The sequence below is a fragment of the Ranitomeya variabilis genome, chromosome 2 (assembly GCF_051348905.1).
Source record: "Ranitomeya variabilis isolate aRanVar5 chromosome 2, aRanVar5.hap1, whole genome shotgun sequence".
Taxonomy (NCBI): Eukaryota; Metazoa; Chordata; class Amphibia; order Anura; family Dendrobatidae; genus Ranitomeya; species Ranitomeya variabilis.
In genome coordinates this window covers 460,603,254-460,747,432 of record NC_135233.1, presented here as the reverse complement: position 1 = coordinate 460,747,432, position 144,179 = coordinate 460,603,254, and the positions used below count along the sequence as shown (strand labels likewise).

At 45.3% G+C, this 144,179-nt stretch overlaps 4 protein-coding genes and 1 long non-coding RNA gene across 5 annotated transcripts; 2 read left to right on the top strand and 3 right to left on the bottom strand.

The window, feature by feature from the left end:
* Positions 1 to 19,232: 19,232 nt before the first annotated feature.
* LOC143809593 (uncharacterized) lies at positions 19,233 to 22,417 on the top strand. Its single transcript, XM_077292638.1, has 2 exons — positions 19,233 to 20,431; positions 20,807 to 22,417. Exons 1-2 carry the CDS (start codon positions 19,300 to 19,302, stop codon positions 20,812 to 20,814), a joined length of 1,140 nt encoding a protein of 379 aa, XP_077148753.1. The 5' UTR covers positions 19,233 to 19,299; the 3' UTR covers positions 20,815 to 22,417.
* A 7,764-nt stretch (positions 22,418 to 30,181) lies between these two features.
* Positions 30,182 to 123,188, bottom strand: LOC143806678 (putative transcription factor p65 homolog). Its single transcript, XM_077287474.1, has 3 exons — positions 122,743 to 123,188; positions 34,690 to 34,749; positions 30,182 to 32,179 (listed from the first exon to the last, which is right to left on the bottom strand). Exons 1-3 carry the CDS (start codon positions 122,801 to 122,803, stop codon positions 31,587 to 31,589), a joined length of 714 nt encoding a protein of 237 aa, XP_077143589.1. The 5' UTR covers positions 122,804 to 123,188; the 3' UTR covers positions 30,182 to 31,586.
* Positions 44,128 to 78,777, bottom strand: LOC143806668 (uncharacterized). The gene is made up of 3 exons (XM_077287464.1): positions 78,580 to 78,777; positions 47,698 to 49,561; positions 44,128 to 47,603 (listed from the first exon to the last, which is right to left on the bottom strand). Exons 2-3 carry the CDS (start codon positions 48,593 to 48,595, stop codon positions 45,589 to 45,591), a joined length of 2,913 nt encoding a protein of 970 aa, XP_077143579.1. The 5' UTR covers positions 48,596 to 49,561; positions 78,580 to 78,777; the 3' UTR covers positions 44,128 to 45,588.
* Positions 96,508 to 104,077, bottom strand: LOC143806681 (uncharacterized). Its single transcript, XR_013221534.1, has 2 exons — positions 103,966 to 104,077; positions 96,508 to 97,716 (listed from the first exon to the last, which is right to left on the bottom strand). It is a non-coding gene; the product is annotated as an uncharacterized LOC143806681 (long non-coding RNA).
* Positions 121,139 to 122,756, top strand: LOC143806676 (UPF0696 protein C11orf68 homolog). Its single transcript, XM_077287472.1, is given in 1 exon segment — positions 121,139 to 122,756. A coding segment is annotated over 1 exon segment (726 nt). The 5' UTR covers positions 121,139 to 121,148; the 3' UTR covers positions 121,875 to 122,756.
* Positions 123,189 to 144,179: the final 20,991 nt, after the last annotated feature.

Here is a 144,179-nt window from a genome sequence, read left to right as displayed (position 1 = left end):
ATGATGAAACTGGGTTTTGGGAAAAAAATTGCAGGGCGTACAAATTAGTTTGCTCCACCATGAGACTGACGATTGACTCCGAGAAAAAGACTTTGAAAAAGTCTATTTCCCTGAGGTTGGCAGTCTCAAATTGGATTCCTGATTGGGGAATGAAATCAGGAATCCGTGGAGCAAAATTTTCAGGGACGGGGGTCCAGGTGGGGGCACTAGTGCTAGGTTGGGCGTGACTAGCACTAGGTTGGGGGTTACTCACCCTTGGTTGTGGGTCTTCTCCCCCGGCCTCCGACTCTTCTTCCCTGGGCTCTGGCTCTTCTTCTCTGGGCTCCGGCTCTTCTTCCCTGGGCTCCGGACGATTTCTCGTCCTGCGACTTCTAGGTGGTGGCGAGTCTGTGTCACTGGAGGAGGAAGAGTGAGAGGAATACAAAAAAGTGGGGTCCTCTCCCTCACTATCAGCTTCGGAGGCAATAAAAGAATATGCCTCCTCTGCCGAGTACAGCCTTTGTGACTGGGATGTCTGGGACGAACGGGACATTGTGTGTGTGGTGTGTGTAAAAAAAACTAAGCTTTATTATAGTGTGCGTGTGTGTATGTGCGAGTGTTTAGTGAAACTTTTTACTGCAGGAGGGGACTTTCAGGCGTGGGGGGCTGAGGAGATGCAGGATCCGGCAGCGGCAGCAAGGGGAGCGATCAGCGGGGCGCGGGAGCGATCAGCGAGGCGCGGGAGCGATCAGTGGGGCGCGAAAGCGATCACACGGGAGCGATCAGCGAGGCGCGGGAGCGATCACACGGGAGCGATCAGCAGGGCGCAGGAGCGATCAGTGGGGCGCGAAAGCGATCACACGGGAGCGATCAGCGGGGCGCGGGAGCGATCACACGGGAGCGATCAGTGAGGCGCGGGAGTGATCACACGGGAGCGATCAGTGGGGCGCGGGAGCGATCACACGGGATCGCTGTCAGGTGAAGGGGCCTGAGGAAATGCAGGAGCCGGGGGGGGGGGGTGATCAGAGTGATCACTGGGGCGGGTGATCACCGGAGGGGGGGCAGAAGGTGGCTGTCAGGAGCGAAGGGAAGGAGGGGGCAGGGGAGATGCAGGAGCCTGCAGCAGGGAAGGGTGATCACTGGGCAGGGGGGTGATTTCCGGGGCGTGGTCAGGGAGTGGAGGTCAGGAGGGGGGGGGAAATCGGACGAGGGGGGGGAAATCGGACGTGGGGGGGAGTACCGGAAGGCAGACCAGCGGATCGGAAGGCGGCGATCAGCGGACCGGAAGGTGGACAGGTGGCGATCAACGGGGCACGGGGGAGCTGTCAGGCAAAGGGGCCTGAGGAAATGCAGGAGCCAGCAGCGGGGGGGGTGATCAGGGGGGCAGGGGGTGATAAGAGTGATCACTGGGGCGGGTGATCACCGGGGGGGGGGGGAGGTGTTAGAGGGTGGCTGTCAGGAGCCGGCAGGTGAGATGTAGGAGCAGGCAGGTAAAGTTGATCCCTGGGCAGGGGGGTGATTTCTGGGGTGTGGGAGGGAGTGCAGGGGGGATCAGATGGCGGGGGGGGGGGATCGGACAGTGGGGGGAGCGGGAGGCAGAAGGGGGGGAGTACCGGAAGGCGGCAGCGGCGGCGATCAGGCGGCAGCTGCGGTCAGGAGTCGGCAGCGGCGGCGATGAATAGGCGGCGGCGGCGGTAAGGTGGCAGCGGCGGCGGCGATCAGGCAGCGGCAGCGGCGGGTGCAGCACGCAGGGACCTCACTCTCCAGCTTCCACGGAAGGGATGAAGCTGGAGAGTGATGTCAGACATGTTTCACTCCGCCCCTCCACATCTGATTGGAGGGAAAGCGTCACATGGACGCTTTCTCCAATCAGAGCTGGAGGGGGGTGAAACAGAGGGCACAGGAGTGATCGTGGCCACGGGGGGGCAAAGCCACCCCCCCTGGGGTCAACTAGAGGTCCTCACGTACCTGCGGGTCCGGTGACATTTCATTGACCCCGGTCACCGGACCCGCAGGAACGCGATCAAACCATGACGCATACGCTGCGTCATAGGTCGGGAAGGCACAGACTTTCATGACGCAGCGTATGCGTCAAAGGTCGGGAAGGGGTTAAGCAAACAACGCTGCCGGTTCCCTCGGTGAGGTCCAGGCTGCGTCGGAGAGGTGAGTATAGCAATATTTTTTATTTTAATTCTTTATTTTACACATTAATATGGTTCCCAGGGCCTGAAGGAGAGTTTCCTCTCCTTCAGACCCTGGGAAAGAAGCAATTTCTATGGGGCCGCGGCCGGCGTGTCACTGAAAATGACTACGCGTGTCAGCACTGACACGCGTGTCATAGGTTCGCCATCACTGACCTATGAGATTGCAGTAGGTTCGGGGTATAATCCACCTGCTCCTTAGGCAAGAACCAGTATTGGAGATAGCTGCGATCTGAGCTGATTTAATCTTTTGAAATTCGAGTTTGTCATTGATTTGACACAAATTAAAAGCATTGCAAAGCCTCAATTGCCCTGAAAAGACGTATATAACACTTCAAGGTCTCCTAGGACTGTATTAAAGCTCTGTAACAGAACATAAAGTGGCCGCAACATATACAGCGGGTGAAATAATTATTGAACACATTACCAATTTTCTAAGTAAATCTATTTCTAAAGGTGCTATTGACATGACATTCTCACCAGTTGTCAGTAACAACCCATGCAATCCACATAGGCCTTGAAATCAATCCATAGATGTCCATAAATTAAGCTATGTGTAATAATGAGAAATGTCACAGGGAAAAAATATTGAACATGCTTACTGAAATTTATTTAATACTTGGTACAAAAACTGTTGTTGGTGATAACAGCTTCAAGACGCCTCCTGTATGGAGAAACTAGTCGCGGGCATTGCTCAGGTGTGGTTTTGGCCTATTCTTCCACACAAACACTCTTCACATCCTGAAGCTTCCATTGTTTCTTTCTAGGAACTCTGAGTTTTAGTTCCTTCCATACATTTTCTATTGGATGCAATATGTCCGGTGATCGGCTCTGCCATTATAGCAGCTTTATTTTCTTTCTCTGAAACCAATTGAGCGTTCCCTTAGCTGTGGGTTTGGGATCATTGTCTCACTGAAATGTGCACTTTTGTTTCATCTTCACCATCCTGGTAGATGGAAGGACATTTTTATCCAGAATGTCTCTGTATATTTGTCAATTCATCCTTCCTCCACTCATATGATGTTTGCCAGTGCCGTATGCTGAATAACAGCCCCACATCTTGCTGTTCCCACCTCCAAACTTCACTGTTGGTATGGTGTTTTTGGGGTAATGTGCAGTGTCTTTTGGCCTCCAAACATAATGTGTATTATGGCATTCAAAAAGTTCAATTTTGGTCTCGTGTGCCCAGACTATATCCTGCCAGTATTTCACAGGCTTATCTAAATGTTGTTGAGCAAACTGTAAATGTGTTGTGAGTGTGAATGCTGGTCATGGAGATTATTGGGGATATCCGGGACTTAAAAAAAAAAGAAAAACGTGCCTAAATACTAACAGGCAGGTAGTTGCTACCTACTTCCCTGTGGTGCCCTGCTACCTACCTCCCTGTTGTGCCCGATGCTGTATGTTTTCTAACAATAAGGTTGCAAAGGTCATGAGATGTCTCACTGGTTTTACCCATCATGAGCTGTTTCTTGTGTGATACCTTGGTAATGAGACTCCTTTTATTAGTTGAACCAGCTGATATTATTTGTTGTTTAAGTGGCAGGATTGCTTTATAATTACCAGGTATTTCTGCATCTCTTTCTTCATGTGTTTAATAGTTTTTTTGCTTGAGTCATTTCTTAATATAACAAATAACATAATTTAAGGACATCTATGGTTTGATATTTTTGCCTGTGTGGATTGGATGTGTTGCTACTGACATCTGGAGCGAATTTCATGTCAATAGCACCTTTAGAAATATATTTTCATGGAAAATTGGTGACGTGCTCAATACTTATTTCACCTGCTGTATATCTATTGGTAAATGGATGGCAGCTGTTCTTCACAGCTGTCCTGTCACACATTATCTGTAATGTTAATTCAGTGGTTTATAGCTTTCTTTCCCTACATCTATGGCTAATCAGTGAGCTGTAACATTCTATCACTATCTAAATTCACCACTAAGGGGCTGCTACATTCCTAGCCTTGGCTTTTATAGTTCATGTGATAGTCTCTTATGAATGTCCGTGTTATGCCATGTATTCTGATAGTTGTAAGGCATTATGGGGAAGCCTCCGCAGCCGTGCCTGAGGTCATGTATGAGCTTTCTCAGCTGATGAAATCTTCTGCAATTTGTAAAATAGACATTTCATGCAAAACACATTGCAAATTGTTTGACTACGCCAGGTTCAGCGAAGTCCTAAAAATTCCACACGGATTTGATTTGCATCGGATGGATTTGCTCATCTTTATCTCCTATTCTGGCATCTGATAGTCTGGCGCAAGGCTGAATGTAGTGACCAATAAGTTCATAATATGGCAGAAAATTTATCAAGGTCGCCGTTTCTTACATCGCTGGAGTAGAGTGGGCAAAATGTTTTGATTGTCGCAGGCTTTTTACTAAATTTGTAACCTCTTTGGGCAACAGAAAATGGAGTGTACGCCAGTCACAGCTGGTAACACATTCAGCTACATGTGCCAGTGTCCGGTTATGGTAATTTTTATTAAAGTGTCAGAGCCAACGTAAAGGGTAAAAAGATACATAACTTGTCACAAATCCCACTTGTGACTTTTTCCCCCAAGTTTTCTAGCAAACAGGTGATTTGTCCCTTATTGACTAAAAATTGGTGTAAATAGTCAAATTTTTTGCAAGTGATATTTGCGACACATTCTGCGCCGGCTCTGACACTTTTACAAAAAGTAGACATTGTCTAGTAAAATGGGGCTTAGCTTACTACTGTGCAACAGATTTACTTATCAAGTACACCAGAAAACTGGAGGAATCTGCCAGCTCATTACCTTAATACAGTAGATGTAATTTTCTGGAGAACGGACAACCCAAAAGTGCAACACATATACCATGAGACTGTGGCTTAATGAATGTGGCGCACCTTACTTGTACAAGATTCCAGTCTTGGTAGATTGCCCCATATGTATCTAAGTCTATCATGAGTGATACTGGATGCTGAGATAAGTTATCTAAGCTGATAACATTTGATGCTGTCGGTTGAGTCGACGTATATAAAGCCCCATACACACCAGATGGTTGTCGGATGAATGATGGTTTGGTCCATGGCTATCTCCCCCGACTCCCTCATACACAGGGATGCTCGGCATAGCCTAGCACTCCTCGGGCAGCGCCTTATCTCACGGAGAACTAAAGGATCGGTGGCCGGAAATCCAACGTGCTGATCCTTATCTCCCCTGACACCATCTGCCAGTGAAGAGTTGGTAGGCCCCCATCCACATTAGATTGGGGGTCAATCAAACCAATATGAATAGGTTTGGCAGATTTTAGTCAAATGTATATGAGGGTCTTGAGGTTGTCAATGTCACACTGTCTGCTGAGCTGCAACCAGGGGTGTAACTGTAATAGGTGCAGGGGTTGCAATCGCACTCGGGCCTTGGAGCCTTGACTCTTATGACAAGATTATTGCTATTAAAGACCTGCAATAGTTGGGGCTTTGTTGGAGATTTTGCATTGGGAGCCTCTTCTAGCCACTGCAGTCCCACTAATTCTGCGCCTCTAGTACTGCTGCTCCTCCTAATGAGGTCATGTCCAGGGATGCTATATGGCTAAGCCTTATTCTTCTTCAACGTTGCGTGGCACGGTGTTGCCCGGGGCTACTCAGCCCAAGTGCGCTGCATGGGCGCCCTGGCCCTAACTGACTCTACCAGGAACTCCTTCCTGCCTTATCCCACTGTGCCCCTCCTATGTTAACTATTTACAGTGCTATATCTGAAACTATAATGTACCCCATCTTGTGGCTAAACTTGGGTACTACACTTTCCCTATGACGAACAATAAATATCTTCTTATACCAAACAGCAGTAGACAAAGGTAAAACATTACGTTTTACATAATTATTCGCCATAACATATGGTACCCGGACAAACAGGAAATGTTAGGACATAATTTACCCCCTTACAGGTGCACGCAGTGAAATAAATTAAAGAACGTTATTTAGTCTTTCTTTCTTTCTTTCAACGTTCTTTTTATTGAAAAGCATGTTTATACAAACAAAACAATGAATACACATTAATATAAGGTATTTTAGCATATAAAGTAAAATTACAGAATAATACCGGTTTCTCATTCTTTAAGCGCCACTTTCCAGTAAATATATACACACATACCTACATAGTAACATATGAAAATAATAGAATAAACTGCGTTCTTGGCGCACATTTGATAAACAGTTCTGGTTTAAAGAGAAATCCACCTGTATATTAGAAGGAAGAAGAGAGGAAGAAGCAAAGGAGTGAAAATAAGGGTCAAAAGAGTAGGTATGGGAGAGGAGGAAGGGGGGGGGGAACTACAGCACCTGTGATATCAATGAGTAGGTTTATGATGTTGTTTCTGTTATTTCAGAAATAAAGGGTTGTTGCGTTCTGTAGAGAGTCCAAGGTTTCCAGACGCGGTTAAAGTTTTCTAGATTATGATTGACTTTGGCAGCCAATTCTTCGATGTGATATAGTTGATCTATTTTAAGAAGTAGTTGGGTATTAGTGGGTATTGTTTTGGAGTTCCAGTGTTGAGGAATCAAGGATTTCCCAGCAGCTATAATAAATTGAGCTAATTTGTCGGTTGCTTTGTCGTTTGTCACAGTTGGGAAGTGGAGGAATATATTTTCTGGTCCACACATAATGCGTTTATTTAATAGCTTGCATAATAATGAGTTAACATCTTTCCAGAGGGGGGCTAATGCCGAGCAGGACCACCATATGTGTAGATAATTTCCTTCCTCCCCTCCACATCTCCAACAGTCTATAGACGCAGCAGGATTCCATTTTTGAATTCGTTTGGGCGTGATATACCATCTAGTGAGTAGTTTAAAAGAATTTTCTTGGATTCTCACACATTTTGAGTGGCCATGTGAGTTCCTATAAATGTGTTTGATTTGTGAGTCAGAAAAGGAGCAACCTAGATCTCTCTCCCATCTGGCTAAGTAGGCGCGTTTCAACGTTGTGTCAATTTTGATTAATGATGATTGATATATGGTTGACAAAATTTTGGTAGGGGGCCTCAGTTCAGCACATAATCTTTCGTAAACGGTTAATGATCTATTAAGATCGGCCTGACGGGCATATTGATTAATTATATGGGAAAGTTTTCTGTGTTGCAGAAATGTGAGGCCTGAGAGACCCGAAATTTTGTGCAATTTTTCTAATGATATAAGGGCACCGTCTTCAAGTATGTGCTCCAATGAGATTTGTGTAGCCTGTTTTGGGAGGGAATCTAGCAAGTCTGCAATTGCTGCCAAGGGAGATATAGGAGGAGCCAAATTATGGCGATATTTTTCCCATACCTTAATTGTGGCTGAGGTGTGAATGTTTTGTATTTTTGTTGGGGACCGAACAGTGTTTTGTCCTAGTAATATAGAACGCAGAGGATAAGGCAACATTTCTTGTTCTATATTTAGGCATTGTTTGTTTTCAGTATTTCTGATCCAATGAATTGTTCTAGAGATGTGTGCTGCATGATAATATTTTATTATGTCCGGAGCGTTCATCCCTCCCATCTCCTTTGGTAGTGTTAGGGTTTTTGAGTTGATTTGTGGCTTATTTTTTCGCCAAATATAACTAAAAAAGAGTGAATGCACTTTAGAGAGGAAGGAGGAAGGGACTTGGATTGGGAGCATGTTAAATACATAAAGAAATTTTGGCAGAATTATGCACTTTAGTATATTTTTCCTGCCCACCCACGACAAATGTGCGTCCTTCCAGGAGTGGAGGGTTCTCGTTGTGTTCTTTAATAGCTGATTGAAATTAAGCTCAAATAAATCCTTTTCTGACGCACTTAATTGTATACCCAAGTATTTAAGGCTTTCCGCTTGCCAAGGGAATGAGTACGTTTGTTTAAGCATATTTTCTACATGTATGGGGAGGCCTAAATTTAAGAATTCAGACTTTGTTTCATTTATTTTGAAATTTGATAGTTTGCTAAACTTTTCCAAAATTGCTAGTATGGCTGGAATAGTCCTCAGTGGTCTAGTAATTATCAACAAGAGGTCGTCCGCAAACGCTACAGTTTTGTAGTGGGCTCCCTGGATCTGTAGGCCTGTTATTTCAGTGCATTGTTGGATGGCTTGTATAAGCGGTTCGATCGACAATACAAATAATAGCGGGGATAGGGGGCAGCCCTGCCTCGTGCCATTGTGTATCTGAAATGAGTCTGACAAAGAACCATTTAGTTTAATTCTAGCTGAGGGGCATGAGTACATTCCCATGATGGCAGATATTACTGATAAGGGGAAGCCGAATTGTGATAATGTTTCTTGTAAGAAAACCCAGTCGACCCTGTCAAACGCCTTCTCAGCGTCAATACCCATTAGTGCCATTGGTAATTTTCTCCATTTAGCAAATTGTATCAAGTGTAAAATTTTGTAAGTGTTGTCCTTCCCCTCTCTTCCCTTTACAAACCCAGATTGGTTTAAGGAAATTAACTGGGGGAGCACCGCCGCAACTCTATCCGCCATCATTCTCGCATATATCTTCAGATCCGTATTCAGTAATGATATGGGTCTATAACTGCCACATTGCTCTGGATCTTTACCTTCTTTGTATATCAAAGAGATTCTGGCTTCAAGTAGCTGCCGCGGCGCCACCCCTCCCTCCCGGAGACCATTACACATGTTAAGCAGATGGGGAAGTAATAACTCAGAATTGGTGTTGTAATAATGAGTCGAAAAGCCGTCTGGGCCTGGAGCTTTCCCTTTAGGACATTTCGACAGGGTCGACCGGAGTTCCGCCATAGTAAACGGCTTAAGTAATCGTTCTTGTTGGGATTTAGATAGGGTTGGGAGTTTTAAGTGTTTTAGAAAAAATTGGATATCCTGTCTCTTTTGGCTCTTATCAATTTCACCTTCTTCAGGGCGCAATTGATATAAAGACATAGTAGGACAAGAATTCTTTCTCTATCTCAGAGTAATTTTGGGTCTTTAAACCTGACTTGGTTTTAATAACATGAATGAACGTGCGGGCTTGTCTTTTTTTTTATTAATGACATAGTTAGCTTTGAAGCCTTATCTCCATGTACATATATTCGGTTTTTAAATGAGGCAAAAAACTTAACTGATTGCTCCCTCAGAATATCTTTTAGTCTCTGTCTCTTGGTTGTGAGTTCTAACAGGACCTGGGATAGTAGAGTTTTCTTGTGTTGTGACTCTAAGAGTTTTATCTCTTCATAAAGAGAGTCAATCTCCTTGCCTTCCAATTTTTTCAAGTAAGATGCTATTGATATAAATTCACCTCTGATTACGGACTTATGTGCCTCCCAAAGTATTAGCGGCGATGTCTCCGCATTATTGTTCAACTCAAAGTATGTTGTTATGGCTTTTTGGATACGCATTTTATTTGTAGTATTATCGAGCAAAGAGTCGTTAAGTTGCCAAGATCTGCATGTGGAAAATTGTTTGGACAGTGCTAATTCGGTCACTACATAAGAATGATCAGAAAATAAGGCGGGAGCTATCTCCACATGTTTAATGTTGGACAGTAAGGATCGTGGTGCGAACAGGTAGTCAATACGGTGGTATGAGCCGTGCGGATAAGAGTAAAAGGTATAGTCTCGAGTTGATGGGTGCATATAACGCCATATGTCTACCATATTCAAAGAGTGCAGTGAATGCTTTAATCTGGACAAGTCCCTTAAAGGGAACCTGTCACCACGTTTTTGGAAGATGGGATAAAAATAGCGTTAAATAGGGGCAGAGGTGGGCGTTACATTAGTGTGTGTGTTATGCGTTTATTACCCACCTAAGTTGCCGAAATAACTTTGCAAAGTCTCCGTTTTCGCCTGTCAATCAGGCTGGTCAGGTCGCATGGGCGTTGTCTTCCCCCAGATTTTGCGTAGTTTTCCGTTGGTGGCGTAGTGGTGTGCGCATGCCCAAAGTCCGGAATCCTCTTCCAGGGGATTTAAAATAGCGCGGTGTTCGTTATTGCATTGGTGATCGGTGGGCGCGGCCATCCTCCTTTGGCCGCGCGTGCGCAGAAGCGGAGCTCTGCTGGCCGCGGCTTCAGGAAAATGGCCGCCGCGATATCCATCTGCGCACGCGCGGCATCCCGCGGCCATTTTCCTGAAGCCGCGGCCAGCAGAGCGCCGCTTCTGCGCACGCGCGGCCAAAGGAAGATGGCCGCGCCCACCGATCACCAATGCAATAACGAACACCGCGCTATTTTAAATCCCCTGGAAGAGGATTCCGGACTTTGGGCATGCGCACACCACTACGCCACCAACGGAAAACTACGCCAAATCTGGGGGAAGACACCACGCCCATGTGACCTGACCAGCCTGATTGACAGGCGAAAACGGAGACTTTGCAAAGTTATTTCGGCAACTTAGGTGGGTAATAAACGCATAACACACACACTAATGTAACGCCCACCTCTGCCCCTATTTAACGCTATTTTTATCCCATCTTCCAAAAACGTGGTGACAGGTTCCCTTTAAGGATATCGCAATTTTTTTCTTTGTTGTATCTATACTTGGTTCCAGGGCTAAATTAAAGTCACCACCCAGCAATAGTATGCCTTCCCTAAAGTCTCTTATTTTTTTTAACGTAGCTAGCAGCCATTTCAGCTGTTTCGTGTTTGGGGCATAAATATTGCATATGGTTACAACTACTCCCGCTAGAATCCCCTTCACCAATATATAGCGACCATTTGCATCTGTCATCTGATCATGAAGTTGAAAAGGAATGTCCTTGGCTATGGCCACCGACACTCCCCTTGACTTTTTTTGTGGTGAGGTGGCATGAAACCATCTGTCGTAGTGTGCTTGTTATTTAGTCTTTCAATGTCATGAGAAGCGCAATAGACAAAAGTCTACTTTTTCTTCGGGCTAAGGGGCAAAGTTTCTTCTTATGGAGAGTGACATATCAGCTCTGGCTTGTCAAGGTAAGGAGGCTTATTCGCCGTGCAATGCTCCTCTGGGAAATATAATATGCAAATTGCCTCTTCAGAGAAATAGAGATCTTAAACTCTATAGCGCCACCTGTTGGAAGTAGCGATCCTACAAGTCACAATCAACGCTTTAACGAGTTGTGCAATATGACTTAACCCCTTCCCGACATGTGACGGAATAGTACGTCACATGTCGGGACCCCCGCTTTGATGTGCGCTCCGGCGGTGAGCGCACATCAGTCGCGACATGTCAGCTGTTTTTTACAGCTGACATGTGCGCGCAATAGCGGCGGGTGAAATCGCGATCACCCGCCGCTATTAACTAGTTAAATGCCGCTGTCAAACGCAGACAGCGGCATTTAACTACCGCATCCGGCCGTGCGGCCGGATATGAGCGCATCGCCGAGCCCCGTCACATGATCGGGGGTCGGCGATGCTCCTCCATTGTAACCATAGAGGTCCTTGAGACCTCTATGGTTACTGATCGCCGGTGTCTGTGAGCGCCACCCTGTGGTCGGCGCTCACAGCACACCTGCAATTCTCCTACATAACAGCGATCTGATGATCGCTGTTATGTAGCAGAGCCGATCGGGCTGTGCCTGCTTCTAGCCTCCCATCGAGGCTATAGAAGCATGGCAAAAGTAAAAAAAAAAAAAGTTTTTAAAAATGTGAAAAAAATAAAAAAAATATAAAAGTTTAAATCACCCCCCTTTCGCCCCAATCAAAATAAATCAATAAAAAAAAAACCCAACCTACACATATTTGGTATCGCCGCGTTCAGAATCGCCCGATCTATCAATAGAAAAAAAGCATTAACCTGATCGCTAAATGGCGTAATAAGAAAAAAATTCGAAATGCCAGATTTACGTTTTTTTGGTCGCCACGACATTGCATTAAAATGCAATAACGAGCGATCAAAAGAACGTATCTACACCAAAATGCTATCATTAAAAACGCCAGGTCGGCACGCAAAAAATAAGCCCTCACCTGACCCCAGATCACGAAAAATGGAGACGCTACGAGTATCGGAAAATGGCGCAATTTTGTTTTGTTTTGTTTTTTGCAAAGTTTGGAATTTTTTTTCACCACTTAGGTGAAAAATAACCTAGTCATGTTAGGTGTCTATGAACTCGTAGTGACCTGGAGAATCATAATGGCAGGTCAGTTTTAGCATTTAGTGAACCTAGCAAAATAGGCAAGCAAAAAACAAGTGTGGGATTGCACTTTTTTTGCAATTTCACTGCACTTGGAATTTTTTTCCCGTTTTCTAGTACACGACATGCTAAAACCAATGATGTCGTTCAAAAGTACAAAAAAGTCCCGCAAAAAATAAGCCCTCACATGGCCAAATTGACGGAAAAATAAAAAAGTTATGGCTCTGGGAAGGAGGGGAGCGAAAAACGAAAACGGAAAAAGCTCCGGGGGTGAAGGGGTTAAGAATACTGATTTGGCTTTTATCCTAGGCATGTGATCATCAAGGAAGACATTTTGAAGACTATGTATAAGGGCTCTTTCACACGTCCTGATATTTCCGGTACCGGAAAAACCGGTACCGGAGATATCCGTGTCCGTATGTGCGTGTGCTCAAGTGGCACATACGTGCGGCATCCATTTGCCGCCTGTGTGCCGCCTGAGGACCACACGGACCGTGCAGGAGAGACAGCGCTACACTAAGCGCTGTCCCCCCCGCATGTGGTGCTGAAGGCAGAATTCATCTCTCCTCCCCCAGCGTTCGTTGGAGAGAAGAGATGAAAGATCTTTTTTTTTTTTTTTTTTTGGGGGGGGTGAAAAATAAAGTTTGCATGTGCGTCCGCGTCCCCCCCCAGTGCGCCGCCTGCCCCCTTGCCGCAGAAATACTCACCTAGTTCCCGCGATGTCTCCTCTGTCCTCTCCGTGCTGGCAGCTTCTCCTGTGTGAGCGATCACGTGGGACCGCTCATTACAGCCAGTGAATATTCCGACTGTACTATAGCGCTGTCTCTCCTGCGGGCGGTACGTGCACACGGAGGAGAGTGCACACTGTTCTCCGTGTGCACGTGTGCTGTCCGTATTGTGGTCCGTGCTGCCGGTAGAAAACGGACATGTCGACGTGTTTTCAGCACGGACATACGGTCCGTGTGAAAACACGCACATGTGCATAGACCCATTCATTTAAATGGGTCTACGTGTGTCAGTGTCTCCGGTATGTGAGAAAACTGTCACTACACGTACCGGAGCCACTGACGTGTGAAACAGGCCAAACAGCCTCAAAGGGTCTCATGATCATAAATTGGTATAATTGCAAAGCGCTTGTAAAAACTCTCAACGTTGCGATTTAGATCTCATTACATTTTTAGTTCTGGGGCGTGGCCCGAAGTCCTGGCATGTAGGAAGCAGGTTTCCTGAGCTCCATGGGGACACCAGAGAAAGTGACCTATAACTCAACTAAAAGAAGCTGGTCTCATTTGAACCCTGTTTGGATGGATTCAGAACTGCCTGTGGAGCAATCCAAGACCACCTGTGACCCTCTACGTGCTGGCACAGCCAAGATATTGGCTTTGAAACCCAGCAGGACCGGACACTTCAGGCTGGTGAGTGGAGCCACACCACAGATCCCTGCGCCTCATTATAATAGTTCCCCATCCTCAGCTCCTAGCACAGCCATCAGGCGATGGTGGTAACGAAAATATACCCCACTCACTTGTGATCACTAGTGGGACTGTCACCAGCTCACTCTCACCCTTCCTGAAGGTGGCACACCAGAGCCGCATCTGTTCCTACGATCTTAGCAGAAGGTCTAGTTTGTACCGGAGATTCTTTTGAGGGCCGTCTTTTTTGGCCCATATACCTTTAATATCCATAAAGTAAGTACAGCCCCTGGATCAGCATTTCTACCTCATTACTGCCCCTGCTGCCATTTGAAGTTTTCTTCCTCTCTCTGATACCTTGATCCAACATCAAACATGCTTCTGAGCCTGCTGCTGATGTGAACTTTCTATCTGCTATTTCCAGAGGTCAACGTTACGCAGCAATTACTGCTTTTTTATAATGGCGCCTAGCTACACATCATTGGATAAATAACAGATAAAGCCCCCCTCCATTGGGGCTCGCCTTCCGTATTGCGGTTGATCCCGGCCCTACCTGGGATGTATTTGTGCCTGTTTGTTGCTGGGCCCTAATCTATTGTTCATATTTACTAAACAATTTGGATCTAATCCTACCTGTCTCTCTCTGATGTCTAAACCTATTATATATAGACTATGTAAGCTGCTTCAGCTAAATCTCGGCTGTAGTGTCCCCCTCTCTTTTTACACGCGTACCTTGTGACTACATGCTCCTCTCCATCTCCCATGGATACATTTGTGAACCCTGATGTGACATTAACCCTTCATTACCCCATATCCCACCGCTACACAGGAGTGGGAAGAGAGTGGCCAAGTGCCAGAATAGGCGCATCTTCCAGATGTTTAACCAAAACAGACTACTTGAGAATATAATGATACACAAAAGAGTATGTATAGATATGATAAAACCATAATATTTTATTGAATATAAAGACACTAACAAACAAAAACACAGACAATCGGAGGAGGCACAGGAATACATATATAGAAATTCATTCTGTAAAAGGACCACTGGTCCTATATATCTGAAATATAATAACGTTATGTCCTTTCTTATTTTGCTCAACAGGTATATATGAGACACTGCAAAGAATCACCATCAAGTAGAAAAAAATACATAATAAAGTGCATTGTGCATGTTGCTGGTAGCAATCGCAGCGACTAAATGAAGTCCAATGTTAGTTTATTGTAAAGTCCCAAAAAGTTTTAAAGGTGCAATATATAAGTGGCTATCCTTACCAGTGCTCATGATATGTCTGTGCCTCGACCCCGCACTCCAACGCGCGTTTCGCGGCACGTTGCTTCCTCAGGGAGTGATAAGGGGTGGCTATGCTGTCAGCCTTTTATATGTTGCCGACTAAAGTTAAAGCCAATCGTGGCACTGTAAGCGGCGCATCCTCCGTCACCGCAGCGTTAGCGTCCCTGGCACATGGCCCGCGGCAACGTCACAAAGAGGCGCTGGGCGCCGCCTGCGACGTCACAAGCGGATCACGTGACAGAGCCCGTCCGCCCAGGACACGGAGAATGCGCACAAGCGTCACGACCGCCATATTAGTACTGGGCACAAGTGTGGGCAAAGAAATTAGCTAATGATACTGGATGCGGCGCATCTCCCGTGACCAGAGCAAGAGCACCCCCGGTACACGACCCGCGGCAACATCACTGGGAAGCGCCGGAGCGCCGCCCATGATGCCGCAAGCGGGCCATGCAACCGCGGGCGCTGCCCCGGTCACAGGAGATGCGCACAAGTACCAAAAACTCCATGATGGACTGGGGCAACTATAGGGCGACAAAGGTTCTAGATATTTATAATATAATATAAACTACCAGAAAGTGTGGTAACAGGTAACGCCCCAAGCACTACCGCAACGGCTACGACCCACAGCAAAAACCCCCACAACGGCGCCCCAGAAAGACGCAAAAGCATCCTCTGCAGCACCACGCGGGCGTACGCAACGGGGCACAGACGCAGCGAAGGCAAGAGACGCACATCTGTATCACACAAATTCAATTGAGTAAATCAAGAAAGTTATGAATCATATATATACTTTACACATGATACATACTGTATATGAACAGTTGTAACATATGACATGCGTTACAAAGAGGAGAAAGAAAGGGAGGACCAAAGCCATCAAATAATAAAAGTGAATAAGTGAATTATATTATAATATTCATATGAAAATCTCAATATATACTGTAAACATTACTCATACATACACAAAATATAAGATATGACACAAAACATGTAAAATTAATAAGTGTATATAAATATATATATTCTTTTACACAATATAAATATCATCCCATTGGGAATTTATTTTTAAAAACCAAAAAATATGCATACCAATAGATAAATCGTGAAATAAATAATAACACTAATGTGAAATACTGTGCACAAAGAGTGCACTATTAATATTGGACTCCATAATTTCCTCCAGGGACGCTTCATCTGTTCTCTCACTTTGTCAACCCATCCTGGTACATATTCATATATCACAGACCCATCACAGTTCTAAAAATAATGAAAAGAAACAAAAATAATTATAATCATAGCCATAAACAATATCAACAATTCGGATTCCATATCATAATCAGGCGATAGTTACCACCCCCTATAAAAGAAATATATACATACAGGACAAATATGATTAAAAACATTTGATTAAAAAACAAATTTAAAATCAGGCAGACGACAGCGCGGGGATTCAAGGAAGAAGAAAGCAAAAAATCACTACAAAAAATCATTACAAAAAACTGGAGAAGCCCCACTGGTCATTAAGACCATGTGGTTTGACTGTTCTCAAATTGAGTTTTTGGTACTTGTGCGCATCTCCTGTGACCGGGGCAGCGCCCGCGGTTGCATGGCCCGCTTGCGGCATCATGGGCGGCGCTCCGGCGCTTCCCAGTGATGTTGCCGCGGGTCGTGTACCGGGGGTGCTCTTGCTCTGGTCACGGGAGATGCGCCGCATCCAGTATCATTAGCCAATTTCTTTGCCCACACTTGTGCCCAGTACTAATATGGCGGTCGTGACGCTTGTGCGCATTCTCCGTGTCCTGGGCGGACGGGCTCTGTCACGTGATCCGCTTGTGACGTCGCAGGCGGCGCCCAGCGCCTCTTTGTGACGTTGACGCGGGCCATGTGCCAGGGACGCTAACGCTGCGGTGACGGAGGATGCGCCGCTTACAGTGCCACGATTGGCTTTAACTTTAGTCGGCAACATATAAAAGGCTGACAGCATAGCCACCCCTTATCACTCCCTGAGGAAGCAACGTGCCGCGAAACGCGCGTTGGAGTGCGGGGTCGAGGCACAGACATATCATGAGCACTGGTAAGGATAGCCACTTATATATTGCACCTTTAAAACTTTTTGGGACTTTACAATAAACTAACATTGGACTTCATTTAGTCGCTGCGATTGCTACCAGCAACATGCACAATGCACTTTATTATGTATTTTTTTCTACTTGATGGTGATTCTTTGCAGTGTCTCATATATACCTGTTGAGCAAAATAAGAAAGGACATAACGTTATTATATTTCAGATATATAGGACCAGTGGTCCTTTTACAGAATGAATTTCTATATATGTATTCCTGTGCCTCCTCCGATTGTCTGTGTTTTTGTTTGTTAGTGTCTTTATATTCAATAAAATATTATGGTTTTATCATATCTATACATACTCTTTTGTGTGTCATTATATTCTCAAGTAGTCTGTTTTGGTTAAATGTTATTGTGTCTACTTGAAATAAGAAAAGAGAAAATTTGGGTCGAAACTCTCTCCTTGGTTTTTTTGGTAAAGTGTATTTTGTTTTCCAGGAGTAACCCTTTCTACCATGGATTATAAAAGTCGGGACACTAACTGGCTTTCGCAGATATCTACAATTTTTGGGGACAATCCAGATAAGAATATAGTAGTTAATACTAATACTGATGTTTTAATGGCAGACAGACGACAGCTAAGGGATCTTTTGTTTAAACGCACCAAAACTTGGTGGAACAGTAAAACTCTTGAACAGTATTTGCAACGGAAATTTGTACCAAGAGGTCTGCGTGTGCAGATATTTCCCTCATTTATAATTGATGATGTGGGGATAAAAAATAAATGGGAGGAAGCGTGTAATAACTGTTCCAAAACCTTTTTGGAGTTATTAATTTCCCTTGACCAGAAAAAAATGGAAGTAATAGAAGGACAGATACGGATTATTCAGGAGAGGCTTAAAGAGAAAATGACAACAGTGGAAATGACTGTATTTGAGGAGGAACTGAATAGGGATTATATCAAGTGGGAAGAGGACCTTAAGAAAACCAAAACCCAGAAATTTCAGAGGGATCAAGCCGATTACCAGCAGAATATGGTTTATAGATGGAAAAGGAACGAAAATATCACTCGTACAAATTCCATCGCTTCAGTTTCGAGTAGTTCGTCACATATTTCAATTGAATCGAATGCATCAGCTAACCCACGGCGATATAATACTCGCCAAAGGACAAATGGGCGGAATTACAATAAGTACCAGGAGCCAGTACAAAGTAACAGCCTTAAGGTAATCAACTTATCAGATATTGTTCTGTCACCAGCTCAAATTTCAGTTCTTTCCTTGGGTTTGACTTTCTGCCCCACGTCTAACTTCGATGCCTTTGTAGCAATTAAGGATGTTTTCTTATTTGCACGAAAACTTCTTTTAAAGAAGTTCCATGAAGGTAAAAACTATTCTAATACACTCTTTTCAACAGAGGCAGAAATGGAAGCGCTTCGCGCACTAGAGGAACTACTTCTCGAGCAACAGGAGCAAGTTCCAAGTAAGTTTCCGGATTTCATTAGAAAAAAGTCAACAAATTTTCCACCCATCTCTTTGAATTCATCTGTGGAGATATTTGTTAGGATGGTGTGTAATGAGCTGTATCAACTTAAGATACACCGACCATTTGATAACCTAACAGTAGCACAACGACAAGCATTAAATGAATTAAAGAATATGAAACAGGTCATCTTTAAACCGGCCGATAAAGGCGGTAATGTGGTGGTCTGGCCAGTACAACTTTATGAAAAGGAAGCATTCAAACAACTCAACAATGTTGAGTGTTATCAAAGAGTAGCTTCAGACCCCACAACCGCCTTTCAAAGGCAATTGTTTGGTATCTTGGATAATGCATTAGAGGGAGGCCTTATCACTAAAAGTATTTGGGAAGGTTTACGGATTAATCATCCTGTAATTCCAACAATATACTTCCTACCTAAAGTGCATAAGGATCTGTCCAATCCACCCGGCAGACCTATAGTATCAGGGTGTGGAGGACTGCATGAACCAGTCTGCAAATTCCTGGATTACTATTTGAAGCCCTGTGTAGAGGAGCTACCCTCTTATGTAAAAGACTCTGCAGATGTTCTTCAGAGATTACAAGGGATTACATTGGAACCAGACATGTTTCTTGTTACTGGAGATGTAGAATCTCTGTACACGTGCATTAAACACGAACAAGGAATTTCTGCAGTAAGGTTTTTCTTATCAAATAAAGGCATCGATGGTGATTTACTAGATCTGCTACTGGAATTGTTGGAGTATGCATTGACCCATAACTATTTTACGTTCAAGGACAGATACTATATACAGCAACGAGGTGTGGCTATGGGGGCGGCTTTTGCGCCCCCATATGCCAACCTCTTTATGGGTCAATGGGAACGTGAACATATGTTGCCATATCTGAATGATGTTCAAGGCCCCTCTGTAGTAAGTTGGATGCGCTTCATCGATGACCTGTTGTTTATTTGGCAGGGGGAGAGAAAAGAACTGGACAAATTCCTTGTGCATCTGAATGATAACGATTGGAATGTAAAGATGACCTTCAAGATCACCACTGACAAGATGGATTTCTTGGATCTACAATTAACAGTTGATCAGATGGGGTGCATTCATAGCACAATTTTCCGGAAAGAAACGAGTACTAACTCTGTGTTGCATGCGAAGTCAGCACATCCGGGACATACTATTAGGGCGATTCCAAAGGGCCAGTTTATTCGCGCTAAGAGAATTTGTGATACTGACATAGAATTTGAGGCACAGGCCCGGGATATGACCTGCAGATTTTTAGATCGAGGGTACAAATTTAAAGATATTAATAGAGGTTATCAACAAGCCAGGGAATTGGATCGAAATCAGCTTTTACAAAACAAAGTTATAAAAAAAGAAGACTCTCGGTTGCGAATAATTACGAATTACCATGGGAGATGGAATGATATGAATTATATATTTAACCAATTCTGGCCAATTCTTAAACAGGATCCAAGCCTTGCAAAGTTTGTAGAGGATCGGCCACTGGTTGTGGCAAGGAGAAGCAGAACTATTGGTGAAACTATCACACATAGTCATTATGTAGCACCTAAATCTAGCTTCATCTTCAACTCAAGAGGACCCAAATGGGGATCACGGGCCTGTGGCACATGTAATGCCTGCAAATATATGGTCAGGACAGAAACATTTAGCAACTCTACTAATACACGGGATTTTAAAATTGTTCACCCGATCAATTGTAGAACTATGTCGGTGATATATTATTTGACCTGCCCATGTGGGCTCATTTATGTGGGACTTACGTCAAGACAACTTCGTGTGCGAGTATTGGAACACATAAGAGACATCAGATCCGCCAGGCTCTTGAATTCGGAAAATTCGCAAAAGGAGGACCTTGTTAAACTGAAAACGATACCAGCTCACTATCGAGAATTCCATCCGTCTGGTCCGATTGAGCTCCAAGTAAGAGGTATTGATGTAGTTCATTTGGGTATCCGTGGGGGTAATATCATGAAAAGACTAGCCCAAAAGGAATGTCGCTGGATCACCAATTTGAGAACAGTCAAACCACATGGTCTTAATGACCAGTGGGGCTTCTCCAGTTTTTTGTAATGATTTTTTGTAGTGATTTTTTGCTTTCTTCTTCCTTGAATCCCCGCGCTGTCGTCTGCCTGATTTTAAATTTGTTTTTTAATCAAATGTTTTTAATCATATTTGTCCTGTATGTATATATTTCTTTTATAGGGGGTGGTAACTATCGCCTGATTATGATATGGAATCCGAATTGTTGATATTGTTTATGGCTATGATTATAATTATTTTTGTTTCTTTTCATTATTTTTAGAACTGTGATGGGTCTGTGATATATGAATATGTACCAGGATGGGTTGACAAAGTGAGAGAACAGATGAAGCGTCCCTGGAGGAAATTATGGAGTCCAATATTAATAGTGCACTCTTTGTGCACAGTATTTCACATTAGTGTTATTATTTATTTCACGATTTATCTATTGGTATGCATATTTTTTGGTTTTTAAAAATAAATTCCCAATGGGATGATATTTATATTGTGTAAAAGAATATATATATTTATATACACTTATTAATGTTACATGTTTTGTGTCATATCTTATATTTTGTGTATGTATGAGTAATGTTTACAGTATATATTGAGATTTTCATATGAATATTATAATATAATTCACTTATTCACTTTTATTATTTGATGGCTTTGGTCCTCCCTCTCTTTCTCCTCTTTGTAACGCATGTCATATGTTACAACTGTTCATATACAGTATGTATCATGTGTAAAGTATATATATGATTCATAACTTTCTTGATTTACTCAATTGAATTTGTGTGATACAGATGTGCGTCTCTTGCCTTCGCTGCGTCTGTGCCCCGTTGCGTACGCCCGCGTGGTGCTGCAGAGGATGCTTTTGCGTCTTTCTGGGGCGCCGTTGTGGGGGTTTTTGCTGTGGGTCGTAGCCGTTGCGGTAGTGCTTGGGGCGTTACCTGTTACCACACTTTCTGGTAGTTTATATTATATTATAAATATCTAGAACCTTTGTCGCCCTATAGTTGCCCCAGTCCATCATGGAGTTTTTGGTACTTGTGCGCATCTCCTGTGACCGGGGCAGCGCCCGCGGTTGCATGGCCCGCTTGCGGCATCATGGGCGGCGCTCCGGCGCTTCCCAGTGATGTTGCCGCGGGTCGTGTACCGGGGGTGCTCTTGCTCTGGTCACGGGAGATGCGCCGCATCCAGTATCATTAGCCAATTTCTTTGCCCACACTTGTGCCCAGTACTAATATGGCGGTCGTGACGCTTGTGCGCATTCTCCGTGTCCTGGGCGGACGGGCTCTGTCACGTGATCCGCTTGTGACGTCGCAGGCGGCGCCCAGCGCCTCTTTGTGACGTTGCCGCGGGCCATGTGCCAGGGACGCTAACGCTGCGGTGACGGAGGATGCGCCGCTTACAGTGCCACGATTGGCTTTAACTTTAGTCGGCAACATATAAAAGGCTGACAGCATAGCCACCCCTTATCACTCCCTGAGGAAGCAACGTGCCGCGAAACGCGCGTTGGAGTGCGGGGTCGAGGCACAGACATATCATGAGCACTGGTAAGGATAGCCACTTATATATTGCACCTTTAAAACTTTTTGGGACTTTACAATAAACTAACATTGGACTTCATTTAGTCGCTGCGATTGCTACCAGCAACATGCACAATGCACTTTATTATGTATTTTTTTCTACTTGATGGTGATTCTTTGCAGTGTCTCATATATACCTGTTGAGCAAAATAAGAAAGGACATAACGTTATTATATTTCAGATATATAGGACCAGTGGTCCTTTTACAGAATGAATTTCTATATATGTATTCCTGTGCCTCCTCCGATTGTCTGTGTTTTTGTTTGTTAGTGTCTTTATATTCAATAAAATATTATGGTTTTATCATATCTATACATACTCTTTTGTGTGTCATTATATTCTCAAGTAGTCTGTTTTGGTTAAATGTTATTGTGTCTACTTGAAATAAGAAAAGAGAAAATTTGGGTCGAAACTCTCTCCTTGGTTTTTTTGGTAAAGCATCTTCCAGATGTGCCTTTTCTGGGGTGGCTGGGGGCAGATGTTTGTAGCCGGGGGGGGGGGGGGGGGCAATAACCGTGGACCCTCTCTAGGCTATTAATATCTGCCCTCAGTCACTGGCTTTACCACTCTGGCGGAGAAAATTACACACTACTGACATTGGTAGTGTGGAATATGCAAAAAAAAAAAAAAAAGGGATATGAGATGTTTTACTGTATGTAAACCATGTCTCATATCATGTCGAGTTTGTGAAGGAGAAATGAAAATCTGGCAATTGAATTACCGGCTTTTCACATATCTGACGCTGAATTAAATATAAATACAGTATATATCTCAATGACATTATATATTCTGTATACAGTCATGGCCAAAAGTATTCACACCCCTGCAATTCTGTCAGATAATTCTCAGTTTCTTCCTGAAAATGATTGCAAACACAAATTCTTTGGTATTATTATCTTCATTTAATTTGTCTTAAATGAAAAAAAACACAAAAAGAATTGTTCTAAAGCCAAATTGGATATAATTCCACACCAAACATAAAAAAGGGGGTGGACAAAAGTATTGGCACTGTTCGAAAAATCATGTGATGCTTCTCTAATTTGTGTAATTAACAGCACCTGTAACTTACCTGTGGCACCTAACAGGTGTTGGCAATAACTAAATCACACTTGCAGCCAGTTGACATGGATTAAAGTTGACTCAACCTCTGTCCTGTGTCCTTGTGTGTACCACATTGAGCATGGAGAAAAGAAAGAAGACCAAAGAACTGTCTGAGGACTTGAGAAACCAAATTGTGAGGAAGCATGTGCAATCTCAAGGCTACAAGTCCATCTCCAAAGACCTGAATGTTGCTGTGTCTACCGTGCGCAGTGTCATCAAGAAGTGTAAAGCCCATGGCACTGTGGCTAACCTCCCTAGATGTGGACGGAAAAGAAAAACTGACAAGAGATTTCAATGCAAGATTGTGCGGATGTTGGATAAAGAACCTCGACTAACATCCTAACAAGTTCAAGCTGCCCTGCAGTCCGAGGGTACAACAGTGTCAACCCGTACTATCCGTCGGCGTCTGAATGAAAAGGGACTGTATGGTAGGAGACCCCACTTCTTACCCCGAGACATAAAAAAGCCAGGCTGGAGTTTGCCAAAACTTACCTGAAAAAGCCTAAAACGTTTTGGAAGAATGTTCTCTGGTCAGATGAGACAAAAGTAGAGCTTTTTGGGCAAAGGCATCAACATTGAGTTTACAGGAGAAAAAAAAAAAGAGGCATTCAAAGAAAAGAACACGGTCCCTAGTCAAACATGGCGGAGGTTCCCTGATGTTTTGGGGTTGCTTTGCTGCCTCTGGCACTGGACTGCTTGACCGTGTGCATGGCATTATGAAGTCTGAAGACTACCAACAAATTTTGCAGCATAATGTAGGGCCCAGTGTGAGAAAGTTGTTTCTCCCTCAGAGGTCATGGGTCTTCCAGCAGGACAATGACCAAAACACACTTAAAAAAACACTACAAAATGGTTTTGAGAGAAAGCACTGGAGACTTCTAAGGTGGCCAGCAATGAGTCCAGACCTGAATCCCATAGAACACCTGTGGAGAGATCTAAAAATGGCAGTTTGGAGAAGGCACCCTTCAAATATCAGGGAGCAGTTTGCCAAAGAAGAATGGTCTAAAATTCCAGCAGAGCATTGTAAGAAACTCATTGATGGTTACCGGAAGCGGTTGGTCACAGTTATTTTGGCTAAAGGTTGTGCAACCAAGCATTAGGCTGCCGTCACACGATCAGTATTTGGTCAGTATTTTACATCAGTATTTGTAAACCAAAACCAGGAGTGGAACAAGTAGAGGAAAAGTATAATAGAAACATATGCACCACTTCTGTATTTATCACCCACTCCTGCTTTTGGCTTACAAATACTGATGTAAAATACTGACCAAATACTGCTAGTGTGACGGCAGCCTTAGGCTGAGGGTGCCAATACTTTTGTCTGGCCCATTTTTGGAGTTGTGTGTGAAATGATCAATGTTTTGCTTTTTGCTTCATTCTCTTTTGTGTTTTTTCATTTAAGACAAATTAAATGAAGATAATAATACCAAAGAATTTGTGTTCGCAATCATTTTCAGAAAGAAACTGAGTATTATCTGACAGAATTGCAGGGGTGTGAATTCTTTTGGCCATGACTGTATATGTTTTAATGAACATTTGAGCCCATAAATCCATTAGATGTTGGTTTTGCAAGCCTGCGAGAAAATCTCGCAGTACGGATGCCATACGGATTACATACGGAGGATGCCATGCGCAAAATACGCTGCCACATCCTGCCTACGGATGACATACGGATCACTATTTTGGGAACATTTCTGTGTATTATGGCCGTAAAAAACGGACCAATTTTCATACGCTGAGTGTGACACCGGCCTTAGTCTGTTTAGAAAGGATCTTAAAATAATCGGAGAGGAGGAGGGGTTTGTCTTTATATAAAGTCTTGTCTAAAGTCCAGTTTAAGGGAGGATATTAGTGTAGGGAATGAGGATGTCGAGTCCATATGGGTCGAAATACATGGAGGGAAAAATAGTAACAAAATTCTCATTGGGGTCTGTTACAAACCCCCAAATAAAACAGAAATCATGGAACGTCTACTACTAAGGCAAATAGATGAAGTTTCAACCCATAATGACGTCCTTGCTATGGGGGACTTTAACTATCCGGATATTAACTGGGAAACGGAGACCTGCGAAACCCATAAAGGCAACAGGTTTCTGCTAATAACCAAGAAAAATTATCTTTCATAATTGGTGCAAAATCCAACCAGAGGAGCAGAACTTTTAAACCCAATATTATCTAATAGACCTGACAGGATAACAAATCTGCAGGTTGTTGGGCATTTAGGAAATAGCGACCACAATATTGAACAGTTTCACCTGTCTTTCGCTAGGGGGACTTGACTTCACAAAAACACTGAACTTTAGGAAGGCAAAGTTTCACCAGCTTAGAGATGCCCTTACTCTGGTTGACGGGGACAATATCCTCAGAAATAAGAATACAGATAATAAATGGGAAATGTTTAAGAACATCCTAAATAGGCACTGTAAGCGGTTTATACCTTGTGGGAATAAAAGGACTAGAAATAGGAAAAACCCAATGTGGCTAAAAAAAGAAGACAGGCAATTAACAGTAAGGCTGGGTTCACATTGCGTTCCTGGCGTCCGTTAGACGGACTACGTTACACCGCGGCATAACGTGCTGTAACGTAGTCCGTTAACGCCGCCATTGAATGCAATGTCGGACGCATCTCTAGCGCACACCCACAATGGGCGTGCGCTAGAGATGTGTCGTCATTGAGTGACGGACCCTGGGACGCGGGCTACAGCGTTTCCGGGTCCGTCACTGCTAGCGCAGATAGAGCTAGCAGATGCTCCACCTGCTCTAGCGCGATGACAAATTGGCACTTGCGTTAACAGCAGCCCGTTAACGCATGTGTTGAACGGGCTGCTGTTAACGCTATGTGAACCTAGCCTAAAAAGAAAGCATTTGCACTACTAAAGCAGGATGGCACCATTGAAGCTCTTAAAAACTATAGGGAGAACAATATATAAAAACGAATTAAAGCTGCCAAAAAGGAAACAGAGAAGCACATTGCTAAGGAAAGTAAAACTAAACCCAAACTGTTCTTCAACTATATCAAGAGTAAAACGTGAAAGTGTAGGCCCCTTCAAAAATAGTGAGGAAAGAATGGTTGTAGATGACGAGGAAAAGGCTAACATATTAAACACCTTCTTCTCCACGGTATTCAGGGTGGAAAATGAAATGCTAATTGAAATGCTGAGAGACAAAGAAAACCCTATATTAAGGGTCACCAATCTAACCCAAGAAGAGGTGCGAAACCGGCTAAATAAGATTAAAATAGATAAATCTCCGGGTCCGGATGGCATACACCCACGAGTACTAAGAGAACTAAGTAATGTAATAGACAAACCATTATTTCTTATTTTTAGGGACTCTATAGCGACGGGGTCTGTTCCGCAGGACTGGCGCATAGCAAATGTGGTGCCAATATTCAAAAAGGGCTCTAAAAGTGAACCTGGAAATTATAGGCCAGTAAGTCTAACCTCTACTGTTGGTAAAATATTTGAAGGGTTTCTGAGGGATGTTATTCTGGATTATCTTAATGAGAATAACTTTGTAAAAACAAAACAATAGTGCCCTGCGTTGGGATGCCAGGTGCCAGCGCTGATTCCCTCACGCCCATCCTGGTACACACAGCCCCCTCATCCCCATTCTGATACACATCAAACTGCACACATAAAAAACAAAAAACAAACAATTCTTACTTACCTTCCTTCCGCTCCCTTGCAGTGCAGTGTCCTATGTGGATTTTAGCATTTAACGGTGCATGACGTCACTGCCATGTGCCCAAATGCTGAGATCAGCTGCCAGAATATTCATTGCTCTCCACACCCGAGACTATGGGAGTGGAGAGCAGTGAATATTAATTTTCTTTAACAGCAGCAACCATCTCCCCCACATCCAGACTATATGGCACCCCCCAACTTTCTTCAAATTTTGGAGGAAAAAAATGCGTCGTATAGTCCGAAAAATACGGTATACGATTTGAGTAGAGGTATCGGAGCATGAGAAGGGTGATGAAAAAGCAATAAACCAATGATGTCTTTGTGTTACATTTTGCAGGGCAGAGATTGCAGACTTCTGCAGCCACCCCCCCCCCCCCCTAATTTACTACATATCTGCATCGCAAATACGGAATATACATTTATATTGAAATTCCGCCGCGGAAAAACACATTTAATATACAGACTACTTAATAAAAAAAAAACATTTTTTGATAATCAAAGGAACACCTTCACAACGGGGCCAATTTTCGCTTTTTTGCCTTCACTTCTTCCTAGACCCACCCATGACTCTTAAAAAAATGTTTTTCTCCACATAGCCAAGTTGTAATTTTGAATGACACCATTCATTTTACCACATAGTGTACTGGAAAAATGGAAAAAAAGAAATCCAAGTGGGGAGAAATTGTGAGAAAAAAACCCTCACCATTCTGAAATAGTGTTTTGGGAATTGTTTTTACAGTGTACATTTTATGGAAAAAAAAATTACCTTGCAATATAATTCTGCTCCTCAATACAATTTCAGCAACACCCAACATGTCCAGTTTTTTTTTTTTAGTGGTGGAAAAAAGAAAAGTTTAAAAAAATAAAATACGGTAAATACATTTGGGGTTGTGTCTTCATTTTCTGAGACCAGTAATGTTTTTATTTTTTAGCCAATGGAGCTAGGTCACTGCTTATTTTTTGCAGAATGAGATGACATTTTTATTGATACCATTTTGGGATACGAGACACTTTGATCGCTTGTAATAGTATTTATTGTAGAATGGCAACGTTAAAAAAACAAAACAAAACGTAATTTTGGCTTTTGTTTACTGATCAGGTTAATTATTCTTATTCTGATGGAGTGGACTTTTCTGAGCTCTGATACCACAGGTTTTATTTTTAATGGGGGTGATTTGAATTTTTCTTAAATATATTGTAATATATTTCCAACTTTTTTTTTTTTTTTTTTTAGTCCCCTTAGGGGATCATCTGATCACTTGAGCTATACTATGAAGTATCAAAAACAAAGAAGCTTTATATAAAACATAAAAACTGAGAGGATAAAAACGCATGTAAAAAAATTAAAATAACCTAATTTACATAAAAAGTGCAGAAATTCTGCCCCATCAAATACTCATCGTGGGAACGTAGCAATGATCTCAAGTGACCAATTCTAAGGGTATGGCTCCACGGTCCGGAGGGGCGGCGGTATCGCCGCAGCGGCGAAGCCGCTCGGCGCTAAGCCCCGCCCCCTTTCTGGGACGCGATGGTGCCGGATGTGTACAGTACACATCCGGGATCATCGCACCCCTCGCCATAGGGCCCTGTGATATGCCTTGCGGGGACGCTGCGTCCCCGCAAGGTGTACGGACATGCTGCGATCTGAAAAGACGCGCAGCATGTCCGGAGTCGCAGGGCCGCCGCGTGCGGGTTTCCACGCATAGTGGAGACGGGATTTCATTAAATCCCCTCCACTATGCTGGAACATCTGGACGCTGCTTGTTTGACGCTGCAGCGTCAAACAAGCAGCGTTTACTTACCGTGGAAACATACCCTAATGCAGCACAATGGATGTGGAATAAATTTGACAAATTGACAGTTTGGCATCAACAGTCAAATGAAAAAGTAAGGACAACTCACACAAAGTTATTTTATTTTGTAAAACGTGCAGACATTTGATCAAGATTCCAACATATACAGACATTGGTGATGACCTTTATGTACTGGATGCGATGGACTTCAGAATGGTTTTTTCCCCTTTTTGCATATATGCAGAGAGCAGAAACTCTTATATAGTGATTAACTTTAGTAATACTTGGTATCTGTTTTTATCTCATCTATCCAGGATAATTGACACCTAAACTTAAATTCTAGCTACAACATTAAATATATATTTTATTCCTTTTGTATCGCCAAAATGACGAGCAATATCTGCATAGTTGTTTTGTTTTATGCTATGGTTTTTGTGCTACACGTTTTAGTTTACATTGATTCCATTCTGGGGTACATATTTACATAAATTCAGGTTTCTTGTACTTTCACTGTGGAACTCGGTCTTATGATTATTTGTCCATGTCACAGGCGTGAGAAAAAGACCCACATACGATGTAGACAGACTGGTGCGAAACGGCCGTAGAGTCCCTCACCTGAGAGAGTTGGGCAAATTGTGAGGTCAGATGAGAAGATGGAGACATTCCCCCCCCCCCCATCTTCTCCATTGTGTCAATGTGCAGAAATCAGACTGCACTCAGATGTCATCTGAGTGCAGCCCAATGGTTTCCACACATGCATTTACTTGCATGACTGAGCGCGAGCTGAATATCAGATCAAACCAAGGCCTCTAAGAGAGACAGGGACTATGACTCAAAAGTGGTATGAAAGAAGCCTTGGCTTTAGCTTCGTTGAGTGCTGAACCGCATCAATTACTGATTAGAATTCATATTTTAATTTCCTTCCATAATAAAACATTTAGAACGTTAAGAGCTTTGAGGGTCAGATTCATACCATACATTTGAAGAGCGCACTGGTCATTAAGTAAAGTTCAGGTAAATTCATAGAATTAATCTCTAGTCTACTAATAAGAAAAAAAAGAAATACAGCCGAGATCAAGAGACTGAAGTATATTGTTTGTTAAAAATCAGCACACCAAACTACAAGATTTATAAGACCGATTCTTAGTGAATGCATACGATATAATGTCATACATACAGTTTTGTTAAAGAAAAAAAATGCATATCTTAAAGGGGTTGACAACTTTATCATTATTTCTTCAATATGCTGGAAACATCACTATAAGCAACTTACTAATCTTTATTAGATGCTCATCACCAAATGTCCTCCTCTGTGAAGTAATGTAGGATATGGCCTTTATTCACACACACATATATAGTTATTTTCACACACACTGGCACATTATATATAGCGTCTTTGTATATATATGTATATGGATGTGTGTGTGTGCGTGTATAATATATATATATATATATATATATATATATATATATATATATATATATATATAAGTTTTTTATGGACTATAAGTCACATCGGACCATAAGACGCACCCCAAATTTTCAGAAGGAAAATAGAGAAAAAAAATTTAATGCGCCAAATGGGGGTCCGTCTTACAGTCTGAATTCAGCTTACCGAAAGGGGGGTTGGGTGAAATCGGCAGCGCTGGTGGAGCGTGGTCACAGGGGGTGTTCGGTGGTGCAGCAGCCTCCAGGAAATCCCATCCAAGGCTGGCGCGGCGGTGGTGCTCTGCGATGCAGTTGCCTCCGGGAAAATGGCCGCCGGGGGCAACCGCATCGCAGCAATTGCTGTGCGGGGCCCTCCGGGCTTTCACAAAATGCCAGCGGAGCCCCCCGCACCACAGAGAACCACCGCCGAACCTGCCGCACCAGCCTGGGAAGGGAGTGTGATCATCGCCCTGCAGCGTTGGACCGGGACCGCCGCAGAATTGCCTGACTCCTACAGTATTTGTAAGTATATTCCGATTATGAGAGGCACTCCCATTTCCCCAAAAAAAATTTTGGGGAAAAAAGTGCATCTTATAGTCCGAAAAATACAGAATAGATTAGTGACTATAATATACACATATGTGCATATATTATATACATGAAAACATATACTGTATATAACACACACACATACAAAACTGTGTAATATATATAAAGTTATAGACACTAAAATATGTTCTGTATGTATTATATACACATGCGCACACAGTGCGTATATTATATATATATTTACACAATACATATGGTATATAATATATATACACATGCGCGCGCATACGCTATATACACACACGCACAATGTGTGCCTGCGTGTGTATATATTGCACACTGTATGCACATTATATACACACACTGTGTATAGATATATAAATTATATACACCAATACTTATGTTCTGTGTGTAATATATACACATGTGCATACAATGTGCGTGTATGTGTATATTTATATTGCTAATAGTGCTTGTTTTCTGCAAATTGGGAGAGGCAATGATAGCTTGGCCATCCTCTTTCACCAACAATTCAGTATTTGAAGAATAACCAACATAAAGAGTAAAATCGTGTACATTCATTGAAAAGCCTCATGAATTAGGATTCACGAATTAGAGTATAAAAAATACAAAAGACCCCTATAGTTGATGAAAAATTGCACCTTCTGTTCAAAATTCCAAAAAAAGTAATTAAGCTCCAGTTCCTGCAATGATTTACAGACTGTATGGTTGTTTTCCAAAACCAAGCTTCTTCTCAAACGGATGTCAATATAATTGGGCCAGCACAATCGGAGTTCCAGTATTGAGAAGACGACAGCATTCCGGTAGGTCACAGTTCTCTTGAGGAGATCCATGTATCTGAATGTACGTCGCCCAGCATGGATTTACGAAAAGTGCCTTCGTAGGGATACGTTTCATTTCATAGAGCCAATGAAAGATGCAAAGTCAAGATCCAACATAGAGTTTAAGCATTCCGCCTGTTGTATGTAAAAAAACCCATTCATTAGTGCACTGTCGAGCCTTTCTGAATTTTCACTTCCTGCCACCTCATTGGGTCCAGTAGTCATCAACCTAGTAATAGATTCGGGATAAGCCATCAGGGTATTTTGGCTAGTCCCAGGCTCATGAAGACCTTGTGAAAGAGTACTTGAAGACTGAGATTCACTGAAAAGTTGCCCAAAATCACTATTGTCAATAGAACTCAGACTTGCACAGTGGCTGTCCGGGTCATTCTGCAGCATGTTTACTAGGTCAAGATTTCCATCATCTGTGAAGGACGGGTAGCCCAACATAGAGTCTAAACGTTCCTCTACCAACGCTGGAGGCTGCTGAGCAGGAGGTAGCAGAGAAAATCCCAGGTTGCTAAAATCATTAGCATTTACAGTGTAGAGCGGGGTCATCGAACTTCCACCATCCGATTTCACCACAGTGACTGGGTATGGAGAGACTGAAGGACCGATCTGCATAGGCATCGGAGGGGTTCTCTGAACAGAGATCGGTAAAGGTTCTAAGAAAAAGAAAAGAATCAGAATCATGGAATGTTCTAAAATGTAACCAATCCCCTTCCCAAGCTTACAACTAGTCTACTAAACCCCCCGAATAAGGTACCGGTGTAGGCAAGGCATAGACATGGCTGGATGGTTGACACTATATAGCAAACAGATTTTGTAGCCTGGAAAAAGGTAATTATTTATTGGATTATCAATACCAGCCATAGGATGACAGGGAACGCACTTTTTTTTTTTAATTAGGGTGCAATCACACTGCGTTTTGGCACTCATTCGTTGGTCCCACCGTCCGAACCCTCCCGTAAAACGTTATTTGGGCGTATGCACCGACGGGGCCATAGACTAGAATGATGTCGACATAGCAAACTTGTGCTCCGACATGCAACCAACGGGTTCCAGAACGCATTGTGAAAGCAACCATACAATGTAAAATAATGTGTAAAAGTTTAGGCTGGAATGGAAAAAAATGCTAACAAATCAAGAATCTTCCAAAAACAGAAGTGTTAAAAGATTATTTTTATCAATTGTCAAAATGCAAAGTAAATGAACAAAAGAGAAATCTAAAGCGAATCAATATTTGGTGTGATCGCCTTGTACTTTCAAAACAGCAGCAATTTTTCACAGTTTTTGAAAGAACTCAGCAGGGAGGTTTTTCCAAATATCTAGGAGAACTAAGTAACTAGCTGTATTTCTCAGCACTGACGACACCATTAATCCTGCCAAAATCAACTTGCTGAAATGTAGCCCCAAACTTGCAGGAGCCTCCACCATGCTTCACTTGTTCCTGCACTTATTACTGAACTGCCCTCAAGGCATTCGGCAAATCAAATTAATTGTGTTACAGGCAAATATTTCACAGCCCAGAGCACCTGCTGCCATTCTTCTGCACTTCAGTTCCCATGTTTCCGCTTGCCTTTGTTTTCATGTGGAAGGTATGGTTTTGGGCCACAATTCTTTCATGAAGACCACTTCTCTAAACAATTGATGGGTGTAGCTGGATCTCACAAGGCTGAGCTAATGTCACAGCTGGACATCTTCCGATTTCAAATGGATGTAAGAATGATGTGTCTCATCTCCTACACTAAATTTTCTTGGCCAACCACTGCGCCTACGGTTCTCAATGTTGCCCATTTCTTAGTGCTTCTTCAAATAGAGCTTGAACAACACATCTTGAAGCCCAGTCCGCATTGTAAATCTTTGCCTGGGTGAGACCTTCTGGATGCAGTACAACTACCTTGTGTCTTGTTGCGGTGCGCAGTCTTGCTATGGTGTATGACCTGTGATGTGAAACGGTCTTCCACAACCTCACCTTTGTAACAGTTTGTCTGTTCCTCACCCAGTATTAAAGTCTCTTACACAGATGATGTTTCAGTTAATCACTGTTTCAACCTCCACACGAAAATGATCATTACCTGTTTGGTAGAATTGGTTACTCATAAACCTGACTATAATCCTACAAAATCCCTGACTGTGTGCAAATGAACAGTACCAAGAAGAATTGATGATTTGATAAACTTTTTAAGGCAAAAGGGCAGTTACATCAAATATTGATTGGATTTCAATTTCTCTTAATTCAATTTGCATTATGCTAATGGAATAAAATAACTATTATTAACACTTAGGGTACTGTCACACAGTGGCACTTTGATCGCTACGACGGTACGATCCGTGACGTTGCAGTGATATCCATACGATATCGCTGTGTCCGACACGCTACTGCGATCAGACATCACGCTGAGAATCGTACGTCGTAGCAGATCGTTTGGAACTTTCTTTCGTCGCTTGATCACCCGCTGACATCGCTGGATCGTTGTGTGTGACACCGATCCAGCGATGTGTTCGCTTGTAACCAAGGTAAACATCGGGTAACTAAGCGCAGTGCCGCGCTTAGTAACCTGATGTTTACCCTGGTTACCAGCGTAAACGTAAAAAAAACAAACAGTACATACTTTACATTCCGGTGTCTGTCCCCCGGCGTCTCAGCTTCTCTGCACTGTGAGCGCCTGCCGGCCGGAAAGCGAGCACAGCGATGACGTCACCGCTCTGCTTTCCGGCTCTGGTGCTTACACAGTGCAGAGAAGCAGAATGCCGGGGGACAGACACCGAAATGTGAGTATGTACTGTTTGTTTTTTTTACGTTTACGCTGGTAACCAGGGTAAACATCGGGTTACTAAGCGCGGCCCTGCGCTTAGTAACCCGATGTCTACCCTGGTTACCCGGGGACTTCGGCATCGCTCCAGCGCCGTGATTGCAAAGTGTGACTGCAGTCTACGACGCTGGAGCGATAATCATACGACGCTGCGACGTCACGGATTGTGCCGTCGTAGCGTCCAAAGTGTCACTGTGTGACAGTACCCTTTTTTAATGCATTCTTGCTTTGCAGCATTTTCCCCACACATGCCTAAGATTTCTGCATATAAATTAAGATTTTTCATTGATATATTGCAATTAACACACGCCTGCATGTCACAGTACTAAAAATACTATAGGCACCATAACCATACATACCAATCTTTGCAATATTCCGGTTTGGAATAGCAATTTTTCGCTGGGTCTTTAATTCAACCCCTATAAAAGCACAAATGAGAAATTTACTTTAAAGTTTGATCCAAACATGTCAGGCTTCACTTTTGCATTGAACCAATTTTGAAAGGAAAAAAGAAAAAAAATATAGACAAAGTGAGTTATTAGGGGAATTTGAGGTTAGGTTAATGGTCCTGGCAATGAAAATAAAAATGAAATACCATAATTTTGTATTACATTTAATAATGAAAAGTTTTGCTTTCCTAATAATAATTAAAAAAAAAAATAAATTAAAAGTATACATATACTATTTGGAATTTAACAGCAAAAACTAATATAATGTACAAATGTGTGTCACCGAAGCAGGAGAGAAAAAAAAACAAAACAGGATTTTTGGTTGCTTACTGTAAAATCTGTTTCTCAGAGCCTTCATTGGGGGACACAAGTACCATGGGGTGTATGCTGCTGCCACTAGGAGGCTGACACTATGCACAAAAAAAGTTAGCTCCTCCTCTGCAGTGTACACCCCACCGACTGGCATTATGAACTTCAGTTAGTGAGAAAGCAGTAGGAGAAAAACAATAAGATTGAAATAACATAACCACAAACATGAGAACTGTAAACGTTAGAACAGTCATAGAACATAGAACCGTAGAAACTGAACAACATGGGAGGGTGCTGTGTCCCCCAATGAAGGCTCCGAGAAACAGATTTTACGGTAAGCAACCAAAAATCCTGTTTTCTCTATCGCCTCATAGGGGACACAGGAATCATGAGATGTCCCAAAGCAGTCCCTGGGGTGGGAAAAAACAGACTTCCATCAGGTCAGAGGACTCACCATTGCCGCATGCAAGATCCTTCTGCCTAGGCTGGCGTCCGCCGAAGCGTAGGTATTGCCCTATTGGTGAACGTGTGGATGGAAGACCAGGTTGCCGCTTTGCAAAGCTGTAGGGCGGAAACCCTGTAGTGCACCATCCAGGAGGCGCCGACTGCCCGGGTAGAGTGAGCCTTAATCCCAGGAGGGGGCACTCTGTTCTTGACCCGGTAAGCCTCCAAAAAGCCGTTCTGACCCAGCGAGCAATAGTCACCTTGGAAGCCGGCAAGCCTCTACGCGTGCCATCAGGAATGACGAAAAGCAAATCCGTCTTCTGGAAAGAGGCCGGTTCTAGCCAGGTAAATCCTTACCGCCCTGACGAGGTCCAGCTTGTTCAACGATCGCTCCAGAGGATGAGTCGGAGCTGGACAAAAGGAAGGGAGAACGATGTCCTCGTTGAGGTGGAAACCACCTTAGGAAGGAAGGCGGAGGCCTCCGGACCACCTTGTCCTGGTGGATAACCAGGAAAGGAGGTCGGCAAGAAAGGGCCGCCAACTCAAAAAAATGCCGGACAGAGGTGATGGAAACAAGAAAAGACACCTTCCAAGATAGAACTGACAGGGAGACCTCCCTGAGAGGCTCAAAGGGGGAACCCCTCAGAACTTCCAGACAAGATTAAGATCCCATGAATCCACAGGAGCCCTGTACGGAGGAGCAGTATGAGCTACTCCCTGAAGGTCTTGACCTGTGGCCGAGAAGATCACGTCTTCTGGAAGAGGATGGAGAGCGCAGAAACCTGGCCCTTTAGGGAGCTAAGGGCAAGGCCCGCATTCAATCCTGCCTGAAGGAAGGCCAAAATGGAAGGAAGAGAAAAGGACATAGGTGAAATGCGGTTGGACTCGCACCAACGGAGTAAGCCTTCCAGGTAAGATAATAGACCCTGGAAGACGAAGGTTTCCTAGCCTGGATCAAAGTGTGAATCACCCGATCCGTTTGGACGCTCTTACAACTGCGGTCTCAACAGCCACGCCGTTAAACTGAGTGACCAAGAATTCGGGTGGCAGATCGGACCCTGAGACAGCAGATCAGGTCTGTCTGGAAGCCACCAGGGGCGTCCTCGAGAAGATTGACGATCTCTGCAAAACAAGATCTCCTGGGCCAATCCGGGGCGATAAAGGTAAACTGCGCAAGCGGCATCCAGGCTGGGTATCCTCTTCTCTCCAAGCGTTTCCCATAGGAACAGGAAACCAACTGTGGGAGCGAGGGGGACCGCCCCTTTTATCTCTCCATAGGGTTTCCTGTTCCTAGGGGTGGATCTCCTCTCTCAAGTGGGTGCTGTCGTGGCGAAGAGAAAAAAGAGGTTAGATTATACTCACCCAGGGGCGGTCCCGCTGCGGTCTGGTCGGATGGGTGTCTCCGGTCCACTCCGGCGCCTCCCATCTTCATTCCATGACGTCCTCTTCGGGTCTTTACGGCACGGCTCAGGCGCAGGCGTACTTTGTCTGCCCTGTTGAGGACAGAGCAAAGTACTGCAGTGTGCAGGTGCCGGAAAGGTCAGAGAGGCCCGGCGCCTGCGCACTGCAGTACTTTGCTCTGCCCTCAACAGGGCAGACAAAGTACGCCTGCGCCGGAGCCGCGGCGTAAAGACCTGAAGAGGACGTCATGAAATGACGGTGGGAGGCGCCGGAGCGGACCGGAGACACCAATCCGACCGAACCGCAGCGGGACCGCCCCTGGGTGAGTATAATCTAACCTCTTTTTCTCCTCTTTCAGGTAACATCGGGGGCTTATCTACAGCATTACAGAATGCTGTAGATAAGCCCCTGATGCCGGTGAGCTTACCTCACCAGCCATTTTGGGGGTGACAGGTTCCCTTTAAATATGCTGCGCGTATGACGTCACCTCCCTCCCCCATCAGTCGGGGAGCGCCTCTGGGCATGCGCCCACTGGGGAACCCAGAAAGACCTAATTACATCTGGGTTGGCGGCCATCTTGGTTTACCCACGCTCCACTGCGCATGCGCCTGCCCGAACCCGGAAATCCTCTCTTTATTTCTGGTGCGGCAGCCATCTTGCCGCACCATCTGGGTCCATACTATCCGTGTGTACACCTATCGGGAACCTGGAGCCCCTGCATTCTTTCCGGAGCGGCAGCCAAGCTCCCCCCCCCCGCTCACGCCGCAGACCCCCTCGGTCCCAGTGATGGCGGCTTCAGGTACCGCACCAGCCGTGGCAGGGGCCTCCCCGCTGCCAGGACCCGGACTGGTCGGCCCTGGATCATCTGAATCTTCAGACGGCGTCCTAAAATTCAGGTATCATGAAACTGAAGGTTCCCAGTCAGGGACAGGAAACCAACTGATGCAAGGGAGAGGTACCGCCCTTTTAATCTGTAGGTTCCCTGTCCCTGAAGGGCGGATCCCATCTCTCTGTGGTGCTGTCATGGGAGACTGAGAAATATATCATGCAGTTCCAGACAAACATTTCAAGCGATGTGATGAGGCGGGAGACACACTCCACACGTGGTGGACATGCCCCATAGTGAAATCTCTCTGGAAAGATGTCGTTAAATTAATTAACATTGTCCTGAAAAAGGATTTACTTCTACCACATACAGTGCTTCTTTTAGGTGACAGACCGATTAATGCCAATAGTAAAAAGTGTTGTCTTATTGATTATATTACCATGAAAACTAGAAACCACATACCCGGAAAATGGAAAACCAATACTTTATCAATAACCCAGGTGAAAAAATAGATAATTATTTATTGAATTATTTAAGATCATTTATTTAATAATGTTGTATGAAAAAAATAGAAGCCACCAAATCTGACTCTCTTGAACTCTTCCGAGGTATTTGGGACCCATGGATCCTGACGGCGACTTTTCCAGAATAATGTCACTATCTGTATAAATCACAACATAGACACCTCTAATTGATTGGTATGACTTTTGTCCTACAGGAATTATGGACTATGTCAACATAATCCCCGAAAACTATCATCCAAGGTTTTTTTTTTATCCCCCTCCTACCTTTTTCCTCCCCCCCCTTTTCTCTTTCTTTCTCCTTCTTTCGTTTTTTCAACTATTACAATGCAGTTAAGTTTATACCGACGTATATTGGTGTTATCCAACTAAAATCAATGAGTCAAAGATACTGTATTAATACTATTTGCATTGTTATACTCCCCCCATTACAGGGATGAATATGCGGCTCCACCCTTATGGGAGGTGTTATCCAACTAAAATCAATGAGTCAAAGATACTGTATTAATACTATTTGCATTGTTACAATGCAAATAGTATTAATACAGTATCTTTAACTCATTGATTTTAGTTGGATAACACCTCCCATAAGGGTGGAGCCGCATATTCATCCCTGTAATGAGCGGCACCACGTGACCGCTCACACAGGACAAGCTGCGGCGCTGAGAGGAAGCATCGCGGGAGCTGGGTGAGTATTTTAATGCAAGCGGGCGCGCGCGCAGGGGGTGGGAGGCTGGAGGTGACCAGGAACTTTATTTAAAAAAAATAAAATAAAAAATAAAAACCTTGATTTTTCATTCCTTCTCTCCAGCGAACGCTGCTGGGGAGAATGAATGAATGCCGGCTTCAGCACCACACGCAGGGGGGACAGCACTTACTGTAGCGCTGTCTCCTGCACGGTCCGTGTGGTCCTCAGTCGGCACACGGACGGCATCCGTGTGCGGTACGTGTTGACACGCACCCATTGAATTTAATGGGTCCGTGTGATCCGTGCGCTCCCACGAACACTGACATGTCTCCGTGTTTTACACACGGTCCGTGAAAACACGCTGACATGTGTAGAGACACATTGATTTTAATGTGTCTACGTGAGTCAGTGTCTCCGGTACGTGAGAAAACTGTCACCACACGTACCGGAGCCACTGACGTGTGAAACAGGCCTTACACTGAGGGGCCAGAGTGTACTGGTATCCCACAAGCCAAATGTTTGGACCTGATTTTTGCTAGAGGGGGGCCGTTATAGACATAGGCCAGCATTTTAATATATTTTTTAACCCCTTAAGCCCCGAGGGTGGTTTGCACGTTAATGACTGGGCCAATTTTTACAATTCTGACCACTGTCCCTTTATGAGGTTATAACTCTGGAACGCTTCAACGGATCTTGGCGATTCTGACATTGTTTTCTCGTGAGATATTGTACTTCATGTTCGTGGTAAAATTTATTCAATATAACTTGTGTTTATTTGTGAAAAAAATGGAAATTTGGCAAAAATTTTGAAAATTTCACAATTTTCCAACTTGGAATTTTTATGCCCTTAAATCATAGAGATATGTCACGCAAAATACTTAATAAGTAACATTTGCCACATGTCTACTTTACATCAGCACAATTTGGGAACCAAAATTTGAGATCATGAGTAAGACTTCATAGTTGAAACGCATTGATCTTCCTCACTGGTGTGCCAGGTGTTTGCTATGTAAAGATTTTTCATTTTGAAGAACTATTTATCGGTTTAGTTGTCTAATAAAGTCTCACAAAGTTTGAACTGCCTCCACCTCCAGCTGGATCATTTCTCTTTTTGTCAAAATGTTTTTTTGTTAGGGAGTTATAAGGGTTAAAAGTTGACCAGCAATTTCTTATTTTTACAACACCATTTTTTTTTAGGGACCACATCTCATTTGAAGTCATTTTGAGGGGTCTATATATTAGAAAATACTTAAGTGTGACACCATTCTAAAAACTGCACCCCTCAAGGTGCTCAAAACCACGTTCAAGAAGTTTATTAACCCTTCAGGTGTTTCACTGGAATTTTTGGAATGTTTAAATAAAAATGAACATTTAACTTTTTTTCACACAAAATTTATTTCAGCTCCAATTTGTTTTATTTTACCAAGGGTAACAGGAGAAAATGGACCCCAAAAGATGTTGTACAATTTGTCCTGAGTACGCCGATACCCCATATGTGGGTGTAAACCATTGTTTGGGTGCATGGCAGAGCTCGGAAGGGAAGGAGCGCCATTTGACTTTTCAATGCAAAATTGACTGGAATTGAGATGGGACGCCATGTTGCGTTTGGAGAGCCCCTGATGTGCCTAAACATTGAAACCCCCCACAATTGACACCATTTTGGAAAGTAGACCCCTTAAGGAACTTATCTAGATGTGTGGTGAGCACTTTGACCCAACAAGTGCTTCACAGAAGTTTATAATGCAGAGCCGTAAAAATAAAAAATCATATTTTTTCACAAAAATGATCTTTTCGCCCCCAATTTTTTATTTTCCCAAGGGTAAGAGAAGAAATTAGACCACAAAAGTTGTTGTGCAGTTTGTCCTGAGTACAACGATACCCCATATGTGGGGGTAAACCACTGTTTGGCGCATAGCAGAGCTCGGAAGGGAAGGAGCGCCATTTGACTTTTCAATGCAAAATTGACTGGAATTGAGATGGGACACCATGTCGCGTTTGGAGAGCCCCTGATGTGCCTAAACATTAAAACCCCCCACAAGTGACACCATTTTGGAAAGTAGACCCCCTAAGGAACTTATCTTGATGTATTTTGAGAGCTTTGAACCCCCAAGTGTTTCACTACAGTTTATAACGCAGAGCCGTGAAAATAAATTTTTTTTTTTTTTCAGAAAAATGATTTTTTAGCCCCCAGTTTTGTATTTTCACAAGGGTAACAGGATAAATTGGACTCCAAAAGTTGTTGTCCAATTTGTCCTGAGTACGCTGATACCCCATATGTGGGGGGGAACCACTGTTTGGGCGCATGGCAGAGCTCGGAAGGGAAGGAGCGCCATTTGGAATTGTGACTTAGATGGATCGGTCTGCAGGCAAACAGTACAACCCCCCACAAGTGACCCCATATTGGAAACTAGACCTCCCTTATCTAGATGTGTTGTGAGAACTTTGAACCCCCAAGTGTTTCACTACAGTTTACAATGCAGTGCCGTGAAAATAAAAAATCCTTTTTTTCCCACAAAAATTATTTTTAGCCCCCCAAATTTTTATTTTCCCAGAGATAACAAGAGAACTTGGACCCCAAAAGTTGTTGTCCAATTTGTCCCGAGTACGCTGATGCCCCATATGTTGGGGTAAACCCCTGTTTGGGTGCATGGGAGAGCTCGGAAGGGAAGGAGCACTGTTTTACTTTTTCAACGCAGAATTGTCTGGAATTGAGATCGGATGCCATGTCGCGTTTGGAGAGCCCCTGATGTGCCTAAACAGTGAAAAACCCCCAATTCTACCTGAAACTAATCCAAACACACCCCTAGCCCTAATCTCAACTGTAACCCTAACCACACCCCTAACCCTGACACACCCCTAATTCTAATCTCAACCGTAAATGTAATCCAAACCCTAACCCTAACTTCAGCCCCAACCCTAACTTTATCCCCAACCCTATCCCTAACTTTAGCCCCACCTTAACTTTAGCTCCAACCCTAGCCCCAACCCTAACCCTAGAACTAACCCTAGCCCTAACCCTAGCCCTAACCCTAACCCTAACCCTAACGGGAAAATGGAAATAAATACATTTTTTTAATTTTATTATTTTTCCCTAACTAAGGGGGTGATGAAGGGGGGTTTGATTTACTTTTATAGCGTTTTTTATATCGGATTTTTATGATTGGCAGCTGTCACACACTAAAAGACGCTTTTTATAGCAAAAAAGTTTTTGTGTCTCCACATTTTGAGACCTATAATTTTTCCGTATTTTGGTCCACAGAGTCACGTGAGGTCTTGTTTTTTGCGGGACGAGTTGACGTTTTTATTGGTAACATTTTCGGACATGTGACAGTTTTTGATCACTTTTTATTCCAATTTTTGTGAGGCAGAATGACCAAAAACCAGCTATTCATGAATTTCTTTTGGGGGAGGCGTTTATACCGTTCTACGTTTGGTAAAATTGATAAAGCAGTTTTATTCGTCGGGTCAGTACGATTACAGCGATATCTCATTTATATCATTATTTTATGTTTTGGCGCTTTTATACGATAAAAGCTATTTTATAGAAAAAATAATTATTTTGGCATCGCTTTATTCTGAGGACTATAACTTTTTTATTTTTTTGTTTATGATGCTATATGGTGGCTCGTTTTTTGCGGGACAAGATGACGTTTTCAGCGGTACCATGCTTATTTATATCCGTCTTTTTGATCGCGTGTTATTTCACTTTTTGTTCGGCGGTATGATAATAAAGCGTTGTTTTTTGGCTCGTTTTTTTTTTTTCTTACGGTGTTCACTGAAGGGGTTAACTAGTGGGACAGTTTTATAGTTTGGGTCGTTATGGACGCGGCGATACTAAATATGTGTACTTTTATTGTTTGATTTTTTTTTATTTTTTTTTAGATAAAGAAATGTATTTATGGGAATTTTTTTTTTCTTACTTATTTAGGAATTTTTTTTTATTTTATTTTTTTACACACATGTGGAAATTTTTTAAAAAACTTTTTTACTTTGTCCCAGGGGGGGGGGGACATCACAGATCGCCGATCTGATAGTGTGCACAGCACTCTATCAGATCGGCGCTCTCACTCACATCGCTGCAGGCTGCAGCTTTCATCTGCATCCTGCTCCGGACCCGGAAGTACTCCCTGCAGGACCCGGATGCAGCCCCGCGGCCATTTTGGATCCGGGGCCTGCAGGGAGGAGACGCTCGGTACAAGGTGAGTACATTCCCTTGTACCGATAGTCTCAGGGAAGCCCGCAGGGAGCCCCCTCCCTGCGCGATGCTTCCCTGTACCTCTGGTACACCGCGATCATGTTTGATCGCGGTGTGTCAGGGGTTAATGTGCCGGGGGCGGTCCGTGACCGCTCCTGGCACATAGTGCCGGATGTCAGCTGCGATAGGCAGCTGACACCCGGCCGCGATCGGCCGCGCTCCCCCCGTGAGCGCGGCCGATCGCGTATGACGTACTATCCCGTCACTGGGAATTAAGTCCCAGGTCACCTTGACGGGATAGTACGTCATATGGGATTAAGGGGTTAATAAGTGTTAAGTTAAAACACCAAATCAGAAATAATAAAAATGCAGAAATAAATTAAAAATAGAGCAAGCAACCAATTGGGGTTGGGTACTCTTTAGATATTTGTAGGTTAGAAGAAAATTTACATTACATAATTCTTCAACACAAGCGGTCTTTAGGTTAGTTAAGCATGTGAAAAAAAATTTAAGACATTTTTGGAATTTTAAACATAATTATGCAGATTTTTTTCTCATTCTTTGCAGCTCTCATAGAAATGCATGGAGAAAAACAACAAACAAAAAAAAACAAAAACCTTCCAATCTCCACACAATTCAGCGCAGGTCTCGATATATAACGGCGTCCCGGAACAAGGCTGATAATCTGATAATAAAGAATCTATGAATGACCAGACACTGAAGAAGTTGTACGCATTTGTCGGATTAAAGTTATACCGTAATTATTAATCTATTAAAGTCATCTTTTTACTGCGTAGATTAAATAGAGGTGGCGCTGGAATTTGGTCAATATTTTAGCATTTACTAATGACTTTTTGCAACTTGGGAGTTGCATGTGTAAATTATACAAAAAAAAACAAACAAACAAAAAAAAAACCCGGATTACTCACCGGTAATGCTCTTTTAATGAGTCCACGACAGCACCCCACATGAGAGAGAGAGAGGGATCCGCCCCATAGGAACAGGAAACCTACAGAATAAAAGGAGGCGGTCCCCTCTCCTCCTCAGTTTAGTTTACAGAGTACAAAAAGGGAACCGCAAAAGCTTTAGTATTAATTCTTATTCAGCAAAATATCTTAAACTCTATACAACCATTATTTGTGAATTTAAAAGGAAGAGCTGTGCATAACTTAGGGAGGGTAGTAAATGGGTGCTGTCGTGGACTCATTAAAAGAGCATTACCGGTGAGTAATCCGGCTTTTTTTTTTGTTTGTTTGTTTTTTTTTGTATAATTTACACATGCAACTCCCAAGTTGCAAAAAGTCATTAGTAAATGCTAAAATTTTGACCAAATTCCAGCGCCACCTCTATTTAATCCGGCTTTTTACCCTTCGCCACGACAGCACCCCACATGAGAGATTTTCAGAGATTCATTATTTGGGTGGGATTACTGTATTAAGAACAGCTCTACCAAAGGTCAGATCAGAAGATGTAGATAGATCAAGTCTATAATGGTTGTAAAAGGTAGAAGGTGTAGACCAAGTTGCGGCCTTACATATTAAATGGATCGGTACATCCGCTTGTTCCGCCCAGGAGGAAGCCATGGCTCGTGTTGAGTGCGCTTTAATACCCGCTGGAGGAATCTCGCCTTTTGACGTATAGGCCAAGCAGATAGTATCTCTGATCCATCGAGATATGGTAGCTCTCGTGACCCCATGTCCTTTCTTGTGGCCCTGAAAGGAGATAAACAGAGCCCTACTCTCCCTCCATGTCTGACACCTTTCTATATAGGTCAGGATGGCTCTTCTGACATCTAAGGTGTGGAATTTATGCTGATCTGGAGTTACAGGTGAATCAAAAAAGGAAGGGAGAAATATCTCTTGGGACCTGTGGTAGGTGGACGCTACCTTAGGGAGGTATGAGGGGTCTGGTTTTAGGACTATCCGATCATGGAATATCAGTAAGAAGGGTGGGTCTACTGATAGGGCCTGGATGTCGCTAACCCGTCTAGCTGAGGTTAGGGCTACCAAGAGGGCTACTTTATATGTCAGGACTTTTAAAGGTATTGAATCTAGTGGCTCAAATGGGGAGCTGGTTAAGGCCTCTAGCACTAGATTTAAATCCCACGGAGGTAGACGGGGAATATGGACCGGTTTACTACGTTCACAAGATTTTATGAATCTGGAGATCCACCTATTAGCTGCTATATTGCATCCATATAGGGCTCCTAATGCCGAGACCTGAACTCTTAAGGTATTTACAGATAACCCCAACTCTCGGCCTTTTTGCAAGAACTCTAGAATAGGTGTGACTGAAACTTGCTTAGTGAACGGTACCATGTAAAAGTCTAAGAATTTATTCCATACCCTACTATATATCAGGGTGGTAGATCTTTTTCTGCTCAATAAGAGGGTGTTTACTAGTTCTGCTGAGAACCCTCTTGATCTTAGTAGTTGCCTCTCAAATTCCACGCCGTCAAGTGAAGACCTTTCACTTGCGGGTGGAAAAAGGGGCCCTGGGACAGCAGTTTCTTGTCTGATGGGAGAATCCATGGATCGCATAGGCACATGGTCTGGAGACAAGAGAACCATGGTCTTTTCGGCCAGAATGGTGCAATGATCACTCTTGCTTGTTCCCTCCTGATTTTTCTGATCACTAGTGGAATCAGAGACATCGGAGGAAAGGCGTATGCCAGCTGGAACCTCCAAGGATGGTGGAGAGAGTCCAACATATCTGGGTGATCCATGGCGTTCAGGGAAGCGAACCTTCTTACTTGTCGGTTGTCTCTTGTGGCAAATAGGTCGATTTGTGGTATCCCCCATGATTCTGTTATCATACTGAATATGGATCTGTTTAAGGTCCATTCCCCTTGACGTAACTCGTTTCGGCTGAGGTAGTCTGCCCTGATGTTCTCTACACCTCTGATGTGCAGGGCTGTTAGGGATGTTAGATGAGTCTCTGCCAGCTGGAAGATGTCTGCAGCTATGGTCATTAGACTTCCTGACCTTGTACCACCCTGACGGTTCACATATGCCACTGTGGTGGAATTGTCCGAGTAAATTCTTACATTTGCTCCTTGAATCTGCGGAAGAAAGTGATTTAAGGCATATTCTACCGCTTTTAACTCCTTCCAATTGGAGGAACGTGACAATTCTGCCTGGTCCCAAGTACCTTGGGCCAGACTGTCTTTCATATGTGCTCCCCACCCAATAGGGCTGGCGTCGGTGGTAATTATTTTAGACGGGTCTATTATCCATGGCACACCCTCTGAGAGGTGGTCCATGTCTAGCCACCAGGATAGTGATTCTAAGACATCTTTGGAAAGAGTTATTCTGCTTTCTAGATGTCCGTCTTTTCCCTGAGCTGACAATACCTCATACTGTAATTGACGAGTATGAAATTGTGCCCATGGTACAGCAGGGATACATGATGATAATGACCCCAGCAAAGACATGCCCTTCCTTAGTGTCATGTAGGGGTTGCGTATTGCGTCTGATACCCTTGATTGTATAGTCAGTTTCTTTGCCTGGGGGAGGAAGCATCTCTGACTTACGGAGTCTAGCTGGATTCCTAGAAATGTCTGGACGGTTTCTGGATTCAGCCAGGATTTTTCGAAGTTGACGATCCAACCTAACTCCTGTAGGGATGAGATCGTATTAGATAGACGGGTTTTACACTGGAGCATAGAGTTTCCCACCACTAGAAAGTCATCTAGGTAGGGTATTATCAAGGTATCTCGTTGACGTAGATGAGCCATCACTTCTAATATCACCTTAGTGAAGATGCGGGGAGCCATAGAAAGCCCAAATGGCATTGCAACATACTGAAAGTGACGAACCTGTCCTTCCAGGATGACTGCTACCCTTAGATACTTTTGATGTTCGGCATGTATGGGAAGATGATAATAGGCATCCTTTAAGTCTATTCCGGCCATGACACACCTAGGAAACAAGAGTTTTATGGTTGAACTAATGGATTCCATTTTGAAGGTATGATTACGCAGGAAGGCGTTTAATCTCTTGAGGTTTATGATGGTTCTAAATGAACCATCAGGCTTATTGATCAAGAATAAAGGGGAATAGAACCCCTTCCCTTCTTGATCCTGGGGAACTTCTATCAGGACTTTTTTAGACAGAAGAGATAGGATCTCTGATTCCAGAGCCCTTTGTTGGTCTCGACCTTTTGGAGATGTTACTATAAAGGAATCCCAAGGGATTCGGTCAAAATCCAATTTTAGGCCGTATTGTACAATGTCCAGAATCCACTGGCTGGATGTTATTTGTTCCCATCTGGGGAGGAAGAATTTTAATCTGCCGCCTACCTCCTGGTTAGCGGTATTTGCGTTTCGGGTTATGGGACCCGCTAAAAAAGGCACCTTTTTGCTTCGGGTCCTTCGACTCCCATCGCTCCCTTTGTTCGAACGGCTTGTTCCTGGTAAAGGGACGTCTTTTGAAGGCTCTCCTGTAGGATGGAAGATACTGGTTAGGGAAGCCTTTTTTCCTTTCTCCTGCTTTACTCAGGAGCTCATCTAGCGCTTTTCCGAAAAGAAACTCACCCTGGCAGGGGATCGCACAAAGTTTTGCTTTGGCCTGTGCGTCCCCTTTCCAGTTCTTTAGCCAGAGTGCTCGCCGGGCTGTGTTCACTAGGCCGGCTGACCTGGCTGCTAGGCGTAGCGAATCCACAGAGGCATCAGCCAGGAATGCTACTGCTTCTTTGATTAGAGGGAATTTCGGCAGGATTGACTCTCTCGAAGTTCTACCTCTAATCTGTTCCTCCAGTTGCTCCATCCACACTAGTAGTGACCTCGCAGTGCAGGTGCTAGATATGGCGGGCCTGAACGCCCCCGTGTTGGCTTCCCACAACCTTTTTAGTAAAGCTTCCGCTTTACGGTCCAGCGGGTCTGTCAGGACTCCTGAATCCTCCACCGGTAAGACTGACTGTTTGGTTGTGGAGGCTACAGCGGCATCCACCTTCGGCACCTTCGACCAGGTATTTAGCTCCTCGTCGCTGAAGGGATAGCGTCTTTTAGAGGATGATGGTAGAAAACCTCTATTTTGCTTATCCCACTCTTTTTTTACTATTTCTTTAATAGTTTTTATGACGGGGAAGGACCTACGTTTCCTCTGTCCTAACCCCGCGAACATGATGTCCTGAGCCGATTTACTTTCTTTCTCATCTGAGCACCCCATCGTGCTTCTGACAGATTTTATTAAATTGTCCACACTGCTGTTGGGAAGACAAAGTCCCCCTTCAGTCTCGGATGAGCTCGGCTGGGATTCCGCTTCGCCTGAGGATATACATACGTCCTCTGACTGTGAACTGACCGGAGATTTGGACCTACTAAGCTGACGGGTACTGGTGGTACTAGTCTGCGCCAACCCCTGCATTTCTTCCCGGATCATAGCTCTGACATCTGATGGAGTCATTATGTTTTCCTGCCGTAAGGTTTGCATGATACACTCCGAACACAGTTTTTTAACATAATCATCCGGGAGGGGCTGCGTACATAAAGCACATTCCTTGTGCTTGGATTTGTGTGTCCTTTTCTTAGTCTAGGAAAGATACAGGAGGAACATATATCAGCATATAGGAAGAGACTCTTTCAAAAACTCACCCAGTGAAGCTGACAGGTACCGGTTCTGGAGGCGGATTTCGTTTGGTGGTAGAACCCTTCTCTGGAGGTCGACCACCACTCTTTGTGCTGCTCCTAGCGCTTCTCTCCTTGCTAGGAGAACGCTGTTGCACTGCGGGCAAGTGCGCATCGTCGGCCGGTGAAGCCATCTTACATACACCGGCCCGACGCTAGCGCTGCATTTTTAAATCTGCCGCCCATTCTCCTGCCTCCCCGGACCAACCCGGAAGTGCTCCAGCGACTTCCGGGTTAGACGCGCCGCTCTCACTCACCATGCGGCGGCTAGGGATATTAAGCCGGCCGCAGCAGCGCGCGCGTCCTCACGGTGCCGGGCGGACCCACGGTGACCGGACCCGGACCGTGGATGCTTGGCCAGACGAGGGGGGAGGCTGCAAGCAGGGGCTCCCCCGCCGCTGCTTCTGGAACCGCAGCCCCTGCCGTTCCCTCAGATACCGACGCAGGCGGGTGCATGGCCCAGGGATCCTCTTCATCTGTAGGTAAGCCGGGTCCCTGTAGGAACAGGAAACCTAAACTGAGGAGGAGAGGGGACCGCCTCCTTTTATTCTGTAGGTTTCCTGTTCCTATGGGGCGGATCCCTCTCTCTCTCTCATGTGGGGTGCTGTCGTGGCGAAGGGTAAAACAACTAATAATACCCATTAAAAAGGAATCCAGACAATAGATATAAAAACATGAATTAATATACTCAAAGGATACAAATTATGACAGGAACAGCGGCAGCTACTTTGCCTATTTCTTCATCGGTCTGCATAATCTTTTTGATCCTTGCCTATACTCCAAAAAAAAAAAAAAAAAAAGTCTTCAATATTAACCAATTTAAAACTATATTTTCATTAGGTTCATTGCCAACACATTCACATAAAGTTAATTATATTACACTTATATGGTTGTTAAAAAGTGTGGAAAAACCATAATCAGTGTTTGGCCTAATTACTTCCATTTCCAATTTTGCTCTGAATTGCAGCACGGAACAGCAGCGTTCAACATAGATCACAGATCAAAAGTTGAACTTTGGACATTTTTAATAATAATGATTTTATTTCTATAGCGCCAACATATTCTGCAGCACTTTACATTTTTTCACATTTCATTTGAATTTTTAAGTATTTGGAAATTGATGGCAGCAACAGATGCCCCCTGAGGAAGCGGTAATCACACGTGAAACGCGCATTGGGGTAAGGTGACCAGGATCCAGATGGGACTTTGGTACAGATGGGTAATTATCCCTTTTATCTAATTATATATTATTTTGTATGAACTGCACAGAGATGTATGGTGACTAAATTAGCACTCACGTCATTGCACTGTTTTGCTATACCACTATATAGCTGAGATATATACACTCATTTGGAGGCAATTTATAGATATGATGTCCATCTGTGGAAATCTCCTAATTCTTTGACAATTACGAATGTCCTGTTCTGCAATCCTTGGTCATTAAATGTATCCATGGATGTAGTCACAATGTTATTGTAAACCATATACTATATAATTTGATAATTTTATGTATTTTTATGTGAAAGCTAGTGACTTTTTCAATAAATTGGGTTATTTTGTAATTTATTGGCTATTTTTGACTCTTTCTTCTCCTGTTATGAAGTTGCCAAAAAAATTTGTGCCAGGACCGTGTCCACCATTTTGCAGCTTCCCCTCTTCTTTTTACAGCAGTTTGTAAACATCTGAAAAGTGAGGAGACAATCGATGGGAGTTTTCAGAGAGGAACATTGTCCTGTTCTTGTCTAGGATTTTCGATGCTCCATACTCCGGGGTCTTTGTGGGATTTTTTTTTCCCATAATGCACCAAATGTTTTCTATTGGTGAAATATCTGGACTGCCGGTTCATCACCAGAAATCTTCTTTTGCAGAGCCGTGCTACAGTGATGGATGCAGTTTGGGTTTATTCATTGTCTTGCTGAACTATACACAGCCTTACCTGAAATTAATGTTCAGGATCTGGAGAATTTGTGGATGCATTCTTCTGCGCTGCAGACGGCGATTCACAGAAAATTATTAAACTTGCGTTTTTTTATTCAAAGTGTTTCGAAGGGACAGGCACGTCTTCAGGAAACAACCACATGTTTGTGTTCCCTGAAGAAGTGCCTGTCACTTCGAAACGTGCTGGATAAAAACTTGCAAGTTTTACTCATAGTTATTAAGGTTGAAGGAAGACTTTAAGTCCATCTAGTTCAACCCATAGCCTAGCATGCCCTTACATGTTGATCCAGGGGAAAGCAAAAAAAACCCATGTGGTAAGAGTAAGCTCCATCATGGGGAAAAAAATTCCTTCCTGACCCCACATACGGCAATCAGACTAGTTCCCTGGATCAACGCCTTATCAAGGAATCTAATATATACCCTGTAACATTATACTTTTCCAGAAAGGTATCCAGTCCCCTCTTAAATTGAAGCAATGAATCACTCATTACAACATCATACGGCAGAGAGTTCCATAGTCTCACTGCTCGTACAGTAAAGAATCCGCGTCTGTTGTTATGCTTAAACCTTTTTTCCTCCAGACGTAGAGGATGCCCCCTTGTCCCTGTCACCGGTCTATGATTAAAAAGATCAGCAGAAAGGTCTTTGTACTGTCCCCTCATATATTTATACATTAACATAAGATCACCCCTTAGTCTTCGTTTTTCAGAACTAAATAGCCCCAAGTGTAATAACTTATCTTGGTATTGCAGACCCCCCAGTCCTCTAATAACCTTGGTCGCTCTTCTCTGCACCCGCTCCAGTTCAGCTATGTCTTTCTTATACACCGGAGACCAGAACTGTGCACAGTATTCTAAGTGTGGTCGAACTAGTGACTTGTATAGAGGTAAAATTATGTTCTCCTCATGAGCATCTATGCCTCTTTTAATGCATCCCATTATTTTATTTGCCTTTGTAGCAGCTGCCTGACACTGGCCACTGAATATGAGTTTGTCATCCACCCATACACCCAGGTCTTTTTCATTGACGGTTTTGCCCAGAGTTTTAGAATTAAGCACATAGTTATACATCTTATTACTTCTACCCAAGTGCATGACCTTACATTTATCCCCATTAAAGCTCATTTGCCATTTATCAGCCCAAGCTTCTAGTTTACATAAATCAGCCTGTAATATAAAATTGTCCTCCCCTGTATTGATTACCCTGCAGAGTTTAGTGTCATCTGCAAATATTGAAATTCTACTCTGAATGCCCCCTACAAGGTCATTAATAAATATGTTAAAAAGAAGAGGGCCCAATACTGACCCCTGTGGTACCCCACTGCTAACCGCGACCCAGTCCGAGTGTGCTCCATTAATAACCACCCTTTGTTTCCTATCCCTGAGCCAACTCTCAACCCACTTGCACATATTTTCCCCTATCCCCATTATTCTCATTTTATGTATCAACCGTTTGTGTGGCACTGTATCAAAAGCTTTTGAAAAGTCCATATACACTACATCTACTGGGTTCCCTTGGTCCAGACCGGAACTTACCTCTTCATAGAAGCTGATCAAATTAGTCTGACATGATCGGTCCCTAGTAAACCCGTGCTGATACTGGGTCATGAGGTTATTCCTCTTCAGATACTCCAGTATAGCATCCCTTAGAATGCCCTCCAGGATTTTACCCACAGTAGAGGTTAAACTTACTGGCCTATAATTTCCAAGTTCAGTTTTTGTCCCCTTTTTGAATATTGGCACATTTGCTATACGCCAGTCCTGTGGTACAGACCCTGTTATTATGGACTCTTTAAAGATTAAAAATAATGGTCTATCAATGACTGTACTTAATTCCTGCAGTACTCGGGGGTGTATCCCATCCGAGCCCGGAGATTTGTCAATTTTTGTGATTTTTAGACGCCGCCGTACTTCCTGCTGGGTTAAGCAGGTAACATTTAATTGGGAATTTTTATCACTAGTCATATTGGCTGCCATGGGATTTTCTTTTGTAAATACTGATGAAAAAAAGTCATTTAGCATATTGGCTTTTTCCTCATCCTCATCCACCATTTCACCCAGACTATTTTTAAGGGGGCCAACACTATCATTTTTTAGTTTCTTACTATTTATGTAGTTAAAGAATATTTTGGGATTATTTTTGCTCTCTCTAGCAATGAGTCTCTCTGTCTCAATCTTTGCTGCCTTGATTTGCTTTTAACATAATTTATTTAATTTTTTGTATTTATTTAATGCCTCCTCACTACCTACTTCCTTTAATTCTCTAAATGCTTTCTTTTTGTCACTTATTGCGCCCCTTACAGTTCTATTTAGCCATATTGGTTTCCTCCTATTTCTAGTATGTTTATTCCCATACGGTATATACTGTGCACAGGTCCTATCCAGGATGCTAATAAATGTCTCCCATTTTCTTTGTGTACTTTTATGTCTCAGGATATCGTCCCAGTTAATTGCACCAAGATCCTCTCTCATCCGTTGGAAATTTGCCCTCCTGAAGTTTAGTGTCCTTGTCACCCCTCTACTACACATCTTATTAAAGGAGACATGAAAACTTATTATTTTGTGATCACTATTCCCCAAGTGACCCCCAACCCTTATATTTGATATGCGGTCTGGCCTGTTGGTTAATATTAGGTCTAGCAGTGCCCCCCTTCTTGTTGGGTCCTGAACCAGTTGTGAAAGGTAATTGTCTCTCATAGTTGTCAAAAACCGATTACCTTTACTTGAACTGCAGGTTTCTGTTCCCCAATCTATTTCAGGGTAGTTGGTCCCCCATAATAATGACTTCTCCTTGAGTCGCAGCTTCATCTATTTGCTTTACAAGGATATTCTCCATTGCTTCCATTATTTTTGGAGATTTATAACAAACCCCTATCAGTAATTTATTATTTTTTTCCCCCTCCCCTTATCTCCACCCACAGGGACTCTACATTTTCATTAGATTCACCTATATTATCACGCAGGATGGGTTTTAAGGTCGATTTTACAAACAGACATACCCCACCCCCTCACTTATCTGTACGGTCATTGAAAAGGCTATAGCCCTGCAAGTTAACAGCCCAGTCATGGCTCTCATCCAGCCATGTTTCAGATATCGCCACCATGTCATAATTATGCTCCAACAACATTAGTTCTAATTCGTCCATTTTGTTGGCGAGGCTTCTGGCATTAGTATACATGCACTTGATGTTCCTCTCTGTACCTCTATTCTTTCTTAAATTACTAACTGTTCTAACCCCACCCCCCATGCCTCCGCCACCCCCAACTTCCTTATTTGTGCCCAGGTCTCTATCTGCACTATCTTCCCCACCTATAAAATGAATACCCTCCCCCCCATTCCCTAGTTTAAACACTCCTCCAACCTTCTAACCATTTTCTCCCCCAGCACAGCTGCACCTTCCCCATTGAGGTGCAGCCCATCCCTAGCGTAGAGCCTGTAGCCAACTGAGAAGTCGGCCCAGTTCTGCAGGAACCCAAACCCCTCCTTCCTACACCAATTCTTGAGCCATTTATTAACCTCCCTAATCTCCCGTTGTCTCTCTGGCGTGGCACGTGGTACAGGCAGTATTTCAGAAAATACCACGTTGGAGGTCCTGGCTTTCAGCTTGCAGCCTAATTCCCTGAAATCATCTTTAAGGACCTTCCACCTACCTCTAACTTTGTCATTTGTGCCAATGTGCACCATGACCGCTGGGTCCTCACCAGCCCCTCCCAGTAATCTGTCCACCCGATCAGCGATGTGTCGGACTCGAGCGCCAGGTAGGCAGCACACCGTTCGACGATCCCTGTCTTTGTGACAGATTGCCCTATCTGTTCCCCTAATAATTGAGTCCCCCACTACCAGCACCTGTCTGGCCTGCCCTGCTCTCCTATTTCCCTCCTTACTGGAGCAGTCACTCCTCCGGCTTTCAGAGGACATGCCTGGCTGCAGCAGTGCTACCCCTGTACTGGCACCCCCCTCATCTGCCAACTTAGCAAACTTATTGGGGTGTGCCAGATCAGGACTAGCCTCCCCGGCACTCTTCCCTCTACCCCGCTTCCTAACTGTCACCCAGCTAACTGCCTCACTGTCCTGCAGCTCCATCCTACCATTCCCCTCCTCATCTATCCCATTGAGCGTCTGCTCTGTGAGCAGAAGACTCCTCTCCATATTGTCTATGGATCTCAGTGTTGCCAGCTGCACATTTAGATCCAGTATCTGGGTTTCCAAATGCACAACGTGCTCACATCTCGCACAGCAGTATGCACCCTCGATCGGCTGATCAAGGACTGCATACATGTGGCAAGATGTGCACTGGATGGCATTAACAATTGTGGAGCACATTTCCTAATGGGGATTGCACCAGACAGAAACGTTAAATAAAAAAAAAAATACAAAGTATTAATTAACACTTGGAACAGCAATTCCTCCTTTGGAAACTCCCTGATTCCAAATTCACTGAGTCACAAGTCACACTTACCGCCGTCCACACTTACGCTCAGGTCACACTCAGCTCGCTCACAGTCGCTATGCTGAAGATTTAAAGATTTTTTTTTTTCCCCTCCATTTCCCTTCAACAACAAGCCACCTTGCTGTTCAAATGCACTTCCAAAAAGGAATCATTTTATGTGAATTGACGTTTTCAATAAATTGACAGCGCGGTAGGCATCTACAAATTCTCCAGATCCGGATACTCAGTTTTTATAACCAGTGGATCTGCAAGAGCTGAAATTCAACTTAAAAAGACAAATCACCATGGATCAGGTTAGCACAACCTTATAAGAATACCATTGTTGTTTGTTGGATAAGACCCTATTTGCGCTACTTTCTTCCTAGTGTTTGATCCTGAAATATATGATGTCTGGATGGAGCAGATGTTGTATAATGCTCAGCATTGAAGGCGCCTTTTATGTATTCTTGGTCTATACCAAAAGGTACTAATGCAGATCCCATACTATCAGAGATGCCGAAGCGGTGCGCTGATAACAAGCTGGATGGTCCCTCTCCTCCAGAGTCCTCAGTAGAGATGAGCGAATAAATTAAGAATAGAAATGAATTCTACGAAAAAAACTTTTTTTTTTTTTTTTAACCTTCCACGCAGAGAGGTCCTGTTGTGTGATGGGCCAGAGAGGAGAGCGGTGAGATGAGTATAAAGATTTTTTTATTTTACATCTGATGTTTATTATGCTCTGGGGTCTGGAGAGAGATCCCATAACAAAATAAGGGCCATTGAAATCACAGAGAACAACATCCCAGGAAAACCTGCAAACCTTGCCTGATCTGCAGGACTCAGTGTCTGTGGTTTCAATAAAGAATATTCATATTTTGATTCATCCGACCACAGAACAGTTTTCGATTTTGCCTCAGTCCATTATAAACGAGCTTAAGCCTGGAGAAGAAGGCAGCGTTCCTGGATTGTGCCACGTGGTTTCTTCTGTGTATGATGGAGCTTTACCTTGCATTTGTAGATTGCTTGGCGACCTGTGTTTACAGACCATGATTTCTGAAGTATTCCTGCGCCTATGCAATGATTTCCATGACCGAACCATGCCAGTTTATCATGCAGTGCTGCCTGACAGCCCAGAGATCACGAGCATCCAATATGAAGTCAGCCTTGTTCCTTGTGCACATGGCTTTCCGCAGAATCTCTGAATTTTTTGATGTCATTACGTTCTGTAGATGGTGACATAATCAAAGACTTTGCAATTTTAAGTGGAGGAATATTTTTCTGAAATTGTTCCACACTTTTTAGATGCATTTATTCAGACTGCCGAACCTCCGACTATCTTTGCTTCTTAGTGACTCTGCCTCTCCGACATGCTCTTTATATACAGTCAAGTGACTTAGTTGAAAATCGACCTTCAGATGGTTTGTCATTAGCACCACTTACTTTTCCAGCTTTTTGTTAACCCTGTCCTATCTTTTTGGAATGTGTTGCTGTCATCAATTACTGAACTAATTATTTTTTCTGAATGACGTGGAAGAATTTCCGACGTTCAACTGATCTGTGTCGTATGTTCCGCTGTGAATAAAACATGGTGATAAGAGATGTCTAAATGTATCTGCTATATAATTGTCTAAGGGTATGTGCACACGTTTCAGATTCTCTGCAGATCCGCAGCGTTTTTTGAGGTGCAGAAACGCTGCAGATCCGCAATTGATTTACAGTACAATGTAAATCAATGAGAAAAAAAAAAATGCTGTGCACACTTTGCGGAAAATCCGCAGCGGGTTTAAAAGAAGTAGCATGTCACTTCTTTTTTGTGAATCTGCAGCGTTTTTGTACCCATTCCATTATAGAAAACTGCAGGGGTAAAAAACGCAGCAAAAACGCACAAAAAACGCGACAAATCCGCAGGTGCGTTTTCTGCCAGGAGAGACAGAATCTGCACCAGAAATTCCTAAACCTAATCTGCAACGTGTGCACATAGCCTAAGGGTCACTTCCGTCTGTCTGTCGCGGATATTCAATGGTCGCGGCCTCTGTGTGCCATGGAAATGCAAGTCGCTGTTTGGTCGTGGGCGTTTTGCCACGACCAATCAGCGACGGACAAAGTCCGGCAGCAAAATGGCCGCTCTTTCCTCCCCGCAGTTAGTGCCCGCTCCATACTCCCCTCCAGTCAGCCCTCACACAGGGTTAATGCCAGCATTACCAGAGCGCGGTGAAACACACTCCGGTTACGCAGCTATTAACCCTGTGTGACCAACTTTTTACTATTGATGATGCGTATGCAGCATCAATAGTAAAAAGCTCTAATGTTACAAATAAGAATAATAATTTAAAAAAAAAAAAAAAAAAAGGTTATTTTCTCCCTCCGACGTCGCGGCTGTCCTCGGCAGTGCAAGCGGCAGGTTCCGGTGCCAAGGATGCTATGCGAGAAGGACCTTCCATGACGTCACGGTCATGTGACCGCAACATCATCACAGGTCCTCCACGCATACCAACCCTGGGACCGGAAGCTGCCGTGTGCACCGCACACAGGCTCCAGGACTTCAAGGGGCCTTCTGAAGGTGAGTATATGTTTATTTTTTATTTTAAATCTTTTTTAACCACGCATATAGTGCCCACATTGCTATATACTACGTGGGCTGTGTTATATACTGCGTGGGCTCTGTTATATACTACATCTCTGTGCTATATATAACTAAGGAGAACTAAGAGTCATAAATTACCAAAAAGTAATCTTAAATATATTTTATTAAGAAATTTAAACATAGAACAGTAAAAACATGTACCATAGTAAGTGACATTATGTGATAAATCCGTAAGTACATCCAAATAACCAAAGAACACGGAATAGGACACTGCTGAGTATACAGAAATGTCTGCACAGAGGGTGTAATTATAGTATCACCATCAGGTCCGGCCGTATATACAATGGGGTATGATGTTTCAACAAGCTTAAAGCCAGTGCATTCCCTGCCCACAATAACACCACCTACCCATCAACGGCCAGACTACAGTATGTCTAATGAATAAGTTAGATGAAATTACCCATATCCAGTGCAGCAGGTCCCGTTCCGGCCCCGGTAATCAACCCCAACGCGCGTTTCGTGTCTTGTAAATCCCGCTTCCTCAGGGGGCGTGGCCTAACTGGAATCTCCATCCGGTTTAAATAGGGGTCGCCATAATAATGGCGACGAAAGTGCCAGTGCGTATGCGTGAACCGCATACCTGTGTCTCAGCTCTCAAACCCATTAGGCAGTCGGCTGTCACGTGAGCGGGCCAGCGCCACACCCACATCACGCGACCACCGGCTGTCGCTGAGCAAGAGAACCGAGAGTTAGGAGCATCTAAAGTGACAGGTACAAAGTGACAAGGTGCTATAAAAAAGCGATCATGCTAAATCGCTACTTAATAAAGGTCTATATTAATTTGCCAGCTGATATATGTATAGCCTCAGAAAATCCCTGGTGGGGTGCAGTTCACCCAATCCCACAGGATAGCACACCACCAAAATTAAAGGCTGAAGCAAATTAAATACGGTCCGCATACAAAATAAGTTAAATAGTGCCAAAGTGAGTATAAAAATTGAAAAAATAGGCAATAAATATGCCAATATGTGAATATGGTAAATGTAATACAAATATCTATATATCTATATATCTATATATCTATATATATATATCTATCTATCTATCTATATATATATATTGACCTAACCACTAAGTTGCTGACCATTCTGGATTTATCATATACATACAAACACTCATATGGATAAATATGAAAAAGGAAGACAGAATAATTATACATAGTAATACTGAAGCCAAATTTCAAGTAAACATGCTTAGAACAATATATGTAAGTTATCACATCATACTATAGTCCATAATATGTTCTCATATATAGCAATTTTCATAATATAAGGTCCTGCATTCCTCCTTCCAAAGTACGCCACAGAGTCCTGTCCAATATTGAAAATCTTCCCAGCATTGAAAACCCGTGGATGAGGCCAAAATATCGACACTCTAAAAAATTACAGACAGAGAGACAAATTAAAACCGATGGTAAATGGCAAAGATATAGCTGGAGGGATCCCCGACAGTGTTTATAGGAAGGATGAGAAGCCCTGGGCTTCATTGAGACCCATAGGGGCCATGGTACCCAATAAAGTAATCCAGCGGCATTCTCGCTGTGCCAATATGCGCTTAATGTTAACTCCCCTTATTCCACAATGGACATGGTCAATTCCTCGTGCCTGGAATGATTTAGGGTTGCACCCGTGATATTGTCTAAAGTGATATGGTATTGTTTTTAGACGCGTCACATCAATTTCATTTTTAGCGGCCACAATATCACATACATGCTCCCGTATGCGGGTGCCCAGACGACGAGATGTTAATCCCACATAAATCTTCGGGCAGTCACACACCGCATAATAGACTACCTGGATCGTATTACAATTTATATGGTAGTTGATGGTATAGGTTCTATTTCCATCAGCCGACTCAAAAGTAGTAGTCCGACTGATGTTTGGGCACGTAATGCAATTCCCACACGGGAAGCATCCATTGGGTGGTCCATCCGAGCCAAAGTTGAATTTAATGGTTTTAGGGACATAATGACTAGAGACCAACAGGTCTCTCAAGTTTTTGCTTCGTCTGGCAGTCATTGCAGGATAATTGGTAAGACATTTTGAAAGCGTAGGGTCACTCCAGTGTTTCTGGAGACAGCTCCTCATTGTGGACCACTCACCATTATAGGTTGAAATGAACCTAGTGACATCTTGCTGCTGATTCCTTTTTAAATTGCTACCAGCAGAACCTAACAGTTTACTACGTGGTGCATATTTAGCTCGCCTGTATCCCTCCCTAATGCTTCTGTTGCTATACCCCCTTGCTTGAAATCTGATTCTGAGGTCATCCGCCTGTGCCTCAAACTTAGCAACAGAAGAGCATATCCGCTTCATTCTAAGGTGCTGTCCAATTGGGATGGCCTTTATAGTACTGTATGGGTGACCCGAGTCCGCATGCAACAGAGAGTTGACGGAGGTGGACTTCCTGAACACATCCGTCTGCAAGTACAGATTCTCATCAACCTCAATCTTAATGTCCAGAAAGTCCACCTCAGCCCTACTCATCTGGTATGTCAGTTTGATATTATACATGTTATTATTCAATTGCTGCATAAATCCATGCATTGCTTCATCGGGCCTCTGCCATATGATGAACAGGTCATCAATATAACGCAGCCAGCACTGCACATGGTCCGCGGCCTGCGGCCCCCCCCCCCGCCAAAAATCTCCCTCTCCCAATAACCCAGGAAGAGATTGGCGAAGGAAGGCGCACAGGCCGCGCCCATTGCAGTGCCGCACTGCTGCAAATAAAAGACATCCTTAAAGACAAAGAAACTCCTTGTCAAAATAAACGTCAAAAGTTCCATGACCAGTTCACATATGGCCCCATCCCAATTGCTGGCATCCAGGAAAAAGCGGACCGCCTCCAATCCCTGCTGATGGTCAATGCAGGTATATAATGACTGCACATCGGCAGTGATCAAACACATATCCTCAAGTTGAATCCCATCGATCCAGCGGAGCACGTCCGACGTGTCCCTGACATAGGAGGGAAGCGACTCAACCAGTGGTTTAAGATAGTAGTCAATGAATTTACATACCGGGTCACTCAACCCCCCTATGCCAGAGACTATCGGGCGGCCTGGCAGATCAATGGGATTTTTGTGAATTTTTGGAATAAAATAAAGGGTAGGGACCCTGGGGAATTGAATAAGTAGACCATCCAATCTCTGTGCTATATACTAACGTGGCCAGTGTTATATATTACGTGGCCAATGTTATATATTACGTGGCTGCTATGTACTGCGTGGGTTGTGCGTGGGCTGTGTTATATATTACGTAGCCAGTTTTATATACTGCGGGGGCTGTGCTATATACTGCGTGGCCTGTATTAACGCAGTAAGTATTGTATGTATGTATATAGCAGCCACATAGTATTTGTCTGCTATATTCTACATGGCTCCTATATACTACGTGGCCTGTGCTATATACTATGTGGCTGCTATATACATACATATTCTAGAATACCAGATGCGTTAGAATCGGGCCACCATCTAGTGTGTGTGTGTGTGTGTGTGTGTGTGTGTGTGTGTGTGTGTGTGTGTGTGTGTGTGTGTGTGTGTGTGTGTGTGTATATATCTCTTTATTTATTTTTTCTGTGCTTGCTAGATCTCTCCCAAGGGTAACCAGCTGGGTAGTCTCTACTTGAGAAAGGTTACATAGCAGCAGAAATGTAGCTTGTAGGGGTGAATAAAGGAGTCTTTTCACCAATTGGATTTGCTGCCTCATCTTTGTTCTGTATATATTATATATATACACACAGACACACACACACTTAAAGGGGAGGTTCCAAACCAAAGTGTGATCATAAATGTTTCTAGTTAATGTAATAATCCTTCCTAATATAGTTTAGTTAAAAATTCCCTACCACTCCCTCTTTCGTCTATCTTCCGGCTTTTCTTTTTTGTCACTTCCGTTTTGATGCCGTTTAGTTTGAGAATCCCCAGTGCATGCTGGGATACTCAAACAGGACATCATCAGGGGCAGAGCATGCTTTCCCAACCCTGAAAGAAGAGTCATCAGTGATGTCCATTTCAGAGGTTGGTCTAGTCCCTGCTATACTGAGCACGCATTGGTTGTCAATTCCGATGTATGCCCAGTATTTGCTTCCTGCTCATAGTACTATATTTGTTTTGAATGCACAGTGACAGTGCGCTCCCTTGCCACATCAAATGAGAAGTGACGAGCCGACAGAGCACACTGTCAGTGTGCATTCCAAAAGAGAGAATATGATGAGTAGGGAGAGCAGTGATCAACCCCAGAAACATACAAGAAATGCATAATTAACCTACAGTACAGACCAAAAGTTTGGACACCTTCTCATTTAAAGATTTTTCTGTATTTTCATGACTATGATAATTGTACATTCACACTGAAGGCATCAAAACTATGAATTAACACATGTGGAATTATATACTTAACAAAAAAGTGTGAAACAACTGAAAATATGTCTTATACTAGAAGGTGGCCCGATTCTAACGCATCGGGTATTCTAGAATATGCATGTCCACGTAGTATATTGCCCAGTGACGTAGTATATTGCCCAGTGACGTAGTTCACAGCACAGAGCCACGTAGTATATTGGCCAGTTACGTAGTATACAGCACTGTTGTGAATTTGGATTCTGGGCTCCCCCGGTGGCTACTGGTGGAATTGAACTGGTGTCTTCATCTTCTCTGTTCACCTGTTCCCATCAAGATGTGGGAGTCGCTATATAACCTTGCTGCTCTGTTAGTTGCTTGCCGGTCAACAATGTTATCAGAAGCCTCTCTGTGCTTGTTCCTGCTCCTAGACAACTACTAGATAAGTTGGACTCTTGTCCATGTTTGTTTTTGCATTTTTGTTCCAGTTCACAGCTGTAGTTTCGTTACTGTGTCTGGAAAGCTCTTGTGAACAGGAATTGCCACTCTGGTGTTATGAGTTAATGCCAGAGTTTTAAAGTAATTTCTGGATGGTGTTTTGATAGGGTTTTCAGCTGACCATGAAAGTGTCCTTTCTGTCTTCTGCTATGTAGTAAGTGGACCTCAAATTTGCTAAACCTATTTTCATACTACGTTTGTTATTTCATCTTTACTCACCGCCAATACATGTGGGGGGCCTCTGTCTCCTTTCGGGGTATTTCTCTAGAGGTGAGCTAGGACTAATATTTTCCTCTGCTAGCTTTATTTAGTCCTCCGGCTGGTGCTGGGCATCTAGAATCAACGTAGGCATGCTACCCGGCCACTGCTAGTTGTGCGTTAGGTTTAGTTCATGGTCAGCTTAGTTCCCATCTTCCAAGAGCTAGTTCCTATATATGCTGATGCTATGTTCTCTTGCCATTGAGAACATGACAGTTTGACCGGCCCACTAAAGGGTTAAAATCCTTGGCTGAGTAAGGAGAGAAATAAGTAGTCTGCTGAAATTTTTTTTTTTTTTCTCTCCTTCTAATCTTTGAATGGCTCTGTGTCCACCTGTTTGTAATGGATCTTCAGAGTGTAACTGCAGGTTTGAATAATCTCGCCACGAAGGTACAAAATTTGCAAGACTTTGTTTGTCATGCACCTGTATCTGAGCCGAGAATTCCTTTGCCGGAATTTTTCTCGAGGAATAGATCTGGGTTTCAAAATTTTCGAAATAATTGCAAATTATTTTTGTCCTTGAAATTTCGCTCTGCCGGAGACCCTGCACAGCAGGTCAGGATTGTGATTTCCTTGCTCCGGGGCGACCCTCAAGACTGGGCTTTTTCATTGACACCAGGGGATCCTGCGTTGCTCAATGTGGATGCGTTTTTTCTGGCCTTGGGGTTGCTTTATGACGAACCTCATTTGGAGCTTCAGGCAGAAAAAACTTTGATGTCCCTATCTCAGGGGCAAGATGAAGCGGAAATTTACTGCCAAAGATTCCGTAAATGGTCTGTGCTTACTCAGTGGAATGAGTGCGCCCTGGCGGCGACTTTCAGAGAGGGTCTCTCTGATGCCATTAAGGATGTTATGGTGGGGTTCCCTGTGCCTGCGGGTCTGAATGAGTCCATGACAATGGCTATTCAGATCAATAGGCGTTTGCGGGAGCGCAAACCAGTGCACCATCTGGCGGTGTCCACTGAGAAGTCGCCAGAGAGTATGCAGTGTGATAGAATTCTGTCCCGAAGCGAGCGGCAGAATTTTAGACGGAAAAATGGGTTGTGTTTCTATTGTGGTGATTCTACTCATGTTATATCAGCATGCTCTAAGCGCACTAAAAGGCTTGATAAATCTGTTTCCATTTGCACCTTACCGTCTAAGTTTATTCTATCTGTGACCCTGATTTGCTCTTTGTCATCTATTACCACGGACGCCTATGTCGACTCTGGCGCCGCTTTGAGTCTTATGGATTGGTCCTTTGCCAAACGCTGTGGGTATGATTTAGAGCCTTTGGAGACTTCTATTCCTCTGAAGGGGATTGACTCCACCCCATTGGCTAATAATAAACCACAATACTGGACACAAGTAACTATGCGTATTAATCCGGATCACCAGGAGATTATTCGCTTTCTGGTGTTGTATAATCTACATGATGATTTGGTGCTAGGATTGCCTTGGCTGCAATCTCACAACCCAGTCCTCGACTGGAGAGCTATGTCTGTGTTGAGCTGGGGATGTAAGGGGACTCATGGGGATGTACCTGTGGTTTCCATTTCATCATCTATTCCCTCTGAAATTCCTGAGTTCCTGTCTGACTATTGTGACGTCTTTGAAGAATCCAAGCTTGGTTCGTTACCTCCGCACCGAGAGTGCGATTGTGCCATAGATTTAATCCCGGGTAGTAAATACCCAAAGGGTCGTTTATTTAATTTGTCTGTGCCTGAACATGCTGCTATGCGAGAATATATAAAGGAGTCCTTGGAAAAGGGACATATTCGTCCATCGTCATCTCCCTTAGGAGCCGGTTTTTTCTTTGTGTCAAAAAAAGACGGCTCTTTGAGACCATGTATTGATTATCGGCTTTTGAATAAGATCACTGTTAAATATCAATACCCATTGCCGTTGCTGACTGATTTGTTTGCTCGCATAAAGGGGGCCAAGTGGTTCTCTAAGATTGACCTTCGTGGGGCGTATAATTTGGTGCGAATCAGGCAGGGGGATGAGTGGAAAACCGCATTTAACACGCCCGAGGGCCACTTTGAGTATTTAGTGATGCCTTTTGGTCTTTCAAATGCTCCGTCAGTTTTCCAGTCCTTTATGCATGATATTTTTCGCGATTATTTGGATAAATTTATGATTGTGTATCTGGATGATATTCTGATTTTTTCGGATGACTGGGACTCTCATGTCCAGCAAGTCAGGAGGGTTTTTCAGGTTTTGCGGTCTAATTCTTTGTGTGTGAAGGGTTCTAAGTGTGTTTTTGGGGTACAGAGGATTTCCTTTTTGGGATATATTTTTTCCCCCTCTTCCATTGAAATGGATCCTGTCAAGGTTCAAGCTATTTGTGATTGGACGCAGCCCTCTTCTCTTAAGAGTCTTCAGAAATTTTTGGGCTTTGCTAACTTTTATCGTCGATTTATTGCTGGTTTTTCGGATATTGCTAAGCCATTGACCGATTTGACTAAGAAGGGTGCTGATGTTGCTGATTGGTCCCCTGATGCTGTGGAGGCCTTTCGGGAGCTTAAGCGCTGTTTTTCCTCTGCCCCTGTGTTGCGTCAGCCTGATGTTGCTCTACCTTTTCAGGTTGAGGTCGACGCTTCTGAGATCGGAGCTGGGGCAGTGTTGTCGCAGAAAAGTTCTGACTGCTCCGTGATGAGGCCTTGTGCCTTCTTTTCCCGTAAATTTTCGCCCGCTGAGCGGAATTATGATGTTGGGAATCGGGAGCTTTTGGCCATGAAGTGGGCTTTTGAGGAGTGGCGCCATTGGCTTGAGGGGGCCAGACATCAGGTGGTGGTATTGACTGACCACAAAAATTTGATTTATCTTGAGACCGCCAGGCGCCTGAATCCTAGACAGGCGCGCTGGTCATTATTTTTCTCTCGGTTTAATTTTGTGGTGTCATACCTACCGGGTTCTAAGAATGTTAAGGCGGATGCCCTTTCTAGGAGTTTTGAGCCTGACTCGCCTGGTAACTCTGAGCCCACAGGTATCCTTAAGGATGGAGTGGTATTGTCAGCCGTTTCTCCAGACCTGCGGCGGGCCTTGCAGGAGTTTCAGGCGGATAGACCTGATCGTTGCCCACCTGATAAACTGTTTGTTCCTGATGATTGGACCAGTAGAGTCATCTCTGAGGTTCATTCTTCTGCGTTGGCAGGTCATCCTGGCATTTTTGGTACCAGGGATTTGGTGGCAAGGTCCTTCTGGTGGCCTTCCCTGTCACGAGATGTGCGAGGCTTTGTGCAGTCTTGTGACGTTTGTGCTCGGGCCAAGCCTTGTTGTTCTCGGGCTAGTGGATTATTGTTGCCCTTGCCTATTCCTAAGAGGCCTTGGACGCACATCTCGATGGATTTTATTTCAGATCTGCCTGTTTCTCAGAAGATGTCTGTCATCTGGGTGGTGTGTGACCGTTTTTCTAAGATGGTCCATTTGGTTCCTCTGCCCAAGTTGCCTTCTTCTTCCGAGTTGGTTCCTCTGTTTTTTCAAAATGTTGTTCGTTTGCATGGTATTCCTGAGAATATCGTTTCTGACAGAGGGACCCAATTCGTGTCTAGATTTTGGCGGGCATTCTGTGCTAGGATGGGCATAGATTTATCTTTTTCGTCCGCTTTCCATCCTCAGACTAATGGCCAGACCGAGCGGATTAATCAGACCCTGGAGACATATCTGAGGTGTTTTGTGTCTGCTGACCAGGATGATTGGGTTGCTTTTTTGCCATTGGCGGAGTTCGCTCTCAATAATCGGGCCAGCTCTGCCACTTTGGTGTCCCCGTTTTTCTGTAATTCGGGGTTTCATCCTCGATTTTCCTCTGGTCAGGTGGAATCTTCGGATTGTCCTGGAGTGGATGCTGTGGTGGAGAGATTGCATCAGATCTGGGGGCAGGTGGTGGACAATTTGAGGTTGTCCCAGGAGAAGACTCAGCTTTTTGCCAACCGCCACCGTCGTGTTGGTCCTCGGCTTTGTGTTGGGGATTTGGTGTGGTTGTCTTCTCGTTTTGTCCCTATGAGGGTCTCTTCTCCTAAGTTTAAGCCTCGGTTCATCGGCCCGTATAAGATATTGGAGATTCTTAACCCTGTTTCCTTCCGTTTGGACCTCCCTGCATCCTTTTCTATTCATAACGTTTTTCATCGGTCATTATTGCGCAGGTATGAGGTACCGGTTGTGCCTTCCGTTGAGCCTCCTGCTCCGGTGTTGGTTGAGGGTGAGTTGGAGTACGTTGTGGAGAAAATCTTAGACTCTCGTGTTTCCAGACGGAGACTCCAGTATCTGGTCAAGTGGAAGGGATACGGCCAGGAGGATAATTCTTGGGTGAATGCATCTGATGTTCATGCCTCTGATCTGGTTCGTGCCTTTCATAGGGCCCATCCTGATCGCCCTGGTGGTTCTGGTGAGGGTTCGGTGCCCCCTCCTTGAGGGGGGGGTACTGTTGTGAATTTGGATTCTGGGCTCCCCCGGTGGCTACTGGTGGAATTGAACTGGTGTCTTCATCTTCTCTGTTCACCTGTTCCCATCAAGATGTGGGAGTCGCTATATAACCTTGCTGCTCTGTTAGTTGCTTGCCGGTCAACAATGTTATCAGAAGCCTCTCTGTGCTTGTTCCTGCTCCTAGACAACTACTAGATAAGTTGGACTCTTGTCCATGTTTGTTTTTGCATTTTTGTTCCAGTTCACAGCTGTAGTTTCGTTACTGTGTCTGGAAAGCTCTTGTGAACAGGAATTGCCACTCTGGTGTTATGAGTTAATGCCAGAGTTTTAAAGTAATTTCTGGATGGTGTTTTGATAGGGTTTTCAGCTGACCATGAAAGTGTCCTTTCTGTCTTCTGCTATGTAGTAAGTGGACCTCAAATTTGCTAAACCTATTTTCATACTACGTTTGTTATTTCATCTTTACTCACCGCCAATACATGTGGGGGGCCTCTGTCTCCTTTCGGGGTATTTCTCTAGAGGTGAGCTAGGACTAATATTTTCCTCTGCTAGCTTTATTTAGTCCTCCGGCTGGTGCTGGGCATCTAGAATCAACGTAGGCATGCTACCCGGCCACTGCTAGTTGTGCGTTAGGTTTAGTTCATGGTCAGCTTAGTTCCCATCTTCCAAGAGCTAGTTCCTATATATGCTGATGCTATGTTCTCTTGCCATTGAGAACATGACAGTTTGACCGGCCCACTAAAGGGTTAAAATCCTTGGCTGAGTAAGGAGAGAAATAAGTAGTCTGCTGAAATTTTTTTTTTTTTTCTCTCCTTCTAATCTTTGAATGGCTCTGTGTCCACCTGTTTGTAATGGATCTTCAGAGTGTAACTGCAGGTTTGAATAATCTCGCCACGAAGGTACAAAATTTGCAAGACTTTGTTTGTCATGCACCTGTATCTGAGCCGAGAATTCCTTTGCCGGAATTTTTCTCGAGGAATAGATCTGGGTTTCAAAATTTTCGAAATAATTGCAAATTATTTTTGTCCTTGAAATTTCGCTCTGCCGGAGACCCTGCACAGCAGGTCAGGATTGTGATTTCCTTGCTCCGGGGCGACCCTCAAGACTGGGCTTTTTCATTGACACCAGGGGATCCTGCGTTGCTCAATGTGGATGCGTTTTTTCTGGCCTTGGGGTTGCTTTATGACGAACCTCATTTGGAGCTTCAGGCAGAAAAAACTTTGATGTCCCTATCTCAGGGGCAAGATGAAGCGGAAATTTACTGCCAAAGATTCCGTAAATGGTCTGTGCTTACTCAGTGGAATGAGTGCGCCCTGGCGGCGACTTTCAGAGAGGGTCTCTCTGATGCCATTAAGGATGTTATGGTGGGGTTCCCTGTGCCTGCGGGTCTGAATGAGTCCATGACAATGGCTATTCAGATCAATAGGCGTTTGCGGGAGCGCAAACCAGTGCACCATCTGGCGGTGTCCACTGAGAAGTCGCCAGAGAGTATGCAGTGTGATAGAATTCTGTCCCGAAGCGAGCGGCAGAATTTTAGACGGAAAAATGGGTTGTGTTTCTATTGTGGTGATTCTACTCATGTTATATCAGCATGCTCTAAGCGCACTAAAAGGCTTGATAAATCTGTTTCCATTTGCACCTTACCGTCTAAGTTTATTCTATCTGTGACCCTGATTTGCTCTTTGTCATCTATTACCACGGACGCCTATGTCGACTCTGGCGCCGCTTTGAGTCTTATGGATTGGTCCTTTGCCAAACGCTGTGGGTATGATTTAGAGCCTTTGGAGACTTCTATTCCTCTGAAGGGGATTGACTCCACCCCATTGGCTAATAATAAACCACAATACTGGACACAAGTAACTATGCGTATTAATCCGGATCACCAGGAGATTATTCGCTTTCTGGTGTTGTATAATCTACATGATGATTTGGTGCTAGGATTGCCTTGGCTGCAATCTCACAACCCAGTCCTCGACTGGAGAGCTATGTCTGTGTTGAGCTGGGGATGTAAGGGGACTCATGGGGATGTACCTGTGGTTTCCATTTCATCATCTATTCCCTCTGAAATTCCTGAGTTCCTGTCTGACTATTGTGACGTCTTTGAAGAATCCAAGCTTGGTTCGTTACCTCCGCACCGAGAGTGCGATTGTGCCATAGATTTAATCCCGGGTAGTAAATACCCAAAGGGTCGTTTATTTAATTTGTCTGTGCCTGAACATGCTGCTATGCGAGAATATATAAAGGAGTCCTTGGAAAAGGGACATATTCGTCCATCGTCATCTCCCTTAGGAGCCGGTTTTTTCTTTGTGTCAAAAAAAGACGGCTCTTTGAGACCATGTATTGATTATCGGCTTTTGAATAAGATCACTGTTAAATATCAATACCCATTGCCGTTGCTGACTGATTTGTTTGCTCGCATAAAGGGGGCCAAGTGGTTCTCTAAGATTGACCTTCGTGGGGCGTATAATTTGGTGCGAATCAGGCAGGGGGATGAGTGGAAAACCGCATTTAACACGCCCGAGGGCCACTTTGAGTATTTAGTGATGCCTTTTGGTCTTTCAAATGCTCCGTCAGTTTTCCAGTCCTTTATGCATGATATTTTTCGCGATTATTTGGATAAATTTATGATTGTGTATCTGGATGATATTCTGATTTTTTCGGATGACTGGGACTCTCATGTCCAGCAAGTCAGGAGGGTTTTTCAGGTTTTGCGGTCTAATTCTTTGTGTGTGAAGGGTTCTAAGTGTGTTTTTGGGGTACAGAGGATTTCCTTTTTGGGATATATTTTTTCCCCCTCTTCCATTGAAATGGATCCTGTCAAGGTTCAAGCTATTTGTGATTGGACGCAGCCCTCTTCTCTTAAGAGTCTTCAGAAATTTTTGGGCTTTGCTAACTTTTATCGTCGATTTATTGCTGGTTTTTCGGATATTGCTAAGCCATTGACCGATTTGACTAAGAAGGGTGCTGATGTTGCTGATTGGTCCCCTGATGCTGTGGAGGCCTTTCGGGAGCTTAAGCGCTGTTTTTCCTCTGCCCCTGTGTTGCGTCAGCCTGATGTTGCTCTACCTTTTCAGGTTGAGGTCGACGCTTCTGAGATCGGAGCTGGGGCAGTGTTGTCGCAGAAAAGTTCTGACTGCTCCGTGATGAGGCCTTGTGCCTTCTTTTCCCGTAAATTTTCGCCCGCTGAGCGGAATTATGATGTTGGGAATCGGGAGCTTTTGGCCATGAAGTGGGCTTTTGAGGAGTGGCGCCATTGGCTTGAGGGGGCCAGACATCAGGTGGTGGTATTGACTGACCACAAAAATTTGATTTATCTTGAGACCGCCAGGCGCCTGAATCCTAGACAGGCGCGCTGGTCATTATTTTTCTCTCGGTTTAATTTTGTGGTGTCATACCTACCGGGTTCTAAGAATGTTAAGGCGGATGCCCTTTCTAGGAGTTTTGAGCCTGACTCGCCTGGTAACTCTGAGCCCACAGGTATCCTTAAGGATGGAGTGGTATTGTCAGCCGTTTCTCCAGACCTGCGGCGGGCCTTGCAGGAGTTTCAGGCGGATAGACCTGATCGTTGCCCACCTGATAAACTGTTTGTTCCTGATGATTGGACCAGTAGAGTCATCTCTGAGGTTCATTCTTCTGCGTTGGCAGGTCATCCTGGCATTTTTGGTACCAGGGATTTGGTGGCAAGGTCCTTCTGGTGGCCTTCCCTGTCACGAGATGTGCGAGGCTTTGTGCAGTCTTGTGACGTTTGTGCTCGGGCCAAGCCTTGTTGTTCTCGGGCTAGTGGATTATTGTTGCCCTTGCCTATTCCTAAGAGGCCTTGGACGCACATCTCGATGGATTTTATTTCAGATCTGCCTGTTTCTCAGAAGATGTCTGTCATCTGGGTGGTGTGTGACCGTTTTTCTAAGATGGTCCATTTGGTTCCTCTGCCCAAGTTGCCTTCTTCTTCCGAGTTGGTTCCTCTGTTTTTTCAAAATGTTGTTCGTTTGCATGGTATTCCTGAGAATATCGTTTCTGACAGAGGGACCCAATTCGTGTCTAGATTTTGGCGGGCATTCTGTGCTAGGATGGGCATAGATTTATCTTTTTCGTCCGCTTTCCATCCTCAGACTAATGGCCAGACCGAGCGGATTAATCAGACCCTGGAGACATATCTGAGGTGTTTTGTGTCTGCTGACCAGGATGATTGGGTTGCTTTTTTGCCATTGGCGGAGTTCGCTCTCAATAATCGGGCCAGCTCTGCCACTTTGGTGTCCCCGTTTTTCTGTAATTCGGGGTTTCATCCTCGATTTTCCTCTGGTCAGGTGGAATCTTCGGATTGTCCTGGAGTGGATGCTGTGGTGGAGAGATTGCATCAGATCTGGGGGCAGGTGGTGGACAATTTGAGGTTGTCCCAGGAGAAGACTCAGCTTTTTGCCAACCGCCACCGTCGTGTTGGTCCTCGGCTTTGTGTTGGGGATTTGGTGTGGTTGTCTTCTCGTTTTGTCCCTATGAGGGTCTCTTCTCCTAAGTTTAAGCCTCGGTTCATCGGCCCGTATAAGATATTGGAGATTCTTAACCCTGTTTCCTTCCGTTTGGACCTCCCTGCATCCTTTTCTATTCATAACGTTTTTCATCGGTCATTATTGCGCAGGTATGAGGTACCGGTTGTGCCTTCCGTTGAGCCTCCTGCTCCGGTGTTGGTTGAGGGTGAGTTGGAGTACGTTGTGGAGAAAATCTTAGACTCTCGTGTTTCCAGACGGAGACTCCAGTATCTGGTCAAGTGGAAGGGATACGGCCAGGAGGATAATTCTTGGGTGAATGCATCTGATGTTCATGCCTCTGATCTGGTTCGTGCCTTTCATAGGGCCCATCCTGATCGCCCTGGTGGTTCTGGTGAGGGTTCGGTGCCCCCTCCTTGAGGGGGGGGTACTGTTGTGAATTTGGATTCTGGGCTCCCCCGGTGGCTACTGGTGGAATTGAACTGGTGTCTTCATCTTCTCTGTTCACCTGTTCCCATCAAGATGTGGGAGTCGCTATATAACCTTGCTGCTCTGTTAGTTGCTTGCCGGTCAACAATGTTATCAGAAGCCTCTCTGTGCTTGTTCCTGCTCCTAGACAACTACTAGATAAGTTGGACTCTTGTCCATGTTTGTTTTTGCATTTTTGTTCCAGTTCACAGCTGTAGTTTCGTTACTGTGTCTGGAAAGCTCTTGTGAACAGGAATTGCCACTCTGGTGTTATGAGTTAATGCCAGAGTTTTAAAGTAATTTCTGGATGGTGTTTTGATAGGGTTTTCAGCTGACCATGAAAGTGTCCTTTCTGTCTTCTGCTATGTAGTAAGTGGACCTCAAATTTGCTAAACCTATTTTCATACTACGTTTGTTATTTCATCTTTACTCACCGCCAATACATGTGGGGGGCCTCTGTCTCCTTTCGGGGTATTTCTCTAGAGGTGAGCTAGGACTAATATTTTCCTCTGCTAGCTTTATTTAGTCCTCCGGCTGGTGCTGGGCATCTAGAATCAACGTAGGCATGCTACCCGGCCACTGCTAGTTGTGCGTTAGGTTTAGTTCATGGTCAGCTTAGTTCCCATCTTCCAAGAGCTAGTTCCTATATATGCTGATGCTATGTTCTCTTGCCATTGAGAACATGACACAGCACAGAGCCAGGTAGTATATTGCCCAGCCACGTAGTATACAGCACAGAGCCACATAGTATATTGCCCAGCCACGTACGTTACAGGTTAAAAAATAAACATATACTCACCTTCCAAGGGGCCCCTTGTAGTTCTGTCGCCTGTGTTCGGTTCAGGCGGCAGCTTCCGGTCCGAGGGTGTGATGACGTCGCGGTCACATGACTGTGACGTCACGGCAGGGCCTGCAATGACGTCGCGGTCACATGACTGACGTCATGGCAGGTCCTTGTCGCACACCAACCTTAGCACCGGAACCTGCCGCTTGCATGGACCGGTCACCGGAGCGTCGGAAGGTGAGTATATAATGATTTATTTCTGTTATTATTTTTAACATTAGATGTTTTTACTATTGAGGCTGCCTCAATAGTAAAAACTTGGGTCATACAGGGTTAATAGCGGCGGTAACGGAGTGAGTTACCCACGGCATAACGCGGTCCGTTACCGCTGGCATTAACCCTGTGTGAGCCGTGACTGCGGGGAGTATGGAGCGGGCGCCGGGCAGTGACTGCAGGGGACTAGGGAGGGACTAATCGGACTGTGCCCGTCGCTGATTGGTCGCGGCAGCCATGACAGGCAGCTGGCGAGACCAAACAGCAAATGAATATCCGTGACGGAAGTTGCCGACAGAAAGATGGAAGTACCCCTTAGACAAATAAATATATATATATATATATATATATATATATATATATATATATATATATATATATATATATATATATATATATATATATATTTTTTTTTTTTTTTCTAGGTTCTTCAAAGTAGCCACCTTTTGCTTTGATGACTGCTTTGCACACTCTTGGCATTCTCTTGAGCTTCAAGAGGTAGTCACCGGGAATGGTTTTCACTTCACAGGTGTGCCCTGTCAGGTTTAATAAGTGGGATTTCTTGCCTTATAAATGGGGTTGGGACCATCATTTGTGTTGAGCAGAGGTCTGGTGGATACACAGCCGATAGTCCTACTGAATAGACTGTTAGAATTTGTATTATGGCAAGAAAAAAGCAGCTAAGAAAAACGAGTGGCCATCATTACTTTAAGAAATGAAGGTCAGTCAGTCCGAAAAATTGGGAAAACTTTGAAAGTGTCCCCAAGTGCAATTGCAAAAAACCATCAAGCGCTACAAAGAAACTGGCTCACATGAGAACCGCCCCAGGAAAGGAAGACCAAGAGTCACCTCTGCTTAATAATAATAATCTTTATTTTTATATAGCGCTAACATATTACGCAGCGCTTTACAGTTTGCACACATTGTCATCGCTGTCCCCGATGGGGCTCACAATCTAGATTACCTATCAGTATGTCTTTGAAATGTGGGAGGAAACCGGAGTGCCCGGAGGAAACCCACGCAAACACAGAGAGAACATACAAACTCTTTGCAGATGTTGTCCAAGGTGGGATTAGAACCCAGGACTCCAGCGCTGCAAGGCTGCTGTGCTAACCACTGCGCCACCGTGCTGCCCTCTGCTTCTGAGGATAAGTTTATCCGAGTCACCAGCCTCAGAAATCGCAGGTTAACAGCAGCTCAGATTAGAGACCAGGTCAATGCCACACAGTTCTAGCAGCAGACACATCTCTACAACAACGGTTAAGAGGAGACATTGTGCAGCAGGCCTTCATGGTAAAATAGCTGCTAGGAAACCACTGCTAAGGACAGGCAACAAGCAGAAGAGACTAGTTTGGGCTAAAGAACACAAGGAATGGACATTAGACCAGTGGAAATCTGTGCTTTGGTCTGATGAGTCCAAATTTGAGAACTTTGGTTCCAACCACCGTGTCTTTGTGCGACGCAGAAAAGGTGAACGGATGGACTCTACATGCCTGGTTCCCACCGTGAAGCATGGAGGAGGAGGTGTGATGGTGTGGGGGTGCTTTGTTGGAGACACTGTTGGGGATTTAATCAAAATTTAAAGCATACTGAACCAGCATGGCTACCACAGCATATTGCAGTGGCATGCTATTCCATCCGGTTTGCGTCTAGTTGGATCATTATTTTTTTTTCCAACAGGACAATGACCCCAAACACACCTCCAGGCTCTGTAAGGGCTATGTGACCAAGAAGGAGAGTGATGGGGTGCTACGCCAGATGACCTGGCCTCCACAGTCACCAGACCTGACCCCAATCGAGATGGTTTGGGGTGAGCTGGACCGCAGAGTGGCAGAGTGATAGCAAAAGGGCCAACAAGTGCTAAGCATCTCTGGGAACTCCTTCAAGATTGTTGGAAGACCATTCCCGGTGACTACCTCTTGAAGCTCATCAAGAGAATGCCAAGAGTGTGCAAAGCAGTCAAAGCAAAAGGTGGCTACTTTGAAGAACCTAGAATATAAGGCATAATTTCAGATGTTTCACACTTTTTTGTTAAGTATATAATTCCACATGTGTTAATTCATAGTTTTGATGCCTTCAGTGTGAATGTACAATTTTCATAGTCATGAAAATACAGAAAAATCTTTAAATGAGAAGGTGTCCAAACATTTGGTCTGTACTGTATATAAGCTAAATAATTAGATAATTACATTATAGAGGCTGTCCAAAACTTTCACATTGATGGCCTATCCTTAAGGTACCGTCACATTAAGCGACGCTGCAGCGATATAGACAACGATGCCGATCGTTGCAGCGTCGCTGTTTCGTCGTTGTGTGGTCGCTGGAGAGCTGTCACACAGACAGCTCTCCAGCGACCAACGATGCCGAAGTCCCCGGGTAACCAGGGTAAACATCGGGTTACTAAGCACAGGGCCGCGCTTAGTAACCCGATGTTTACCCTGGTTACCATTGTAAATGTAAAAAAACCCCAAAAAACACATACTCACATTCCGGAGCCTGTCACGTCCCCCGGCGTCCGCTTCCCTGCACTCCTCCTGCATCCTGTGTAAGCGCCGCCGGAAAGCAGAGCGGTGACGTCACCGCTGTGCTCTGCTTTACGGCCGGCCGGCGCTGACAGTGCAGAGAAGCGGACGCCGGGGGACGCGACAGACACTGGAATGTAAGTATGTAGTGTTTGGGTTTTTTTACATTTACAATGGTAACCAGGGTAAATATCGGGTTACTAAGCGCGGCCCTGTGCTTAGTAACCCGATGTTTACCCTGGTTACCAGTGAAGACATCGCTGAATCGGCGTCACACACGCCGACTCAGCGATGTCAGCGGGTGATCCAGCGACGAAATAAAATGCTGGTCTTCTAGCTCCGACCAGCGATGTCACAGCAGGATCCAGATCGCTGCTGCGTGTCAAACACAACGATATCGCTATCCAGGACGCTGCAACGTCACGGATCGCTATCATTGTTAAGTCGTTCAGTGTGAAGGTACCTTTAGGATACGTGATCAATGTCTGATCCATGGGGGTGGGATAACTGGCACTCCTGCTGATCAGCTGTTCCTGGTGGCAGCCGGAATATCTCAGTTACAGAGCTGCACAGCCCTGTCGACGGAGTAGTGGCCGTGTACTGTACATCCGCCCCATATTGACCTGAATAGCTGGTGGATGTGCAGTACTATACAGTCGACGGAGCTGTGCAGATCCAGCCGATACCAAGACCAGATGATCTGGGCGCTGAGCCCACATCAAAGTCGCGACATGTCAGCTATTTTGAACAGCTGACATGTGCGCGCAATAGCGGCGGGTGAAATCACGATTCACCCACCGCTATTAACCTGTTAAATGCCGCTATCAAACGCTGACAGCGGCATTTAACTACCGCTTCCGGCCGTGCGGCCGGAAGTGAGCGCATCGCCGACCCCCGTCACATGATAGGGGGTCGGCGATGTGTCAGAATGGTAACCATAGAGGTCCTTGAGACCTATATGGATACTGATCCCGGCTAGCTGTGAGCGCCACCCTGTGGTTGGCGCTCATAGCAAGCCTGCAATTCAGCTACGTAGCAGCGATCTGATGATCGCTGCTTTGTGCCAGCTTCTAGCCTCCCATGGAGGCTATTGAAGCATGGCAAAAGTTAAAAAAAAAATGTTTTTAAAAATATGAAAAAAATAAAATATAAAAGTTTAAATTACCCCCCTTTTGCCCCATCCAAAATTAAAAAAAACAAAAAAACCAACAAACCTACACATTTGGTATTGCAGCGCTCAAAATCGCCCGATCAATAAAAAAAAAAAAATTTAACCTGATCGCTAAACAGCGTAGCGAGAACAAAAATTGGAACGCCAGAATTACATTATTTTTTTTTGGTCACTGTGACATTGCATTAAAATGCAATAACGGGCAATCAAAAGAACGTATCTGTACAAAAGTGGCATCAATAAAAACGTTAGCTCGGCACACAAAAAATAAGCCCTCAACCGACCTCAGATCACGAAAAATGGAGACGCTACGGGTATCGAAAAATGGCACATTTTTTATTTTTTTTTAGCAAAGTTTTGAAATTTTTTTCACTACTTCGATAAAAAATAACCTAGACATGTTAGATTTCTATGAACTCACAGTGACCTGGAGAATAATATCAGATCAGTTTTAGCATTTAGTGAACCTAGCAAAAAAGCCAAACAAAAAACAAGTGTGGGATTGCACTTTTTTTGCAATTTCACCGCACTTGGAATTTTTTTCCCGTTTTCTAGTACACGACATGGTAAAACCAATGATGTCGTTCAAAAGTACAACTCGTCCTGCAAAAAATAAGCCCTCACATGGCCAAATTGAAGGAAAAATAAAAAAAGTTATGGATCTGGGAAGGAGGGGAGCGATAAGCGGAAAAGCAAAAACAAAGGGCAGCGGCGGAAAGGGATTAAACTATCTAGGCATTTAAGATTAAATATAACTGGCCCACCCCATTAAGTGTACTAAAAAAAAAAAAATAAAAAAATAAATCATGCTGCCATGGCACAATAAGCGCCGTAAATACGAGACCCATGAAAACAAAATGTTGGAATTGCATTATTTCTTCCCCCTCCCCTACACTTGGAATTTTCTCATTTTTTTTCAGTACATTACATATTAAAATATTCTGCCGGAAAAAAAATCCAAAAACCTAATACCTAAAAAAATAAAATTGCTAAGCTAAAATAAGAAAATAAAAAAAATCAATATAATACAAGAAAACACAATACAATAAAAACCTATATAAATAAAAAAAAAAAATTATATATATATATATATATATATATATATATATATATATATATATATATATATATATATATATATATTACCCTATGAATATGTTGGGGAAAAAAAAAAAAAGGGCGTTGTGGCTCTAGGTTGAAGAAGACGCAAAAAGAACGAAAATTATTAACCCCCAGTCATGAAGAGGTTAACATACAGGCCACCAAGTGCCCACTAGGGAGGAGGTGGGAGACCCAATGCTGGGACTGGGGGGGCACATCGCAAATATAAACCTGGAGCTAAAATCCAGCCAATGCCAGAAATACAGCAGCAGAACAAAAAGTCGCAGGCAGCAGCGGGGACAATCGGCCACACTGTGCGACAAATGCAGAGGCCGCAGCGGCCATAGAGAAAGGCTGAGGAGGCGCGCAGTCACACAGTGCGATAGTGACACCACACACAACCCGTGAAGGACAGAAGCCTGTCCCACCCCCCGTCTGGCGGCCTCAGGGAGATGGAGACCTAGGCCGCAGACCCACCGGCGGGAAGCGGGCGTTGTACTTCTTCTTCTTGCTCGGCATCGTCGAGGGCGGTGGACGACTGTGACCCACCGGGGGGCAGCGAGACCCGAGAACACGCCACACACCGCAACCGCCGAGAATACTAGCAAGTGATGTTCGTGGGGAGCGGTTTAATAAAGTTTTGTTCTATTGACAAAAAAAAGATGCTTCCTGGTGACTGCGGTAGGTTGTTCGCAAAGTAGCTGTTAATAAAGTTATTGAAAAGAAAGTTCTGTATTCGTCAGGCGAAAAGTAGGAGGGGCCGTCCTTGCAGTGTGACGTAAAGTAGGAGGGGTCTTCCTTCAGGCACCGAGTGTCGCGTGTTAATAAAGTTTTACAATAACACAAACCTGTAGGAGCCTGTTTGACCGGCCTGTTATGCACAAATACAATAGTAGTTTGGAATATATACCGAAACAATCTCCTATCCTGGTATGCTTATGCATGCTCCCAATTTTAGGGAATTAATTATTTATCAAATACTATGTTTATTTAATATTGTTACCCAATTTATCTTAAGGCGTTTTATTATCCCAATGTTTATTTAGAACCATTGTCAATATATCTCTATCATATGTTTGTTCACCGGCTATTGTCCTGGGTTATATATATCATGTAGTTTACCCTTTCCGAGGTTTATCCTCATTCTCTATTCTGTGCAGCTGTTGGGTATTAATCATCATGTCTATGTACTTATTACATTCTATTATATGCTGTATGACATATACCGACGAATTTTTCTGCTCCATGGGCAATTGGGTACGCCCCTTCTCTCCCCTCCCCTCTCTTGCTACTCCTCCTCCCATTCACCACTACGCAGACTCCCTTTGGAGCGCAGACTGCCGTCTGCTTGCGTTCCAAATTAGGGTGAATGGATCAATGCGCATGATCTTGAGAGGGAGAGATGTACGCGCCGCAGTGTCCTTAGGACCCGGAAGTAAATACATCGGGCAGGTGACTGACGGCCTATGGCTTTTGAGAATCCTCATTTATCTTTTTCTTTATATGTTGGTAAGCCTTTGGGGTGCTAATAGGGTTTGTGGTATCCATTTTTGGTGTTATATTGGGATTTTTAACGCAATCATTACCCGGATGTTATTACGCTGCCCCCGACTGGGGGCGGGGCCTATGAAGGTGCGCGGATTTAATGCTATCTATTTATATCCGCCGATTACCACCGCCGGCTTATGCTATCCATCTTCATGGCATGAGGCAATATCGGCCACCACATCATTTCCTCCTGATGAACCGTGCAAACGGGGAAACGCGTCGGGGTGACGTCAGCACACGCTAAGTGATCTTTTGTCTCTCTTAGTATCATATCTTGGTCTACCATTCCGGTGTCTATTGCCTGTTTATACTATTGGCTGTATCCAGGACGGACAAAGAACTGAGATGTTTATCGTTGGACTCAATTATTTAATATGACATGGGTCGCTATTGAGCGAAGTGCTGCATTTCTATTGTTATTACCATCCTAAGTGGGGGTGTTTGCTATTGTATGTTGGGGTTATTTTTTGCACTATCTTTTCACCACTGCCCTCCACTATTTTGTTTTCCCACCTTTAATGGTAGGGATTCGTTAGGGAAGTGAGGGACAGCCTACGTCTGAGTGGGGGCGCCAAATAATCGTATCTTAGGGTGCCAACCTCCACAGCTAGGCAGAGGTGAGCAGTAGGTTTTATTGTAGTACCTCAACAGGTTACCTATTGGTGGTATCTTATCGTGGTTATTTAACCAAGGTTTTTTGTTTTTTTTGGGTTAGGGTTTTATATATGTCATCATTAAAAGCTAAGTTTTAAGGGGATTCTATGTTCAACACTGGCCTTTTATAATCCCCATTCATTTTGTCTTGATTTTTTTGCGAATAGCCCATAGGATATGGCGAGCTTTCTTTCGGCACCAATCAATACCGATTTGTGGGTACAGGACGCCAACCAGGTTTTTTCCACCAATACTTTACCCTCCGAGAGCCCAGATAATCCCTCACTAAAAACACTCTTTAAAGAACTATATTGGGGATACAAGGAGAATATCAAATCGTGGTGGGAGGTAAAAGGTCTGGAAAATTATATTAAAAATCAAATTGTCCCTAAGGGACTACGCATTAATATCCAGCCCTCACCACGTACAACCAATCCCCTACTTCTGACAGCGTGGACAAAAGAGTCTGTTGAGTCCTCTATTCGCTTCATGCAACTCCTATTAAAAGAGGAACAGAGGCTTTTCGAGGACTCCACAAAGAAACTCAATAATCTCATTGAGAAGGTACAAAAGTTTAAATCTGACCCGGAATTTATTAAACGAGAAAATACACTACAAACATCTGTAGAGAAATTTCAAACTAATTTAAAGGAACGTAAGCACAATCAGTTTTTACGGGATTATACAGAGTTTAAAGAGAACCGGGCATACGACTATCAGCCAAGGGTGAACTCTGAGGTGTCGTCTTCAGATATTGACACCTCGGATACGGAACGTACAGAGGGTTTTTCAGGCTATCGTGGGAGAGGAAAGTATACTAAAGGGAAATGGCGGACAACAAAAAACTATCACAGACAGAGAGGCACCGGAAGAGGGAGCCAGTCAGAATTAAATATGACTGGGCCACAATCATCCTCATCCTCACAATCTTTTTTGGAACGAGGTCTGCTGACAACAGGTTACGACCTACGGAGAAGGCATCTGTGAGTCAGGGACAGATTATAAATCTATCATCACATGTTCTATCAAGTGATGAGTATTCTGTCCTACAGAAGGGCCTAAATTTTGTACCGACTGGGGTGTTTAATTGCTTCCAATGGGTTAAAGATGTAAATCTTTTCGGTAGAAATCTTAAATGGAAATTGTTTTTCCAGAAATATGATTCTGAAGAATGTAAAAAATTAGGATTATCAGAGGAAGATATGGAGGGTGTACGAACATTAACTGACCTCTTGAGAGAGAATGAACAGGAAAGAGGGAAGGGTCCTTTTACAGATCTAAAAAATAAAAGCACCAGGATGCCACCCCTAAAGGACACCACGAGTGTAGATATCTTTATCCAACTGGTTGAAAATGACTTATGTAAAATACCACGTATCAATCAGCATGGGTCTACAAATCTCTCTGAGGAAGAGAGCATAGCCCTAGAAAATTTGGAAAAGAACAGAGACGTTGTTATTAAGGCGTCTGACAAGGGTGGCAACCTGGTGCTTATGGACCAATGTGTTTATTTGAATATGTGTCATCAGTTGTTGGACGATGCAGACACCTATGAGGTTCTGGATCATGACCCTACCATGAGCTATAGCCATGAACTATCAGATATTCTGGACAGGGCTAAAGAGGAGAATCTTTTATCCCTTAATGAATGGAAGTTTTTGAGACCGAATAACCCAGTGAGGCCTACCTTCTATGCTTTACCGAAGGTGCATAAGGGTTTGTCCCCCTTAAAAGGGCGCCCTATTGTATCCGGTATTGACTCAGCTACACAGAACAGTGGTATTTATCTAGATAAGATCTTAAGACCCTTTGTCACGTCCCTACCTTCCTATGTCCGCGATACGTCGCATCTATTGAGTCAGTTGGAAGGTATCACAGTGGAATCTGGTACTCTGCTTGTATCAATAGATGTGGAGGCTCTCTACAGTAGCATCCCCCACGTGTGTGGGATGGAGGCCATAACCTACTATTTACAAACGAGAGCGATCGAATGTCGGGAACATAATTTATTCTTGGAGGAACTTTTGCAATTCTGTCTTACCCGTAATTACTTCCTCTTTGATGGGAAGTACTTCCACCAGCTCAGGGGTACTGCGATGGGGAGCCCTTGTGCCCCCTCGTATGCTAATATCTTCCTGGGCTGGTGGGAGGAAACCATCATATTTGGAGAGGGTGAAGTATGGTGGAGCCCTTATATTAGCCTCTGGGCCAGATACATAGATGATATCCTTGTGCTGTGGTCTGGCCCAGAGGCTGAGCTCCAGAGATTTGTGGAGACTATCAATGTGAACAACATTGGTCTCCATTTTACCTACGAACACCATGATATGAGTATTAATTTCCTTGACTTGACAATTTCGAAGGAATTAGATGGTAGCATCAGCACTTGCACCTACCGCAAACCGACCTCTACAAATAGTCTTCTGAGATGGACAAGCCACCATCCGGTTCCCCTCAAGAGGGGGATACCAAAGGGGCAATTCATGAGACTAAGAAGAAATTGCACGGATGATTTAACATACAAGAAACAGGCCAAAGACCTATACCAACGTTTTAGGGCAAGAGATTATCCCCGTGAGGTTCTGGATCCCCCCTTTTTTGATACTTTGGGGATGGATAGGCAGTCCCTGTTGAGGCCTAAGGATAACGCTAGTCGAGCTAAGGAGGAGGTGGTTAGACTCATTGGAACCTTTGACGGGCAGTCAGAGAGGGTTTACCAGGTCCTTAAAAAACATTGGGGGATCTTATTGGCGGATCCAGCGCTAAGGAAATATCTACCACTGAAACCGAGTGTGACATATAGGAAGGGTAGATCTATAGGAGATCGTCTGGTGCACAGCTTATACCAGAGACCACCAAAACTAGGGACATGGCTTGACAGAAAACCCTTGGGCTTTTTCAGGTGTGGTAACTGCACTAAATGTGAAGTCATGTCTCAGGGCAAGGTTTTTCGGAGTGCATCGAGTGGTAGAATGTTTTCTGTAAGGGACTTCGGAAATTGCAAATCTACTGGTGTGATCTATAAAGCTACCTGTACATGTCCTTTGGACTATATAGGGAAGACTCTGAGGGAATTAAGAGTCAGGGTTGGCGAGCATCTGGGGGATATTAGGCATAAACGGGATACCCCAGTTGCTCGCCATATGAATGACTCTCATTGTGGCAGTATCCAGCAAATCTCTTTCAGTATGATCGAATTGGTTAGACCTAAAATTAGGGGAGGCGATCTTGACAAAGTTTTGTTAAGGAGAGAGACTGAGTGGATATATAGGATGCAATCAATGTCCCCGAAGGGGCTGAATGAATGTCTGTCATATACCTGTTTCATTTGAACATCATGGAATTTACCTTTGTTTGACCGGCCTGTTATGCACAAATACAATAGTAGTTTGGAATATATACCGAAACAATCTCCTATCCTGGTATGCTTATGCATGCTCCCAATTTTAGGGAATTAATTATTTATCAAATACTATGTTTATTTAATATTGTTACCCAATTTATCTTAAGGCGTTTTATTATCCCAATGTTTATTTAGAACCATTGTCAATATATCTCTATCATATGTTTGTTCACCGGCTATTGTCCTGGGTTATATATATCATGTAGTTTACCCTTTCCGAGGTTTATCCTCATTCTCTATTCTGTGCAGCTGTTGGGTATTAATCATCATGTCTATGTACTTATTACATTCTATTATATGCTGTATGACATATACCGACGAATTTTTCTGCTCCATGGGCAATTGGGTACGCCCCTTCTCTCCCCTCCCCTCTCTTGCTACTCCTCCTCCCATTCACCACTACGCAGACTCCCTTTGGAGCGCAGACTGCCGTCTGCTTGCGTTCCAAATTAGGGTGAATGGATCAATGCGCATGATCTTGAGAGGGAGAGATGTACGCGCCGCAGTGTCCTTAGGACCCGGAAGTAAATACATCGGGCAGGTGACTGACGGCCTATGGCTTTTGAGAATCCTCATTTATCTTTTTCTTTATATGTTGGTAAGCCTTTGGGGTGCTAATAGGGTTTGTGGTATCCATTTTTGGTGTTATATTGGGATTTTTAACGCAATCATTACCCGGATGTTATTACGCTGCCCCCGACTGGGGGCGGGGCCTATGAAGGTGCGCGGATTTAATGCTATCTATTTATATCCGCCGATTACCACCGCCGGCTTATGCTATCCATCTTCATGGCATGAGGCAATATCGGCCACCACATAATTTCCTCCTGATGAACCGTGCAAACGGGGAAACGCGTCGGGGTGACGTCAGCACACGCTAAGTGATCTTTTGTCTCTCTTAGTATCATATCTTGGTCTACCATTCCGGTGTCTATTGTCTGTTTATACTATTGGCTGTATCCAGGACGGACAAAGAACTGAGATGTTTATCGTTGGACTCAATTATTTAATATGACATGGGTCGCTATTGAGCGAAGTGCTGCATTTCTATTGTTATTACCATCCTAAGTGGGGGTGTTTGCTATTGTATGTTGGGGTTATTTTTTGCACTATCTTTTCACCACTGCCCTCCACTATTTTGTTTTCCCACCTTTAATGGTAGGGATTCGTTAGGGAAGTGAGGGACAGCCTACGTCTGAGTGGGGGCGCCAAATAATCGTATCTTAGGGTGCCAACCTCCACAGCTAGGCAGAGGTGAGCAGTAGGTTTTATTGTAGTACCTCAACAGGTTACCTATTGGTGGTATCTTATCGTGGTTATTTAACCAAGGTTTGTTTTTTTTTTGGGTTAGGGTTTTATATATGTCATCATTAAAAGCTAAGTTTTAAGGGGATTCTATGTTCAACACTGGCCTTTTATAATCCCCATTCATTTTGTCTTGATTTTTTTGCGAAGAGCCCCGCCCCTCACAAAGGTTGTACAAACATGGCTGGTGTCGTCTAGGCAACTGGGCCTGGTACCGGAAGTGTAACATTGAGGACCGGCGACAGCGGAGGGTTGAGCCTAGAGTGTATGGGCTCCTTCCAGGTCCTGACTGCAGCCCGTACACTCTAGCCGGCTCATTACTGAAGATGCTAGACTGTATGGGCTCCTTCCTGGTTCCCTGACTGCAGCCCGTACACTCTAGCCGGCTCACTACTGAAGATGCTAGAGTGTACGGGCCCCTGTCAGGTATATATTATTGTAGATATAGACTGTACGGACTCCTGTCAGATATATATTATTGTAGATACAGACTGTACAGGCTCCTGTCAGGTATATATTATTGTAGATACAGACTGTACGGACTCCTGTCAGGTATATATTATTGTAGATACAGACTGTACAGGCCCCTGTCAGGTATATATTATTGTAGATACAGACTGTATGGGCTCCTGTCAGGTATATATTATTGTAGATACAGACTGTACAGGCTCCTGTCAGGTATATATTATTGTAGATACAGACTGTACAGGCTCCTGTCAGGTATATATTATTGTAGATACAGACTGTACGGGCTCCTGTCAGATATATATTATTGTAGATATAGACTGTACGGGCTCCTGTCAGATATATATTATTGTAGATATAGACTGTACGGACTCCTGTCAGATATATATTATTGTAGATACAGACTGTACAGGCTCCTGTCAGGTATATATTATTGTAGATATAGACTGTACGGACTCCTGTCAGATATATATTATTGTAGATACAGACTGTACGGGCCCCTGTCATATATATATTATTGTAGATATAGACTGTACAGGCTCCTGTCAGGTATATATTATTGTAGATACAGACTGTACAGGCTCCTGTCAGGTATATATTATTGTAGATATAGACTGTACGGACTCCTGTCAGATATATATTATTGTAGATACAGACTGTACAGGCTCCTGTCAGGTATATATTATTGTAGATATAGACTGTACGGACTCCTGTCAGATATATATTATTGTAGATACAGACTGTACGGGCCCCTGTCATATATATATTATTGTAGATATAGACTGTACAGGCTCCTGTCAGGTATATATTATTGTAGATACAGACTGTACGGGCTCCTGTCAGGTATATATTATTGTAGATATAGACTGTATGGGCTCCTGTCAGGCATATATTATTGTAGATATAGACTGTACGGGCTCCTGTCAGGTATATATTATTGTAGATACAGACTGTACGGGCTCCTGTCAGGTATATATTATTGTAGATATAGACTGTACGGACTCCTGTCAGGTATATATTATTGTAGATATAGACTGTACGGGCTCCTGTCAGGTATATATTATTGTAGATATAGACTGTACGGACTCCTGTCAGGTATATATTATTGTAGATATAGACTGTACGGGCTCCTGTCAGGTATATATTATTGTAGATACAGACTGTACGGGCTCCTGTCAGGTATATATTATTGTAGATACAGACTGTACGGGCTCCTGTCAGGTATATATTATTGTAGATATAGACTGTACGGGCTCCTGTCAGGTATATATTATTGTAGATATAGACTGTATGGGCTCCTGTCAGGCATATATTATTGTAGATATAGACTGTACGGGCTCCTGTCAGGTATATATTATTGTAGATACAGACTGTACGGGCTCCTGTCAGGTATATATTATTGTAGATACAGACTGTACGGGCTCCTGTCAGGTATATATTATTGTAGATATAGATTGTACGGGCTCCTGTCAGGTATATATTATTGTAGATACAGACTGTACGGGCTCCTGTCAGGTATATATTATTGTAGATATAGACTGTACGGGCTCCTGTCAGGTATATATTATTGTAGATACAGACTGTACGGGCTCCTGTCAGGTATATATTATTGTAGATATAGATTGTACGGGCTCCTGTCAGGTATATATTATTGTAGATACAGACTGTACGGGCTCCTGTCAGGTATATATTATTGTAGATATAGACTGTATGGGCTCCTTCCTGGTTCCCTGACTGCAGCCCATACACTCTAGCCGGCTCACTACTGAAGATGCTAGAGTGTATGGGCTCCTTCCAGGTGCCTGACTGCAGCCCATACACTCTAGCCAGCTCCCTACTGAAGATGCTAGAGTGTATGGGCTCCTTCCAGGTGCCTGACTGCAGCCCATACACTCTAGCCGGCTCATTACTGAAGATGCTAGAGTGTATGGGCTCCTTCCTGGTATATATTATTGTAGATATAGACTGTACAGGCTCCTGTCAGGCATATATTATTGTAGATATAGACTGTACGGGCTCCTGTCAGGTATATATTACTGTAGATATACTGTAGACTGTACGGGCCCCTGTCAGGTATATATAAGTGATGATATCAGAATGTATGGGCTCCTATCAGGTATATATATCATTGACGGTATCAGAATGTGTGGGCTCTTGTCAGGTGTATATTAGTGATGATATCAGAATGTATGGGACCCTGTCAGGTATATATTAGTGATGTATCAGAATGTATGGGCTCCTGTCAGGTATATATTAGTGGTGATATCAGAATGTGTGGGCCCCTGTCAGGTATATATTAGTGATAATATCAGAATGTATGGGCCTCTGTGAGGTATATATTACAGTAGTGATGATATCAGAATGTGTGGGCTCCTGTCAGGTATATATTAGTGGTGATATCAGAATGTATGGGCCCCTGTCAGGTATATATTAGTGATGATATCAGAATGTATGGGCTCCTGTCAGGTATATATTAGTGGTGATATCAGAATGTATGGGCCCCTGTCAGGTATATATTAGTGATGATATCAGAATGTATGGGCTCCTGTCAGGTATATATTAGTGGTGATATCAGAATGTATGGGCCCCTGTCAGGTATATATTAGTGATGATATCAGAATGTATGGGCCCCTGTCAGGTATATATTAGTGATGATATCAGAATGTATGGGCCCCTGTCAGGTATATATTAGTGATGATATCAGAATGTATGGGCTCCTGTCAGGTATATATTAGTGATGATATCAGAATGTATGGGCCCCTGTCAGGTATATATTAGTGGTGATATCAGAATGTATGGGCCCTTGTCAGGTATATATTAGTGATGATATCAGAATGTATGGGCCCTTGTCAGGTATATATTAGTGATGATATCAGAATGTATGGGCCCCTGTCAGGTATATATTAGTGATGATATCAGAATGTATGAGCCCCTGTCAGGTATATATTAGTGATGATATCAGAATGTATGGGCTCCTGTCAGGTATATATTAGTGATGATATCAGAATGTATGGGCCCCTGTCAGGTATATATTAGTGATGATATCAGAATGTATGGGCTCCTGTCAGGTATATATTAGTGATGATATCAGAATGTATGGGCCCCTGTCAGGTATATATTACTGATGATATCAGAATGTATGGGCTCCTGTCAGGTATATATTAGTGATGATATCAGAATGTATGAGCCCCTGTCAGGTATATATTAGTGATGATATCAGAATGTATGGGCCCCTGTCAGGTATATATTAGTGATGGTATCAGAATGTATGGGCTCCTGTCAGGTATATATTACTGATGATATCAGAATGTATGGGCTCCTGTCAGGTATATATTACTGATGATATCAGAATGTACGGGCTCCTGTCAGGTATATATTACTGATGATATCAGAATGTATGGGCTCCTGTCAGGTATATATTACTGATGATATCAGACTGTATGGGCCCCTGTCAGGTATATATTACTGACGATATCAGAATGTATGGGCCCCTGTCAGGTATATATTACTGATGATATCAGAATGTATGAGCCCCTGTCAGGTATATATTAGTGATGATATCAGAATGTACGGGCTCCTGTCAGGTATACAGGTCCTTCTCAAAAAATTAGCATATAGTGTTAAATTTCATTATTTACCATAATGTAATGATTACAATTAAACTTTCATATACTATAGATTCATTATCCACCAACTGAAATTTGTCAGGTCTTTTATTGTTTTAATACTGATGATTTTGGCATACTACTCCTGATAACCCAAAAAACCTGTCTCAATAAATTAGCATATCAAGAAAAGGTTCTCTAATTGACCTATTACCCTAATCTTCTGAATCAACTAATTAACTCTAAACACATGCAAAAGATACCTGAGGCTTTTAAAAACTCCCTGCCTGGTTCATTACTCAAAACCCCCATCATGGGTAAGACTAGCGACCTGACAGATGTCAAGAAGGCCATCATTGACTGCCTCAAGCAAGAGGGTAAGACCCAGAAAGAAATTTCTCAACAAATAGGCTGTTCCCAGAGTGCTGTATCAAGGCACTTCAATGGTAAGTCTGTTGGAAGGAAACAATGTGGCAGAAAACGCTGTACAACGAGAAGAGGTGACCGGAACCTGAGGAAGCAGTGGACTGAGTCTGGTGTGGAAACATCCAGAGCCACCGTGCACAGGCGTGTGCAGGAAATGGGCTACAGGTGCCGCATTCCCCAGGTAAAGCCACTTTTGAACCATAAACAGCGGCAGAAGCGCCTGACCTGGGCTACAGAGAAGCAGCACTGGACTGTTGCTAAGTGGTCCCAAGTACTTTTTTCTGATGAAAGCAAATTTTGCATGTCATTCGGAAATCAGGGTGCCAGAGTCTGGAGGAAGACTGGGGAGAAGGAAATGCCAAAATGCCTGAAGTCCAGTGTCAAGTACCCACAGTCAGTGATGGTGTGGGGTGCCATGTCAGCTGCTGGTGTTGGTCCACTGTGTTTCATCAAGGGCAGGGTCAATGCAGCTAGCTATCAGGAGATTTTGGAGCACTTCATGCTTCCCTCGGCTGAAATGCTTTATGGAGATGAAGATTTCATTTTTCAGCACGACCTGGCACCTGCTCACAGTGCCAAAACCACTGGTAAATGGTTTACTGACCATGGTGTTACTGTGCTCAATTGGCCTGCCAACTCTCCTGACCTGAACCCCATAGAGAATCTGTGGGATATTGTGAAGAGAAAGTTGAGAGACGCAAGACCCAACACTCTGGATGAGCTTAAGGCCGCTATTGAAGCATCCTGGGCCTCCATAACATCTCAGCAGTGTCACAGGCTGATTGCCTCCATGCCACGCCGCATTGAAGCAGTCATTTCCGCCAAAGGATTCCCGACCAAGTATTGAGTGCATAACTGAACATTATTATTTGATGGTTTTTTTGTTTGCTATTAAAAAACACTTTTATTTGATTGGTCGGGTGAAATATGCTAATTTATTGAGACAGGTTTTTTGGGTTATCAGGAGTTGTATGCCAAAATCATCAGTATTAAAACAATAAAAGACCTGACAAATTTCAGTTGGTGGATAATGAATCTATAGTATATGAAAGTTTAATTGTAATCATTACATTATGGTAAATAATGAAATTTAACACTATATGCTAATTTTTTGAGAAGGACCTGTATATTAGTGATGGTATCAGAATGTATGGGCTCCTGTCAGGTATATATTAGTGATGATATCAGAATGTATGGACCCCTGTCAGGTATATATTAGTGATGATATCAGAATGTATGGGCCCCTGTCAGGTATATATTAGTGATGATATCAGAATGTATGGGCCCCTGTCAGGTATATATTAGTGATGGTATCAGAATGTATGGGCTCCTGTCAGGTATATATTAGTGATGATATCAGAATGTATGGGCTCCTGTCAGGTATATATTACTGATGATATCAGAATGTATGGGCTCCTGTCAGGTATATATTACTGATGATATCAGAATGTACGGGCTCCTGTCAGGTATATATTACTGATGATATCAGACTGTATGGGCCCCTGTCAGGTATATATTAGTGATGATATCAGACTGTATGGGCCCCTGTCAGGTGTATATTAGTGATGATATCAGAATGTATGGGCCCCTGTCAGGTATATATTAGTGATGATATCAGAATGTATGGGCCCCTGTCAGGTGTATATTAGTGATGATATCAGAATGTATGGGCCCCTGTCAGGTATATATTAGTTATGATATCACAATGTATGGACCCCTGTCAGGTATATATTAGTGATGATATCAGAATGTATGGGCCCCTGTCAGGTATATATTATTGTAGATATAGACTGTATGGGCCCCTGTCAGGTATATATGCTGCGATTGTTCTCGTATGCTGATTTGGCATGAAAAAATAATCACAGATGTGATCTGCCCCATAGATTAACACTGGTCCGAGTGCCATGCGATGCTTTCTCACATAGCGCTCGTCCGTATTCTACGCTAGTGTGACCCCGGCCTTAAACTTATGAAGCGACACAGACCACCTGCAGTTCAGCCACCATCAATATTTAAATTACAAGTTTTTCACCATCCCAAAAAATGCTAATTTTAACCTAGTTCCATAGGTTTCTTAAAGGGAACCTGTCACCAGGTTTTCCCCATATATAGTACCACCAGCACCTATATGCCCTTATACACACCCTTCTAGAGTGATGTACCGTATATACTCGCGTATAAGCCGAAATTTTTTTGGGACAGAAAGAGACCCTCTCGGCTTATACTCGAGTCATTGTCGGCGGGGAAGCGGCGGCTGTCACATACTCACCTGCTCCTGGCGCGGTCCCTGCATGTCCGATGGTCTCTGGGCAGCTCTTCCTGTGTTCAGCGGTCACGTGGTTCTGCTCATTAATGAATATGGACGCATAATGGTTAAGGCTATGTGCGCACGTTGCAGATTTGCTTGAGGAAATGTCTGCATGGTTAGTGCGTCTCTTAGCAGAAAACGCAGTGGAAATTCTGTACTTTTTTATGCGTTTCTGTAAATCGTGAGCGCTAAATAAAGATATATTAAAAAATAAATAAAGGAATTTGATGCATTTCCTTATTCAAACTCTTCACGAGATACCCTCATTAATATTAACTAAAGACACACACACACCCATGTAGGAGCATTAACATAATTAACCTACATATGCTGTAAAAAAAACAACTAAGAAACCTGCGTGAAATGCAATAGGTTTATTTTTCAAAAAATAAAACCTGCATGGGCTCCTGCATAATTTTCATAACCAGCAGTGGGAAAGCTGACAGCTGATGTTACTATTCTGGAAAGGAGCCAATAACCATAAAGGTTCCCAGGCTATTAATATCAGCTCACAGCTGTTTGCTTAGCCTTTACTGGCTATTTTACAGGGGGACACAAAATATTGACATAAAATCCAACCAGCAAATGCTAGGCAGACAGCTGTAGGCTGATATTTATAGCCTGTGAAGAGGCCATGGATATTGGCAGCCCCACAGGCTAAAAACCATCAGCTCTCAGCCGTCGCAGAAATGGCGCATCTTATAGATGTGCCAATTCTGGCACTTAGTCTCGCTCTTCCCACTTGCCCTGTAGCAGAGGGGTTCATAATTGTGCGGTTGATGTCACCTTTTTATTGTCAAGTAACATCAAGCCCACAGGTTAGTAATGGAGAGGCATCTATCAGACATCTCTCCATTACTAAGCTGGCCTAATGTCACCTTACAATACAAAGGTGACATTAACCCCTTATTACCCCATATGCCACCGCTACAGGGCAGTGACAAGACAGAGGCTGAGTGCCAGAATTGGCGCATCTTACAGATGCACCTTTTCTGGGGTGGCAATAACCATGGTCCCTCTCTAGGCTATAATATCTGTCCTCAGTCACTGGCTTTCCCTCTGTGGCCCAGAAAATTGTGCGGGAGCCCACGCCAGTTTTTTCAGTGAAAACATTATTAAATACATACAGGCCCCAAATTTTACACACACACACTACTAACCGTATTAGTCACTGACCTATATAAGTCTAACTGTTCTGCAATGGTTTACTGTATGTAAACCATGTCTCCTATCCTGTCTGCCTCTGCAATGATTTAACAGAAGCCGACAAATTAACTATCAGCTATTCCGCTGTCCGTGTGATATATTATATATATATATATATATATATATATACATACATACATATACACACAGACAGTACAGACCAAATGTTTAGACACACCTCATTTAAAGATTTTTCTGTATTTTCATGACTATGAAAACTGTACATTCACACTGAAGGCATCAAAACTATGTGGAATTATATACTTAATAAAAGTGTAAGGCAACTGAAAATATGTCTTATATTCTAGGTTTTTCAAAGTAGCCACCTTTTGCTTTGATGACTACTTTGCACACTCTTGGCAGTCTCTTGATGAGCTTCAAGAGGTAGTCACTGGGAATGGTCTTTCAACAATCTTGTAGGAGTTCCCAGAGATGCTTAGCACTTGTTGGCCCTTTTTGCCTTCACTCTGCGGTCCAGCTCACCCCAAACCATCTCGATTGGGTTCAGGTCTGGTGACTGTGGAGGCCAGGTCATCTGGTGTAGCACCCTATCACTCTCCTTCTTGGTCAAATAGCCCTTACACAGCCTGGAGGTGTGCTTGGGGTCATTGTCCTGTTGAAAAATAAATGATGGTCCAACTAAAAGCAAACCGGATGGTATAGCATGCCGCTGCAAGATGCTGTGGTAGCCATGCTGGTTCAGTATGCCTTCAATTTTGAATAAATCCCCAACAGTGTCACCAGCAAAGCCCCCCACACCATCACACCTCCTCCTCCATGCTACACGGTGGAAACCAGGCATTTAGAGTCCATCCGTTCACATTTTCTGTGTACAAAGACACGGTGGTTGGAACCAAAGATCTAAAATTTGGACTCATCTGACCAAAGCACAAGTTTCCACTGGTCTAATGTCCATTCCTTGCGTTATTTAGCCCAAACAAGTCTCTTCTCCTTGTTGCCTGTCCTTAGCAGTGGTTTCCTAGCAGCTATTTTACCATGAAGGCCTGCTGCACAATGTCTCCTCTTAAGGGCTTGTTTCCATTTGCGAGAAACACGTCCGTATCTCGCATGTGGAAACCAAGCTGTAGCACCGGCACTCCAGAGCGGAGCGTGCGGCCGCATAGGAACACATGGAGCTGCACGCTCCGCTCCAAAGTGCCGGCGCCACAGCTTGGTTTCCACATGCGAGATACGGATGTGTTTCTCGCAAATGGAAACAAGCCCTAACAGTTGTTGTAGAGATGTGTCTGCTGCTAGAACTCTGTGTGGCATTGACCTGGTCTCTAATCTGAGCTGCTGTTAACCTGCGATTTCTGAAGCTGGTGACTCGGATAAACTTATCCTCAGAAGCAGAGGTGACTCTTGGTATTCCTTTCCTGGGGCGGTCCTCATGTGAGCCAGTTTCTTAGTAGCGCTTGGTGGTTTTTGCCACTGCACTTGGGGACACTTTCAGTTTTCCCAATTTTTCGGACTGACTGACCTTCATTTCTTAAAGTAATGATGGCCACTCGTTTTTCTTTACTTAGAATTTGTATTCTGGCAGGAAAAAAGCAGCTAACAGTCTATTCAGTAGGACTATCAGCTGTGTATCCACCAGACTTCTGCACAACACAACTGATGGTCCCAAACCCATTTATAAGGCAAGAAATCCCACTTATTAAACCTGACAGGGCACACCTGTAAAGTGAAAATCATTCCCAGTGACTACCTCTTGCAGCTCATCAAGAGAATGCCAAGAGTGTGAAAAGCAGTCATCAAAGAAAAAGGTGGCTACTTTGAAGAACCTAGAATCTAAGACATAACAAAAAAGTGTGAAACAACTGAAATTAAGTATATAATTCCACATGTGTTAATTCATAGTTTTGATGCCTTCAGTGTGAATGTACAATTTTCATAGTCATGAAAATACAGAAATATCTTTAAATGAGAATGTGTGTCCAAACTTTTGGTCTGTACTGTATCTCTTTAGATTTTATATACACCTATACTGTGTGTATATATCTATTCTATTGTAACCTGTCAGTGTGATTTTACTGTACACTGCACCTGAATTGTCGGCCTTTCAAAGGACACCGTTGCGTATTTCTCGCAAGTCACACTGATGGCCCGTGTGGTGCGAGTTTTTCTTGCACAAATAGACTTTCATTGGCGAGTCTCGGCTGATATACGGTGCAAATCACAGCATACTGCAATTTCACTCGCACATATACGGCCGTGAAAAAAAAGTGATGGGAGATTAACATTGGTTCCAGTGCTATGCGATTTTTTTCTCGCATAGCACTCGTCCGTATTCCTCTTTAGTGTGACTCCGGCCTTAAAGGGAAAATCATTAAAAATTTATATTTTTTAAAATTTGTAAAATTTCTGATTTTTTACAAAATAAAGCAAAACATATCAACCCAAGTTTACCATTATCATAAAGTCTAATATAACACGAAAAAAAAAATTAATCTCAAAATCAATGGGATGTTGAAGCATTCCAGAGTTATTACTATATAAAGTGACACTGGTCAGATTTTAAAAAATTGGCCCCGCCACAAAGGGGCTAAGAGCTTGTACATGTGAACACTGTTTCAAAGGTGGCTTACCTGTCTCAGGCAGGTTTCACACCAGCGTTCGGCAGCCTTCTTCCTCCGTTAAGCCCCGCCCACTGCTGCGCCTCTTCCTTCAGCTCCGCCTAAGTCTGCATGCGTCCCCTATCTTTAACATTGGGTACGCAGGCATGCCTCATTTTGAAGATGCGCTGAACTGCGTCAAACGCAACATGTTGCATTTTATTGCAGTCGGCGCAGCGTTAAAACAACGCATGCGGAGGCATCCGCTTGGCCTGCGTACCCAATATTAAAGATAGGGTATGCAGGACGCATGCAGACGTAGGCGGAACTGAATGAAGAGTTGTGGCAGTGAGCAGGGCTTAGGCTACTTTCACACTAGTCAGTCGGTACGGGCCGTCGCAAACCGTCGGCCCGACGGACAGTGTGTTTTATGTAGAACAACGTGGGCAGCGGAGGCAGTTTTACAACGCATTCGTGGCCCATTGTGAGTTCCGGGGAGGAGGGGGCGGAGTTTCGGCCACGCATGCGCGGTCGAAAATGGCGGACTCGACGCACAAAAAAAAAAGTTACATGGAACTTTTTTTGTGCCGACGGTCCGCCAAAACACGACGCATCTGTCGCATAGCGGATGCGACGTGTGGCAATCCGTCCCAATGTGTTGCTAATGAAAGTCTATGGAGAAAAAACGCATCATGCAGGCAACTTTGCAGGATGCGTTTTTTCTCCAAAACGACGCATTGAGACGTACAGCAAGCGACGTTAGTGTGAAAGTAGCCTTAACGGAGGAAGAAGGCTGCCATCCGCAGCCCTGCCGAACGCTGGTGTGAAACCAGCCTAAGGCTGTTATTATAGCACCTTCCATGTGTTACACAGATACATCATGGGCTTGTCCTGCCCTACGCATGAAATGAAAGGCTAAAATACAATGTGGAGACTTCATCAGAGCAATGTTTTATTTACATTCAGAACTGGTTTAAGAGGAACAAATGACCCACAGAAATCTCAGACTTTTACTTATAGAAATACTGGATAAATATCATTTTACCATTAGATATAGAAACATTTCCAATTTTATAAAACTGCATTTTTTTGCATTGAATAACTTTATGCCTTTGCTTGTTTCATTTTATGCATTTCTAAAGTATTGTAAAACTGTAGTATGCTGTTGGTGCATGCGGGCTGGACTGTCGGTTTGGTATGTGGCTCTGTTCCCCCCAGGCCTGCCTCCGATGTCTGAGGTTAAGGTGTCCCAGACCAGAGATCATAATACCGGCCTTGAATTGTGAAGGACAAGGCAGCCGACCCTGAGAAACATCCAAGGTGGGAACGCCCCATCATATCGAAGGGAGTCTGCTAGATCCAGGCCTAGCAGACCAGTGCTGATGGGTTCACGGATGCCAGGAGGGGGTTGGCCTAAAGGAAGGTCTCGTCTTTTCCTGGCAGGTCGGAGAGTTGTCACGTCGGTTTTTTGGACAGAACATTTCCAAAACAACCAAAATTGAACAGCAGATCTCTTGGGAGGCACACTTTATTCCTCTGTTGCAGAAGCGAAGTACTCTTAAACTGATAGGTGCAGAGTAGGACACACTAGAAAGTTGGCGTGCATGATTGTTCAGGGCACTGGCGGTGTGGACCGGCCACCAGAGAAGGCCTAGACCGAAGCCTGGATATTTTAAGAGCAGGGTCACAGGAGCCTCTGGAAAACATGGAGGCTGCATGAATAGGAAGGTTTCCCCAGGAGACGTCCATATTGCTCAGGGGCAAACTAGGACATACTTGTCCTGTCCTTTCCATTTTTTTTTTTTTTTTAAAGTAGCCCCCTCACTGCCTGGTAGGATATATGTGTCCTGAAGATCACACATCATTCTTCACAGACCGATGATGAAGATGGGCATGGAATAACCTGGACGCAGACCTTTCGGCGGCTGGCACATAACGGATTAGTCTTCCCTCCCTACTCTATCTGGCTCTGGGGGGGCCAGAGGGTAGGGGGATTCGTGGCATGGACCGTCCTCTGGGGAACCACAAACACTCTTGATGTGTTAGGGCCTTGCCTCGTAGACCACAGATGATACGGTAGTGACAATTCTAGGTGGGAAATTAGAGTGACAATTCCACTGTCGCCCTCAAAAGCCGTATCTGAAAAAAAAGAAAAAGGAAAATCGTTAATAAAAAAACCCCCCAAAACCTAAGTCAGAACTGGGCTGGGTGGTCCAGACCCATGTCTGCCTCCTACTGACATTAAGCTAAAAAGGATTAGCTTTGTGCCAGTTGGTGGTGTGGCCTACTCTACAGGGAAATACCTACATTTTTTTTTTGCATAGCATAAGCAGCATACACTCATATTTTTTTTGTGTACCCCAATGAAGCATTAGCCCCCCCCCCCCCCCCCCACATCAACCAGATGGCCACACAGCATAACCTCGCTCCCCCAGTCAGAAACATCCACCTCATATTAACCAGCGGACACCACAGGATAAATCCAAAGCCCACCAGACATTCCCTCCCCTCAAGCGTAAATCCAAATATGACGCCCCCTTCCCCAACCATAAATCCCATCAGACACCCCCTCCAATCGAACGCCACCCCAGCTTAAACTCTCATCGGACGTCCAACCCCCACAAACCCCCATCGGACGTACAACCCCCACCGGACGCGGAACCCCCCACCCAGCAGAAACCCCCAGATGCAGACCCCCCCACCCCGCACAAACCCCCATCACACGTGGACCCCCCCCCCACCCAGCACAAACCCCCATCGGACGTGGACCCCCCCACCCAGCACACACCCCCTTCGGACGTCCAACCCCTTCGGACGTCCAACCCCCACAAACCCCCATCGGACGTCCAACACCCATCGGACGTGGACCCCCCCCCCCCCACCCAGCACACACCCCCTTCGATGTCCACCCCCCACCCAGCTTAAACCCTCTTCAGCCCCCCCCCCCCCCCCCAAACCCAACCCATAAGCAGGTCGTCCCCCAATAAAAGGGTTCCATCTGTAAGCAGCAGGTCATCCCCAAATCCCACCACGGGATCCCCCCAATAGCCAGCAGCAGGTCGCCTCCCCACATTCAACGACAAGCAGGTCGCCTCCCCACATTCAACGACAAGCAGGTCGCCTCCCCACATTCAACGACAAGCAGGTCGCCTCCCCACATTCAACGACAAGCAGGTCGCCTCCCCACATTCAACGACAAGCAGGTCGCCTCCCCACATTCAACGACAAGCAGGTCGCCTCCCCACATTCAACGACAAGCAGGTCGCCTCCCCACATTCAACGACAAGCAGGTCGCCTCCCCACATTCAACGACAAGCAGGTCGCCTCCCCACAAGCAGGTCGCCCTCAAATCTCACCACAGGGGTCCCCCAAATAGCCTGCAGCAGGTCACCCCTCACATGCAGGTCGCCTCCCCACATCCCACCACAGGGGTCCCCCAATAGCTTGCAGCAGGTCTCCCCCCACATCCACCACAAGGGTCCCCCCCAATAGACAGCAGGTCACGCCCTCCCAAAACCCGACCACAAGCATGTCGCACTCAAACCCCACCACCAGGGTCTCCCCAATAGCCAGCAGCAGGTCGCCCCCACTAAAAGGGGTCCACCCCGTAAACAGCACATCACCTCCAAACCCCACCACAGGGGTCCCCCTCAATAGCCAGCAGGTCACCCCCAAACCCCACCACAGGGGCCCATCAATAGCCATCAGCAGATCACCCCTCCACAAGCAGGTCACCCCCACTAAAAGGGGTCCCGCAACAAGCAGGTCGCCTCCCCAAACCCAACCATAAGCAGGTCACCCTCACTAAAAGGGGTCCCCCGCACGCAGGTCGCCCCCAAATCACACCACAGGGGTCCCACCATAGGGGTCACCCCAATAGCCAGCAGCAGGTCTCACACCCCAAACAAGTCACCCCATAAGCAGGTCACCTCTAAATCCCACCACAGGGGTCCCCCCAATTGCCAGCAGCAGGTCCCCCCCCCCCACAAGCAGGTCACTCCCCACTAAAATGGGTCACCCCCGATAGCATGCAGCAGGTCGCCCCCCGACAAGCAGGTCAGGGGTCCCCCAATAGCCTGCAGCCCCCCTCACACAAGCAGGTCGCCTACCACAGAAGTCCACCACAACAGCCAGCAGAAGCCCCCCCCCCCCACAAGATCCCACAATAGCCAGCAGCAGCAGGTCCCCCCAAAAGCCCACCGCAGGGGTCCCCCACAATAGCCAGCAGCAGCAGAGCCCACCAAAATCCTACTACAGGGGTCCCCCACAATAGCCAGCAGCAGCGGAGGCCCCCCACAATAGCCAGCAGCAGCGGAGCCCCCCAAAATCCCACCGCAGGGATCCCCCACAATAGCCAGCAGCAGCGGAGCCCCCCAAAATCCTACCACAGCGGTCCCCCACAATAGCCAGCAGCAGCGGAGCCCACCAAAATCCCACCACAGGGGTCCCCCACAATATCCAGCAGCAGCGGAGCCCCACAATAGCCAGCAGCAGCGGAGCCCACCAAAATCCCACCACAGGGGTCCCCCACAATAGCCAGCAGCAGCGGAGCCCCCCAAAACCACACCGCAGCGGTCCCCCACAATAGCCAGCAGCAGCGGAGCCCACCAAAATCCCACGATAGGGGTCCCCCACAATAGCCAGCAGCAGCGGAGCCCACCAAAATCCTACTACAGGGGTCCCCCACAATAGCCAGCAGCAGCGGAGGCCCCCCACAATAGCCAGCAGCAGCGGAGCCCCCCAAAATCCCACCGCAGGGATCCCCCACAATAGCCAGCAGCAGCGGAGCCCCCCAAAATCCTACCACAGCGGTCCCCCACAATAGCCAGCAGCAGCGGAGCCCACCAAAATCCCACCACAGTGGGTCCCCCACAATAGCCAGCAGCAGCGGAGCCCCCCAAAACCACACCGCAGAGGTCCCCCACAAAAGCCAGCAGCAGCGGAGCCCCCCAAAATCCCACCGCAGGGATCCCCCACAATAGCCAGCAGCAGCAGAGCCCCCCAAAATCCTACCACAGCGGTCCCCCACAATAGCCAGCAGCAGCGGAGCCCACCAAAATGCCACCACAGGGGTCCCCCACAATAGCCAGCAGCAGCGGAGCCCACCAAAACCCCACCACAGGGGTCCCCCACAATAGCCAGCAGCAGCGGAGCCCCCCAAAACCACACCACAGCGGTCCCCCACAATAGCCAGCAGCAGCGGAGCCCACCAAAATCCCACCACAGGGGTCCCCCACAATAGCCAGCAGCAGCGGAGCCCACCAAAATCCCACCACAGGGGTCCCCCACAATAGCCAGCAGCAGCGGAGCCCACCAAAATCCCACCACAGGGGTCCCCCACAATAGCCAGCAGCAGTAGAGCCCCCCCAAAACCGCAGCGGTCCCCCACAATAGCCAGCAGCAGCGGAGCCCCCCAAAACCACACCGCAGCGGTCCCCCACAATAGCCAGCAGCAGCGGAGCCCCCCAAAATCCCGCCGCAGGGATCCCCCACAATAGCCAGCAGCAGCAGAGCCCCCCAAAATCCTACCACAGCGGTCCCCCACAATAGCCAGCAGCAGCGGAGCCCACCAAACTCCCACCACAGGGGTCCCCCACAATAGCCAGCAGCAGCGGAGCCCACCAAAACCCCACCACAGGGGTCCCCCACAATAGCCAGCAGCAGCGGAGCCCCCCAAAACCACACCGCAGCGGTCCCCCACAATAGCCAGCAGCAGCGGAGCCCACCAAAATCCCACCATAGGGGTCCCCCACAATAGCCAGCAGCAGCGGAGCCCCCCAAAATCCCACCGCAGGGATCCCCCACAATAGCCAGCAGCAGCGGAGCCCACCAAAATCCCACCACAGGGGTCCCCCACAATAGCCAGCAGCAGTAGAGCCCCCCCAAAACCGCAGCGGTCCCCCACAATAGCCAGCAGCAGCGGAGCCCCCCAAAACCACACCACAGGGGTCCCCCACAATAGCCAGCAGCAGCGGAGGCCCCCCACAATAGCCAGCAGCAGCGGAGCCCCCCAAAATCTCACCGCAGGGATCCCCCACAATAGCCAGCAGCAGCAGAGCCCCCCAAAATCCTACTGCAGGGGTCCCCCACAATAGCCAGCAGCAGCGGAGGCCCCCCACAATAGCCAGCAGCAGCGGAGCCCCCCAAAATCCCACCGCAGGGATCCCCCACAATAGCCAGCAGCAGCGGAGCCCACCAAAATCCCACCACAGTGGGTCCCCCACAATAGCCAGCAGCAGCGGAGCCCCCCAAAACCGCAGCGGTCCCCCACAATAGCCAGCAGCAGCGGAGCCCCCCAAAACCACACCGCAGAGGTCCCCCACAATAGCCAGCAGCAGCAGAGCCCCCCAAAATCCCACCGCAGGGGTCCCCCACAATAGCCAGCAGCAGCAGAGCCCCCCAAAATCCTACCACAGCGGTCCCCCACAATAGCCAGCAGCAGCGGAGCCCACCAAAATCCCACCACAGGGGTCCCCCACAATAGCCAGCAGCAGCGGAGCCCACCAAAACCCCACCACAGGGGTCCCCCACAATAGCCAGCAGCAGCGGAGCCCCCCAAAACCACACCACAGCGGTCCCCCACAATAGCCAGCAGCAGCGGAGCCCACCAAAATCCCACCATAGGGGTCCCCCACAATAGCCAGCAGCAGCGGAGCCCACCAAAATCCCACCACAGGGGTCCCCCACAATAGCCAGCAGCAGTAGAGCCCCCCCCAAAACCGCAGCGGTCCCCCACAATAGCCAGCAGCAGCGGAGCCCCCCAAAACCACACCACAGGGGTCCCCCACAATAGCCAGCAGCAGCGGAGCCCCCCAAAATCCCACCGCAGGGTTCCCCCACAATAGCCAGCAGCAGCGGAGCCTCCCAAAATCCCACCGCAGGGATCCCCCACAATAACCAGCAGCAGCAGAGCCCCCCAAAATCCTACCCCAGGGGTCCCCCACAATAGCCAGCAGCAGCGGAGCCCCCCAAAACCGCAGCGGTCCCCCACAATAGCCAGCAGCAGCGGAGCCCCCCAAAACCACACCGCAGCGGTCCCCCACAATAGCCAGCAGCAGCGGAGCCCCCCAAAATCCCACCGCAGGGATCCCCCACAATAGCCAGCAGCAGCAGAGCCCCCCAAAATCCTACCACAGCGGTCCCCCACAATAGCCAGCAGCAGCGGAGCCCACCAAAATCCCACCACAGGGGTCCCCCACAATAGCCAGCAGCAGCGGAGCCCACCAAAACCCCACCACAGGGGTCCCCCACAATAGCCAGCAGCAGCGGAGCCCCCCAAAACCACACCGCAGCTGTCCCCCACAATAGCCAGCAGCAGCGGAGCCCACCAAAATCCCACCATAGGGGTCCCCCACAATAGCCAGCAGCAGCGGAGCCCCCCAAAATCCCACCGTAGGGATCCCCCACAATAGCCAGCAGCAGAGCCCACCAAAATCCCACCACAGGGGTCCCCCACAATAGCCAGCAGCAGTAGAGCCCCCCAAAACCACAGCGGTCCCCCACAATAGCCAGCAGCAGCGGAGCCCCCCAAAACCACACCACAGGGGTCCCCCACAATAGCCAGCAGCAGCGGAGCCCCCCAAAATCCCACCGCAGGGATCCCCCACAATAGCCAGCAGCAGCGGAGCCCACCAAAATCCCACCACAGGGGGTCCCCCACAATAGCCAGCAGCAGCGGAGCCCCCCAAAACCGCATCGGTCCCCCACAATAGCCAGCAGCAGCGGAGCCCCCCAAAACCACACCGCAGCGGTCCCCCACAATAGCCAGCAGCAGCGGAGCCCCCCAAAATCCCACCACAGGGGTCCCCCACAATAGCCAGCAGCAGCGGAGCCCCCCAAAATCCCACCACAGGGGTCCCCCACAATAGCCAGCAGCAGCGGAGCCCCCCAAAATCCCACCACAGGGGTCCCCCACAATAGCCAGCAGCAGCGGAGCCCACCAAAACCCCACCACAGGGGTCCCCCACAATAGCCAGCAGCAGCGGAGCCCCACAATAGCCAGCAGCAGCGGAGCCCACCAAAATCCCACCATAGGGGTCCCCCACAATAGCCAGCAGCAGCGGAGCCCCCCAAAATCCCACCGTAGGGATCCCCCACAATAGCCAGCAGCAGCGGAGCCCACCAAAATCCCACCACAGGGGTCCCCCACAATAGCCAGCAGCAGTAGAGCCCCCAAAACCGCAGCGGTCCCCCACAATAGCCAGCAGCAGCGGAGCCCCCCAAAATCCAACCGCAGGGTTCCCCCACAATAGGCAGCAGCAGCGGAGCCCCCCAAAATCCCACCACGGGTCACTCCCCACACAGACAAGTAGGTCTCCCACCACAGGGCCTCCCCCCAATAGCGAATAGCAATCGGTAAGTAGCATTTTTCACCCTGAAATCACTGACCTCCATAGCGTCCACAAGCTGTCATGCTGCTTTCCATCCTTTGCCGCCTTGGAGAACACGCCGCCTCCCGATAGGACACGCCCCGGAAATGACGTCACACCTGGAAGGAGCCCATACACTCTCACTCTAGCATTTACCCTCTAGTAAGGCTTGTGTGACTTCTGTCCTGTCTGCGGTTGTGGTGTTCTTGCTGTTGTGTCAGTGTGAGGGACTGGACTGGGGAGTGGTGCAGGAGAAGCTAAAGGGGCAGACGTTGCCCCCCAGCAGCCAGTGACGGGCTTCCTGCGCCCCATTAGTTAATGACTGGGCTGTGGTACGGAGTTTTTGCCATTTTTATGACTGGCCCTGCTCTACCTATAGAAAATATTACCATGTGCGTATAACTTGGCGTTTCCAGTGTTGTCGCTGCCGGTAAACGCTGCAGTCAGTCACATGACCGCGTCGCCGATCTGCTTGTGTCGCGACTTGCATGCTTTTTGCTAAAAATAAATTGTGCCGCCTAACCGTGTAACTACACTGTACCGAGGAGAAAGCAGCAGGGGGCTCAAAGGGGTTTTCTGTTTTCACAAAAATCCCGCAATTTGTAAAAGAAAAACAAATTCTTTACTCACCCTCCCCGGGTCTAGTACTGACTCTCCACTTCTGCTTCCAACATCTGTTATTTTCTTCAGCGCTGATGTATCGTCGATAACTCTGCAGCCAATCAGCGAGATAAACGTCTCACAAGGTAGATGGCATGAGGCTCTGAGCTTATGCTACGTTCACATTTGCGTTGGGCGCTGCAGCGTCGGCGCCGCAGCGCACAACGCAAACAAAAACGCAGCAAAACGCATGCACAACGCTGCGTTTTGCGCCACATGCGTCCTTTTTTAAATGGATTTTGGACGCAGCAAAAATGCAACTTGCTGCGTCCTCTGCGCCCGGACGCGGGCGCCGCAGCGAAGCATGCGGCGCAAAACGCAAGTGCGACGCATGTCCATGCGCCCCCATGTTAAATATAGGGGCGCATGACGCATGCGGCGCCCGCCACTAATGTGAACGTAGCATTAGTGATTGGCTGCAGTGTTAATCAGTGAGATAAACGTCTCACAAGGTAGATGGGATGAGCCTCTGAGCTTAGTGATTGGCTGCAGTGTTAAAGAGTGAGATCAATGGCTCTCACAAGGTAGATGGCATGAACCTCTGAGCTTAGTGATTGAATGCAGTGTTAATCAGTGAGAAACGTCTCACACGGTAGATGGCATGAGGCTCTGAGCTTAGTGATTGACTGCAGCGTTATCGACGAGACATCAGCGCTGGAGACAATACCAGGAGCAGTGGCGGAGATTTACCACTGGACCCTGGTACGGTGAGTGAAGAACATTTATTATTTTTTTTTAAAGAAACTGAGTGAGGACCAAAATGGTATTTCCAGGTCATCCACCTGACAGCACCATGGAGGTTGTCTTCTTATCCACAGTGGGACAGGAAACCACGAGTATAAAAGGACCCTCCCCTTACCAATCCTCAGTGTTTTTCCTGTCCCACTTTGGATAGGAACTGCGAGACTCCGGCAAGCTCCGTGGGGAGTGTGGATCGGGGGGTCTAGGCCCTGTTTACCCTTCCCGCTACAAGAACCCCGTGCGCTGAAACCCGACACAGGGTCCCTCAGCCTACCCAGTGTAGCGCTGCTCCTGGGGTTGCCGGGCGTTCCTCCCAAGGGGGGGCTCTCGTCCGTGCACGCTGAAACTTCTCCGATCCGCCCTGTGACATGAGGCGGTCAGGCGGCTCACCGCAGCACCGCATCACCTGAGCGGCGCCGCACGCTGAAGTCCGGAGTAGCCGCTTCCGGGTTGAGTCAGGCAGGGTCGGCGTCTGTTTCCGGTTACGGAGTCGGAGCACTTCCGGGGCATGCCGGCGAGCACGAGCGCTCCAACGCCAGGAAAGGATATAAGGTAATGGGAGTAGGTAGACCCCTATCCTGCAATATCCGAGATGGAGGATTCCGCCAGGATAGAGGGTGATAATCAGGCTCACGTAAGTCCCCCTGCAGAGGGCAACTGTTAATGCCTACCTCCCGACTGTTTATACCTCCTTCTAAAACAGGGCCGCTTCTGTTATTATAGGTAGCCTCCACCGCAGCAGCTAAGAAAGGGAGATGTAAGAAGTGCCCTTTATGCTCTACTAAACTAAAGGACACATGGCAGAAACCCCTGTGTGAGCCCTGCACTAACCGCATACTGGGCGAAGAGCAGGCCTCTCTCATGTCTAACATGCGGGCTATTATCAGGGAGGAGGTACAGGCGTCAGTCTCTGGCTTGATGACCCCTCAACCATCACAACCAGATAAGAAGAGAATGAGGGATTCGGACTCTACGTCTGAAGGGGCCTTGTCCGATTCAGAGCTGGAGAATGAGGAGTTTAAAGACCCTCCCGGCAGGGGGAAAAAATACTTATTTTCCTCTGCGGACACGGACGAGCTCCTGGGCGCAGTAAGGCACACCATGCAAATTGAAGAGCCGCCAGCCTCTTGTTCAATCCAAGATGAAATGTTTGGCGGATTACGAGCCCAGACCTCAAAAGTCTTTCCCGTCAACGCTCATATTCGTGGAATGATTCTGGAGGAATGGGAGGAGGCGGAAAAACGCCTAATCATTCCTAAAGACTTTAAGCTACGCCTCCCTTTTGATCCAGCGGAGGTCACAGACTGGGAGGATGTCCCTAAAATAGACATTCCCTTAGCCAGAGTCTCCAAAAGAACTGCAATACCCTTTGAGGACTCATCTAACTTAAAGGAGGCTATGGATAGGAAGGCAGACAGTCTCCTAAAACGAGCCTGGGAGAGCTCAGCAGCTGTAATGCGTGCGAACATAGCAGCAACCTCAGTAGCGCGGTCTATGCACCTATGGGTGGACGACCTAGCGGACCAGCTTTCCTCTAAAACCCCTAGAGAAACAATATTAAAATCCCTTCCCCTCCTTAAAATGGGTACAGATTTCTTAGCAGACGCGTCGGCAGAAACAGTAAGATTTACGGCCAGGAATCAATCCCTATCAAACGTGGCCAGAAGAGCCATCTGGCTCAAGAACTGGTCCGGGGATGTACATTCCAAAAATAAGCTCTGCGCCATACCATTTTCAGGGGGAAGAGTATTCGGTCCAGTACTAGATGACATCTTAGAGAAAGCGTCAGATGATAAAAAGGGGTTCCCAGAGGACAAACGCAGAAAGTTTCAGCCCTTTCGGAGACCACGTTTTAATCAAAAAAGTGACTATAGGGGGAAAGGGAAACAAGGCAGGTGGAGTTACCCAAAGGGTGGAGAATCTAGAACCAAAAATAAAGAATCCACCTTTTCAGGTTCAACACCGAGTTACCACAGAAAATGACGCCACCAGAGTGGGGGGGCGTTTAACCAGGTTTTCGGGAGGCTGGCAAAAGATCACTACAAGCCCATGGGTGTTACAACTAGTTGCTCAGGGCTACAGGATCGAGTTCTCTTCTCCTCCCCCACAAAAATTCCTGATCTCCAGCCCCCATCTCACCGCAACATCGCCCATGTGGGTAGATATTCAGGACCTGCTAAAAACAGCTGCGATTGTCCCTGTACCTCCCCAAGAGATAGGACAGGGATTTTATTCAAGCCTATTCTCTATAATAAAACCTTCGGGGGAGTCAAGAACTATCATAAATCTCAAACACCTAAATTCTTGGGTAGTATACAAACGATTCAAAATGGAATCGATAAAATCTACGATTCCCCTCCTGGACAGGGGAGTGGTTATGTGCACTCTAGACTTAAAGAGTGCGTATTACCACGTTCCTATCTGCCTAAACCACCAAAAATATCTGAGGTTTGCAGTAGAAAAAGGAGGAAAAGTCCTTCATTACCAGTTTCGTTGTCTGCCGTTCGGTCTAGCTTCAGCGCCAAGAGTTTTTACGAAGATTATGATAGAGGTAGTAGCCTACCTAAGAAATCGAGATATCTTAGTCATTCCGTATCTGGACGACTTCCTAGTGGTCGCAGACACGGTAAATCAACTCAGGACCGACTGTCAGTTCGTAATCTCCACACTGCAGAATTTGGGGTGGATCATAAACTGGAAAAAATCCGATCTAGTACCCAAACGGAGGATAAAATTCCTCGGAGTCATGTTAGACTCAGACGTCAGAATGTCCTTTCTGCCGGAGGAAAAACTGCGAGGCATAATAAGCAAGATTCATCTTTTCGCGAAGAGCAGAGTTTCCATCAGAGATGCTATGAAGATCCTAGGACTGATGACGGCCTGCATACCTTGCGTAAATTGGAGTCAGTTTCACTCCCGACAGCTTCAACAGGCGATTCTCTCATCCTGGGACAGAAGACAGGGATCCTTAGACAAGGTGATACAGCTGCCAAACCAGGTGAAAACCTCGTTGCGTTGGTGGACAGATCCCAAAAACCTCAGGCGGGGAGTACCTTGGAGTCATACTCCCGAAGTAATAATTACCACGGACGCAAGTCAGCAAGGCTGGGGAGGCCACGTCCAGGGAAGGTATTACCAGGGTCTGTGGACCCGAGAAAACAGCACGCGGTCCTCAAACTTCAGAGAGCTGCTCGCAGTCTGGAAGGTCCTATCTTCAGCGCAGGCCTTGGTGAAGAACAGGCACGTAAAGGTGCTCTCGGACAACACAACAGCAGTGGCGTTCCTTCGACATCAGGGTGGTCCGAGACACAGGGCTCTACAGCAGTTGGCGGAACGAATCTTCAGGTGGGCAGAAGTGACGGTACTCTCGATCTCTGCAGTTCACTTGGAAGGTTCCAGCAACCAAGTAGCAGACTTCCTGAGCAGGAGGACGGTTCTATCTACAGAATGGGAGCTAAACAACGTGGTTTTCAGGGACCTGTGTCGTCATTGGGGGTACCCGGAGATAGACCTCTTTGCAACCAGACAGAACGCAAAGGCCAGCATCTTCTATTCACTAAACCCTCAGGAAAACCCGGCTGGAGTCGATGCCTTCTCCCAATCATGGGAGAGAGGCCTGTTGTACGCGTTCCCGCCGCTTGCTCTAATACCAAGAACTCTCAGGAAGATCGCAGAAGACGGAGCCAAAGTCCTTCTTGTAGTGCCGTACTGGCCGAAGAGGAGTTGGTTTACCTTACTGAAAAAGATGTCAAAGGAGAAACCAGTTATTCTTCCACAAAGAACGGATCTCCTCTTTCAAGGTCCCGTTCTCCACCAGAATCCGGAATCCCTCCGTCTATCAGCCTGGATCCTGAGCGGCAAGTCCTAAGAGCAAAGGGTTTATCGGACGAGGTGATCTCTACATTAAAAGCAAGCAGGAAGCCAGTAACCTCTTCTATCTACTCAAAAATCTGGAAAAAATTCTGCAGCTACTGTGGAGAAACTACAGTCGATACTGACCGCCTTAATATTCCCAAAATCCTTGATTTTCTACAGGCAGGGTTTAATGCAGGTCTCAGACCCAGTACCTTACGGGTACAAATTGCGGCCCTTAGTGTTTTCTACGACTGTACTTTATCAGCTCACCCATGGATAAGTCGATTTTCCAGGGCAGTTGCAAGACTAAAACCTCTAATAAGGAAGACTATCCCACCATGGGACTTAAATCTGGTTCTTAACGAATTATGTAAAATTCAGTTTGATTTGGAGGATAACCCAGACATAGGTAAATTGTCCCTAAAAACGGCCTTCCTCGTAGCCATTACTTCCGCAAAGAGACTGGGAGAGCTTCAGGCCCTCTCTATTCAAGATCCATACTTACAGATTTTTCATGACAGGCTGGTTCTGAGACTGGACCCAGCTTTCCTCCCGAAGGTGGTCTCCGATTCAAATATTAATCAGGAGGTCATACTCCCTTCTTTTTTTCAGTCTCCCAGAAATCAAAAAGAGTCTCTTTATCATAGTCTGGACGTTAGAGAATCGGTTCTTAAATACCTAGAAATTACAGCACCCTGGAGGGTAGATAATAACCTTTTTGTTCAGTTTAGAGGCCCGAATAAGGGTAAGAAGGCGTCTAAATCCACAATCGCGAGATGGATTAGATCCACAATAATCTCGGCCTATAAAGCCCGGGGGAGGGATCCACCGGGTTATATCAGAGCACATTCGTCTAGGTCAATGGCAGCCTCATGGGCAGAAAAAGGGGGGGCTTCAGCAGATCAAATTTGTAATGCCGCTTCCTGGTCTAATCTTAGTACATTCTCCAAACATTACAAACTAGACGTAATGTCAACACAATTAAGTTTTGGCAGGAGGGTACTCCAGGCAGTATTCCCACCCTAGGAAGTAGTCTGCTTTGGTACTTCTCCATGGTGCTGTCAGGTGGATGACCTGGAAAACGGTAATTAGTCTTACCGGTAATAGTATTTCCAGGAATCCATCCTGACAGCACTGCTAGTTTCCCTTCCCATGCTAATTTACTAAGATCTGATGTGATGTAAACATTTGTATCTTGCTTGTGTTTAATAAAATACTCTTTTTTGGCATCCATCCAGATGTGGTACTTTGAAAATCACTGAGGATTGGTAAGGGGAGGGTCCTTTTATACTCGTGGTTTCCTGTCCCACTGTGGATAAGAAGACAACCATCATGGTGCTGTCAGGATGGATTCCTGGAAATACTATTACCGGTAAGACTAATTACCGTTTTTCATCTCCAAGATTCTGATCCCATTATCTAGTAGGAGTAGTAATAATAATATTAGGAAATGCCTCCAGTTAGAAATGTATAGTTCTTCTGATTACCCCATTTGTAGGGCATTGTAGTAGCTTATGTATCCATGGTTACAACCACTAACAACTAACTGACACTATATGAGTGGTCGTAACCATGGATACCGAAGCTACTGCAATGCCTTGCAGATGGGGTAAGCAACATAGCGAATCAGGAGAACTATACTACATTTGTAATTGGAGGTATTTGCTAATATTATTGTTGCATCCACTGCATATTGAGATAGGATCTTGGAGATGGGAATACCCCTTTAAGTTCTCACAATGAGTTTTTGACGGTGTAATATCACTAGGGGAAAAAGCACAGCATTTTTAACCATAAAATTTTTATTTTATTAAACATGGTATAACAAAACAGGGTCGTACAAGTATTTATTTTCTGTATAGTGTGCATCAATAATAAACAATATAAACGATGTAAGGCTATAAATGACCTTAATTTTACAAAAACATAAATGACAAAGACAAGACACTAAGGAGTAGAAGGAGGGGAGGGGAAGAAAAAAAAAAAAAGGGAAAAACCTCAGTTAAATCGACTAATCAAATTCAAACTCAGCCGCACTACAGGTCGGATCCCGCTGCATAATAATCCCACGGGGACCATATTGCCTGGAAGCGCACCACCGAGTCATTTAGTAAGGCTGTAAGGTGTTCCATCCTTCTGACATCCATGATCCGTCTAATGAGGATCTGAAGCGAAGGGGGACTCGGCTGCCTCCAAAAACGCACAATCAGGCATCTGGCCGCCGTAAGGATATGTTGCAATAATCTATTGGAAAGTTTGCCCATACCCGGCGCCCCGTGACCCAGGAGAAGCACCAGCGGGTTTAGTTCTATATCTGTATGCAATACCTTGTCAATGAGGAACTTAGCTTGACCCCAAAAAGGCACAATTTTTGGGCATGACCAGAATATGTGCATGAGGGACCCAGTGCTTCCTCCACATCTCCAACAGGAGGGAGGGACAGAGGGATTCAGTCCATGCAGAAACTCTGGAGTGTGATACCAGTGCATTAGTATCTTATAGATATTTTCTCTATAGAGAGTACACAATGACGATTTTGCGGCATTCCTCCAAATGACAGACCACTCTCGGGGAGAAATACGCCGCTCCAGGGCGGCCTCCCACTTGCGCATGTATAGAAAAGATTCACCAGACCCATCCCTTGGATCCGATAAAAGGTTATAAATTTCTGAGATCAGACCCCTGGTGTTCACGCCCCTCCTGCAAATTTTTTCGAAATCCGTGGGGATCGAAGCTCCCGCTTTACCATACAGGGAGTTAGCAAAATCTCTGATTTGTAGGTATTGAAAGAATTCCCTGTTGGAAATCGAGAAATGTTGCTTAACCCCTTAACGACCGCCGATACGCCTTTTAACGGCGGCCGCTAAGGGTACTTAAACCACAGCGCCGTTAATTAACGGCGCTGTGGAAAAAGTGAATAGCGCCCCCCAGAGTCGGATTTTCTCTGGGGTCTCGGTTTCCGAGGGTAGCCGAGACCCCAGAGAACATGATTCGGGGGGTTTTTACCGACCCCCGAGTTGCGATCGCCGGTAATTAACCGTTTACCGGCGGTCGCAACAAAAAAAAAAAAAAAAGCGATTTGCCGTTTAATTTCTCTGTCCTCCGATGTGATCGCACATCGGAGGACAGAGAAATGTGGTCCCCGATGGCCCCCAATAGCCCCCCGATACTTACCTACCTCCCCCGGTGCTCCTCGCGGCTCCCGATGGGCGCCTCCATCTTTTTTCTGGGAAAAAATGGCGGGCGCACGCGCAGTACGCCCGCCGCCCGGCACCCGGAAGATCTTTGGGGTCTCGGCTGCCGGGGGTAGCCGAGACCCCAAAGAACATGATCGGGGTTGGTTTGCACCGACCCCTGCTTTGCGATCGCCGGTAATTAACAGTTTACCGGCGACCGCAAAAAAAAAAAAAAAAAAGCGATCAGTTATTTCTCTGTCCTCTGATGTGATCGCACATCAGAGGACAGAGAAATAGGGGGATTCGGGGACCCTAACATACTCACCCGGTGTCCTTGGGTCCTCTTCTGTCTTCTCCTGCCAGCCGGCTTTTTCATCATGGCGTGCGCATGCGCAGTGCACCCGCCATCTGCTGCCATCTGCCGGCCGGCAGGAGAAGACGAGTTGGGGCTAAAATTAGGGTTAGGGTTAGGGTTAGGGTTAGAGTTAGGGTTAGGGTTAGAGTTAGGGTTAGGGTTGGGGCTAAATTTAGGGTTAGGGCTAGGGTTAGGCTACTTTCACACTAGCGTTTTTTGGCTTCCGTCGCAATGCGTCGTTGGAGAAAAAACGCATCCTGCAAAAGTGCTTGCAGGATGCGTTTTTTCTCCATTGGCTTGCATTAGCGACGCATTGTGACGGATTGCCACATGTCGCATCCGTCGTGCGACGGATGCGTCGTGCTTTGGCGGACCGTCGACATAAAAAAAACTACATGTAACTTTTTTGTGCGACGTGTCCGCCATTTCCGACCGCGCATGCGTGGCCGGAACTCCGCCCCCGCCTCCCCGCACCTCACAATGGGGCAGCGGATGCGTTGAAAAAACAGCATCCGCTGCACCCGTTGTGCGGCGCTTACAACGCTAGCGTCGGTACGTCGGCCCGACACACTGCGATGGGCCGAGTACGACGCTAGTGTGAAAGTAGCCTTAGGCTTCTTTCACACTTGCGTCGGTACGGGGCGGTCGCAATGCGTCGGCCCGACGTACCGACGCACGTTGTGAAAATTGTGCACAACGTGGGCAGCGGATGCAGTTTTTCAACGCATCCGCTGCCCAGTCTATGTCCTGGGGAGGAGGGGGCAGAGTTACGGCCACGCATGCGCGGAAATGGCGGACGCGACGTACAAAAAAAAGGTTACATTGAACTTTTTTTGTGACGACTGGGGCTAAAGTTATGGTTAGGGTTGGGGCTAAAGTTAGGGTTGGGGCTAAAGTTAGGGTTAGAGTTGGGATTAGGGTTAGGGTTTGGATTAGGGTTGGGATTAGTGTTACGTTTGGGATTAGGGTTGGGATTAGGGTTAGGGTTGGGATTAGGGTTAGGGGTGTGTTGGATTTAGGGTTTTGATTAGGGTTATGGTTAGGGTTGAGATTAGGGCTGTTTTGGGGTTAGGGTTGTGATTATCATTAGGGTTGTGATTAGGATTATGGATCGGGTTGAGATTAGGGTTAGGGGTGTGTTGGAGTTAGGGTTGGAGTTATAATTTGGGGGTTTCCACTGTTTAGGTACATCAGGGGGTCTCCAAACACGACAGCCAATTTTGCGCTAAAAAAGTCAAATGGTACTCCCTCCCTTCTGAGCTCTGCCGTGCGCCCAAACAGTGGTTTACCCCCACATATGGGGCATCAGCGTACTTGGGATAAATTGGACAACAACTTTTGGGGTCCAATTTCTCCTGTTACCCTTGTGAAAATAAAAACTTGGGGGCTAAAAATCTTTTTTGTTGGAAAAAAAAATATTTTTTTATTTTCACTACTCTGCATTATAAACTTCTGTGAAGCACTTGAGCTTTCAAAGTTCTCACCACATATCTAGATAAGTTCCTTAGGGGGTCTAGTTTCCAAAATTTGGTCACTTGTGGGGGTTTCTACTGTTTAGGTACATCAGGGGCTCTGCAAACGCAACATAACACCCACAGACAATTCTATCAAAGTCTGAATTCCAAAACGGCACTCCTTCTCTTCCGAACTCTGCCGTGTGCCAAAACAGTGGTTTACCCCCACATATGGGGTACCAGAATACTCAGGACAAATTGGAGAACAAATATTGGCATCCAATTTCTCTTGTTACCTTTGTGAAAATAAAAATTTGGAGGCTAAAAAAATCTTTTTTGTGGGAAAAAAAATATTTTTTATTTTCACTACTCTGCATTATAAACTTCTGTGAAGCACTTGGGCATTCAAAGTTCTCACCACATATCTAGATAAGTTCCTTGGGGGGTCTATTTTCCAAAATGGGGTCACTTGTTGGGGGTTTCTACTGTTTAGGTACATTAGGGGTCTGCAAACGCAACATAACGCCCGCAGACAATTCTATCAAAGTCTGCATTCCAAAATGGCGCTCCTTCCCTTCCGAGCTCTGCCGTGCGCCCAAACAGTGGTTTACCCCCACATATGGGGTACCAGCATATTCAGGACAAATTGGACAACAACTTTTGGGGTCCAATTTCTCTTGTTACCCTTGTGAAAATAAAAATTTGGGGGCTAAAAAAATCTTTTTTGTGGGAAAAAAAATATTTTTTATTTACACTACTCTGCATTATAAACTTTTGTGAAGCACTTGGGCATTCAAAGTTCTCACCACATATCTAGATAAGTTCCTTGGGGGGGTCTATTTTCCAAAATGGGGTCACTTGTTGGGGGTTTCTACTGTTTAGGTACATTAGGGGTCTGCAAACGCAACATAACGCCCGCAGACAATTCTATCAAAGTCTGCATTCCAAAATGGCCCTCCTTCCCTTCCGAGCTCTGCCGTGCGCCCAAACAGTGGTTTACCCCCACATATGGGGTACCAGCATACTCAGGACAAATTGGACAACAACTTTTGGGGTCCAATTTCTCTTGTTATCCTTGTGAAAATAAAAACTTGGGGGCTAAAAAATCTTTATTGTTAAAAAATATATATTTTTTATTTTCACGACTCTGCATTATAAACTTCTGTGATGCACTTGGGCATTCAAAGTTCTCACTACACATCTAGATAAGTTTCATGGGGGGTCTAGTTTCCAAAATGGGGTCACTTTTGGGGGGTTTCTACTGTTTAGGCACATCAGGGGCTCTCCAAACGCGACATGGCGTCCGATCTCAATTCCAGTCAATTTTGCATTGAAAAGTCAAATGACGCTCCTTTGCTTCCGAGCTCAGCCATGCGCCCAAACAGTGGTTTACCCCCACATATGGGGTGTCAGCGTACTCAAGACAAATTGTACAACAACTTCTGGGGTCCATTTTCTCCTGTTACCCTTGGTAAAATAAAAATTTGGAGGCAAAAAGATCATTTTTGTAGAAAAAATGAGATTTTTTTATTTTCACGGCTCTACGTTATAAACTTCTGTGAAGCACCTGGGGGTTTAAAGTGCTCACCACACATCTAGATAAGTTCCTTAAGGGGTCTAGTTTCCAAAATGGTGTCATATGTGGGGGGTCTCTACTGTTTAGGCACATCAGCGGCTCTCCAAACGTGACATGGCGTCCGATCTCAATTCCAGCCAATTCTACATTGAAAAAGTAAAACAACACTCCTTCTCTTCCAAGCTCTGCGGTGCGCCCAAACAGTGGTTTACCTCCACATATGGGGTATCGACGTACTCAGGAGAAATTGCACAACAACTTTTGTGGTCTAATTTCTCCTGTTACCCTTGTGAAAATAAGAATTTGTGGGCAAAAAAATCATTTTTGTGAAAACAAATGCGATTTTTTATTTTCACGGCTCTACGTTATAAACTTCTGTGAAGCACTTGGGGGTTCAAAGTGCTCACCACACATCTAGATAAGTTCCTTGGGGGGTCTAGTTTCCAAAATGGTGTCACTTGTGGGGGGGTTTCCACTGTTTAGGCACATTAGGGGCTCTCCAAACGCGACATGGTGTCCGATCTCAATTCCAGCCAATTCTGCATTGAAACAGTCAAACGGTGCTCCTTCACTTCCAAGCTCTGCGGTGCGCCCAAACAGTGGTTTACCTCCACATATGGGGTATCGGCGTACTCAGGAAAAATTGCACAACAAAATTTGTGGTTAAATTTCTGTTTTTACACTTGTGAAAATTAAAAAAAATGGTTCTGAAGTAAAATGTTTGCAAAAAAAAGTTAAATGTTCATTTTTTTCTTCCACATTGTTTTAGTTCCTGTGAAGTACGTAAAGGGTTAATAAACTTCTTGAATGTGGTTTTGAGCAGCTTGAGGGGTGTAGTTTTTAGAATGGTGTCACACTTGGTTATTTTTTATCATATAGACCCCTCAAAATCACTTCAAAGGTGATGTGGTCCCTAAAAAAAAACATGGTGTTGTAAAAATGAGAAATTGCTGGTCAACTTTTAACCCTTATAACTCCCTAACAAAAAAAAAAATTGTTTCCAAAATTGTGCTGATGTAAAGTAGACATGTGAGAAATGTTATTTATTAACTATTTTTTGTGACATATCTCTCTGATTTAAGGGCATAAAAATACAAATTTTGAAAATTGCAAAATTTTAAAATTTTTTGCCATATTCCCATTTTTTTCATAAATAATTGCAAGTAATATCGAAGAAATGTTACCACTAACTTGAAGTACAACATGTCACGAAAAAAACAATCTCAGAATCAGCGGGATCCGATAAAGCGTTCCAGAGTTATAACCTCTTAAAGTGACACTGGTCAGAATTGTAAAAATTGGCTCGGTCATTAAGTACCAAATTGGCTCTGTCACTAAGGGGTTAAGATAATCAAAGGAGTGAATCTCCATGGTCTCCCCATCTATAATATCCGCAAATCTAAATAGGCCCGCTTTAAGCCAAGGGTGAACCATAGGAGACTCTAAACTGCTTGGGAGCTGTAGATGATAGATGAAGGACACAAGGGGGGAGCAAGGTGACATGAGGGCGAATCTCCGTGTGCAGGTATTCCAAATGTCAAGGGTGAACTGCATGGGGCCTAAAAGGGGTGGAAAGGTCTTACATTGTGCTGGCGACCATAAAAGAGAGTTAGGGTGTATTGGGGCAAGCCATAATTTCTCTATTTCATTCCACTTGCTGTAGGCCCATAGGGATGTCCAGCAGGGGATTCTCCTCAGGTGAGTAGCCCAGTAGTAATTAAGAATATTTGGCACAGAAAGCCCTCCCCTGGTCTTATGAGCTGTGAGAACCTCCTTAGCCACTCTATGGCGCTTTTGTTGCCATATGAACCTAATAATAGCCGCCTGAAGGGACTTCAATTCAGAGACCGGAACTCCAACTGGGAGGGTCTCAAAGACGTAGATCAATCTGGGTAAAAGGCTCATTTTTACCGCCGCTATCCGACCCATCCACGAGAGAGGGAGTGATTGCCATTTAGTCAGGCGGGCTTTTGATTCTTTAAAGAGGGAGGGGAAATTTAGTTTGTAGAGGGTCTCATATGAGGACGTAATATTCACCCCCAGATATTTCACAGCATCCTGTTTCCACCTGAATTTAAAATTCAGGCGTAGGTGGTCCCATACCTCAGGGGGGATGTTAAGCGGCATAGCCTCCGTTTTGCTGGAATTGATTTTATATCCAGATAAGTCCCCATATCTCCTCAAAGCCCTCATGAGGTTCGGAAGAGACACGTGGAGATTAGTGAGCGTCAATAGGACATCATCAGCAAATAGTGCGATCTTAAAAGATTTACTCCCAACCATCACCCCAGAAATATTGGGGTCCCGTCGTATGGACACTGCCAGGGGCTCTATGCAGAGGGCAAACAGGAGAGGTGACAAAGGGCACCCCTGCCTGGTGCCATTCGATAAAGTGAATGGTTTGGATGTACAGAGAGGGAGTTTTATGGCTGCTGTAGGGTGGTTGTATAGGGATCTCAGCGCGGACAGAAATCCGCCCGAGATGCCAAAGACCTGCATCGTACTAAAAAGGAATGGCCAGGAGAGGCGATCGAAAGCCTTCTCGGCGTCAAGGCTCAGTACTAGTGTTTGCAATTTCTTTCGGTTCGAGATGTCCATCAAGTCCACAACCCTCCTGGTGTTATCACCCCCTTGACGGCATGGAATAAAGCCTACTTGGTCTTTATGAATAATCGAGGGTAGCCATTTATTAAGTCTGGATGCCAGTAGCTTGGTGAACACCTTCAAATCCGTATTCAAAAGGGCTATTGGCTTATAGTTTGCACAGTCCAAGGGGTCCTTGGGCGGCTTTGGAAGGAGGATGAGGTGGGAATGTAGCATTGTGGACGGGATTGGGTCACCTTGCAAGAAGGAATTAAATAATGAGGCCAAGTGAGGGAGAAGTGTTTTGGCGAATGTCTTATAGTAAAAGTACGTCAGACCATCAGGGCCAGGTGATTTTCCCATGGGCAGGGACTCCAAAACCTCCACTACCTCTTCAGAGGAAACTGCACTATTTAGAGATTCAATTGCTTCAATAGGTAGGGAGGGGAGGTCTAAGGTAGCAAGATAGTCTTCAACAGCCCCTGAACCCTGGGATCCATCAGCCGATGGGGGACCAAGATTGTACAATTTTTTTGTAGAAATTATAAAAAATACCAGCTATGGCATCAGGGTGATAACGCGTAAAGCACAGCATTTTACAGTTCCAGCAAATTGGATAGGATTTAAAGAAATCTCCTGCCCACTCTGCTTTTTTTTTTTTTTTTAAATCTCGGCGTAAACCGACTCGCTGTGTGTGTTTTGAGTCCTCAACATGTCAATTTCTCTTGCGGGAGCGCTGAGTTTTAGGTGCAGATTTTCCCCATAGATTTGCATTAGATGCAGAAAATCCACAGGTAAAATACGCACATAGATTTTTAGGGCACATATGACTATATCAATAAAGTTTTTTCAAAGCCAAATTCCAGGAAGTCTCAAAAACAAAGCAGCTTTATTTCAAACATGACATCCTAAGGCCTCGTTCACACTTCCGTCTCTCAGCTCTGGTCACAATCCGTCGATTTTTGAGAATGCAGGATCCTGCATTTTCCCATAGACTTGTATTAGCGACGGATTATGACGGATGGCCTCACGTTTCATCTGTCGTGCGCTGGATCCTGTGTAAAAAAAAAAAAAGGTCTGTTGTCGGGCAGAGAAAACGTTCAGAGGAGCGTTTTTTCTGCACGTCGGAAAATCGGTCAGCGTTGCTGCCTGTGAAAAGCAGGAATCCAGCGACGGGTCCCTCCTTTTCAAACTGAGCATGCGTGAGAGAATTTCCTGTCAGGGAAATTCTCTCTCACTCGCTCTCTTTCTCTTTCTACTATTGATGCTGCCTATGCAGCATCAATAGTAACAAGATATAATGTGAAAAATAATAATAAAAAAAAAAATCGCAGTATTCTCACCTACAGGCGTCCCGCGCACCAATGCTCCCGGGAGCTAGCGTTCCTAGTAATACATTGCGAAATTTCGCGAGAAGTCGCAATGTATTACTAGGAACGCTAGCTGCCGGGAGCATCGATGACACTGCGCGGGAACGCCGGTAGGTGAGAATACTGGGATTTTTGATTTTTTTTTTAACCTGGTTTGTGTTGTGTATGCGTTTTCGCAGGGAAAAACCACTGCAAAGACGCATACACAACAGGTGCACATAGCCTCGACAGGTCCGTCAGAAAGACGGGCCCAGTGCACACGTTTTCCACAATCTGCACAGGATCCGTCATTTCAACGTCTTGACGGATCCTGTGCAGATTTGGTAGACGGAAGTGTGAAAGAAGCCTAACGAGCCAAAAAAATGCGGTGTCAAAAACACGATAAAAATGGTACGAAAAAAATACAGATCTAATTTACCTAATAGTTGCAGTAAATCTGCAACACCTGGAACCTGCCAAATGCTCAACTTGGGAACGTAGCCTTTTAGAGCACCTTTCACCACTTTTTACATGTTAACCCCTTTATTTTACGATAAAGGGACTAAGAGCGGAACATGACATAGTTTTATTTTTTCTTTTTCTTTTCCAGAGATATAGGGGTGTATTGAAGTCACTTTTTTTTGTCTTGCGGAGTTTGCTGATGTTTTCTTGTTTAAAAAAAAAAAAAAAAAAAAGTCTTTTACATTGGAATGGGCAAAAGGAGGTGTTAACATTACCGGATGGAAGTGCCGACCTCATTTCCCTCGTTCCATTTGTTGCTAGGCCTCACCAGCAGGACCCGGCACTCACCGGTTTCGGTTGCATAGGCGTCGAGAAAATGTGTTTGTGTAAACTTTGAAATTTGTTTTAACATTTTTATTAGTTCCTTTAGGGGACTTGAACTTGCGGGGATTCATAGGAGTAGTAGTAACGTGGCAGACCCCCGGGGCTTTAGTAGTCCCATGGCCGCTAGAACAACCTATTGTCACAATAGCAGGGTGGGGGTAATTCACATTGAACACAAACATACTTCTCTTCCTAATATTCTAGATTCTGCTGTCTTGATTGACTGCTGTCTTGATTGACCTCTTATATAAGAGGTTACTCTGTTGTGGTTGAAACGTGCGTCTGATGGAATATAGGCTGAACTGGATGGACAAATGTCTTTTTTCGACATTGCTAACTATGTATGTTACTATGTCTATCACAGCAGCTATTTTTGTGTGCTGGCAGTATAACACAGCCAGCACCTGCTTTGTATCTGCTCCTTCTGATTTACTCCTACATAATGAAATTTTTGATCCTGGTTTTTTGTAGGAGCATTTTAAAGGATATGAAGTCTCAAGAAGAAAAACAAAGGATTGTTAGTATTCTTGCATGATTAGCTTTTATGAATATAGTCATATTAATTTTTTTTTTATATATATATCTTTATCCTTGCAGTTGTGCAAACATGTTAAATTGTGAGGAGGGCGAGCGAGTATCAAAAGTAGCAGAAGACCATGCTGCGGAGTCCATGGCTGCTGATATGGATCCTTGGATAATCTTTGATGCCCGCAAAACTCCACGAGCGGAATTTCATGAGTAGTTAGAAACTTATCGTCCTTCCAGGGTCCCTCGTTTTGGAGATTCTGAAGAAGGATCTGGTCCAGTAGGATGGATTGCTGTTTATGGCCCAGGCTACTGTCCACAGGTTGAAGGTGGCAAGAACCTTCAGGATACATGGGAAAAGCTCCAAAGTACAGGACGCACAGTTAATTATGAACTTGTTCGAGAGTTGGCACTTAATTACGGAGTAACATCTGGAAAATGGCTGATGCATTTAGATACTGGATTTAAAGTTGACCACGCCTGGCGTGGATTAGCTACTGCCGTAGTAGAAGGTCGGCTTAATGTTGCTAAAGTGAGTCCTCACCATCCTGAAAGTAAGCATGTGATATGTGTGTATACTCAAGACTTCACCGATGAAGAAAGTATCATGCAAACAGATGCCGTCATTCGGAGTTCCGGGGTGAAATGTTTACTGACCTACAAGCCTGATGTGTACACCTATTTAGGCATTTACAGAAACAATCACTGGCAGATATGCCCCACTATCTATGAAAGCCGATTTGATTTGGAATGCATTCCTCGACGGTCCAGAGTTACCAATAAGGTTACCAATATAGAAGTTACTTGAAAAAAAAATAAATCAAATTGCACTAATGCTTAAAAGTCCCATGGAAATTATTATTTCCCAAATGCTGTGACTCGGGCTTCATTCAGGCATCCAGTTTTTTTTCTTGAGAAAATTGAACCGTTTTATTTTGACCAAAGGTGTCATCCGAGTGCAGTCCGATTATTTTTCAAGCACCCATTGCCTTGCATTGCTGACTTTCGGATGAAAATCGGAGATGTCTATGATCTTTTCCATGAACCACTCGACCCGAGGAGAAAAACAGACATGTGAATAACCCCATAGGCTATCACAGGTACGAGTGCTATCTGTGAAAAACACGCATAGCACTCTTACGTGAAAATCAGATGTCTGAATGAAGCCTAGGTATAATTTATGTTACTGCTTATGTAGACATTTTCGTAGCTCATTTATTGATTTTTGTTAGATTATCTAGTATAGTTGTGTCGTAATAGTAAAGCGAGCTTCCAGTGCAAATTGAAGATTTGACCAAGCATATGTATAGTAAATATACCCGGCGTATGAACAGACCCTGCCACCCTTGCTCCGTTCTGGTGCACCTCTTCCATCCTCACAAAATTATCACCAGAATCAATGACTTCTCTGGGGAGAGCGTTAGGCACACAACTTCCACAGCTGATGACCTAGAAGGAATGGACACAGCGTTGACATCATCTTCATGATTATTCCTTTCAGCGTTTGTATCATTTGTAATATATAGTTTATGTATTCCAGATGGATAATTTCTCACTACAATATTTAGAAAAGTGGAATGAAAAAAAAAAAAAGAATTAAATGCATTATCCATTACTTGGACAACGCCTTCTCAATCTCTGTTTCCCCCTTGTAAAATAATAACACCTATTCTTACCTTGTGTGTCGGCAACATTCCAGCAGCGTCGGTACTGACTCTCCCGAGGACTGCTTGACATTATGTCATACAATCCCTGTGGCCAATCAGCGCTGGCTTCCCTCTCCTACTTTTTTGGACTTATCACATACATTTGGAGGAAGTGAGAGATCAGCAGCTCTGACTTCCTCCAGATTTATGTGACTTGTCCGAAGGCAGGCAGAGTGAAGCCAGCGCTGACTGGCCACAGGGATCGCATGACATGACAGAACCCTAAGCTGCACTTTTAAAAGCCTTTCTTCATACATGCTTTAAGGGAGCCTGTCAAGTGATTGATGCTGCTTTAACTACGAGTAATATTAATCACAGGTTGACTATCTGATTACGAAGATTAACAAAAAACTGAAAAAAAAACGAGTTTAAAGCCCAAAATTTGAAAAAGTATACTTTATTTAATTATTAGATGCAATGATAAAAGATGAGTTAGAGGTGGAAACAAATGCTCAGAGGAACAAAAGGGGACGATTAGATATTGAAACAAAAGCAGCAAAAAATATAATTAAAATTTGAAAAATGCATACGACAATAGTGAATACTATGCTGCTCATACATATGAATAATGTATAAATGTGTAAAAAATGTAAGGAATGGACCCGCATAAAAAGGCAGATAAAATGTGTGGCCAGAAAGGCAATATAAATAATAGTAAAGTGCAAGTGCATATACTATTAATGTATATACATATACTATTAGTGCATATACGTATTAATGTGCTGGTGACCACATAAACCGGTGCCAGCTAGTTAGTAAAGCCTGCCCATCAAGTGAAGTATAAATATACTGCCACAATATTGCACGGTATAGTACCCGGTGGAAGATGGAGGGGAGAGGGGTCCATGTCAGTCCCAGGGATGCGTCCACCCCGACACGCGTTTTGGTGTCTGACCCCTGACGAAGGCAGACACATCACTGGGACTGACTTGGACCCCTCTCCCCTCCATCTTCCACCAGGTACTGTACCATGCAATATCAGCAGCATAGTACTCACTATTGTCGTATGCTTTTTTCAAATTTTAATTGCCATATTTTTTGCTCCTTTTGTTTCAGCATCTGTTTATCCCCAGTATAATACGTCCCCTTTTGTTCCTCTGAGCATTTATTTTCAACTCTTCCTCACCTTTTATCATTGTAGCTAATAAATTAAAGTATACTTTTTTTCACATTTTAGGTTTTAACCCCTTAATGACCGCCAATACGTCTTTTAACTGACCTGAGGTACAAGAGAATAGCCTCCCCATACAGTTGACAATCCAGCAGCTGTCGGCTGTACACCATAGCTGACAACTTTCTGCATCAGCCACGATCAGTGTTATCACCGTCCATATCTGTTTAACCCCTTAGATGCTGCTGTCAATAGTGACTACAGCATATAAATGGTTAACAGAGTGTGTGGGCTTCCTCTTTAACCCAATTGGTGCCCTTAGATCAGGTTTGTGTGGTTCTGATGTTTGTCATGGCAATTCATGACCAAATAGCGGCCTTAGAGTCTGACAGCTGTTGTAACCTGTTCAGAAGTTAGCGGCATTTAGGTGGTAAACATACACATTTTCATTCCTATCATGCCACTTTGCATTAATTCCTGTAAATCACCTGAAGGGTTAATAAACGACCTGACTGCAGTTTTCAATATGTCAGGGGGTGCTGTTTTTAAAATGGTATCACTTTGGGGGGGTTTCCCAATATATAGGACCCCTAAAGGCACTTCAAACATGGATAGGTCCCTAAAAAAAAAAAAAAAAAAATGTTGCAAATTTCCTTGAAAAAATGAAAAATTGCTACTACATTTTTAAACCTCCTAAAATGTTAACAAAATTATAGAACATTTTACAAATGGCGCTGATGTAAAGCCGACATGAGGGAAATGTTATTTATTAATGGTTTGCTGTGGTGTGAATATCTGGATTAAAGGGATAATCATTCAAAGTGTGAAAATTGCTAATTTGTTTTAAGTTTTTTGCAAATTTCTGATGTTTTGTGTTTTGTTTTGTTTTTTATAAAAAATATAAACCTAAATTTATAATTATCATAAAGTATAATGTGTCACGAAAAAAACAGTCTCAAAATCACTGGGATTTGTTGAAGCGTTCCAGAGTTATTACCACATAGCGTGAAACTGGTCAGATTTCAAAAATTTGGCTCCGTCACTAAGGGGTTAAACTGTTGTGGGTTTTTTTTTGTTTTTTTTTTCAGTTTTTTGTTTATAATTCTGCCGATATGCCTATATGTCCATGGTACACACGTGGTGGCAGTAATAGGAATGTACTCTATGCATATATTATTATATTATTCTCATATTATTGTAATCATTTACCTTACATGTGTACGTTGTCTTTTGAAACCTTGTGACTGATTACAAATATGTAGGGATTTTATAATTCTGTTATGTTTCAGAGAAAACCTATGTGGAAATGAGGTGACTCCGAAGATTGGCCCTAGAGTCCTCTACCAGTGCTGCTCGGCTAGATTGACAGGTGTCTTTTTGTGTCTGTAGAAAAGTCATAAACCATAGTAGCAATTTTATGATGATGATGAAAGAAATGTACCAGAACAGGGGACGTACTAAAAAGCATGGAGAAAAGCACAAGGAATATAATATTCACCTGTTTTATATGGAATATTCATTTTCCTATTATCTACATATATTCCATGTTCATTCCCCACCTAACAAGCACAGGAAATATAATATACGCCTGTTAATAGGAGAATGAACAGAAATTCCGTATATACAGTTGTTTACTATATTCCCTGTGCTTGTTAGGTGGGGAATGAAACTGGAATGTATATAGATAGTAGGAGAATTAAAGGGGTTGTCCACTACTTTCAATTAACCCCCCAATGTATCCCCCCGGGGCCCCTGATGAATTGTGTGATTACCTTCCGTTGCCGTTTTCGCCTGTGAGCGGCGCTATAGCTGCGGCTGAGTCCGGGTCACGTGACCCCCAGGCTGCAGCCGCCGCTTATTTCCACCGACGTCACGTCAATTTCCAGGCTCTGGAAATTGACGTGACGTCAGCAGCAGGCGTGTCCCAGCCGCACAGTCAGCAGTCACTCAAGAGTGACTGGGCTGTGGGCGGGACTGTGGGCTGCCTGCGGGGCTGTGCTAGGGGCGGGCGGGACTTGCTGGGGGCGGGGCTAGGCAGGGAATACACGATGTGATGTGCGGGGCTCTGCGTGCCGGTGCCGGTATGTGCGGGCGGCGCCGGCCATCACATGCTGGCACGCAGAGCCACGGTCCGCACGTACCGGCGCCGCCCGCACATACCGGCATGCAGAGCCCCAGTCTCTCTGTGCAGGCATCGTCCGATGGGACTACAAGTCCCATCGGGCTCTACCTGCTACAGTGACAGTGATTGACACATTAGCCAATGATGGGACAGTAGTAGTCCCATCATCCGGCTAATGTGTTGAATGTAAAAAAAAACCCCACATATACAGTACATACACACATACAGAACATGCGACGACGTGCAGCATGCGACATGCACCATGTGACAACATGCACCATGCGACAACATGCACCATGCGACAACATGCGCCATGCGACAACATGCGCCATGCGACAACATGCGCCAACATGCGCCATGCGACGACGTGCAGCATGCGACAACATGCGCCATGCGACAACATGCAGCATGCGACAACATGCAGCATGCGACAACATGCGCCATGCGACAACATGCGCCATGCGACAACATGCGCCATGCGACAACGTGCGCCATGCGACAACGTGCGCCATGCGACGACGTGCGCCATGCGACGACATGCGCCATGCGACGACATGCAGCATGCGACGACATGCAGCATGCGATGACATGCGACGACATGCAGCATGCGACGACATGCAGCATGTGATGACATGTGACGACATGCAGCATGCGACAACATGCGCCATGCGACGACATGCAGCATGCGACGACATGCGCCGACGTGCAGCATGCGACAACATGCACCATGCGACGACATGCGCCATGCGACGACATGCAGCATGCGACGACATGCAGCATGCGACGACATGCAGCATGTGATGACATGCGACGACATGCAGCATGCGACAACATGCGTCATGCGACAACATGCGCCATGCGACGACATGCAGCATGCGACAACATGCAACATGTGACTTCATGTGACATGCCACATACAGTACATACATACAACATACATACAGTACATATAACATAGAGTACATACTCACCATCACTTGTCACTTTGATCCCCGAAGCCATTGTCATCTGTAAAAAATATTAAAATAATAAACAAACACTATACTCCCTGATCCGCAGAAATCCAATTAAAACGAGTGTCCCACGACGATCTCCCGTAGAGAGCAGGAGCATCAGGTGATGCAACCACTCTCTAGGGGCTCCAAGAACACAATGAGGGGAGGAAGGTATCCTTCCACAATGTATTTCCCACAATGTATTCCTACGCCCCTGTGAGAAAATAGTCCCTAGTCTCACTTTATGGCATGCTGTATGAGAAAGTTCCCACGCAGCTTTTTGCCATAAAGTGAGACCAGTGAACTATAGTAACCTCAGTGATGCACTGCAGGAGCCATTGTCCTTAAATACGTGGCACGTGGCACTTACATACGTGGCACTTATATACGTGGCACGTGGCACGTGGCACTTGCATACGTGGCACTTGCATATGTGGCACTTGCATACGTGGCACTTGCATACGTGGCACTTGCATACGTGGCACTTGTATACGTGACACTTACATACGTGGCACGTGGCACTTACATACGTGGCACTTACATACGTGGCACTTAAATACGTGGCACATGGCACTTACATACGTGGCACGTGGCACTTACATACGTGGTACTTACATACGTGGCACTTACATACGTGGCACTTACATACGTGGCACTTACATACGTGGCACTTACATACGTGGCACTTACATACGTGGCACTTATATACGTGGCACGTGGCACTTACATACGTGGCACTTACATACGTGGCACTTACATACGTGGCACTTACATACGTGGCACGTGGCACTTACATACGTGGCACTTACATATGTGGCACTTACATACGTGGCACTTAAATACGTGGCACATGGCACTTACATACGTGGCACTTACATACGTGGCACTTACATACGTGGCACTTACATACGTGGCACTTACATACGTGGCACTTATATACGTGGCACGTGGCACTTACATACGTGGCACTTACATACGTGGCACTTACATACGTGGCACTTACATACGTGGCACTTACATACGTGGCACTTACATACGTGGCACGTGGCACTTACGTGGCACTTATATACGTGGCACTTACATACGTGGCACGTGGCACTTACGTGGCACTTATATACGTGGCACTTATATACGTGGCACTTACATACGTGGCACTTACGTACGTGGCACTTACATACGTGGCACTTACATACGTGGCACTTACATACGTGGCACTTAAATATCGTGGCACTATGTCATAAAATGTTCATTACACGGTTAGGGGTGAGGTTATAGGGGTAGGGTTAGGGTTTGGATCCCTTTATCACCCTGATGGTGGTGGGTGGTTTTTCAGTGTTTTTTCTGTTTTTTTTCTATAAAAACACATGCGTTTTTAACGCAAACGCGCGCGTTCAAAAACGCATGCGTTGCCGAAAACGCGTCAAAACGCATGTGAAAAACCGACGACGCATGCGTTTTTTTCCTATACTTAACATTAAAAACGCATGCGTTTTTTAGCGCTAAAACGCAGCGTCCAAAAACGCAAGTGTGAAACCAGCCTCAGTGCCGGAATTGGCGCATCTAAGGCTACGTTCACATTTGCGTTGTGCGCCACAGCGTCGGAGACGCAACGCACAACGCAAACAAAAACGCAACAAAACGCACGCTAAAACGACGCATGCGTCCTTTTTGGCCGAAAGTTGGACGCAAAAAAAATGCAACTTGCTGCGTCCTCTGCGCCCAACGCTTGCGGCCAAAAAAACCCATGCGTCGCAAAACGCAGCACAATGCATGTCCATGCGCCCCCATGTTAAATATAGGGGCGCATGACGCATGCGGCGCCGAACGCTAATGTGAACGTAGACTTACAGATGCGCCATTTCTGGGGTGGCTGCGGACTGGTATTTGTAGCCGGGGGGGGGGGGGGACCAATATCCATGGCCCCTCTCTAGGCTATGAATATCAGCCCGCAGCTGTCTGCGTAGCCTTTCTGGCTATAAAATATAGGGGGACCCCACGTCATTTTTTTGGGGGGTCCCTCTATTTTAATAGCCAGTAAAGGCTACGCAGACAGCTGCGGGCTGATATTCATAGCAGGCTACAAATATTGGCCTCAGCCGTCGGCTTTCCCCCTCTGGCACAGAAAATTGCGCGGGAGCCCACGCCATTTTTTTCAGTTTTTTATTAAATTAAACGCTCATTAAGCCCTGTTTCACACTTGCGTCGGCACGGGTCCATCGCTATGCGTTGGGCCGACGTACCGACGCACGTTGTGAAATTTGTGCACGTCGTGTGCAGCGGATGCAGTTTTTCAACGCATCCGCTGCCCATTCTGAAGTCCAGGGAGGAGGGGGCGGAGTTTTGGCCGCGCATGCGCGGTAGAAAATGGCAGACGTGACGGATGTGCCAACGGTCCGCCAAAACACGACGCATCCGTTGCACGATGGACGCGACGTGTGGCCATCCGTCGCGATCCTTCACCAATACACGTCTATGGGTAAAAAACGCATCCTGCGAGCACATTTGCAGGATCCGTTTTTTTCCCAAAAAGACGGATTGCGAAAAACGCAAGTGTGAAAGTAGCCTTATAGAAACATCGGCCTTTCTATTATATATCTATGGATATATCTATCTATAGATATATTTATCTATAGATATATCTATAGATACATAGATGTATCTATCCATATATTTGGCTGCTTTCACACATCAGGTTTTTGCCGTGAGGCACAATCCGGCGAGTATTGAAAAAAAAAAAACGGATCCATTTTTTTCCGACGATCCGTCTTTTTCTCATAGAGTTTCATCCGTTTTTTGCCGGATCCGTCAAAAAAAGCTGTTTCCGCCGGATGGAAAACACATACAGAGGAACGTTTTTTCTGTCCGGCGAAAAAACGCACAGCGACGGATCCGGCAAAAAAAGTATGAAACTGAGCTGTGAAATGATGAATCCGGCCTTGGAATCCGTTTTTTCATGCATGTTTCCATTCAAATCATGCACATTTTCCGTTTATTTACTTATTTCCAAAAACGGCATTAAAACCGCGCATAAACCGCACCAAAAAAAGCATCAAAACTGCACCAAAAACTGCATCAAAACTGCACCAAAAACTGCATCAAAACCTGGTGCAGTTTCGCAGTTTTGGTGCGGTTTTGATACAGTTTTTGGTGCGGTTTTGATGCAGTTCTTGGTGCGGTTTCGGTGCGGCTTTTTCCGCAGCATGTGCACAAGTCTGCGGCTCCCATAGACTTACATTGGTTGTGCACTACACTGCGGATTTGATGCAATTCAGTGCAGCAAAAAACACTGCGGATCTGCAATCAAATCCACAATGTGTGCACATAGCCTTAGCATTTAGTGAACCTAGCCAAAAAGCCAAGCAAAAAACAAGTGTGGGATTGCACTTTTTTTGCCATTTCATTGCACTTTGAATTTTTTTCACATTTTCTGTTACACGACATGGTAAAACCAATGGTGTCGTTCAAAAGTAGAACTTGTTCCGCAAAAGATCACATGGCTATATTGACGGAAAAATTATGGCAAAAATTATGGCTCTGGAAAGAAGGGGAGCGATAAACGAAAACAAAAAAGCTCCAGGGGTGAAGGGGTTTAGAAACATGGATATGGACATACCTATGGAAATAGACATAGATATATCTGTATGTATCTAACTAACTATCTATCTATCTATCTATCTATCTATCTATCTATCTATCTATCTATCTATCTATCTATCTATCTATCTATCTTTCCCTCTATCTATCTGTAATGGAGTGTGGGTTGGACAAATGTAAAAGAGGAGGTTGGACAGAAATGACATCACAAATCTTTTTGAAGCTAGAGGGGGGAGAGGAGGGAGGGGTTGGGGTGTGTTTTGGAGGGGGCGTGCTAGGTTCAGGCTTAGTAGCAGTGCAATGCATCATGGAACTTGTAGTATTAGAGCACAATGACTCAGGAGAAAGGAAGTTGTCGATTAACCCCATGAGAGCTGAATCCAGCACTAAAATGTGCTGCTACAGCATGATAAAAGGTAATATTGCTAAAATAAACACAGTAGATGTTTTCAGTGGCACATAATAGCAAGATTTATGAAAAAAAAAAAAAAAGGTTATAGTAGTGGACAACTTCTTTAACAAATATCCTATATAATCTACATACATTGCTTGTTCATTCCCCACCTAACAAGCCCAGGAAGTTTAGTGTACACCTGTTTATATGGAATATCTGTTCATTATCCTATTATTCAATGTTTAATCCCCGCCTAACAAGCACAGGAAATATAATATACACCTGGTAATATTGGATAAGTGTTCATTCCTCTGTAATCTATATATATTCCATGTTCATTCCATGTTTAAAATGCCTAAGAACCCTATTACACCGCTCCATATTTTTGGACCAATAAGTTATGTTCATTCTTTTTATTTATTTCTTTAATTCATTCCTTTTAGTTCGTCCCCCAGAACAGAGGTATATTGGCTATACGTATATTATGAATAGTCACATTTTTACCTTGGACTAGAGCTTCTGTAATTTAATATTTCCACTTTCCCTTTGTGAATACATGTTTACTATAAATGTGGGTGAATATGTTTGTATGAATGCTGATGTTAATATGTATATAAAAGAAAAGAAAGTCTTTACTACTCTATGCATGCAACACAATTTTATCCTACAGAAAAAGGCTAATAAACACAGAACTGACTGTACGTTTCTTTGCTTACTATCTGCACCTTTGCTTATATACTTGTGGTTTTGGGTGCAACACATATCAGTATGAACCTAAAGCAACGATTTATATGCCTCCATATGCTGGCTTGCCAATGCAAACACTTTCTGTTTAAAGGGAACCTGCCATGTAAAAAAAAACACTATTCGCCTACAGATATGGGGTTAATCTACAGGTTATAGGGGATGTCCACTACTAGGACAACCCCTTCTTAAATCAAATGTTCGTCCCCAATAAAATAATAAAGCCTATTCTCTCCTTCCATGTCTTCGCCGTTCCTGCGGTGTCGGCACTCGCTGTCCCCAGGTCAGTGATGCAGTGTTGTGAGATGTGATGCTGGCACCCAATCAGCGCTGGCGTCACTGTCTCCACCTCCGGACAAACTGAAAATGAAGAGGAAGCTGGGGATCAGCTGCAGCCCGGACTTACTCTACATGTTCAGTTTGTCTGAAGGCGGAGATACTGACGCCAGTGCTGATTGGGCACCGGAGCCACGTGTCACAACACCGCATCACATCCTCAGGGAAAGCGAGTGCCAACACCGCGAGAACGATGCCGACAAGGAAGTGAGTAAAGGCTTTATTATTTTATCGGGGCCTAACATTTGTTTTAAGAAGGGGTTGTCCTAGTAGTGGACAACCCCTTTAATAGCATTGTAAATCTGCCCGGATGCTGTTCTGAAAGCTCTGCTGCCAGGAGGAAATTAACTTTATTCCTCCCAGCAGCCACCATCTTTCAGTCAAAGAGGTGCGGTTTCAAAAACCGCTCAGTATACAGTAAGCCGTGGCTGTAATCACACGCTAGCACTGACTGACAGACGGTTTTGCATTACATCAGTACAGAGTAGACTGTCAGTCAGTCCCGGGGCTTGGTTACAGCTGCCACTCACTATGTACTGATCGGTGACTGAAACCGTTCCAACCGCTCCGCTTTGAGTGAAAGCTGGAGGCTGCACTAAAGTTCATTTCCTCCTATCAGTGAGGCTTTCAGTGCGGTGGCCGTGCTGTTTTACATTGCTGTTAACCTGCAAATTAACCCCATATCTACGGATTAATAGCGTTTTTTTTTTTTACAGGACGTGCCATTTAAAAAAGTAAAAAGTTTATTTGCTAAAGTTAAGGACTTTGCATCCTTTTAGTTTTGCTATCCTAACTCTATTAAAAATAAGAATATCAAGGCTTTGTTTCCCAGAGACAGTGGATTTAAGAAAAGTCCACCAGAAGAGAAAAATTCACATCCGCACTGTTGATCTTGGTAAATCCAAAAATGATTGATATTTCCCGCTGTAACATCTACAGGCTGCGCTGGCTTTGCGTCTCCTCCACTGTTTAACTTAATGGGGGTGCCGCATCCAGAACAACAGTTCAGAGTCCAATGAGAAAAATTGAAAAGAAAAGGAGCGCACTTACCCCAGTGGAGTTCAACATCACTTTATTAGGACATTCTTAAAAATCAGAGGCAGGGAGGGATACTGTCAGATGCGGACAACGGCCGTTTCGTGCTCTACGGCACTTCAACGGGACCCGTTGAAGTGCCGTAGAGCACGAAACGGCCGTTGTCCGCATCTGACAGTATCCCTCCCTGCCTCTGATTTTTAAGAATGTCCTAATAAAGTGATGTTGAACTCCACTGGGGTAAGTGCGCTCCTTTTCTTTTCATTTTTTCTCATTGGATTTAAGAAAAGCTCGGACTATCAGAGACACAAAACACTGAATGGACTATCCTATATACTGGTAGTTTAAATTCACAATTTTTTTTTTTTCAATTGAAAATAAATAAAAATTGGGTTTAATATGATGGGCCTTAACCCCTTTCTGATATTGGACGTACTATCCCGTCGAGGGAGGGTGGGCCCGTATGACCACCGACGGGATAGTACTTCCAGCGCGATCGGCGGCGCTCACGGGGGGAGCGCGACCGGTTGTCAGCTGATTATCGCAGCTGACATCAGGCACTATGTGCCAGGAGCGGTCACGGACCGCCCCCGGCACATTAACCCCCGGCACACCGCGATCAAACATGATCGCAGTGTTCCGGCGGTACAGGGAAGCATCGCGCAGGGAGGGGGCTCCCTGCGTGCTTCCCTGAGACCCCCGGAGCAACGCGATGTGATCGCGTTGCTGCGAGGGTCTCTTAGCTCCTCCTCGCTGCAGGTGCCCGGATCCAAGAGCAGGCGCTTGGTAAGCCTGCAGTGCTGTAAGTCAGATCGGTGATCTGACAGAGTGCTGTGCAAACTGTCAGATCAGCGATCTGTGATGTCCCCCCCTGGGACAAAGTAAAAAAGTAAAAAAAAAAAAATATTCCACATGTGTAAAAAATAAATAAATAAATAAATAAATTCCTAAATAAAGAAAAAAAATATATATATTATTCCCATAAATGCAATTTCTTTATCTAAATAATAAAAAAAAAACAATAAAAGTACACATATTTAGTATTGCCGCGTCCGTAACGACCCCACCTATAGAACTGGATCACTAGTTAACCCCCTTCAGTGAACACCGTAAGAAAAAAAAAAACGAGGCAAAAAACAACGCTTTATTATCATACCGCCGAACAAAAAGTGGAATGACACGCGATCAAAAAGACGGATATAAATAACCATTGTACCGCTGAAAACGTCATCTTGTCCCGCAAGAAACGAGCCGCCATACAGCGTCATCAAAGAAAAAATAAAAAAGTTATAGTCCTCAGAATAAAGCCATGCCAAAATAATTATTTATTCTATAAAATAGTTTTTATCGTATAAAAGCGCCAAAACATAAAAAAATTATATAAATGAGGTATCGCTGTAATCGTACTGACCCGAAGAATAAAACTGCTTTATCAATTTTACCAAACGTGGAACGGTATAAACGCCTCCCCCAAAAGAAATTTATGAATAGCTGTTTTTTTTGTCATTCTGCCTCACAAAAATCGGAATAAAAAGTGATCAAAAACTGTCACGTGTCTGAAAATGATACCAATAAAAACGTCAACTCGTCCCGCAAAAAACAAGACCTCATATGACTCTATGGACCAAAATATGGAAAAATTATAGGTCTCAAAATGTGGAGACGCAAAAACTTTTTTGCTATAAAAAGCGTCTTTTAGTGTGTGACAGCTTCCAATCATAAAAATCCGCTATAAAAAATGCTATAAAAGTAAATCAAACCCCCCTTCATCACCCCCTTAGTTAGGGAAAAATAATAAAATTAAAAAAATGTATTTATTTCCATTTTCCCATTGGGGCTAGGGTTACGGTTAGGGCCACGGTTAGGGCTACGGTTAGGGTTAGAGCTAGGGTTGGGGCTAGGGTTGGAGCTAAAGTTAGGTGTCATGATTCTCAATGGCGAGAGAACATAGCCCAGCATATATGAGAACTAGCTCTTGGAAGATGGAAACTATTCTGACCATGAACTAAACCTGCCGCACAACTAGAAGTGGCCGGGTAGCATGCCTACGTTTTATCCCTATATGCCCAGCGCCAGCCGGAGAACTAACTAATCCTGGCAGAGGAAAAATACAGTCCTGGCTCACCTCTAGAGAAATTTCCCCAAAAGGCAGACAGAGGCCCCCACATATATTGGCGGTGATTTTAGATGAAATGACAAACGTAGTATGAAAATAGGTTTAGCAAAATCGAGGTCCGCTTACTAGATAGCAGGAAGACAGAAAGAGCACTTTCATGGTCAGCTGAAAACCCTATCAAAACACCATCCAGAAATTCCTTTAAGACTCTAGCATTAACTCATAACACCAGAGTGGCAATTTCCGATCACAAAGAGCTTTCCAGACACAGTAACGAAACAGCAGCTGTGAACTGGAACAAAATGCAAAAACAAAACAAGGACAAAAGTCCAACTTAGCTGAGAGTTGTCTGGTAGCAGGAACATGCACAGAAGGCTTCTGATTACAATGTTGACCGGCATGAAACTGACAGAGGAGCAAGGTTATATAGCGACTCCCACATCCTGATGGGAGCAGGTGAACAGAGGGGATGATGCACACAAGTTCAATTCCACCAGTAGCCACCGGGGGAGCCCAGAATCCAACTTCACAACAGTACCCCCCCCTCAAGGAGGGGGCACCGAACCCTCACCAGAACCACCAGGGCGATCAGGATGAGCCCTATGAAAGGCACGGACAAGATCGGAGGCATGAACATCAGAGGCAGTGACCCAAGAATTATCCTCCTGACCGTATCCCTTCCACTTAACCAGATACTGGAGTTTCCGTCTGGAAACACGAGAGTCTAAGATCTTTTCCACAACGTACTCCAACTCACCCTCAACCAACACTGGAGCAGGAGGCTCAACGGAAGGCACAACCGGTACCTCATACCTGCGCAATAATGACCGATGAAAAACATTATGAATAGAAAAGGATGCAGGGAGGTCCAAACGGAAGGACACAGGGTTAAGAATCTCCAATATCTTGTACGGGCCGATGAACCGAGGCTTAAACTTAGGAGAAGAAACCCTCATAGGGATAAAACGAGAAGACAACCACACCAAGTCCCCAACACAAAGCCGAGGACCAACACGACGACGGCGGTTGGCAAAAAGCTGAGTCTTCTCCTGGGACAACTTCAAATTGTCCACCACCTGCCCCCAAATCTGATGCAACCTCTCCACCACAGCATCCACTCCAGGACAATCCGAAGATTCCACTTGACCGGAGGAAAATCGAGGATGAAACCCCGAATTACAGAAAAACGGGGACACCAAGGTGGCAGAGCTGGCCCGATTATTGAGGGCGAACTCCGCCAAAGGCAAAAAAGCAACCCAATCATCCTGATCCGCAGACACAAAACACCTCAAATATGTCTCCAAGGTCTGATTAGTCCGCTCGGTCTGGCCATTAGTCTGAGGATGGAAAGCAGACGAAAAAGACAAATCTATGCCCATCCTAGCACAGAATGCCCGCCAAAATCTAGACACGAATTGGGTCCCTCTGTCAGAAACGATATTCTCCGGAATACCATGCAAACGAACAACATTTTGAAAAAACAGAGGAACCAACTCGGAAGAAGAAGGCAACTTAGGCAAGGGAACCAGATGGACCATCTTAGAGAAACAGTCACACACCACCCAGATGACAGACATCTTCTGAGAAACAGGCAGATCTGAAATAAAATCCATCGAGATGTGCGTCCAAGGTCTCTTCGGGATAGGCAAGGGCAACAACAATCCACTAGCCCGAGAACAACAAGGCTTGGCCCGAGCACAAACGTCACAAGACTGCACAAAGCCTCGCACATCTCGTGACAGGGAAGGCCACCAGAAGGACCTTGCCACCAAATCCCTGGTACCAAAGATTCCAGGATGACCTGCCAATGCAGAAGAATGAACCTCAGAGATGACTCTACTGGTCCAATCATCAGGAACAAACAGTCTACCAGGTGGGCAACGATCAGGTCTATCCGCCTGAAACTCCTGCAAGGCCCGCCGCAGGTCTGGAGAAACGGCAGACAATATCACTCCATCCTTAAGGATACCTGTGGGCTCAGAATTACCAGGGGAGTCAGGCTCAAAACTCCTAGAAAGGGCATCCGCCTTAACATTCTTAGAACCCGGCAGGTATGACACCACAAAATTAAACCGAGAGAAAAACAACGACCAGCGCGCCTGTCTAGGATTCAGGCGCCTGGCAGACTCAAGGTAAATTAAATTTTTGTGGTCAGTCAATACCACCACCTGATGTCTGGCCCCCTCAAGCCAGTGACGCCACTCCTCAAAAGCCCACTTCATGGCCAAAAGCTCCCGATTCCCAATATCATAATTCCGCTCGGCGGGCGAAAATTTACGGGAAAAAAAAGCACAAGGTCTCATCACGGAGCAATCGGAACTTCTCTGCGACAACACCGCCCCAGCTCCGATTTCAGAAGCGTCGACCTCAACCTGAAAAGGAAGAGCAACATCAGGCTGACGCAACACTGGGGCGGAGGAAAAGCGGCGCTTAAGCTCCCGAAAGGCCGCCACAGCATCAGGGGACCAATCAGCAACATCAGCACCCTTCTTAGTCAAATCAGTCAATGGTTTAACAACATCAGAAAAACCAGCAATAAATCGACGATAAAAGTTAGCAAAGCCCAAAAATTTCTGAAGACTCTTAAGAGAAGAGGGTTGCGTCCAATCACAAATAGCCTGAACCTTGACAGGATCCATCTCGATGGAAGAGGGGGAAAAAATGTATCCCAAGAAGGAAATCTTTTGAACCCCAAAAACGCACTTAGAACCCTTCACACACAAGGAATTAGACCGCAAAACCTGAAAAACCCTCCTGACCTGCTGGACATGAGAGTCCCAGTCATCCGAAAAAATCAGAATATCATCCAGATACACAATCATAAATTTATCCAAATAATCGCGGAAAATGTCATGCATAAAGGACTGGAAGACTGAAGGGGCATTTGAAAGACCAAAAGGCATCACCAAGTACTCAAAATGGCCCTCGGGCGTATTAAATGCAGTTTTCCACTCATCCCCCTGCTTGATTCGCACCAAATTATACGCCCCACGGAGATCAATCTTAGAGAACCACTTGGCCCCCTTTATACGAGCAAACAAATCAGTAAACAGTGGTAACGGATATTGATATTTAACCGTGATTTTATTCAAAAGTCGATAATCAATACACGGCCTCAAAGAGCCATCTTTTTTAGACACAAAGAAAAAACCGGCTCCTAAGGGAGATGACGAAGGACGAATATGTCCCTTCTCCAAGGACTCCTTTATATATTCTCGCATAGCAGCGTGTTCAGGCACAGACAGATTAAATAAACGACCCTTAGGGTATTTACTACCCGGAATCAAGTCTATGGCACAATCGCACTCCCGGTGCGGAGGTAGTGAACCAAGCTTGGGTTCTTCAAAAACGTCCCGAAAATCAGACAAGAATTCAGGAATCTCAGAGGGAATAGATGATGAAATGGAAACCAAAGGTACGTCCCCATGAGTCCCTTTACATCCCCAGCTTAACACAGACATAGCTTTCCAGTCGAGGACTGGGTTATGAGATTGCAGCCATGGCAATCCTAGCACCAAAACATCATGTAGATTATACAGCACCAGAAAGCGAATAATCTCCTGGTGATCCGGATTAACACGCATAGTCACTTGTGTCCAGTATTGTGGTTTAATACTAGCCAATGGGGTGGAGTCAATCCCTTTCAGAGGTATCGGAGCCTCCAATGGCTCCAAATCATACCCACAGCGTTTGGCAAAGGACCAATCCATAAGACTCAGAGCGGCGCCAGAGTCGACATAGGCGTCCGCGGTAATAGATGATAAAGAACAAATCAGGGTCACAGATAGAATAAACTTAGACTGTAAAGTGCTAATTGAAACAGACTTGTCAGGCTTCTTAGTACGCTTAGAGCATGCTGATATAACATGAGATGAATCACCACAATAGAAGCACAACCCATTTTTTCGTCTAAAATTCTGCCGCTCGCTTCTGGACAGAATTCTATCACATTGCATATTTTCTGGCGTTTTCTCAGTAGACACTGCCAAATGGTGCACAGGTTTGCGCTCCCGCAGACGCCTATCGATCTGAATAGCCATCGTCATGGACTCATTCAGACCCGCAGGCACAGGGAACCCCACCATAACATCCTTAATGGCATCAGAGAGACCTTCTCTGAAAATCGCCGCTAGGGCGCACTCATTCCACTGAGTAAGCACAGACCATTTGCGGAATTTTTGGCAGTATATTTCAGCTTCATCTTGCCCCTGAGATAGGGACACCAAGGCCTTTTCCGCCTGAAGCTCTAAATGAGGTTCCTCATAAAGCAACCCCAAGGCCAGAAAAAACGCATCCACATTGAGCAACGCAGGATCCCCTGGTGCCAATGCAAAAGCCCAGTCTTGAGGGTCGCCCCGGAGCAAGGAAATTACAATCCTGACCTGCTGTACAGGATCTCCGGCAGAGCGAGACTTCAGGGACAAAAACAATTTGCAATTATTTTTAAAATTTTGAAAGTGAGATCTATTCCCCGAGAAGAATTCAGGCAAAGGAATTCTAGGCTCAGACATAGGTGCATGAACAACAAAATCTTGCAAATTTTGTACCTTTGTGGCGAGATTATTCAAACCTGCAGCCACACTCTGAAGATCCATTTCAAACAGGTGAACACAGAGCCATTCAAGGATTAGAAGGAGAGAAAGAGAGGAAGGCTGCGGTATAGACAGACTAGCAAGTGATTCAATTATGAGCACACTCAGAACTAGAGGGGAAAAAAAAAAAAATGTAGCAGACTTCTTTTTTCTCTCCTTTCTCAGCAGCAATTTAACCCTTTTTGGGCCGGTCAAACTGTCATGATTCTCAATGGCGAGAGAACATAGCCCAGCATATATGAGAACTAGCTCTTGGAAGATAGAAACTATTCTGACCATGAACTAAACCTGCCGCACAACTAGAAGTGGCCGGGTAGCATGCCTACGTTTTATCCCTATATGCCCAGCGCCAGCCGGAGAACTAACTAATCCTGGCAGAGGAAAAATACAGTCCTGGCTCACCTCTAGAGAAATTTCCCCAAAAGGCAGAAAGAGGCCCCCACATATATTGGCGGTGATTTTAGATGAAATGACAAACGTAGTATGAAAATAGGTTTAGCAAAATCGAGGTCCGCTTACTAGATAGCAGGAAGACAGAAAGAGCACTTTCATGGTCAGCTGAAAACCCTATCAAAACACCATCCAGAAATTCCTTTAAGACTCTAGCATTAACTCATAACACCAGAGTGGCAATTTCCGATCACAAAGAGCTTTCCAGACACAGTAACGAAACAGCAGCTGTGAACTGGAACAAAATGCAAAAACAAAACAAGGACAAAAGTCCAACTTAGCTGAGAGTTGTCTGGTAGCAGGAACATGCACAGAAGGCTTCTGATTACAATGTTGACCGGCATGAAACTGACAGAGGAGCAAGGTTATATAGCGACTCCCACATCCTGATGGGAGCAGGTGAACAGAGGGGATGATGCACACAAGTTCAATTCCACCAGTAGCCACCGGGGGAGCCCAGAATCCAACTTCACAACAGTTAGGGTTAGGGTTGGGGCTAAAGTTAGGATTAGGGTTGGGGCTAAAGTTAGGGTTAGGGTTTGGATTACATTTACGGTTGGGATTAGGGTTGGGATTAGAGTTTGGGGTGTGTCAGGGTTAGGGGTGTGGTTAGCGTTACCGTTGGGATTAGGGTTAGGGATGTGTTTGGATTAGGGTTTCAGGTAGAATTGGGGAGTTTCCACTGTTCAGGCACCCGTAGGGGTGGAGCGCATATTCATCACTGTAATGAGCGGTACCACGTGACCGCTCATACAGGAAGAAGCAACGGCGCTGAGAGGAAGCAGCGAGGGAGCCGGGTGAGTATTTTATTTCCAGCGGGCAGGCGCACAGGGGGTGGGAGGGGGGTGGTGACAGGGATCTTTATTTTAAACACAAAAAAAAAAGTTTTTTCATATCTTCTCTCCAGCGAACGCTGCTGGAGAGAAGAAATGAATGGCGGCTTCAGCACCAGATGCAGGGGACAGCGCTTATCTCTAGCGCTGTCTCCTGCACGGTCCGTGTGGTACTCAGTCGGCACACGGGCAGCACACGGCTGCTGCACGTGTGCCACACTGATGTGCCACGTGAGCACACGGATAACTCCGGTACCGATTTTTCCGGTACCGGAATTATCTGGTCGTGTGGGACAGGTCTTATGGAGCTAACTGACCACACTTGTATGTTACTCCCAGTATTAGGTGTACAGCCAGAATAGAATAGAATACATAAAAGATGGATCAATAGAACAGATAGATATCCTGTAGATATATAATTTCATAAGCCCTCCCTACATATAATAAACCAGTACGCTTTAGTGCCTTTCATGTGGCACTAAGGGTGTTTAGCCTTATTTAACTTATTAAATATTTATTTTTTTTTAAATGATGTGGAGTCCCTTATTTTTAATAACCAGCTAAGGGAAAGCAGGTAGCTGAGAGTTTGTATTTTCAGACTCGGATTAGCCAGATAACCATGGACCTTCCCAGCCTATTATTATCAGCTTACAGCTGGCACCTTTGCCTTAGCTGGAAAAAAAAATAAAAACATGGAGAGACCATAAAAAAAATGATGTGGGGGGGTCTCCCCCATTTTTGATAACCGGTGTAACAGGCCAGATTAACCACCCCGCCCAGAATATACCCGGGGTTAAAGTGGCCTAGGCCAGATTATACCCCGGGTATATTCTGGCCTAGCCCAAACTATACCCCGGGGTAGAAATTGGACTAGTCCAGTTTATACCCCTCTGGGCCAGATTATACCCCAGGTATATTCTGGCCTAGCCCAAACTATACCCCGGGGTAGAAATTGGACTAGTCCAGATTATACCCCTCCAGGTCAGAATATACCCCAGCTGCTGTAGATCAGATTTTTCAGCTTTTTGAGAACCATTGAGTGATATAATCAGTAACGGAGCCCCAGGCAGCAAACGGGGCCCCAGGCAGCGCACAGGGCCCCAGGCAGCACACAGGTTCAGGCAGCACATGGGGCCCCTGGCAGAACACAGGGCCTCAGGCAGCGCACAGGGGCCACAGGCAGCGCACAGGGGCCACAGGCAGCACACAGGGGCCCCAGGCAGCGCACGGAGCCCCAAACAGCGGACGGTGCCCCAGACAGTGCACAGGACCCCAGGCAGCCCACAGGGTTCCAGGCAGTGCACAGGGGCCTCAGGCAGCACACAGGGACCCTGGCAGAACACAGGGCCCCAGGCAGCGCACAGGGGCCCAAGGCAGCACACAGGACCCCAGGCAGCACAGAGGGGCCCCAGGCAGCGCATAGGGCAACAGGCAGCACAGAGGGGCCCAAGGCAGCACACAGGGCCCCGGGCAGCACAGAGGGGACCCAGGAAGAGCACAGGGGCCCCAGGCAGCGCACAGGGCAACAGGCAGCACAGAGGGGCCCCAGGCAGAACAGATGGGCCCCAAGAAGAGCACAGGGGCCACAGGAAGTGCACGGGACCCCAGGCAGCGCACAGGGCAACAGGCAGCACAGAGGGGCCCCACGAAGAGCACAGGGGCCACAGGAAGTGCACGGGCCCCCAAACAGCATACGGGGCCCCAGGCAGCGCACATGATTCCAGGCAGCCCACAGGGGCCCCAGGCAGAAGACAGGGCCCCAGGCAGCGCACAGGAGTCCCAGGCAGCCCACAGCACCCCAGGCAGCCCACAGGGGGTCCCAGATAGTGTACAGGGGGGCAGAGACAGTGAGCAAGGGGGTAAGAGAGCGCAAGGGGGGGAAATAGACAGAGCGCATGTCCCCTGTGCGCTATCTGGGACCCACTGTACGCTGTCTGGGACCCCCTTTGCGATGTCTGGGGCCCTGCTCTTGAGTATATCACTCAATCCTGAAAGGCTAGTTTCATATTTGCATACAGCCGTGTGCATGCGTACGCTCTCAGTGAAGCCTTGACCACTGCTGCACCCCGCCTGTTAAGCTCCGCCCACGTTCTTTTGACGGTGCTGCAACCCGCGTCGCAGGCAACAAGCTGGATTTGCAAATGCAAACATCCGCATGCGTACCTGGGCAGGGTTTAACTGGCGGATGCGGCAGTGGGCGGGGCTTCACTAAGAACGTACACAGCCGTGCACAAATGTGAAACTAGCCTAAGATGTCTAGAGCCCCTGTGTGATGTGCGATGTCTGGGGCCCCGTTCTTGAGTACATCACTCAATGGTTCTCATAAGCGTGAAAAATCTGATCTTTAATATGCTTTAATCTATAATATACTCAAGAACGGGGCCACAGACATCACACAGGGCTCCCAAGCAGCACACATGGGATCCCAGACAGCGCACAGGGGGCAGAGACAACGCACAGGGGCCCTGCGCACTGTCTCTTGCCCCTTGCACACTGTCACTCCCCCCTCCCTTGTGCACTGTCTCTGCCCCCCTGTGCTCTGCCTGGGGCCCCATGCGCTGCCTGGGACCTCGTGTGTTGCCTGGGACCTCGTGTGCTGCCTGGGGCCCTGTGCGCTGCCTGGGACCTCGTGTTACCTGGGGCCCCGTGTGCTGCCTGGGGCCCCTGTGTGCTGCCTGGGACCTCGTGTGCTGCATGGGTCCCTGTGCGCTGCTTGGGGCCCTGTGCACTGCATGGGACCCTGTGTTCTGCCTGGGGCCCTGTGCACTGCCTGGGGCCCTGTGCACTGCCTGGGGCCCTGTGCACTGCCTGGGGCCCTGTGCACTGCCTGGCGCCCTGTACGTTGCCTGGGGCCCTTGTGCGCTGCCTTGGGCCAGTTTGCACTGCCTGGAGCCCTGTGCGCTGCCTGGGGCCCCTGTCTGCTGCCTGGGGCCCCGTGCGCTGCTTGGAGCCCTGTGCACTCCCTGGGGCCCCTGGGCACTGCTTGGGGCCCCGTGCGCTGCCTATGGCCCCTGTGCTCTGCCTGGGGCTCCATGCGCTGCCTGTGGCCCCTGTGCGCTTCCTGGGGCCCCGTGCGCTTCCTGGG

Coding starts and splice junctions, on each gene's coding strand:
- LOC143806668 (XM_077287464.1), bottom strand. CDS start 48,595: ATGCAAACCTTACGGCAGGAAAACATAATGACTCCATCAGATGTCAGA. Junction 47,604..47,697: donor TTGTGCGATCCCCTGCCAGG/GTGAGTTTCTTT, acceptor TCCATCCTACAG/GAGAGCCTTCAAAAGACGTC.
- LOC143809593 (XM_077292638.1), top strand. CDS start 19,300: ATGGGGGCGGCTTTTGCGCCCCCATATGCCAACCTCTTTATGGGTCAA.
- LOC143806678 (XM_077287474.1), bottom strand. CDS start 122,803: ATGTCAAGCAGTCCTCGGGAGAGTCAGTACCGACGCTGCTGGAATGTT. Junction 34,750..122,742: donor GAATGTTGCCGACACACAAG/GTAAGAATAGGT, acceptor GTGCTTTTATAG/GGGTTGAATTAAAGACCCAG. Junction 32,180..34,689: donor CCGGAATATTGCAAAGATTG/GTATGTATGGTT, acceptor TCTTTTTCTTAG/AACCTTTACCGATCTCTGTT.